This window comes from Apostichopus japonicus, chromosome 10 (assembly GCF_037975245.1).
Source record: "Apostichopus japonicus isolate 1M-3 chromosome 10, ASM3797524v1, whole genome shotgun sequence".
NCBI lineage: Eukaryota > Metazoa > Echinodermata > Holothuroidea > Aspidochirotida > Stichopodidae > Apostichopus > Apostichopus japonicus.
The window spans coordinates 1,289,760-1,422,421 of NC_092570.1; the positions used below are offsets into that span (position 1 = coordinate 1,289,760).

The 132,662-nt window shown below is 36.9% G+C and overlaps 7 protein-coding genes and 1 non-coding gene across 9 annotated transcripts; 3 read left to right on the forward strand and 5 right to left on the reverse strand.

The window, feature by feature from the left end:
- Positions 1–16,887: 16,887 nt before the first annotated feature.
- On the forward strand, positions 16,888–49,990 carry LOC139975045 (neuroligin-4, Y-linked-like). Its single transcript, XM_071982660.1, has 8 exons — positions 16,888–17,519; positions 25,334–25,880; positions 39,317–39,466; positions 42,432–42,617; positions 45,215–45,659; positions 46,419–46,639; positions 47,576–47,723; positions 48,422–49,990. The coding sequence occupies exons 2-8, from the start codon at positions 25,442–25,444 to the stop codon at positions 49,161–49,163; spliced, it is 2,331 nt and encodes a 776-aa protein (XP_071838761.1). The 5' UTR covers positions 16,888–17,519; positions 25,334–25,441; the 3' UTR covers positions 49,164–49,990.
- Trnag-gcc (transfer RNA glycine (anticodon GCC)) lies at positions 40,803–40,873 on the reverse strand. The gene has a single exon. It is a non-coding gene; the product is annotated as a tRNA-Gly (tRNA).
- Positions 49,991–52,067: 2,077 nt separating the features above from the next.
- Positions 52,068–56,551, reverse strand: LOC139975046 (uncharacterized). The gene is made up of 5 exons (XM_071982661.1): positions 56,199–56,551; positions 55,555–55,643; positions 54,653–54,875; positions 54,092–54,114; positions 52,068–53,232 (listed from the first exon to the last, which is right to left on the reverse strand). The coding sequence occupies exons 2-5, from the start codon at positions 55,615–55,617 to the stop codon at positions 52,861–52,863; spliced, it is 681 nt and encodes a 226-aa protein (XP_071838762.1). The 5' UTR covers positions 55,618–55,643; positions 56,199–56,551; the 3' UTR covers positions 52,068–52,860.
- A 1,026-nt stretch (positions 56,552–57,577) lies between these two features.
- On the forward strand, positions 57,578–67,106 carry LOC139974876 (uncharacterized). 2 transcript variants are annotated; one of them, XM_071982372.1, is made up of 9 exons: positions 57,581–57,762; positions 58,245–58,319; positions 58,698–58,800; positions 59,472–59,561; positions 60,277–60,340; positions 60,889–60,955; positions 63,258–63,387; positions 64,388–64,477; positions 65,935–67,106. In XM_071982372.1, the coding sequence occupies exons 1-9, from the start codon at positions 57,693–57,695 to the stop codon at positions 65,978–65,980; spliced, it is 735 nt and encodes a 244-aa protein (XP_071838473.1). In that variant the 5' UTR covers positions 57,581–57,692; the 3' UTR covers positions 65,981–67,106. The 2 variants fall into 2 exon arrangements, with proteins under 2 accessions (XP_071838474.1, XP_071838473.1); XM_071982373.1 differs by lacking the exon at positions 64,388–64,477 and having other exon boundaries at positions 57,578–57,762.
- On the reverse strand, positions 66,130–78,094 carry LOC139974875 (EF-hand domain-containing family member C2-like). Its single transcript, XM_071982371.1, has 12 exons — positions 77,903–78,094; positions 76,668–76,856; positions 76,181–76,331; positions 75,342–75,565; positions 74,549–74,908; positions 74,021–74,159; positions 72,930–73,095; positions 72,620–72,762; positions 71,256–71,452; positions 70,557–70,690; positions 69,447–69,737; positions 66,130–68,114 (listed from the first exon to the last, which is right to left on the reverse strand). The coding sequence occupies exons 1-12, from the start codon at positions 78,020–78,022 to the stop codon at positions 67,919–67,921; spliced, it is 2,310 nt and encodes a 769-aa protein (XP_071838472.1). The 5' UTR covers positions 78,023–78,094; the 3' UTR covers positions 66,130–67,918.
- A 30,333-nt stretch (positions 78,095–108,427) lies between these two features.
- LOC139974928 (uncharacterized) lies at positions 108,428–112,318 on the forward strand. Its single transcript, XM_071982482.1, has one exon. It carries the CDS (start codon positions 110,593–110,595, stop codon positions 111,664–111,666), a length of 1,074 nt encoding a protein of 357 aa, XP_071838583.1. The 5' UTR covers positions 108,428–110,592; the 3' UTR covers positions 111,667–112,318.
- Positions 112,319–114,173: 1,855 nt separating this feature from the next.
- On the reverse strand, positions 114,174–119,399 carry LOC139974927 (uncharacterized). Its single transcript, XM_071982481.1, has 2 exons — positions 119,238–119,399; positions 114,174–117,780 (listed from the first exon to the last, which is right to left on the reverse strand). The coding sequence occupies exon 2, from the start codon at positions 117,759–117,761 to the stop codon at positions 116,361–116,363; it is 1,401 nt and encodes a 466-aa protein (XP_071838582.1). The 5' UTR covers positions 117,762–117,780; positions 119,238–119,399; the 3' UTR covers positions 114,174–116,360.
- Positions 119,400–121,718: 2,319 nt separating this feature from the next.
- On the reverse strand, positions 121,719–130,000 carry LOC139974920 (uncharacterized). The gene is made up of 6 exons (XM_071982471.1): positions 129,720–130,000; positions 129,157–129,357; positions 126,497–127,272; positions 125,090–125,204; positions 124,431–124,557; positions 121,719–124,167 (listed from the first exon to the last, which is right to left on the reverse strand). Exons 1-6 carry the CDS (start codon positions 129,750–129,752, stop codon positions 122,786–122,788), a joined length of 2,634 nt encoding a protein of 877 aa, XP_071838572.1. The 5' UTR covers positions 129,753–130,000; the 3' UTR covers positions 121,719–122,785.
- Between the last annotated feature and the right edge of the window lie 2,662 nt (positions 130,001–132,662).

Genomic DNA, 132,662 nt, shown 5'->3' on the forward strand with positions numbered 1-132,662 from the left:
CCTACCTATAACTAGTAGTAGGCATAGTATTAACTACTGTAGTTACTACTAGTACTAGCCTACTACTACTAGGCGTAACTGTATTTTAGGAATGTAACTGTGTTAGCCTTACTTAGGCCTGCAAACTGTACTGCCAGTGTCATGCACGGCAATTCACTCTGGTATTTTAATAATTATTAGTACCCTAGGGCCTAGGATCAATACTTAGCTTTGTACTGGTGGATCCAAGGGGAGGGGTGTCGTGCTTTCCCAAAGGCGATTCACAATATGTCTAATGCCCCATTGTTTGTCCTTTGTACACTGTATAACAATGTGCAGCGTATTGTCTGCAATTTTGAAAAATATATTATTATTACCAAGTACTCACTCCACATGTTCTTCAGCACTAGGCTATACTGTACGTATTTCGTGGACTTTTGTGGATGAAATTGGAAGCCCTCAGTTTGTAATGACTTTGTAAACTGCAGTGATTGAGATCCTTGTTTGGACAAGGTGTTGAGCTATTTTAATAAAATTGTGACAGGTGATCAGCATGAGATCCAAGAGAACTTGATACAGTATGTCATTCAAAAGCATGACTATACAGTCTGGCCTTAATTTCAAAAGATGGTTTACTGACAACACACCCTGGCAGAAGATGTCAATGATCGTTAACATGCTGATAAAAAAGATAGTACTAGCAGTATAGAAGCACAACCAAAAAACATTGGAAAGGAAAGTTAAGCTGCACTCAAAGACACACAAAATATTTTGCATGGTTCCATGACTGGTCTATGGAAGTTGCCATCATGGTATTGTATGAATGGAGACTCTGGAGCAAAATGTTGTTATTCCATATTTAATGGAGTGGCACCTGGTTAATGGAGATCAAGCACAGTGTATGTAAAATACTGGTGTAAGTCTGAGCAACTGGATATTCGAAAGACTCCCCCATATTGGAATGTTACTTTTAGCTCGAACAAGCTATGCCACTTGAACTGTTATGACTCAGAATCTTCACTCTGTCAATCTATCTAGCTGTTATCCATCTGTTATTCATCTTTCTATAGTACCTTTTTGAAGTAACTACCGAATGGGTGGTGTGAAAGCCCCTCATAGCACTGGGACTGTATGACAGCCTTTGGCTTAGCCATCCTTTACCAACTTTAAACCGTGCAGTCTTGTGTTTGAGCAAGTGGGATTGCTTGACAAAAGATTGAACTATTAAGTTTATGTAGACAGCTCAAAATTGGCAAAATACAATTAGCTTCCTAGTTGTGTTAACATGTAATAGATAACCATCAAGGTGGTAATTTTGTTCACCATACATGTATCTGTGCTAGCAGCCTAGGAGTCATCATTTACAGTTTGTATTTAGGAATTCTATAAAAATTATGTCTATTTCTTTCAGGTTGACACACGATGTGGTCGAGTACTTATTTATGAATCAAGTAGAGCCTTGTTTACAGGAAATCTGCAGCATATCATACAACATGCCAGTTTCAGGGTTTGCAAATCAATCAATCTTTTGGTATATATGACCAGTTTACAGCACTTGGTAACTTATCAGTAGTATTGAAAAAGCTATGTAAATTTAGGGTTAAAATTTCACAACTTGAGTGTGGTATTACATTTATCTATGGTTGTTTAAGTGCTCTGGAAACTCTTTTTGTGATGGATTTTTGTGAAAGTTGGATGCAATTTCCTCTGCAATGTCACAATTGCAACCACAAGCATTCCTCTGGCAACTAGAAATGTTCATCCTCTCAGTTTAGTCACTGAGCCGGTGTTCGTTCAATCATCTGTTGGCAAAATTTTCAGACATTGAATGAGAAGAAATTCAATAATTTCACCTATGGCAGTTTGCAAAACTTTTGCCAAAAGTGGTCAAAACTGGCAAATACTCTACACAAAATACAAGACATCACACTCATATTTTCATGCATATTGTGTTGAAACTTTTTATCTTTTCATTCTATTTATGTCAAGAGACATGCTGAAGGGCATAAGAAGCCTCATAGAGAAAGTTTCATGAGTGCAGTAGTAGCAGAAAGAAATGACAGTAATCACATAGAGACTGATTTGGCTGGACATAACTGAAAATTATATGTTCTACTAGTTTTATCAATTTTTATGTCTTTCACCAGCCATGATTGCTAATAATGAAGGCATACTGTGCATACCTGAAAAGGCAATGGGTTGGGAGGAGGCATATTTCTTGGTTTTGCAGGTTTATGTGTATGTAGTTGTTTAAAGCTGCAGTATGGTATAATGCAGTTGAACCTCATATTGTGATAAGTTAAATACTGTCCCTGGATACAGTTAGTATTTTACCTTTGCAGACATTCTTAGATGTTTACTCATTTAGGTACTGTAAAACTTCATAGGATCAAGCAAATGATCCAAATAACTATGATTGATCACAATTCAAGTCAATTGAGAAAGCACTGTATGCAAGCAGAATAACAATTAGAATGGTTGTTCAGTGATGATAAAAAAAGGGGGTGTGGCAGAAAAGGTTTGTAGGAATTTTTTCTCAAGTTACTATCATAATTATCATATTTCTGCCACCTAATCATACAGTTAATCAAGAAGAATTTTATACTAGTGACTAATAATTAGTAAGCAATGTTAAAATAAATAACAATTATCAACATTAAAACGCTATAGAAATATGCCCTTTGCAAATCACAGGTGATATATGTTCTGTTCCTTTATTGACAGATCTATTTAGTCTAAAAAGGTTCTTTTCACTGTGAAAAGGTATTTTTTGTGGCATGAAATAGTTATCCTTCAGCAGGGTTCATATTATGTTATTTTCTGAACATTGCAGTAAATGAACCCACCCATTGTATGTTAAGCATTCTGTGGTTTCAGTCAGTCTTTTCAGTCAATTAAAATTTCCTTGCTGTCAAGGTAGTATGCAATTACCTCTTTGTTTAATTAACAAGACATATCATGTTGCATTGTGCCTGGATCAAAAACAACAGTTAACTTAAATTTATGTGCATTTTGTGTACGGCATTTTGTAGTTTTGGTTCCTTGCTGAAAGCAAAGGAACCTTTGTAATCAGGTCGGTGTGGGTGTGTGTATGTATGTATGTGTGTATGTATGTGTGTGACACTTAAGTTTTTATGTACGATAACTCAACAAGGGCTATGATTGATCAATGCTATATTTGGTGGGTGGGTGGGTGGTCCATAATTTGTTGATAAAAATATTGATTTTGGTGCTCATATCATGAATATTAATGAGGTCACAGGGTTAAACCTACAGTAGACAACCATAAGTCACAGTCCCATCAAAAGTGAGTGTGTTATTGATAGGTAGCTTACACATGGTGATGTGTGTTACAATTGATAACTTGTGTATTTATGAGGAGGTGTGGCTTTGTAAGGCAGTTATTGATCTTTCTTCATAATTACATAATTGGAGTGTTCCCTGTTAATCAATGAGCAGCAGCAGGAACCATGAAATGTTTTCATTCTGGTTGACAGTACCTTGCTATGCCAAATGTATCTTGGAAATACCATAGCTGGTTGTGTTTCATATGTAAATTAGTATGTGTGCTTTGTGCTTGCTTATTTCTACTTACGATCTAGTTGCTGGAAAAAAGCAGTGATTTGTTTTGTTATTCAAGTGATATCAAAGCATATTTGTGGTGAATAAAGGCAATACTTTAATCTGGTGACATTGCAACAAGAGGACTGTACTTGGTGATTTCAATAAACTCAAGTCTCAATTGATAATGGTATTTGGTTGTTTATTTCATTAACTATTATTGACAGATGGATAAAAATCCACATTCTTGACATTTTTATTATTACGGAAGGGACTGAAATCTTGTCAAGGTGCTCTCTAGCATAAAATAATTTAAAATTATTAGATGAACCCAATTGCCTGTGATGCTACATCATTTGATGTTGTGACAACTATCTCACATGCAACGAGCCTTCACACTAACTCCGTCAGCATGTCTACAGCACATACTGAGCAGAACATTTTGGGTGCGTCTCCCCTGGGGACACTGAGCAGAACATTTTGGGTGTGTCTCACCTGCCCCCCCCCACCTATCTGTCATACCCTCACACTGGATGTGAATGACTTTGCAAGTGTGAGGGTCCATGTTTAATGTTACCACAAAAAACATGACTCTCTAGGGAGGCTGATTTATTTATAACATTTCCACTTTGCCCCCTCCCCCATACCCAAGTGTTTTCGTAGGGAAAACTCGGAAAGTTGCACCTACAACAGCACTCCTATAATGCTAACAACAGCCCGATCATTTAAGTTAAGAAAAGGCAATGGTCAGGCAAAACTCTTCTTCGCACCAACATCATGCAGTATACTACTGCCAAGGGGAGTGGGGGGGGGGGATCAATAACCTCTCATAGGTTGGTCTGATAGGATGAAGAATCTCAACACTTTAAGGCTTATAGCTTTGAAATATGACAGGTTATGTATCTTACATTAATGTAAACAAAATGGTATACATGGCTCTGAATGTAAGTAGAACATAAATTAGCTCTAAATTTAAGCTAACAAGAGCGCCCTCTACTAATATTTATTTGTTCCTTGGCCACATTTGTATGCCATTTTAATCACGGGACATTTTAAATCGGGCAAGACTATAAACAATAGTGAGTCCCATCTGTGGTCTTGCACCAACAACATAAGTTCTAAGTCAACGTGGCCTCCCACTGTGGCGTAGCCAACATTCAATTGTTAGGGGGCAAGATTTTTCTTAAGAGGGGTTGATGGTAGGAATTACCAAGAAATATATGTATTAACGGTCACCTCGTCTGCACAAATACACATCTAATGGTTCAGTGGAACATGACACACTTTCACTTAATTTACCTCTATAGCGGAGACAGTCGTCTTGGTTTATGCATAATTCCGCACAATATGAAAAGGATACAGTGAATAAATTTGCTACTCTAATTCATAACATGCCCAGATTCCCACAGAAACAAGTTTCACTAGGCCTATTCTCCACAAGTGGCATCATTGGTCGCTGAAAATAAACATGGGTTGCTAGCGTTAGTTTGTAACGGTTATACAACTGGCCAAATTATTGGCGCTTATTCTGTAGGACGATATTGATCAACGGTCTCCGTATGTGGGTATGATGAAGGCCCAAAATGTATAATATTTCGGTTTGATTACCAAGTTCTGACCTTACATGAAGTATGAACATGAGCCCTGAGGTATGAATACTTGTGATCAGAACTCGAAGAAATGTTAAAAAAAGTATAATTTTGAATACATCACTGGATCTCATTTGGGGGGGGGGGGGGGCAAGACTGTAGCACAAAGCAAATTTGAAGAAGAAAAAAAACCTGGCTCCCTCTGGCTACGCCACTGGCCTCCCCTAGCTGTATAGACTCGGAATGATATCATAATTATATACCCTTTCATTCTCCTCTCAATCCCTACAATAATGCATTTGATCGTCCTGATCATTGCATCAGTGGACCCAGCGAGTCCAATTCTATCACAAACAGTATTTTTATCGATTTTTATGACGTTATATTGTGGAGCGGTATTTTGCGCCAATGTAAACTTTGCCCGACTGGCTTGAAATTTTATATTTAAATAATAAAGACAAAGCTCAGTTTTGCAATGTCATATCGATTGCCTCCGACCTCTGGTAATTTTTTTATTATATTTTTTAAATTTTTTTATGTCTTTTTTAACATGCCGCCTTTTATTCAAGTATAAGAAAAGATGTGAAACTTAAGAAGTAAGAGAAAATGTCATGCTGTATATATACGCCACAAATTATTATGCCATTGCATGTTGCATTTCCGACTTAGTGACGTTCACGACTACATCACATCCGCTTGGAGTTAAAAGACGGGAAAATCGGGATTTAATTGACAAAACGTACCTTTCCAATTAGCTTTCAAGGTAATTATAAGTTTCAAGTTCACAGATCTTTCCAGTGCTGTGGGGTTTGCCTTAGAAAGTATTCTTATGAAGCGCCCTCACATGGAGAGCAACTTCCAATGAGCTTATACATGGATATCACGTGAAAGCATCGGTCTGCCATAATATGCATTCGGAGGTTCAGCTTCCTATAGACCTAATTCATTTAGACACCATAATTAATCAGGCTCATCCTAATGGTAAACCTATAGGGTGTGGGTTAACGCCATAATTGTTTCGAAAATTCTTTTCGAAGTCGAAATCCTTTCCACTGAATGCCGCACATATAAATTTTAGTTCCAACCAAGATTTTGACTTTCTTAAGACTAATATTTTGGACATGCCATTCTCCTGTGATTCTGTGACGTTATCACACTCGTTTGGAAGGTGGGGAAGTTTTCCATAGAAACTATTAGTTCTGCAAGTTTCTTTCGATTTTTAGCCTCAGTTTGAAAATATGGCCAGTTTAGCACTTTAACCTTTAACCTTCTAAACCAAAAATGGTATGAGCATCCGTCTCGAATATGTTTGGGAACTAGTGACCCACTAAGCCATACAATTAGAAGATCGATCGGACCCCCACCCCCTTTAAAGACCCCCCCCCCACTCTTACGGAATACCTTTGAGAAAACAGGTGTATTGGACTATATATGCTACAAAACATGTGCATTATTGTGTACGTATAGCTGATCATGTGAAGGTTTATTTAGAAGCACTCCTTCCTTCCGCAAATTGTTCTCATCTGTTATTGGTATATTTCGAATCAGCCTGCTGAACTTTGGTCCGGTGGTTAGCTATTCAAACATCTTACATCACTGCTCATTTATTAGCCGTGCTGCTGTGGTATTTTTCTTTATTATTCACTTTTCTTAAAGGATAAGAACATCATTTACAAAAGGGCAATGAGCAGCCTAGTAATAAACAAATAAGAAACCAGAAAGTCAAAGATTTAGTGATTCCTTGCCGGGCCCATAGGAGAAATTTTGTTAGGGCTTTGATTTCAACTAGAGATTTGGATATACCATGTTTGTAGGTTATTCACAGTTTGGGCTGTATTGACCTTCACCAAAACAATAGGGTTATTTAATTGATATGGATCATCGACATACCAAGTACATATCAAAATCTTATTGCTTACTACAAAGATACTGGCCAGAGAGAACCTACAGGAACTCAGCAACTTACGCGAAATGCAGCTCGTACACCGGTTTCGTTGCGACAGTTTTGTACGGATGCCTGATCCGGACGACGAAATGATATAAGCTTGTGCATCATGATCGTAATGCAGAAACATGTATGTGATGACAGTATGGTCGATGTTGGGTACCGTAGATTGGGTTTTCTGAAAACTGCTTCTCTTGACCTCAAAGGAAATTTGACACGCATGAAATTCCACAGCGATTTTGTTCTCACCAAAGGCAATCTACATGCTTTGTTTGTACATTAACCCAATTTCACTTTTAGAGTAATTTCTCACAAGATTTTCAGACTTTCACCTCAGATCTGCTGACCTCACATGACTGTTGACCCGCGTCCAATATAATAGGGATCTCCTACACAATATGGGCCATCTACATACTAAGTATGCAATCCTTCCAAGTTACCCCTTCCTACAAGATATTGTGTTAACAAGCAGTTTAAGAGGTTTTTTAGTTTGACCTCTGGTGACCTCAAATGACCTTTGACCTCCACCAAAAACAATAGTAGTCTTTTTCCTAATATGGGTTACCCATATGAAGAGTATGAGTTACATACAAGCTTCAATTGTTGAGATATCATGTTTACAAGAAAGTGTCTCATACACACACACACACACACACGCGCACACGCACTAACCCACACAATCACCATCGCATTGATTTCTTCAGTCTTTGGCAAGGAATCAAAAGAGGCCTCTTTCTGGATATAATGCCCCAGAGAACTACAGCAACTGAAATACAATGACTCAGACTTTTCTATTTTATTCTTTTTATTTCAAACCAAAAATATAGTATAAATGTAAAAATACACGAGGTACACAAAATATGAATATATAGGGTAAGAGAAAAGATGTGATAAGGAGCTTGAAATAAACTTGATTGAAATGTACTGTAAAAGTCATCACAATCCCAGTTACCTATACCACTCCACCCCCTCTGAAGACTTATAATAGAAATGATGATGATAATGATGATAATGACGATAATAATAGTAACAACAAAATAATAATAAGAATGATGATGATAAAGATAACAATAGTAATCATAGTAACAACAACAACAAAAATAATAATAGCAATAAGAATGATGAGGATGACAATGACGATAATCATAATAAAAGTAATAATAGTAAAAACAACAACAATAATAATAATAACAACAATAAGAATGACGATGAATAATAATAGTAAAAGGCATTTATACATTAAGTTGCCCATGGATTGGTGTACCTGAAACTCTCGACCCGCCCACCCTCCCCCACCACACCCCTCCGCTTTTCTTAATGGATGGGTGTAAGTTATCATGGTTCACTATTTCACTCAACAAATGCTGTAACATGCTTAATTGGACCACAGAAACATTGAGTGCTCCAAACCACCGTACTTCAGATGTTGTCAGCAACTGTTTCCATCGTCGAGGCATCTCAAGTAACACACTTTGCATTGAATTGGTGCCTTCATGAATAAAATGTAGTAAAATAAACGAATAGTTAGGAAGCAATACAATATATTTCGTAGATTTCAGGAAGTTAAGAAAACAAAATTAACAACTGTTCATAACTTTCTGCAGATCATTTCTCATGCTTTTGCTTTGTCGTGGCTCCTGCTTCAAGGTGTCCTGGGTATTACAGGGTATTAAACAAAGTCATTGCCCACGAAACCATGAGTATGATGCATTGAATTCAATGAATTTTTAATTATTTCTAGAAGTATAGAACAAATTAAAACCATAGGATAAACACAATCATTTCACATACTGAAAGGTGCCTTGTACTTACTGCATTGGTCAGGAGAGAAAACCCATAGGTTACCTTCATGTTTAAAGTTAAGCCTCTATTTTTCCATTTCTTCTTTGTTATAAGTGATTTGCTTGTAATCCTATCAAGAATATTGTTTCCCTGAAGACATACTGTGTTTATGCTTCTAATTGGCAACACCTTTCAGTTTTAGTCAGATACCCCCAGCCCCTCAACCTCCACCCTAAAGTACTACAAAGTGCTTACTGGCAGGTGGTGGTTCCCAGTGTCAGCCACTATAGAATAACAATACTTGTTCATACTTTTGGGGGTATTTTGGAACAGAGATTAGTCGAACTTTTGGCTTTAAAGGTAGTCAGTATAGGCCCCAAATTCTAGCATGCTATAACTGCTAGAAGTTTTCAAAAGTACTTTCCTGGAGGTCTTTACTATACAAACTGTTCTCAGAAATTTTAAGGAACACACAAGATGACTAAATGTCCCAGTTAGGAATTTTCCTCAAAGTTTGTAATAAAAAAAAAGTTTAAGAATATTGACCAAAGGTGACCATATTTGAATATCTAGTATAGTTAGCCAATAAAGTACACCTTTAAGAGGAACCCCACCTGGAATTAGTGATTTACTTGAAACACTCTCAATGCATATCTACTTTCTTTACCGGGCCTCTATACTGCACAAAACATTTTACTCATTAACTTTTTCCTTGCAAGAATATAAAGAAATTACAAGAGACCTTTACATAGCCACACGAACAGTGACACCAATTTATGTGTTCATTATGCTGTCCCCAATTCTCCATAGGCTTATGTATGCTGTGTCCACCACTTTCCATTTACCAGTTTCAGTATTAAACACTTCTGGGGTGGTACAGTGCCCTAAAATGGACAAAAACTAGACAGATAATATATGTGATTCATTGACTAATGCATGTCCTTAATGGAAACTGGGGAACACAGAATAGCAAATACGAAGGGAGAATTTATGGAGAACACTATACAAGATGAACATTGTTCATGATAACTTTATCTGGGGTGGTTAGGTGCAAAGTTAAGCACAAATGGATTACATACAAGTGAAAATATCGGTTTTTTTTCCAGTCATCTAATGGTGCTTATGAACACATTGGCTTTACAAGAGGTGCTCAAAATCATCCAATGTTAGCTCAGCCATGCCAACATGCTGTAATATTTGCATAGTTCAACAATTTGTTTCACTGATGAGAAATGTATGCCTATGTGTGTAATAAAAATTTCTTTTGTTTAAACATATGGGCCTACACTAGCCTACAGAGCATCCCGGTGGGAAACTTCAGGTCCACTAACTACAGACATTTCCATACACATGGCTTATGGTGGATAACCAGTTTGCTGAAAGCTGTTCTTCTCTATAATAGTTATCTGTTCCAGTAGTTCCAAAGTCTGAGATGGCACCATCCAAACACATTTTCTTTAAACAGTTTTTGTTGTTGTTTAATCTGAAGTTAGCTGCCAAGCTAACAACTCATTTTGAGCCTTTCATTGGAACACCAGTGGATGGTCTATAATGAAGTCATGATAACTTTAAAATTACCCCTACTGTTCGCATTTGCTATGTAGAGTGATTGACACTAGAAAGCTAGATTACTGTATCACAAAGAAAATTCCTATGTAGACAATGTGAGGAAATTCAACGAGAGCTTTGGGATTGAAAAATCCTGTAATTCCTTTTGTTACAAGTCTCATGATGGTGCCGAATACTTGACCTTCTTTTTGGAAACTGTATGGCTGTATGATATCTGTTGATGGAATTGAACCATCTGCTGAATGAATTCTGCATCACCAGAACAGATTATATAATGGCCTAACAAGTTCCAAAAAGAAAAAAATCAATTTGGTCTATGTTTCTAGCACCTGGAACTTTAAAACTGAAGTCCAATTTTGGAGTTGAATGTCAAAGAACAAATCATATCTCAATACAATTGCCACACATACTGTAGGGAATGAAACTTTGGAGAACCATCAGCAGATGAATGTATGAATATGATGAATGTGGAGTAAGTCATGGATGTGGAGTAAGTCTCCACTATATGGAAAATACATTGCATTCCACACAGCCCACCTATTTTGAGAAGACTTCATCAGGGGAAGAATAATCTTGTGCAACCTGTAAAAATGTTTTTTTTTTGCAGACAATGTTATTAATGGCACAATCAATTTACAACGAATATCATAACATGTACAGGCCTATTGAAGTTCAATGAGTTTACACAGTTGGAGACCATTGCATTTCAATATCTCAATCAGACCTTTGTTTGTCTTCAAATCTATCATATTTCTGAAATATCATGGGGAAGTAGGAATAATATCTTCTTGTTTGAACAAATGTAGGACTGGAGAAGAAACATTATATAGCCTAGACCAGGGTTGTCCAACCTACGGCCCGCGGGCCACAGTCCGACCCGCCTCAAGGCTGCGTCCGGCCCGCCAGAGATTATCTACGGTGCGAAATTTTAGTGAGCAGATATATTGATAACAATTTGAAGCTATATAATCATCATCCGAACCTTCTGCGTCCAAAAAACTGCATACAGGTCAGTTTTTGTGACACTCTCTCAGTGGAGGAGGGGGGAGGGGCGGGCGGTCCGTTCATCCGTTTTATCAGGACGGAAAATAAATCAGTACCATTAGGGCCTGACTTTAGAATCCGTACCATATGAATGTGAAAGCTTACTTCGAATCGGCAGAATAACAACTGTATAATCAGTGCGCTCTGCTCGCAGTGCTCACATTTTGTTGCCTTGGGCTTCGGGCAAAAAATCGAGCGTAGGCTACTGTAGGGTTCATGCGGCCCCCTCCTTCATCATAATCATTCCATGTGGCCCTCCTCTGCAAAAGGTTGGACAACCCTGGCCTAGACCTACCTGCCTGGAAGATCCACATGAATCTTCAACACGTCCCTCATCATGAGTTTGGTTTTCAGATAAATAGGTACAGGTGCCATACGAGCTGTAAACGTTAGGCCTTTGCCTATTTAATTATTAGGGCCTAGCCTACTCCAGTCTCACGTTTCAGTGTGTAACTGACTCATATGGACGAATTGTCAATTTGTCAAGTAACGCAATAACGTTATTTTGTGAAAATCCGACCACTTTTACCTGCTAGTCCTCAGCACAGTCACCGGGCACACATGCATTGCGTTCATATCAAAAATAGGAACTGAAGCCTTCACTTTGGTTGTTCAGCGTAATAAAGTGACTGTAACTAGTATAGGCCTTGGCTATTAGTACGTAATTCCATGTACACTACTGAAACCGGGATCGGCATAAGTTTACACATGGGCGCAGACATGTTGTTTATCCAGGAAATGCCTGCGATTGGCTGAAACCCTAAATCTTTTCTGAGATCTATTTTGATTGGTGCTAACACTCTGTGACAACGTCGTAGTGTGACAGTCGTGGAATAAGGTGACCAGTTTAGGTGATTTCAGTTTTGCTACGCTCTTCTGGAAGCTTCATTACTATGAATACAAAGTTTGTTATTCAGTTCGTTAGTTTTGTTCATGAACAGTGTTAAAAGTCATGTTGGACGAATATAGGGCATATTAACACTAATTACACTATATTCAGTGGAAGATATACTGTTGATTGCTCATCGAAGCCAATGAAGCCAGAAATATTACTTGTGCTTCATACACTTGAAATCGGAATAAACAGAGAATTTTCCACAACACTTTTATGTGACAATTTAGGTGTTTGTAACGAAAGCGCCCTTTCAGTTATAGCCCAATGTTTACCTTTGTCAAGTGTGCATCCATGGTGGTGGAGCTAGGAGGCCGTCGGGGAGGGGGCGGGGTTTCAGTTCCCCCGGAAGTTTTTTAAACATCAAAAAGTGCTCCATTTCAACTTCAAAACTGATAACCCTGTCTTTATTTTTGTAACGAATGATTGCCTCTCACTGAAATTAAGAAAACTGCAATGAAGATAGTGACCTTTTATTGTGTACTTAGAAAGGTAAACAACAGTTTTGTCGAAAAACAGTTAAATACTGGCATTTTTCCATCTCTCGATTGGACACTCTTCAGACGTGCCTGGTTTGCCACACAGGACCTACTTCCGATCTTCTCTGAAAGTTTGCCAAAATTCTTAGGACATTTCGGTGATAACATATTCTTTAAGTGCGCCCTCTTCAATTGCTAGCATACGCCAGAGTCATTTACATATGGCAGAGCACGGTAGGCGTGATTGCAGTCCAGGAATGTATAAAGAACCCCTTTGTGTCCTATTAGCTACAATTTGCTGGCACCTTACTGGACCATACTTTCGAATGGTTACATATTTTGTCTGTTCACTTATCAATTGATGGCAGTTTCTGGTGCAGATCTGGTTAATTCAAATACTGGTCCATTTAATCACATAGATCTCACTCATTCATACATGTCTTGTCACTGAGATATTATACTCTGTCGACAATTTGTGCAATAATGGTATTAAAATGCCTATACCAATCCCACACTCTAGTGGCATTGAAACGAAAATTGATAGGTTGGCGGAGTGGTTCCATGAGGAAGTCTAAGCCAACCTTGTGCAATGACGACATTTATAGCTGACGTATTCAGTCCTGTAGTGAGCATTGCCTGCTATACTAGAATTATATGTACAGAGTAAGGACCCGATAGTGTGTCCTACCTTTTCGTATTATATTGATATTTTACCTACACCCCTTGAACACCTTTATGTAATATTTATAATACCCTTGTCGTCTTAACACATGATGTATGTATATAACGAAAACAGTGTTATGATATGAAATCTCAAACCGCCAGAGCCATCGAAAGTACACTGTAGGAGTGAGACTGGGGGGGGGGGGGGGTGCTGTGGTGGGTTATTAGGCTCTTAGCCCTCGCGTAATACAACTATCCCCATTAAAATTACAACTGAAATCTTGAAATATTACCACCGTTATGTGAAAGATTAAATCAGTAGAACAACAGAAAAATACACAAATTACTCAGCATGCCTACTTGAACTCACAGCTGAGAACTACATGACAAAGAATACTCCGAACATGAGTAATAAGAAAATAAGAACTTTAATAACCATGCCAATAAGCTTTGATCATTTAGCGAGATCGCGCTGAATAGCTGGAACCTTTCCCACAAAGTACGAAAATGAAGGAACTATATTTCACTTTCTACCATATGTTAAATAAACTTTCCTACATAGCTTTTGACGTAATTGAAGAAAAGGTTTAAATGAGATTCAGTTAAAATCAATTTTTACGGTGATTGCTTTAACGTACAAGCCTATATAGTCGTCTCAAATGATGTCACTTTATTTATAACCTCTCGGTTAAAAACACGAATTACTCCACTTGTTGTTCCAGACAGCAACTTCTGATTCCTCCTTTCTGGCCCAAGGTCGTTATCCTGAAATGTTTGATTCTACGTCTTTTGATATACTTCATCAAGACACATGCATAACGACAAATACATTTGAAAAAAGAACCCTCCGGCATTTTTATCATTAAAATTCTTCGCCATTAGTAGCACCAGATGTCACAGTGTTCTTTAGAACAGTCGCCTCCGATGCAACTTTGTGATTCAGTACATACAGATGTTTTTAAATGGGGGAGGCGTAGAAAACGAAGATGGGTATTCAACGATGGCTTTACATGAGATGAATAACGGGTGATTGAGGCATCGAGAAAATGTGAGGGTGATAGTACTAATAATAATAAAAGAAAGTCCATGCATGGTATATACATGCATGCAACTAGATGGTATACGAACCACGCAAATATCCGGGATCACATATCAAGCATTATTCACCTTAATTCAACCAAAGGGATGATAATGATGGTGGTGATGGTGATGATAGTTATGATGATGACGCCAGTAATGATGATGATGATGGTCATGATGATGGTGATGGTGATGATGATGATGATGATGATGATGATGATGATGATGATGATGATGATGATGATGATGATGATGATGATGATGATGATGATGACGATGGCGATGATGATGATGATGATGATGACGACGATGATGATGGTGATGATGATGATGATGATGACGATGGCGATGATGATGATGATGGTGGTGTTTATGATGATGATGATGTTGATGACGATGGCGATGACGATGACAATGACGACGACGACTACATCTAAGCTATGTATACTTACAGAAAATACCACCTGCTCTGGCCGGGAGAGCACCCGATCAATTTTATTCTCCGGATTGGAAACCTATAAGTTTAGACATGTCCGGAATTAACCAAAACGTTTTATTGAGTTGTTAACTTGATGAGTTAAGAGAAACGTGGTTCGTTTGCCTTGTTAATTTTAATATGCTTAGCGTGTGCATTCCCCTAGTATTAACTGGATATATTGATTAGTGGCATATGTCCATATGAGGCTCTCGGCTCACTGTAGGCGGTCTCGTCAACAATCATTATGCAGTAAATTGCCTTATCATTATTTCTGCGTTAGCTCGAACTTTTCACAACAAATTAAGTAAGGAATAAACAACGTCGTTTTCATTTTAAGGGAAAGCACCATGCGCTGCTGGGCCTTTGTATTTGCTCAGATGTGTATTAAAACTGACAGACAATGTTACCACCTCAACATGTGACCGCGGCCTCACATTCACAAAGGAACACTCACATTAGCTTTCCCTGCATGCGTCCTCTTTATAATGTATAGTTCGAAGCCAAATGGTTATCTTATATAAATATAATAACCTATTCCCATTCTCATCCTCCCTCCTCAATAACCCCCCCCTACCAAAAAAACACACAATAAATCAATGTTTTTGAATAAGGTCATCTAGTTAAAAGGGTAGAAGGGTAGAAAGGAAGATATTTTTTCTTGAGAAATAGCATATGTGGGTTGTGAGTCTATTTAATTCACCCAAACTAATCATGCATATCGTGTCCGACACCTATTATTGCAAACCTGGAATCAACAGATACTGGCAAACCTCTCTAAAGCAATTTGTTCCTGCTAAACATTACCGGTTGGGTTACACGTTTCCCCGTCGAACGAATACACCTAATTTTAAAATGTAATGTTTCAAAACTTATTTCAAACCGGAAGAAAGTAACCTGACATTCGGATCAAACATTAACACTTAACATTTACCTCTAACACTTTCATATATTTATATATAGGCCTATATAGCCAGTATATTTAGCTAACACAAATCGGACCGCTGTTCAGTTTTTATAAAATTGGTAGCCTTCTGTTTGTTGCCACGTGACCAGTTCAGCCGCGAGGACAATTTCATAACGTCAAATTAAGTAAACAGAACAGCGAAGCTTACCTAAAAAACTAGGACGGCTAAAAAAATTATATATATATATATATATATATATATATATATATATATATATATATATATATATATATATATATATATATATATATATATATATATATATATATATATATATAAGACATATTTGGTTATAGAATTACATGCATGGTGTACCTTTATATCATTGCAGTATACCCATCAAGCCACCACGATGCTGATATATATGATACGCATTCCTTTATTTACAACTAGTATTGCAAATTATTTTAATCGCCAAATCTCCAGTAAGTCGTATAATTACAAACATTTTTAATGTTAGAATGTTTTTATCAATGATCATGCAAGTATTACTTATATCGAAGTATCGGAATTTGTAATCACGAGTGTCCTCTTACACGATCGATGATGGAAACCCGCAAACTAAATTAAGAGTACATTCCATTCCGTTACAATTTCAATTTCATAATATGTTGGAATAATGAATCAAGCCAAACAAAGAAGAAATAAATTAAGGTTAACTCTGAGTAATGACAATTTTTTTATTAAATAAATCCTTTGCAAACATGCGAGGAAAATGGATACGATGTTATTTCAAATTATGACGACGAAGCATCAGTCTAACAAGAAGGATAAAATATATACCTCTCGGATGAATGGAATCACCCAAGGGATGTTTTTTTCATCAAGTCATTTCACGCGAGGCGTCAATATCAATGAAGTAGCGCTATACATTAGAGCTGTGTATCGTAGCCGAGTAACTTTCGATCTAAGATGAGTTTTATTAATAAGCAATGCATGCGGAGAGATCGTTGCCGATATACCCTGCAAGCAACCTCTTTTATATCACTTCTATATTACGCTATGTTAACCTCATGAGGTAATTGCTCTACCGATGATGTGCATGTGGAAAATTAACTTTGTGAAAAACAACACGGAGAGGATATATATGCTTTGTTTTGTATTTTTGAAAGTTTCATCCGCGACAGTGAAATATTTTACTGTATTTTAGCAAAGAAGACGAAACAGCAGAAGTTCACAAAAATTGAGTTTTGCAAAAATATTAATTTGTAAGTGCTCTCATTTATTGAAACTATAACATCACAATTTCGGAAGCGTCAGAACTTGCCTATGCTGTTGGTTTGCCTATTAACGGATTTACAAGGACTCTTCTTGATTTCTTTATGAGAATAAAGTTACATCTTAAGGTATAAATTGTTTGTTGTACTTCTTATGGCGATTAGGTACAGTGTTATACCAAAACTTACCGTTAAAGTATAGACCAATATAAGTTCGGCTGTCACTGACCTTGACAGTATCATTCTTGGCATTTCAAAGTTGAAGAAGAACTTAAGGTAAGTAAATTTTGTTTTTATCTGTTTTAAACAAGTTTATAATGATTTTATTAAGTTTATCCTTAATGGTTTCAAGGAGTTTACGGTATATGTTTACACTTCTTTGTTTTTATTTTAGCTGAAGACTGAAAAAAAGTTCTTTCCATTGCATGAAATAAAATCGACCCAAATGTTTTCGAAAAGACAATCGTTAATATAAAAAAAAAATGCGTCGACAACTTGTTTGGATGATTTTTGTTCATATGACAGGAATTGATGGTTTTTAACCGATTGTTATAAGAAAAAACAAAACAAAAAAACAAGCAAAAAAAAAATCAATTGTTTGCGGATATTCCTAATAATCATTTAAAATTGTCATTGTTTAACCTGCGTAGATGTATATGAAACTGCAAACATAATATAACCTTTGTAGTATAGGAAACACCCTACTACGACTTTTCTGTGATCATGCATGTATATAAGGTCTTAATTTCTGTTGTGAGAAATATTTTGATTGGCTTAATGCAGTTGGCCTACATCTTCTCCAAATTTGGCCTTAATTATATCGTTGACATGGCAACCGATAAGGTAGAATAGGGAGTTTCCTACACTTATTTAATCAGTGTGTCTCCGATTCGCGCACAGTACTCAGTTAATACATTGTAACATAATAATAACAATAGGAAAGTTATTTATATCTTAGTTAATTGCATGGATGAAAACTAATACAAATTCTACGGTAAAATCTGCACTTAAACATTTCAACTCAAATCATTAAAAGTGATTTAATTGTTTGAGGGAAAATATGTAACTAAAAGTTATTTTTTTTTACCCAATACTTATACACACTATATACATTTTTTTCAATTTTATAATATTTTAAAAGTGAAAATGTATACTATTGAAGAAAATAATGACGCAGGGCAATTTTATAAAAAAAAAAAAAAAAAAAAAAAACAGTATCCAGAGCGTACCAAAGTCAACAAACATGTATTGCACTATAAGAGTTAAATTTCAATTAATTCATTCTTAGCATGTGAGTGAAAAATGTATGATTGTGAACATTCCCAGCAAAGATTAGATGTTACTCGTTTGGAATAAAAAGTGTATATGCTGAAGCAATCCGCCATTAGTCGATTTTATTTAAATTTTTGTTTTGCTTTTTTATTATTGTTTAAATTTCATTGATTACAAACAGGTACATGTACCCCAAAATTATAAAAAGGAAAATGTATTTGGAAGAGCTACGTAATATGCTACACTAAATTGAACAGTATAAGATAATATACGGTATGATATGACATTGCATGCAGGTGATTAAAGGTTTGCTTTAAAATATAGTAAGCCAGCCTCACACTGACAGAGAGAGAATTAACGAAGATACGGTGACGTTGTTATGGTTTCAGGCGCCTGGTTCAAGAGGAGGAGGGTTGGGGGTGGTGGCTTCACGCTTGCTTCATTTTAACTTTACTTGACACAAGACCATCAATTTAAAAATTGACTTAAAATTTCGAACCAACACATTGGGGCTCCTGGACTTTGAGGACACTGGTTCCACTAGTTAGACCATGGAGGTAAAAACAGACGAATCGTCTGAACCACTTATTTCCACGCCTTTGGAAAGAGACACAACGCAACGCGACAGACTCGTGATATACTTTTCGTTATGTAGGAGCCAAGATCCGTATAGTCGTACAACGAGCCAAGATCAGTATAGTCATACAACGAGTAAAGAAACGTATAGTCGTACAACTATCCATCGCAAGTGATCCACTTGTCTTCAAGTAGCAATCAAGATACGTATAGTCGTATAACAACTATCCAAGTTCCGTATAGTCATACAACGAGTAAAGAAACGTATAGTCGTGCAACTATCCATCGTAAGTGGTCTACTTGTCTTCAAGTAGCAATCAAGATACGTATAGTCGTATAACAACTATATCCAAGTTCCGTATATAGTCGTACAACGAGCCAAGATCTGTATATAGTCGTAAAACTATCCATTGTAAGTGATCTACTTGTCGCTATATGTAGGAGTCAAGATCCGTATTGTCGTACAACGACTCAAGATCCGCCTAGTCGTTCACCAAGAGTCAAGATCCGTATAGTCGTACAACTATCCAAGTTCCGTATATAGTCGTACTACGAGCCAAGTTCCGTATAGTCGTACAACTATTCTTTGTAAGTGATCTACTTGTCGCTATATGTAGGAGGCAAGATCCTTATAGTCGTACAACTATCCATCGTAAGTGATCTACTTGTCGCTCTGGTAGGAGTCAAGATCCGTAAAGTCGTACAACGAGCCAAGATCCGTATAGTCGTACAACTATCCATCGTAAGTAATCTACTTGTCGCTACGTAGGAGTCAAGATCCGTAGTCGCATAACTATCCATCGTATAACTAAACAACCAATGATCCACCCGATACACATATTAAACTACTGAGTATCGGCTGAATGATCGCACGCTGAACGACTGTTTTAAAATGTTAACGACCGGTGCTCCTGTAGGTCACATGCAATTTAACTCCCTGTGATTGGCCGGTTGTGAAACCCCGGACGCCAAATACCATTCTGGGAAATCAATATTTGCTTCACGATTTTAAAATCTCCATTTCGTCTCATATTTTCCCAACAAAATTCAAAAACTAATAAATATAATTTCCTTTAGCTAAACTATATACAGTAGGGTTTATATATATATACTGTAACGATCTCCTTCAACCATCATTTGAATTGATTTTATTAACAGCATTTACATTTCCCTAAAATATGTTAAAAGTAGCTTCTAAAAATAACTTAATAAAGGCATCCATTCTATATACTGTATCTTACAAAAACAAGTGTTAAAAAAAATGGTTGTATATACAATCCTGACGTCATGTTTTATTTCTTTCTTATTACCAAAATGTCCTTCCTTTCTGACTAATATTGTACTAAAAATACCGTCATTACAGGACTGGAAATTGCCATTTTTTGCCACTGAAATGCTAATTTTGACTTAAAGAGTAATCGTATGACATATATCTTAGCGACGAAACTCTTGTGTGAAATCACTATGAAGACACGTCAGCAGTAGTCGTTGAGCCCGAAATTACAAATCAATAACTTTAATTAAATATTACTAGTTTAATTACTGGTAAGACAAAACGATCTCGCAGCTGCGTCACACACACGTACGCGCGCATACATACACATAAATAACTGTATAATAAACTGGACTATGGACTGAACAAAAACATATATATATATATATATATATATATAAATATATATATATATGTATCTATATCTATATATATATATATATATATATATATATATATATATATATATATATATATATATATATATATATATATATATCATGCTTCGAGTGGATTTATTCCTGTAATACAGAAACACAAGAAGCCAATTACAAGATGGAGTGAAGGTACAAGAATTGTTTTCATAAGATGAAGTTGCTTGTCATTTGTAAGTGTATTTTTATCTTGACATCAACAGAGCAATACATTAAAAACAGAGAAATTTTATTTTCTACGGATACGGTTGATCCAAGGCGGGGGAGATATATGTACGGTCGCAATTCCGTTTTCCGATGAAACAACAAATGTACACAAAATTGTTCATATGCTCCTCTATAAAATCGAAAAGCTTTACTCGGTGTGCTATTGCTATATAAATACTATACATCCACGTACAAATTGATATAGTCAACGTCCAGAGGGGCGGAAGGGGTTCAATTCGGTGGGGGGGGGATGGACAGTTCGAAGAGTAGTGACAAATTTTAATTTTAATTGAAGAGGCAAACCACGAAGTTATCTCAAAACTTTCCAAAGAAATGTAAACGTCTTTAATTCCGTCCCCAAAATTCCAGTTTGGAATGTTTATCAATGAAAGGACCATTTTAAAATTTAATTTTGTTTCTTCATTTTCAACGAACGGGCACTTTCTTGCGATGCAATTTTTCAACAAAAGGGCAGTTGCTAAAATAACAAAATTGTACTGTTTTAATCAAGAAAATAATTAAGGGTTATTTTTTTTCAAAAGCAGCAAATCTAATTTATGCAAAGGAACACTCTGGAGGTTTCACAAAACGGGAGACACGTATAACCTTTGAACCTCCCCCGGCTCCACCGCCGATCGTCAAATTGCTAATACAGATATTAAGTTGATGTTGTTAATCAATATTTATCAATACTGAAATCCTTTCATTGTGTTGTCAATCAGATTAAACTATAAAGTGCTAGCTCAAATAATACATTAAAATGTAAGTCTGAAATTTTCCAATTTCCTCTCTCTAGATATGTACATCTCAATAATGTTAGTACGCAAAACTATCTGCGCGACGAAATGTAGGGCATCGCATGAAAACATAATTTGTTTACCCATTAAAGACTCAGTTGGCGACAAAGCTAGTAATATGTCTCAATGTCTACGCTGCAGTTTTATTTTTGTAGAAAAAAATCTGTAGATTGGTAAACTTGCCGAGCAAAAAAGGAAAATAGAAAAAGAAAAAAAGTCACATGCGCATGCTGATATCGTGCTTCCGGTTGCAAACACATACTTTACACCACATCACACACACAGCGAACCGAGGGTATGAACATAACTGATAACTAATTATTCGTCTTTATGTTTATCTCTGAGTGGTTTGTGTTCATATATATATATATCCAGTTAAACAGTCGATGAGTATAAATTGACTTACAAATGAAGTCACATTAAAAGGCGACATATTTAACAAATCTCGTATACAACATTAATGATATTCATACATTCGTCTCATTTGATACTGCGCATGTGCAAATCACGAGGCGTCCCATTACCGACATAGAATTAAATCTGGCACCGAACTGCTAAACCGTTTATAAATCCAATCAAGTGATGTAATCCATTACTAACAGTGTGAAAAGGCATTGAAGGACGTGAGGAAAAGCCATTAATAAGAGTGTGACAAGACAGTTAAATCAATGAGAAAATATATATGGCAGAAAAAAAGGAGGGGAGGGAGGGGTGGGGGGAGGAATCGTCCAGCCGTAAGTGGTACCTTTGAAACATTGATGAATCCAAATTAAATTATGTAAAAAAAAAAATGAAACAAGTATATACATGATAATACTATGTATATGCGCAATATTACTATTCATTTGTGATATATACATGTAAGGAATTTGAACTTCATTCCTACTAAATTGTAACTGATTTATCATTTCCAGTTTGAGATTCATATGACTGCTTTTCCATATATATACAGCGTATACACAAACCTCTATTTAGGTTAATAAAATAACGAATTGAATCGACATTCCGCATGGAGCTTGAATAAATCGTATTTGCGCTATAAGAAGTTTTAAGTTGGCCTTGAACTTACAGTAAACATGTAAAGAACATGTACTGGGGAAGCAGATTATTGTCAGTAGCCATACAGTCAAGTTACCATGCAATATAGTACTTCCCTCGGTTTAGGCTGAAACATATTCTTGTATTATAGTTAGTAGCTCTATATAGGCGTCTTAAAATTTGAGCATATAGTTTGTATCGTGCACGATTGCAGTCTATTTTTAAATATATGATTAAGTGCATGTATGGCGTTCATCACGTAACATTACCGTGTGTGCATGATTCATTAAAAAGCATGGGCGTTCGGGAGACGTTGATTGATAAGCAAGTGGACCTACCCATTTTAATTTTGAAATAGGTAAGAAAGAAAGGGGCGGGGGAGGATAAAATACTATAGCAAAAAGACACAATTGTGTTCATTTTGGAGAATGCAGAGCATATTTTCGATATGCTAGCACCCCGCCCCCCCACTCGATCAGTTTTTCTCTAGAACATTATTTGTAAATAAAAGCCTATGGGATATACTCCATGTAAAATCGAAATATGCATGTGGCGTTAAACATATAAGGATGGTGTATTGGGGAGGGACATACGTCATTGGCTGACCGATTTCATGTATTGATCTTGATATATCGTAATCATGGTCGGATCCAGGATTTTAAAAATCCTGAGGGTGTGGATATGGGGTCGTAAGAGCTGACTTCCATGTAGGAGGGGGGGGGGGGGCGTGTATGGGTCTTCCCTCAGATATGAAAAGGTGTGGAATTATGTATTCTGAGGCATCTTTAGGTCTATAATAGGTCTACAAGTAAGGTTTGTGCTATAATAGCTACTTTAATTTGTTATGCATCCATGGGGTCGGGGGGGGGGGGGGTGGTGGCGGGAGGTGGGGAGGGGGGGGTGTACACCCCGTGGATCCGCGCCTGGTAACGGTCAAATCCTCTTTATTACAATTTGCCATTTCTGTCGTGTATACATCTTCTTTAAACAGCCCTTGTTCAAGAACTTGACAGGAGGTCAAATATCAGAATGAATGTTTACAACTCACATTTCACTCACAGTTGCCTTATTTTACTAGCTTTGCTTGGATAGAAACTAGACCAGTGTTTCACTCCTATTCCTAACATGTTTGCGATTTCTTCTACCCCCTTCTGAACCGCGTCACGAGCCTCGCAGTACATTTTATTTTCTATTCTTTCTTATATTTGTTCCATTGAGTCACTTACAATTACTTGCCGTGAAGCCAGACCAAATCGTTACTCTCATAAGTGTGTATGGTTTCACCGTCGATCGATCCACTTCATTAAATTTCTCCACCGTCGATTTCACCGACCTTCCTTCCTTCTTCCTCCAGTTTTGGGGAAACAGAACGATGACGGGTTATTATCATGTGAATGGCAATCGTTTGAAATGTTAAAGTATATCTGTATATATATATATGCCGTGCCTTCGTAACTCTGTAAATAAACCAGGCATACTTTATTAATTATATTCATCGACTTAATGTGATCTGGTGAGTCAGTCGCAGTCTGAATGTATCAAATACGTCCAATGGAAATACTGAACGAATACGATACATCTGAGAAAATACAATCCTTTTCTTTACGCCATGCACTAAACCCACAATCGGACAGAAAAGAATTAAAAACAGCAAACTTCCAACCTAAAACTGCGTGGTGAAGCTGCAAACTGCCGTCTATTTTACAACGTTGTTAAAGAGTGCCCCGCGATGGTTAGAATTAGGCTACCAACAATCTGAAATTTTGTTTGAAATAACAAAATCGACATAGTGAGACAAAATCAAAATTATAATAATCGCCACAACCGATATACACATATATATCCTTAAAAGCGATTTCATTGATTAGAATCTGTCAAAATGAATCTTGTATAAAGATAGAAATGTACCTTGTTTACAGATACAAAAATATCTTGTTTTACAAAAAAAAAAAAAAAAAAAAAAACTACTATTGAATAGGTTCTTTCCTAATTTAGATCACATCCAGGAAAGCCATTATAATTCGATTGAAAGAAGCATTTAGGAATCTGTAAGATTTTAAAAGCGACAAAAAACTACCCCTCCCTCACCCCCGGTGGAAAATAAAGTTTAAATGATTAAATATTGACGTCTTTTACTATATTCGAGAAATGGTGCGTTCTAATGCATCGATAGGCTGTAAATTATGTCTCTAAGTCTACACGCATGGTTGTGCTAATACATACTTTTAAACTTTTTGGGTTAAACAGGAGAGGGGTGTACGCCCCTCACCCTGGACGCACCCCGGCCTTAGGCCGCTCCCATGATGTCGCATTTGATGCATTTGACGATAGATAAATATATGCAAGCAGTTGGTTCGCTTTATGGGTCCCAACCTTTGGCAAACAAAGGGCGGTTGTACAAGCTTAGACCATGCATACATGACTTATGAAATTCATCACATAACATACTTCTCATACGCATCAAATCTATTATTTTTCTTTTCTTTTTCACAGGTGTTTACTCCGTGTTGTGCCGGATTTATTAGGTATACATCGGGCATATATGTAAAGGTGCCTCGGATGTGTTTTATTATTCAAGTAATTTGACACTACTTAAGCAATATGAAGTCACAAATTCAGACACACGGCGTACAACTGGCTTCTGCAAAAGATGTTTTTCTCATCGCGTTTATTTTGCTCCAACTTTTGGATGATTCCTTTGCAACAGAAGCCCCAATCGTCACCATCTCGACGGGATTGGTACTTGGTAAAAGAGTTTCCTTGAGGAATGACTTTCTGGAGCAAGTTGATCAATATTTGGGAATTCCATACGCTATGCCGCCAACTGGAGATAAAAGATTTCGCGGAACTACTTATCCCGTAGCTTCATGGGACGATATTCTCAACGCTACGACCTTCGGAGCAGTATGTCCACAAGCTATTCTTGATGTCGATGCAGCAACGCCTCGATGGATACAAAAACCAATCGAAGATTCGAAACCATTCCTAGAAAAGATGGATGAGGATTGTCTGTATATCAATGTCTACGTCCCGTTACGAAGTAAGTAATATAGCCTATAACACGTTTCCTTTTCTTCTCACCGTCACTTCAATTGTAGTTCGGTTCATTCGTCCGTCCGTCCGTCAGTTTTCTGATACGCATTTAACACTCGTTCTTTGCTTTGCGATATGGAATTCATAACAAACATTCTTTCGAGTTATCAACCTATGGAAAGGATTTGACGTAATGTTTCCTTAACGTGGAGCCAAATTATCTTTTGAGTGCCTGATTTGCTAGCTACTCGTTACGCACGTGACTAACTCTTACATGTCATCAGTTATATGTTGTAACTGTATATGAATAACTTAGCTAGTTCAGTTTGTTTAAATGTCATATTTTCTCACAGGTCTATAGAGCTCTATCACTTCATTGTTCATAAATACCGAACTTTACATATTTATCACCTTGCTTCAAGTCAATAAGGTTGTCGCTCGGGGTAAAAAAAACAAATGTTATGACTTTTTCGCTCCATTCGATCTAATATTGATCAAGTCATTAGTATATTGATAGTGGTAAAATTAATACTTTTGGCTTTAAAAATCTCCGTATTAAAACTTAAAATCTAGCCTAACGTGAAAGCATGTTAAGTTGAGAGGTTCTTACCCTTTGTTCCTATATATCTCAAAAACTATTGAAAATCCTTCATAATATTCGTATGTTCCGCGAGATGCTTTGAAAATAAGATCATGAATCATTGATTCACTCAAAGTTTTCCTATGGTAAACTTTATTTGGGGTAATAAACCTCTCCAACTCATCTAACATGCATTAACCTTCTAGGATGGGCGCGATGGGGTCGGGGGGGGGGGTGGAAGGAAACTGTACGCAACATAACGAACTCATAATATCTCTATAACTAAGAGTAAAATGTAAACGTCTTGAACTGACGCCAATGTATACCGTCTTATCAAGAAAAACACAAGCGGCCATCTTATCGTGTCCATTACCAAATCGTTTTTGTATATACAATATGTTCAATAACAACTTAAGTGGATGCCTCCTCAAGCCCGTCTGTTTACGGTACAATATCTTCATAGCTCCGGGCATTTGTATCTTCAAACTATTTTGAGAGTGTCATCTGGAGATATGAAGAAATGTGAAGGCAATTTACATTCCCGGTCTTTTATGAATATGCCGTGATATAGTATCTAACTTAGTGTAACTGAGCAAATTAAAGGCCATATAATATATAATATATATATATATATATATATATACATATATATATATATATATATATATATATATATATATATATATATATACATATATATATATATAAATATATATATATATAAATATATATAATATATATATTTATATATATTTATATATATATATATATATATATATATATATATATATATATATATATATATATATATATATATATATATATATATATATATATATATGCTCATAACTATAGCAACAGAGCCTTCAGGGAGAAATATAAATAGGCGGTAGATTCTAGAAAGGAGGAGGATGATAAACAGGATCTCCTTGTTATGAGAAGACAATTCTGAATCAAATTACCGAGTTTATGACAATTACTAATGCGTTACCTACTTTAGACGGCTCTTCAATCTGTGGATTAGAGGTGACTAGTGTAGTTTACTGTTGAATGTTACATTTTATCCCAATCGTGACAGATAGTGTTTTTAGTTGAAGAATTAATGTGATTACCTAAAAATAAATCAGTAATTAACTAATGAAAAAATAAACACTTGAAACCATATTCCTTGATGTTACTTTTATTGTGAATATGCTGCATGTTTGTAATGTAGTTGGTTTTGATTGTAAAATAAATACTCCACACACCAGTCAAAAAAGATTCAGTGAAGTTGTTAAAGATAATCTTTAAGGATAATTTTAGTTCGAAATTAATTTTGATAGACTCATGAAACAAATTTCCATCGGTTGAGATTCTTCAACTCTTTAAGTGTTTTTCTTTTTGGAGAAAATACCCCGTGAAGATTATGAATCAAATCGGATAAAGGCAGTCTAGCAAACAGAGATTATAAAACGATGAGTTAAGCAGATATGATTGGACTGAGAAGTCGACAGCACCATCGAATTGGTATTAAAGGAGCGTTCCTGGTTTCTATTTTAACAGCTGGAATGTCTTGAAATTCGGAAGATTTCCTATGTAATCCTACAGAAACATAGCCTGTATTAAAGTTTTTCTCTTACAGTCTAACAAACTTACAACACTTAATTCCAACCGAAAATCCTCCTTTAAAAGTCGATCAGACAAACAAGCCCAGAACAATAAGACAAAGAAAATTAATTAATTAATTAATTAATATCACATAAAATAAAAAAATGATAATAAACTTGAACAAGCGGACGCACAAATATAAATTAAATCCCCCCCCCCAAAAAAAACCTTTCACAGAAATGCGATGCATGCACTGGGGATTATTGATGTAGTAACACTTTGGTCTAAAATACACATTGATATGAGTTTCTAAAATTATTTTCTTTACTTTTCATAGTTTTTTTATTATATTTTTTTTCCATTGTAAACGTTCCTTTGCTATTCTCTCCAAAGGGATTGATGGAAATATATATATTTATTCATATAGCACTTGGATTTATGTGATGTATATCCAGTTACCATGAACTGGAATTGCCATCAATAATTGAAAAAAAATGACTTCATTGCTTAAAATCGCAAAAAAAAAAAAAAAAATAGGAAAAAAAGCACCTTAAATGCCTTTCCTATCCCCATGCCATTAATCTCTTAAAAATTGGATACTTTTATCACTTTGACACAGCATTTCTAAAAGTAGAGTGTAATCTAAGGTTTTTTGTATATGCCATATTTTTTCTTCGAAATTTCCAAAGCAAACTTGAAAACAATCTTTTAGGCATCGTTTTTATTTACACTATGGCACGCCAGCCGGGCAAGTCTCATCCAATAACGTTCTTTTCGGGTGAAGTTAAAATACGACTGATTCATTTTAGGACAATATCTTATCCTCAGAAATGTCACAGTATTTACAAAACTAATAGCTCTAACACGTTCGTTAGCAAATGAAAAAATAAACTCCAGTCTCTACGTTTATCTTTTTCTCTCAAAGAGAGTCATAAATTATCCTAGTCCGTTGATTAACTACTCTTGTCAAAGTATAGTCTTGTATTGAAAGCACAGCTGTATTGGTTCTTCATTAGGGTTATAGTCTGACAGTCAAATTAGTGTCTTTATATCAAGACTTTGTCCTCCCTGCAACTCCGAAATATCAGGAAACTCATTTTCTGAATAACTCATGAGAGTTTAGACAGTGTCATCTAAATCAAGGTTGACTTTGCATCCACCAGGGAGCCGCCAGCTCTCGCATTACAGAAAACCACTAAAAAATTATGGATGAGGAGAGTGCAGTGCGTAGCTCCGGTTGGGAGGGGCGCAGGGGGCACAGGGGGCATGGGGAAGGGACAAACGGACACGAAAATACCACCAAAGAAAAATTGCCGGGAATATGTTAGCTTTCATGAAAAAAAATAGGTTCGAGCAATACTCTATCTCCCCCCCCCCAGAAAGGTATTTCCCCTCAAAAAGAAGGCTACCTATTCCCCTGGGAGAGGGGACAGGGGATAGGGGAGGAGTTACTATAATAGAATAGCTTAGATTCTTAGCATATTTGTACCATTTACTATCGAGTGTTTTATAGCCAGTTTATATTTTGTTATAGATTGGTATTTAATTCCAAACTTTCAGAGACCAATTGGATCACTTAAAGTGTGGTTTTAAATTATTTTCCATGGGAAAGTGGTACCTTATACATTATGCGACAGTGCAGTTTTCTATGTTATATATTGCAGTGTGAATATGGGGGAAAAAGGAGGGTGGACAATTCTGGCTTTCCGTGGGTATACGCCTCTGGTACCACGACGTCTTCAATGTTGGGTGAAGATAGGAGAAAGTGAGGGACAGGATTAGGGAGAGGGTCGGGGGGGGGGGGCAGAGGAATGTTTACAGCTTGCCTATAAAGAAGATAGCGATTTTTTAATTTTTACGTAAAGTTAAATTAATTTTTTATCGGTTAATTGAATTTTCCTTTAGCAAAATCTATATGTTCATATCTATAACTATTACAACTTCTTGTTATATTATTCAGACATACGTTCCTTTGGTCAGTAAATTGTGACAAATTAAATTTTATTTTGATGGCAGAGTGTTATCTGACCTGATTAGTGTGAGGCCATAGTGACCTCACATCAATATCAATAGCTTCCTAAGAAAATCAATTATTTAAGAGACTGGTGTATACCATTCTGACGGTTATCTAACTCCATTGCCTGACAATTCTACCCTTGCTTGCTTGATTACGTTGAAAAAAAAACACTTAATGATTTTAGATCATGAATCAGGAATATTAAAGGCGGTGCGTCCGCGTATCATTACTGAAGATGTACTTGGATGCGAGCATGTGCACTGTGTGCTTTGGTTGTTAGGCATATATGTACGTATGTGTCTTTTATTTACCTTACGATACTGCTGTTAGTAAACGGTGTAGGCCTACATGTGTATAAACGTATATAGACCACAACGTTTAACATATATAATTTAATCGTATAACAAAATATACAGATCCGTATGATGTAATAACCAAATATTCCAAGTAGGTAATTACTACCCCAGTTCGATCATTCCATCCTTCATGGAGATTTTACATAACAAAAGAGATAGTGGAAGAAACGATGTAATGGGTTACGTCGTACTCTTCAAACGCGGACGACTTGAACATAACATCAATTTGATTAAATCAACTTGATGTTTTAAAACATTAAAATCTAATAAAGTCAATCTTTAGGCATTCCGATGTCCCTCTTCAATAGAAATTTATTTTAATTGCATATTTGTCATTCATTATACATCTTTAACGTATTTGTCATTACCCTGTTTGTTTATACTAATTCTTAACTGGATTGAGCGTTTGTATATAAACAGAAACGAAAAGACGGCTTTTACAAAAAGGACATATTTTCATCTCTCAAAGTAGAGAGCTTTAATAGAAGCTGTCATACGTTAAAAGGTTATCAGTATCGTAACATCGGTTAATGTTCCTCACAAGATGTCTGCCATACGAACGACAAAAGGATTCGGCGCTGGTCATACAAAATATCAATTTCTGAGGCCAAATTGTGGGGTACTACCAAGGGGTAGAATAATCTCCCCGGTAGGACGAACACAAACCAAATGATTCCAGGCACGGATAAATAATCCTATCATAATCTTAGAGGATTACAGTGGCTGTAAACTCAACTTGTCACTTTTACACGACCTTTCACAGTTTATGGTCGTTAAGGTCGATTTCCTGAAGGACGAGATTACAAGCATGAATCCATGATATTTAAAAGGTATGGGGAGTTATTTTAAACACATGCTTCCACTGAAAGTAAGATACACTATTAATAACAATGGTATAGGCCTTACTTTGTAGAATAATATTAATAAGCCATCATTGTTAAGTTGTGGTAGTTTTTTGTTTGTTTTTGGTGTTAAGTAATGAACAAAGTGAGTTAAAACACGGACTAACTTTAATAATTGTTATAGGTGCTCAAAGACAGCACAAACTTCAACAGCAAACATGAGCACACTATATTTTCGGATATTAAAATATTGATTTATTGTCTATGAATGAAAGATCTTGATGCTATGAATAGTTAGTCTTTTCATGCTGTTTCGTACGACCACTGACAAAGTAACAACGTTGGATAAATAATCCATATTTCAATAAGAAATATATTCTAAATTACATCTGGTATATGTATTAAACTAGAGTTTTGATAACAAATTACATGAAAAACGTTAATGGATATTGCATATTGACGTTAAATACGAATTGAATAAACACAAAATTGAAACTACTAACGAAATAAATTAATCCTTTCTGTTCAGTTTCAAGTGACATGATAAGATAAAGATTATTAACGCTACAGAAATATTAAGAATATCCTTTTTGACAAAAAGAAATTTATGAAATTAGATCTATAATCAATGGATACAGACAAAATTTCTCTCTTATTCTCTCTTATTGCAAAATTGATAAAGTATCGACTTAAATGTACTATTTCTCGGAGAAAACTCAACTACACAATATTTCTAGACTTTGTGTATATACATTGGTTATGTTATTATAGACTTGCACGATGTCTGAATCATCATCATTCTTAACCTCCTTCGAATATTTCATTCAATGATTTTAACTTAAAAGATATGAAGGCTACAATATGACACAAGATGTATGTTTCTGAGAGAATCAGAGCTTCTTGTTGTTTCAATGTGAACTGATAATAACATCGCCCTATATTAGAATGTTGGAAAAACAAAATAAAATCAGCCTCTCTCCCTCCCTCCCTCCCTCTTCTCTTTCTCTCGCTCTCTACCTCTCTTCCTTTCTCTCCATCTTGTAAAAGCTTGAAAACAACCCAATTAGCCATCGAGCAGTCGTATGAAATGCTGACAGACACATATGATTTTGTAAAGGGTTGTAAAAATATGAACAGACTTTTCAAAGATTTGTTAATTTTCTATCACATCTACTAAACAGTACTATATACAGTTTCTTCAATGGTAAGAAAACTAGAAAGATTTTATAAAGGAGAGGCTGTCGTCCTGGAGTCGTTGAAGCCGACCGCTATTCTAGGGGTGGTGGGTAGGAAGGAGGGAAGGGGGAGGGGGGGAGCTGCGGGTCCATTCATTTTAAACCGCCAAACGGTGCATTCTGAGGCACATTCAGACTATACAATTATAGGTTTATAATAAGGTATGAACGCAAGGTTTTGATTTTACACATCATATTTGCTTACCTATCATATGTCATCTCACATCGCCTATATCTTTTGTTTAATTTGTATACATATCGATAGATCAACTCACGATATCTATAAAAAAATTCACATATCTATAAATGATCCTTTTGTGTCTTTTGTTCACAGATCATGATGAAGTTTATAATATAATTCACATCTTAGTGTCACATATCTGTGAATTATCTCATGCAGGCATATCTACATCTATAATGTTCACATATCGATAAATCATTTCATCGTGTCTCTAAGTTTGTTCACATATCGATAAATTATCTGACGCACATTCACATCCACAACTTTTGTTCACATTTCGTAAAATCGTTCAATATACTAAACGGCAACATTGTTTCATGTTCAAATGTCGACATATGTATGACGTTGAAAAGTTCATAATTCTCTCATTTTCGAAAACATTACCACCCAGTAAAGTCAACGGTGTCCCGTTTCATCACCTTTCTTGGTTTGACTTTACTTTCACTTCTTCCGACGTTAAAACATCTCTTGTTTTACGCAATTGCCAAAACGTTTCACCTCAAACCTGACATGTGCCTTGATTAAATTCTCACTCCCAAAGGAGCTCTGGTTCTCACGGCAGCATTTTCGCCCCTTTTCACAACCGTTACCCTCCCGAGAAACGACGTATGCCTTATATATAATTTAAAGACGCATAATATATACCCGAGCTGACATTGATTTTGCGCCTTTAAATTAACAACATAGAAACTAAAGTGAAGTATATAGGCACACTATGCACTGACATTCAAAATGTGTTTCCATTGTGTGCTTGCACTTATCTTACAATATAATTTGGCGTCTAAGATCTTGGTTCGCTTATTAAATAATTCGCTCACTTACGTTCCTTCCTGATTAAAGAGTGTACACAACGTTATCGATTTTTCTCATGCCAGTGAATACATTGATCTTTCCACTTCAAGGATATGACGGTGGAGAATCTTTACCTACACGGTATTCGATTAACCGGTTTAGGGGTAGGATGGGGATGGCACATGTGAAACGAGATGGGAGGTAAGGTGGGGGGGGGGAGGGAGGAGGGGGTAATGGGGTTGCACCTGCTGTAATCGAAGATTAGACAGAATCGATTGATTGAATAATAATTAGGATTAATTAGGATAAATAATTATTAGAAAATAAAGCACGAGGATCAATAAGAAAATGAAAAAAAAAGAAACTAGATAAACATAACAAAGCAGATGAAACGAATGAAGTTAGGACAATTATAGCAAAGCAGTGTTCTACGGTTATCGAATGTTACGTTCGCACTCATTTGATTGGCATGGCGACAGAAACACATGGCCTCATCACTGTCCGTTAATTATGATAACGCATGGTTTTTATTTATTCATATACAGTTAAGCTAAATATTGAGCAAACTTTGTTCTTTACTACACATCAGGAGGCCCCTTATCCAGACACGAATTGTCCTATACAAAATATTAATTTTTAATTCCTGTGTAAGTTCACTGTAATATTTACAGGATTTACACAAATTGAGGAATCCCTGGAAACACACCGCCGACGGAGAGCTGATATATATCATTCTTTCCTTATACATAAGTACATATGAAACGCACAGTGCACCCCTAACGATATTTGAATTTGAACCAACAGTAGGCCTACGCTATAGTTTATTGCGGTGCTTATGAATAACAATTCTATAATCTCTTTTTGTTATCTTCAATTTCTGGTAATATCAACTATTTTTTATCAATTACTAGTAATAGTGGAGAAATTCTGCGCTCCTTCTCTCCTCTCTCTCTCTGCTTACGTTCTGAGTGCATGGTGGTTGACGTCATTGTTGTCAGAGCAGTAATAAAGGGAACGGTGGAGGCTTTCAACAAACCCTGATTATTCTCTTTACCCTGACCGTTTTATTATATAGTGTATACAAAGTAAAATGCGCAGTTTTTATTCTGCTATATCATTTGCAATTAGATATATTTCAGGCGCCAAACTATATAGCACGATACGGCAGGAGAAAATTGGCTCTACAAAACAGTGCAGTTTCAGTAAGATTGGAATCACCAATTCATTCATTCTTATATAGCATGGAAGGATCAGGGTCATGATTTCATATAGTCATACAATATATGTCGTATCTACATGATAGTTAACGTGTAGTCTATATAAACAATCATATATACATTCCAATGTCTTCTGAAACTGTAACATCAGTTAAACAGCGACTCAATGCGTGCGACCTTCCGTCTTGTTTGCCTGAACAAGATTTGAGCCTTAAATGGCTACTGTATTTTTTTTATTTTTTTTTTATTTATCTCCCTCTGTTTCTTTGCAAAAGTCATAACCGTGAAATCACAATCGCGTGTTCATGGTTAGATGTAAGTGGATTCGATTCATACCAGGGTCACTTTAACACAGTCATTTAATTTGCCTATGGGTTATCGTGCTCTTGTTCAATTATCATTGAGTCAATTATTTTGGAATTTTTATTTTATAGAGCAAACTTAGTTAAACGTATGCTCTTTTCAAGCATAGCGTATATTTAAGACCATCACATGCAAGATGGACGATCGCACGTGTTATAAAGACGTATACCGTGGATCAAACAAGCATAACAGTACCATCATTAAGCATAATATAGACATAGGCCTACTCTCAATTAACAAGCATAACAGTCCACCATGAAGCATAACATAGACATACTCTCAATTAACAAGCATAACATGTTGAGGGCGATCCTTCACGAGGTTCATATAGTGAGGCATACCCTCACTTATACCATATCATATATAGAGACACTCTCAATTAACAAGCATAACCTGTTAAGGGTGACCCTTTATGAGGCTTGATATAGTGAGGTATGTCGTTCATTCACCATATCAAAGAGATACTCTCAATTAACAAGTATAACATGTTAAGGGTGATGTTACATGAAGCTTGATATAGTGAGTATATATTCATTTACCATATCAAAGACATACTCTCAGGCTCAGCTATAACGTATGATAGTTACTAAATATTTCCGTAAATATTAAGAATAATCGAGCACACTTTTTGCCAACTATTAGAGAGATAGGCCTACTATATACTTGCATACACATTAAAAGCAATTGAGTACCAGTACTCGTTTTTCCAACCATGCATGATCAACGTACAATTTGTTGATATATATATATATATATATATATACATAAAGTATATAAGTGTGCACTGTCATTTGAATGCAAATTTCCTGATATCGATCTCTGATTGGAAAGACCTTAATGTTTAGATTACTGATCTATTCTATGTATGACTAACCCGAGTCTTATTAAATCATAGATGGACATATATTGCATAGAGGGGAAGTGAAACGTCTCATTAGCGAAAGATCGATAAATAAATGTATCCGGAAAAGCGAAGCGTCTAAATGATGCACCGTAGCCTACCATTCTACCATCTGTTAATTCCGTTAATAACCGTAACGCGGCCTGTCTGAGATTGGTGGGATTTTAGTCTTTGATCTGTGGCAATGATGGAATTCCAATATACGCGGTGATCGACTTAACCATACAGTTAAACTATAGACGAAATTAGAGAGCTGTAACAGTATGAAACTCACAACTTGATAGCGTCTGCAGCGATATGTCGTTCATTCGAGATATGCACGGCTAAACTGAGGGGGGGGGGGGCCCGCAGGGAGGGGGAGCTTCATTCAGGTGGAATTAAATGGTTTTCTCCTCTAGAGATTATCTTCCAATTATTTAAAGCAACTTTCATGATGAGCACACGTAACTGTTAGTTAGAGTATTTCTTTTAAATTTTCTGTGTATAAACTATATACAGACCATTCACGGCTTCCTTACATGCACTATTTATAACGAGACTCGTTTCCCCTTGTTTCACAGAACTGTTAGAGTTAGATCATAACTTTGTTTTTGTATTCTCATAGATGCCTGCACTAAACATGATCTAACACCGCCTTTCGGTGTTAAAACAGAACTCATATAGAGACATTGAACTTGCGATAAGCTTAAATCATGCATGTTATATATAAACTATATGGAACCTTCTTCAATTATGAGAAATGTTTCAAGGACTGCTAGAATGAATGAATGGATGGATGGAGGAATGAAGCTGTTTTCCCGGAGTTCATAAGAAGACATAATATTCTACACTGTCCATACGTAATATCCCCTTCACGTTACCTATACATACCAATAGATTGACAAACAAATCGACCACCTGAATTTCTGTAAGACAAAGGTGATATGGTGATATATAATAGATCTCTGTGCCACCCGCTATTGTATACGTTCTGTAAATATGTCCATGAAATCTAGTTAGATAAGACTTGGAGTTTGCTCAAAACGCATGATAACGAGTGAACAAACTCTTCAGTACAGCGAGAAGAAGAAAAAGACATCTTGTCAAGGACCGAAAAAACTCAACGAGATGGGTTTAAAACGAGGTCAAGAGCTGTTTTTAGTTAAAAGACAAAATACATAAAACCGTCGTGGATAATCCCTGCAGCAAGTTCATGGATCAGTTTCCTTATCTTATATTTAAGCTGAAGACGAACTCTATGGCTCTTGTCAATGTCCCACGGATGTTCATCGTTAAAAGCAACTGGTCGTGCATGTAACCTTATCCGAAACGTCGAAAAGTTAAGATATGTTGTTCAAATCACTATTAATATATATATATATATATATATATATATATATATATATATATATGGTCATTTCTAGGTCATGTTTCCCTGAAGAGTTAATCTATAAATCTATTATAGTCGTTGCTTGCTAACAGAGATTTTCACTCATAGCCGATATCTTTCTCATTTAATTTCTGTTTACGTGGCTGACCTTTAAGGACATTATATGTCACAAAGATTGTGTCTAAATATCCTTGATGTACAAAATCTGGATGCTAACTAAAAGCTTCGACTTCTTCACGGTCCATCAAATTGTGTTTGTGGAATAAACATGTGAAGTGACGTATTTATGCGAAGCCGATTTACTTTTATCCAACGAATGGTATGTATGTATATATATATATATATATATATATATATATATATATATATATATATATATATATATATATATATATATATATATATTACACTTGTACTTGACAATTAAGGGCAACGCTGAAAATCAGTCATTAAGAAATTGGATTAAATTCTAACCACGTGTCACGCAGAACGCAAATTTGATGAAGAGGATAAAGAGAAAATATTTAGCATGAAAAGTAGGCAGATCGCCGTCTTGCTTCAGGCAGTGGACTTGTGATTACCATGGTAACCGTTGCGTACTGAAGTTGAATAAAATGAGGACTCCCATCGTATGTCGGAAAATATAGAAGTGTTACAAAGGTTGAATTCACCTGATTGTGTATGGGCCGGCATTTTATGCATCAAAACAACGAATCTTCAATTATCCCACTTAGGCTTAACCACGTGACGATAACCTGCATACATCGATGTAGTGAGTTGTATTCTAGATAAGAGTCAATTTACATTACAAGAGACTACATGAATACGAAATTTTGACCACGATGTTGGTAATGCAAAATTAAATGTAGGCCTAAATTGACTGAAATTGACAACAACTGTATTCAGATTAATGCATATGTAAACTCTAAGCACTCTAAGCATGCCGACAGGCAGCTGATTGTACAGGCGAACAAATTGTTACATGTTTGTCTGTATTCGGTGCCGGTAATATAATAATAGGTCCCATTCAAATCCCCCAGCCTACTGTGGAACTAAATTTTATCGGTCTATTCTTTGCCTAGTACACGGTATCCATATTCCTCCTAAAGAATTGTGATATCGTATACAGCTGTGGAATTTTTTGAGGGTAACCTACATCATTTACAAAACAAAATGGTTGCCACTTAAAGGGATATAGTTCAAGATTTAAAAAACGTATAAACAGCGATATACAGTATAACAACTAATTTGTTCAGATTAATTGGATGACTGGCATTGTGCTATAATCTGTGACGTCACACATGAACTACAGCGGCGCATAAAAAAAAGGTGCGTTTGCTGGCATTTAAAGTTGAATTGATTATATAACCGAGGATATCATTCAACTGTGTGATAGGCTATTGCTTTACATACGATCTACTGAATTTATGCAATTGCACAGTGATGTCAGTCAAAGAAAAATATTGAAGAAATGTCTTTGTCAATGTGTGTCATTAAAATGTTTGCTCAGAATGTACTTAATCCAAGTAGATAGTACAAATAATTTCAAAATTAAGTTTGTACATATGGTGGTGGAACACGTGGGGGGGGGGGGGGGGCGAGGATAATTGTCGGCATGAGGGAGGGGGGCCACCCCCTTCTGTCCCGGTCTGTCTACGGGCCCGTTTGGACTACGTTTTACTTTCCTGAAGCACAACACTATCCAACATTAGACCGTTGTGGTAGATTTATTCCAAGGACGTAATAAGTTAGATCATCCTGTTGTTGTTATGATATTTTCTTGTTAAAGTTTCAGAAACCATATACATTTTGAAATAAATGGCCGAATCCGAAATGCATGCATGTATATCAGTAGTATTATGACCGCAATGCATGGTTGTATTTAAGAATCAGTCATATAAAATCACAGTACCTTTCTAAATTTCTTTTTAATTTGACTGCAGAAAGGCAAGATTCCGCCAAGTTTGCAGTTGTGGTGTTCATTCATGGCGACTCCTTTGATACCGGAGCTGGAAGCATGTACGATGGAAGTGTATTAGCGAGTTACGGTGACGTCATCGTAGTCACCTTCAATTACCGTTTGGGGATACTAGGTAAGTAGCCCCCCAAAAAGTACTTTCCCATACCGCTGAAGCACCTATAGTAGGGGTGCTCAATCCCATCCTCTTAGACCCTTCGCCTGGACGACATAAGAGCTTACCCCCCCCCCCCTGCCCAGCACAAAAATAGCGCTGGCGCTCCTGGTGTATGTTACTATACATATAGCCTATGCTTAGTATATGCCACAGCATAGCTACACCATCCATGTTGTCAGACGACAGGCTGAACAAAATGTATGACATTTATATACCTAAATTATGCTGCTTCTTCGCCCTTTAGTGTATACAAAGAATTGTATGTTACAGCTTTCGCTAGCAAGATATACAAAAGTGAATGCATGAACGGAATGTTAAAACATATTACTGACACACCGCAAACAGTATGCTTGGACTTTGTACTTTGCCGAGTATAAGCAATGTTTTTTTTATGTTTTTACGCAATGGCTGTAACAATGAAAGTATAGTGTCGTGTTAATCCCATATATATAGGCTATATATAATGCATGCATTGATTCATATGTAACCATTTCATGACATTTATACATGCAATACGGAATCAATGTATTCACATGTAATAATCTCTCAATAATTCATGATAGAAAAGACAACAGTTAGCATCATATTACGCTAAAAGGGAAAGTTGGTCTGTCCTTATACGCGGCGCAGTAATTTATGCAAAAACAAGAAAACGTTCCTCTATTTTATATTAGGTTGATTCAGCCCCAAGGGATGCAAAGTAAACGCTTGTACAGATTACATCAGCCAACGCACCTCAATTAGTGAACTATAGTTGTGACAAATGTTTCATGTAGGAGTTACTGCAAATCATGTCTCATTAGCGGATCGTGAAAAGCAGTAGCGAAACAGTTGAAGAAGTGGATAGGAGGGGAGGGGGAAGGCAGGGCATGGGATGGCAGGGCAGGGGAGGACAGGGGAGGGCAGGGAGGGGAAGGTTGCGTTTAGAGATGATGTAGATATACATCTGCCTTATTATTAGCATGGGTCAAAAGGAGTTCAAATCGGATTTTATAAAGGAGGGTACGACCCGGTGGTCTTTGAAACCAACTCCCATGTAGAGGTTTGAGGTCCTCCCCCCCCCCCCCCTGCAAATGCATTCTAACGCATATTTAGACTATGAATTATATTTGTAAGGTCTAAATGCAAGGTTGTACTGATAACTATTTTGAATTTTGAGTGAGGGTAAAGAAGAAAGGGGTAAAGGGTGAGCTAGGAGGGGGCAGTAGGGGAAAGGTTTGCACCTGCATCAATCAGTCTTCCATATCAAGCAGGAACACTTAAATGAGGTAGAAAAAAAGAACAGAAAAGATTTTGCATTGACCGGGAATCGAACCCGGGCCTCCCGCGTGGCAGGCGAGAATTCTACCACTGAACCATCAATGCTGCATACATAATTTACTAAATCTTTTTCTTAAGTTCATTAATTTCGTTGTTTAATGGCGTTTGTAAGTTATTTCTATTTGTGAAGCAATCATTTTCTTTTTAATCTAATTTGACAATAATAGACCATTTAAAAAAGGAGCAAGAAGAATTATAAGATTTTTACTCTGGAAAAAATATCGAAAAGTAACAGCTTACCCTAGCAGCAATTTTGAAATCAAGGCACCATTTACAACGTTCTTGACATCAAATCCCATCAGACAGGATGTTGTTGTTGTCGTAGTCACAGCTGTGTATAGTTTTCAGACGGGAACGAATGTAACTCTCCAGAGGTCAACCAATTGACCTATCCATCTGTTATCTGAGTATGGTAATCCGATTCTGGTTGTTCAAGTCGTGTTTATTCAATGCCAAATGGCTCATCTTTTTGGCCTTCAATTTTTAGATAACATTTCCATTGTCGGTGTATGATGAATTGCAATATAAAGTTAAGCGTCGCAACAACAGACTGAGGGTAAGGAAGGGGGGGGGGGTTAGGTGTTCATTTCTTTGTGTGAGGGTGACTAAGGGGAAAATACAAGGTTCTATCAACTAAGCCTACGTATATAGTGCGATGCTTTTGTAAACCCATTTCGAAGCTGAAACCTATCCGAAAGGTGCCTCGGAAAGTATTTTTACTGCTTCGAGGAATTTTACCATATACCCCTTTTTTTTGGATCTGGCATATTAGCCTCATGTACCTTTGTTTTGAAAATAATCCAGGCAAGATATACCGTACTCACAAGTGATAGTAAATGTTGCGTCTTCACCGGGGCTTTACTATACTAACACAACTATAAGTATAAGAGAGAACACATACACGTGTGGTCTGCTTGGAGTTCACATGTGAACTGATGTATTATATGCACAGTCAAAGTAACGTAAAAGGAATGGTGACATGGACATATTCTGCAAATTAGAACTATGTTAATACACCACAGTAAACATCGTACAGACGTGATTACTGAGCAAACATAAACTAGATGGAAAACTTTCTTCGCATACAGCGGAGCTTTCGTAAAGGCATCCATACCGTACTGGGGTGGGGCCACTCGGGGCGATGCTCACGATAGCCTGCAGGGTAGTGTATACCTTTAAAGTGCTTAAGTACGTATATTGATTTTACAGTATGGGGAGTGGGTGGTGTTGGGGATTCAGAGGCGATTGCCCTTTCCTATACCTACAGTGATCACTAATCGACACTGCATGGTTGACGTACGCGATGTCTCCAAATTTGCGAAGGTTGAGTGAAAAGGAGATGGGAGTACCGAAATATATGACTGGATATCACCGAGGAAGGGTCGGGGAGAAGGGATGGCGTTAGAGTGGATGTAAACGGACATGAAACAACCCCATCCCGCTCCAAACATGTTCCATGCCCCACAAGGCCACGGGGCGTAAACGTTGTAATATCATACCTTGTTTTTCTGAATTAATTAAAAGTTTATATCATTACTGAGCAAATTGTTCAGAAACATTTATTAATGATGACCATTATTCTGTATCACGTTGTTTTTATCAGGGTTTCTGAGCAGTGCATCTTCCGAATCACCTGGTAATTATGGCCTAATGGATCAAATCGCGGCCCTTCAGTGGGTCCAGGATAACATTGCCTCTTTTCACGGGGACCCTGGCAGAGTGACCCTCATGGGAGCTGGTACAGGCGGCGCATGCGCCGGTCTTCTAATGCTTTCCAACAAAACTGAAGGTAGAAAAAAATACCGTTTTATTTGTCTTTTATATAAAATATGAAGGTTTTATTAGAGAATAATGTACTACGTTTAAAAGGGAGCATATATCGCTTTCCTTAAACCTTGCCTTCGTGAGTTTATAGATGCACGTTGCAGGGGGCGCATCCGGGATACTCAAAAGGAGGGGGTATACTGAGGTCGCTAATGCAGAATGCCATGCAGCGGAACTGGGTGTCCTCTAGAAAAAACAATCAATAGACCTGGTATACTTAGGCCATAAATTGTGTTAAGGACGATTTTTCATTTGTTTTCCTTTGTGTGGAGAGGGGCGGGGTGGGGGGGAGGGGGGGGGGGTGTGAGAAGAAAGGAGAAAACACACACATGGCCTGCGTGGACATTATTGTCATCAGGACATTCATTCGGCGAAGTTAGTTCTACGTTTGTATCTTTGCGTATAAAATGAGACTTTATTTGAATTTTTCAAGCAACTTTCATTTACCGACCGATGTATAATACTTGTATAGATGTGTATGCCTGCTTGGATATCAGCAGTGGACGATGTGGATGCACCTAGAATTTTTGAGCTACGATGTTTTTTGATAATTAAATTAATTGAGATAATTAAACGGTTAATAACTCGCTAAAGGGTATCCATATTATTCAGGAAAAACGTTACATAGCCTCATTGTCAGATAACGACTCAATGGTTCAGAATATACACTGTATATCTTCATCACAAGAGATTGAAATAAAGTTTGATGAATTGAACTACAACAACGTAAAATACAACTTAAAAGTCCTTCTTTACATAAAATAATTGTCTATATATTTACTTAATTATATCTGCTAAATTTAAACTTATTAAAAGAAACCAAGATTTTTTTTCCCAGCCGCGCAGTCAGAAGTGTCGATGAATTTGGTTGAAATTAAATTTTAGCTTGAAATAATTGCCACTTACCTCAGTGAACATTAAGTAGGTATGGAGACATGTTTTATGTTTTATGTGTAATACGCCACCGATGCGTAAAATTGATTGGCTGTTATGTATTGTATGATAACTTCATAATATTGTTACATAGTCTACAGTAGAACCCTCGACCTGAAAGTTGTTGTGTAAAGTAGGCCTAAAATCAGAACGAGTAAAATATTGGACATAAAAACTCGATCGTTCGTCAGTTTATCTCGGTCTTGGTTAATGTTGTGCATGATGTAATAAACAGACATTCAATGAAGGTTGGTTGTCTGCAGTGTTTGAAAGATCCCATCTCCAGACGTTAGCAAATACATGAACATAAAATATAATAAAAATATATAAATATTTTTTTATAGCGAGGTTGCTCCACCGGCACCTCAACGGATCTTTGAAAACTTGAATAATCCGTGACTTGGTCACACTTATACATCAACCCTTATGCTATAGACTCTTACATGTACTTTTGTGTCATATATGTAACTTTATGCATACAATAAACAGAGATAAATATAGTTTAAAATGTTCCAAAGAGTAGATCGGATTTCGTTCAAAGTACAATTTCACTATATTATTACACGAGAATTAAGCTGATGTTGTCAAAATGAAACCTAATTATTTGGAACCTATAAAACATGAATATGAAATGTATCACGTGGTACGTAATTCTGTGAAATAAACATTACGACAATATAATAAGAGCTTATAATGTGAACAATTTTATATCTGAGAAAATGTAACCTTGAAATAAAATACCTCAGTCAGAGGTGTATCCAGGGACTTAAAAAAGCAAGGGATATGGCCCAGAGGTCGTTGAAGCGAACTCCAGTGTACAGGTTCGCCCCTACCACCCCCCCCCCCCAGAAGAAAAGAATAATAATAACCGTGAAATGATACATTCTAAGACATATTTAGGATTATACATTAGGTCTATAAATAAGTTTACACAAGGTTATGTTAATAACTACTTTTATTATTTTTTTTTCTCTACGGGCTTGATGGTGGGGGGGGGTGCATCCCACACCCCCTAGATCCATGCTTGTTAGTGGTAGAATAAAGAATTTCAAAACAAAAATATTGTGTTTTTATGAAAGAAGACTTCACACCTTCAAAGTAGGCCTATACCTTACACACTTTGCAAATGTTCTTCAGATATTATGTTTCATATACCTCTATAGTCCATATATACCCCCAAAGATACCGTAATGCAAGCGCTATATATATAGTACATTCCTATACTGACACTTCATTAATAAACAATAAAGTATTTACCATAACTACATAATTATAACCGCAAATAACGTCTTCAAACCATGGTAATTAGGAATATATACAACTCATAAACACAATCGGATCATTCATTAATATGTAATATTGTAAGTTTCTATATATAGTGCATATAGTCATGTATGTATAGCTTTACATTAAGACCGTACACTATAAATGATTTTAAAAAAAAATGCAGATAAATGTCATCTCTGTAATTCACTTCAATAATTATTTAATAGAACATGCTCCTAAATTGGTCCATAACAAGTACTCGATGCAAGTACTTGAAATGATTTTCTATTATACGACTTTGATCAAATTTAATTACAATTTTACTGATTTACTTTTCTCTATACAATTCTTTTCATTTGACAGGATTATTCACTCAAGTAATATCTCACAGTGGCGCCCCTCTTTCCCCTTGGGTGGTGAAAAAGAATCCCATCGGGTTTTATAACATGATTACGAGGGATATTAACTGTCAACTCGTTAATTCGGAATCCACCATGGACTGTCTCCGAAACGTCTCATATCAGACATTTCTAGATCTCGACGTTCCCACACCGCTTTATTCATACTCTTTCGGTCCCGTCGTTGATGGGAACATAGTTGAAGACGATCCTGCCAAATTAATCCAGAAAGTCACCGAGGGGCAGAGAAATATCACAACCAAGGCTTACCTGACTGGAATGACGAAAAATGAAGGATTTCGGTATCTCAGTAGCAGCGTCGATATCGTCGGACGCATTGAGCAGAACGTTTACGAACAGACCTTGCATGGGTTTGTACAGAACAACTTTGGCAGTAACAGAATTGCAAGGTATGCAATGAACTACACGTTAATTCGCCTTATTTCGCGTTTGTTTAAACCATTTTATTAATAACTTTAATCCTAAATTTAAGGATATATTCGCAAGAAATTTCCACGATCAAAAGAGTGCATTTCAATTACATGTATCCTCTATAAACAAGAATATTTCCTATGGATATGAGCGAGTGGGGTCGTGAGGTTGTGGATAAATTGTGTGTTTGATTATTTGTTTGGTTATTATCAAAATAAGGCGTAATTAGGTCGCTTTTCTACATCCTACAGAAAGTGAATTAACATGAACAATAGAACATGTACATCCTTCGCATAATTAAATCTCAAAAAAAGTACGTTTCCTATCGATATTGTCTATTGAGGGTGTAACATGGGTGTTTGATTGGATAGAGCAATATGTTTCATTAATGAATTATGCAAACTATAGCAAGTTCCCTAAAGGCATATATTTTTGTGACATGAGTACGCCGACATAGAAATCGAACCATTGACGCGGGGTGGGGGAAGGTGGGGGGGGGGGCATGGGCCCACACCCTTTCGCGGTTGATGGAATGGTTCAGTCAGGGGTTGTTTGTATTCTGCTGGGGTAGATTGCACACTCCACACATGTTCTCAATCGTTTTACTATTGGGGTTATAAGAGACACTATACATATGGGCGCTCCGATGGGGGGTGCGGCCCTATATGGATACCTTTTAATATGACGTCATTCTTTTAATTTTGCATACCTTTGCATATTCTCTTTCGTTTTATTAGTGGGGTTATAAGAGACACTATTTCATACGAGTACACCGACTGGGGGTCCGGCCCTATGAATTCATATACTATGACGTCATCATTGCAAGACATCATCACAGATCATCAGTGGGTCACACCTGCCGTACAGACTCTCAAACAACTCGATAAAGCAAAGATGACGTCATACTTTTACCTCTTTACACATAGACCAAGGGGAAGCCCAAATCCCCGATGGGCAGGTATGTATTTTTAATGGTTAGTTATATATGAGTATATAAAGACACATTATCCGTTAAGAATTATATGGGTGTAGTTACTGAGGTTTGACTCATGGGGGGGGGGGCATGATCCAACATTTTGAGATCAACTCACCGTTCCTTGGTAAAACCATGACTACACCACGCATTGCTTGCAAAGGCGAGGTGTCATCTAGAATTCCTTAACACCATTTCCGAAGTGAGCATGACGTCATATGTACTGTACATGTATGACTCTAAAGGCAATCACAATATAATGTACATATCACGTGTGTATTATAGAAGCCGTACAGCCTGCACGAGCATGTCGTGGAAACGTCTATGTCTCTGAAAAGCACTCCACAAGTTATTGTGTTTATATATGTTTAAACTATTACGTAACAAAATGATCAACAAATCATCAATTTTGGAATATTTAGTCCATCTCCTATAGGAAGATAGTAGGCCTAACGTGATTATTATATATACGTCAACTTGGTTATAACCTCTGTGATCCGTATATATACCTCTTAACGAATACTTTATGGTATAGTGAATTCGTAGCCTTTTAAACCCATTAAGCTGTCTTGAATGAATGATTTTAATGAATATGTTAATAAACAAATGATAACTGTATATGTTATAGCAATAATTAAGTAGTATTGCTATAATAACATCGGCCATCACCATCCTCATTCTTGAAAAGCATAATACATTATAGAATCAGAAATATATCGTGTGCTAACAGCGAAATGGCGGGATCTACGATCATCATTAATCGATATGCATCCCCATGGTGAATGATTAGTTATTGTACTTCATATAGCCTATACTCGGTTTATGAAATATAGCTAAGCAAATTAAATGCATGACATTTCAGTTATTTCGTGTATACCCCTTTTTTAAAGTTACCCTAGCTCTGCCTTTGTATTTCTATAGGTCCTGTTCATTTAGAGGAGTTACCTTTTGTCTTCGGTGCACCTCTTCTTTCAACACCTCTGGGAGTATTCAAAAGTAACTATACGAAAGCAGATTCTCACATTAGCCTGGCGTTAATGACCTACTGGACAAACTTCATCAAGACAGGGTACGTATAATCTTTTCCTGATTTGTTTTCCCCATTTCAGATGTCCCCCCCCCCCCCCTTTTGCTCATATATGTTCGATATCTCCACTTCGTCAAATCTGAACCAAAGAAATGAAGTATACTGGGTCATAAGAACTGCCCTCTCTCAAGTCAAAGTTATGGTCACTCGTGCGCAGACTTGAACAACTATTTTAATGCCACCCACAAATCACAATAAGACACTTTCTTGTGTATCATTGAGACATTCAATTGCCTAACTCAACACTCATCAATATCAGTGAACAATGATTGGAAAGTCATAACCAGGAAAATCTAAGGATAATCCTGGAACCCTGAAATTTATATCGTTACTGCTAACCTGTAAAGTTTTCTGCATAACGAAAAGACTTCCATGCGCGCACGATGTTATACATTTTGAGCACAGTGATTGCTATTCATAATATAGTACAAGATGTGTATTATACGTTGCGAAAATCGGGCACTTTCTGATATGTGGACTGGTACGGGCGGAGTGAGTGAGCCGGGGCTGGCCTGCAAGGGCGTAGCCGGAGATAGGATGGAATTGGAGATATTGTAAGGAAGGAAAAAAGTGGGAACTTCTCAAACAGACAATTAACCGGATTCTAAATAGTATAACTTCCGTAATGATAATTTACAACACAAATCATGATCCATTTTTGTCTTCATTTTGTCTCCTAGAAATCCAAATCTTCCAACATCACAAGCTTCTACAGATTTTCATCGCCACTTTGGACCCAGCTTTGAATATGAAAATAGTGACAGGTGGCCAGCGTATACTAACACACATCAAAATATTGTCTACTTGACTTCCAAGCCAAGAATTCGAGATTTTTATCGGGTACACGAAATTTCACTTTGGGAACATCTGATTCCCCAATTGGAGTCAAAGTTGAGTATTGACGAGCCGACGTCAAGAATCCCTCTTGATACAAACACCAGAGATACAACGACACCCGGAACACGCCAATCCACTTTGACGGATTCGAATTTATATTTGCATATTTCGACACAACCAGCCATTACGGACTATGGGACCACCACAGTTAGCGCGGGAATTATTAACAATACACATAGACATGGCTATAAAATAGAACTAAGCATAGTACTCGCTGCAGGTGGGTTACTCTTATTAATCAACCTTATCATTCTTGGTGTCATTTATTACCTTCGAGATAGAAAGAAAATGGAATCCAGGTTAGCCGCGAAATATTTGGCACACTTAGAAGAAATCAAAAAGAAGAAAGCTAACGGACGAGGTTTTATGCAGACGACACCAGACAGCGGTATCGGTTTCGCGACATTACTAAACGCACAGAACGGGAAGGGTGCCAATAGCACGATTGGAACAGGCAGCCACCAGTCCTCTAGAGATGGCACGATAAGAATCAATGAAGATGGAGATATTGAATTTGAAGTATGAATATCCATATCGCAGATGATATCGCATTTGAATATCACAGTTCGGTACATGTAGACCACATTCTATACTATCTGGAGTGAAATAGGAATCTGGAACAGATCATTCATGCAAAATCTTTCATCTTTTTTTCGCCATTATAACACTCCGAGACCCATGAGTGACGTCGTCAAGATCATGATGACGTCAGAGGATCGGTAAAGAAAACAACTTTCGGACATGATCTAATAATAGCTTAATTATTTCACTCTCATGATTTTCCCTGGCCGGTTCTTCTTAAAAGGTGTTCGACTTGACTCTATGTGTAGGAGATGCCTTCGCTTGAGATTTTTAAAGAGTTGGTGTTAAAATTGGTCGTTATAATCAAGTGTTAAAACTTAACCTTACAGTGACGGTTGACATATTGCATTGTTGCGTGAGCTTCGTCTTCGAGGACCAGCCTTTCCGTAACCTTTCGGAAATAAATCAAATAAATTAAAGTTGCCGGCTCTCTCAGAGAAATTGCTCGCAAATTAGTCTGTAATGTCTGATTTTGTCATATATTACTGTTTGAATAATAGTTAGTATTAAACTAAATGGCAACGTTCCATGGTAATATCGTGGTGTTCCATTCTTTAATAAGAAACAGTATGTATGGTGTATCATCCTATAAGGTAATTTATCTGAAGTGTGCAAAATTGTGTATTCATTCATATGTAGGTGAATGTAAAATATCAAACACAAAATGGTAAGAAAGAGTGTACATAACGAATTAGCTATGCACAGAACATGTTTTACAGATTTAAATTGAATTTATATACATACATACATGTATAGGCTTATATGCAAGTAATATATATATATACACATGAAATAACTGTTAGCAAAAGTATATGCATAATGAGTTTAATTTTGTTTAATTTATAACAATAAATATAAACCGATGGACATTGTTAGGAGCTGTACAAATTATATTAATCCAATAATTCCTGAACTTTTCGAATTAATATATGAAGACAAAAAACTTCTTAACACGACTTATTTGACAAAGAATTCATTGTCATTTTCCGTCTGAAACTAGTTATAAAATACAGAGTATATAGGCTATAAATCTGTTAAACAATAATGCTGGGGGTGAGTACTGATATATGTTTACTGAAAGAAATTACATCAGTGGTGCGCACAGGATTTCAGACAAAGGTGGGGTATAGTGTGTGTGTGGTGGTGGCGGTGGTGGTGTGGGGGAGGGGCATCCGAAAGTCCCCGACTGATGTAGATACAGGGTGTGGCCCTGGGTCGTTGAAGTCGATTCCTATTTAACGTGGGACGTATGAGGGTGCTCCCCAGGAAACTAATGACAGTTTCCACATCAAATTAGGTTTATAATTAAATATAAACGTAAGGTTGTGCTAATAAAATGTTCTCTTGTAAAATTTTGTAACAGTCGCGGGGTGGGGGATGGGTAAACATATGGAGGGCTGGTCTTATTCTTGCCCGTCTGAAAACAATGTCAGACTGGCGTTCGGAATGGATCCCCCCCCCCCCCCTCGTGCGCATGCTACTATTGTACTATTTATATTTTTTGTGATATATTTCCATTTCTGCTATATAGCTCTAATAAATCAAAACCACATGTTCCCACCCTCTCCCCCACTTTGTAAATTCATTCCATAAATTGTATTAATCTTCGTTACCAAGTTAGTTGACCCGGAAGCGATACTTAAATTTATATATCCCTATTATCAACTATATATTTAGTGAATAAATCGAATTCAAATTTGCATGTTTTTTTTTTACTCTACACCAACGATATGATATGTGCTTGACATTTATGAGGTAATTTCATTTAATGTAAAGAATCGACATTTTATAGATCTCTTATAATTTAGTCCACAGTGACAATTGACTACAAGTTTATGTTTTAACTTTGTTTCATCAATTTTAATTTTTTTTTTCATGTATCCTTGTATAATACAGTGCATTGTGTAATATACAATGAATATCGTTTTTCATGAGAGACTCGGAGAATGAGATCATTTGAGTTTGATTTATTCGTACATGGTCAGACCTGAATGGGCGGGAGGAGGGGGGCGTCAAGTTGATACAACCTCCAGGTCTGGAGTCAAATTTGGCTAAGTAAGAAAGTATACTAATTTTCACAGTGTAACGTCACCAGTGGTGTTCATTTTCTCTTCCAGTATTTCAGGGATGTTTTAAAATATAGGAACAACATCCAGGAGGGAAATGATGAAAGAGACATGGTCATTCTGTGCGGTTGCAGTTTACAAATATATATATACACGACACACTATATGGAATATACCGTTGCTATGCATGTAGCCTATACAACCATTTACAAAATTATAGTCTCGAATCTCATCTGGAAACTGAAATCTCGAATGAGAGTCCTCCAATCTCCGTCAATTCTCAGAGTGTAGAATCAACGAATCAACAACTGGACAGAACTCATAGTGACCAAAACTGAAGCTTTTATATTCCCTTCGTGTCTTATAAATGCATGTCATAGCAGTACTATATAGTACTATATACATGTGTTTACAGCTACATTTGTTCCAGTACGTTACAGCCGTACTATTCCAATATGGTATCCTGAATTACCCTATGTACACTAACTCCCATGTTAACGGCCAGATTGATTTATTTATTTTATTTATTCGCATTTTTATCCAAGGTTGCTTATTCAGCAAAAGCTGGTTTCCAATAAGGTCCTGCTTTTTACATTAATCGTTATACATAAAAAGTAAAACATAGCAATACAAAAACGAATTAAATGTACAGATACAAAACAATTAAAGCTGTAAAGTGGAGACAACTACAAAATAGATATAGCCTCAGACATTACCAAGGGCGTAGGAACCGGGGGGCTGGGGGGGGGGGCGCCAGCCCCCAGTGAAAAATATGGAGGGGCGGAAGTATCATTCCGCCCCCCCCCCCGCTTCGCAAGTCAGAAAACCCCTTTTTCATTTCCAAATGAGAAAAAAATCGCATTTGGAGCACCAAATTGCATCTAAGTCCAGGTGAAAATGCAAAATTATTTACAAAATGGAGTGGGTGTTGAAGTGTGCTATATTGCACCAAATTGCATCTGAGGCCACCTGGAAATGCAAAACATTTCCAAAGGGGAGGGGGATACCCCTCCCTTAGACCCCTCCCCCAGGCCGGCCATCAGTCGTCAGCCCCCCCACTCAAAAGTACCTTCCTACGCCACTGGACATTACTGTACACCTATTGCGGCCACCCAGTTGAACGTGACTTTCTCAGTACAAGCATTGCTATATTGGGAAGCAATAAATTGGCATTTTCCTTTATTACACTTATCTCACTACATTATGCAGAAAATGAACATTTCTAGCATTACCTGGCTGCTAAAACCTAAATCGCTGGGCACACACTTCATATACAATAATGTGCGGTACCATACGTAAGAAAAAATGATGATTTTATAAAGTGGGCCCGTTGACATATATCTTCCTGGCGCCCAACTTGGTTCTTGAGACCCCTGTACAGTCTAGAGTTCACCCCGTTCCCTCCTTTATACACATGCTACTCTAGTCCTTCCATAAATGTGCACGCCGCTACCTAGAACAGAGGGGGGGGGGGGGGGGGGTTAAAATCCTCCTACCTTTGAAACTTCATATCGCGGTTCTATATGTATACGTACAAATCAATTGTCCGTGTCATAATTAATTAACTATAGAAGTCAACATTTATGGCCGTAAACGAAGAAAGTGAAGTCCATACCGCGAAGTATTTGCGATGTTACTTTAACCTCGATACAATTTTCGCCTGGACCTCCTGCTATCCGGTGTGCAGTCCCCCCTGTGTCATCGTCCCAGTTATCATATACTAACACACCGGTAATCGTCTCGTTGGGTTTCTTGCGGTACTGAAAGGTGTACACCTTCCTCTGCGGGAAGATTTCGTAGTACTCTCGACATTTATCTGTATACAGCACGAAATCCTCTGCACTGTTGTCTCCTAACACCATATTGTGTCGACCGGTCATATTTGCTTTCTTGGTGATACTGGCATGGTTACGTTTCGTAGCCAGTGGGATTTTACGGGGAATAACCTAACGTAATATTCGAGAGAGAGAGAGAGGAAAAAGAAGGAAATTTTATTATCACTTTGAAATTGAAAAATTGTAGACGTAATAAGTTAATAGGGTCTATACATATATGTTCATTCTGTATAGCAATAGTATAATCAAATACAGAAATGTAAACGATTTGGTAACACATATATGCATCAGGTGACCGCCAAAGATTTAAATCTGACCCGCGAAAAAAAAAACCTGCTCACAATCTTGCAGAATATGTATGCTGACCTTAACGGCTTTGAGCTTGATCGTGTTCCTCCCTAGCTCCCCTTTGAGAAGTTTTGGTTCCAAAATGGAGGTTGCTTAGATGCAAAACGGGGCTACATTTTGCAACTTTTGAATCAATGTTGAAGAATTTCTATTGTTTATAGGTTGTACCGCACATCATACACGGTGTATAATAAATGATATGTGGGCGGGGTACCCTTATTTTCATTTAGATTGATAAGCCCTATACAATAATGCACATACTTGTAAACTGTGTACGGTGTAGCGCTTTTTAGCCAACCTGGGGGATTACCCCTTCCCCACCCTTGGTACATGTAAATTGTGTATGGTGCACGGTTAACTAAATGTATACCCACCACTCGCGGCAGGTTCAAGTAAGTTTCGTAAATTTCTATCATTTTGTATTGGAAATAACGGATGAAATTATGCTGAACGTTTAAGAAATATACTACAAACAAATTATGTTTTTTTTTTATCTTCCAAAATTTGCATATAAATAATAGTATATACAAATACAGATGGATGTATTGCAATGAATATATCAAACGAAGAGTGTGAAATCAGTCTATAGCTTGAATCAAAAATCATATTTAAGAATGTTTACCTGTGGGATCGCTTTTTTGCTCTCTGAAAGAACAATACAAGGAAGAGAATTCAAAGTTTCCAATGACGTAATAAGTGTAATTGAAATAAGTTACACACCAAACTCAAACGCCGTATTTATACGAATTCTGTAACCTGATACAAAGATATATCTAATTATTTATACATGCAAATATCAATCAAATAAAATGTGTATCTTTCATTTAATGTAGAAGATTCCTTATAATTTCACTATAACGATGTATACGTTTATTTCGAATTAGAATTATCTGTAAAGTTCGAAGGAGAGATATCAATAAAATATACATTATGCATTTACGATATATCAATTAACGGTATCACTTATTCATTGAATATATATATAAATATATATATATATATATATATATATATATATATATATATATATATATATATATATATATATATATATGTATATATATATATATATATATATATATATATATATATATATATATATATATATATATATATATATATATATATATATATATATATATATATATATATATATATATATATTGCATAGAATGTAAATCACCTTCCATAACAAATACTGCTAAATCAGCTCTGTTAACCTCCTTTAGAGCTTTGGCTAAACAGCCAATGGTTGGTTGCACAGACGTCCGCTTCCATTGTAGCAGTGTCTGATATTTGATTTCTTTGCTCTCTCTGTTGTCTCGTTCAATGTCATCAAGCATTCCTTCAGTCAGTCCTAGTTGTCTTCCAAGGAATCTCCACCCCACAAGCCGTCCGGCCAATTTCTGAAAATTAATTGAAATAATTGGCATGAAACACATTTCAAACACACACATATAGGTGTGTTTTACATTCAGACCGAGGACCCCATTGGTTTTTTCCATTGTTCAAATCCATGAACCCTAACCTTAACAATACCCCATAACAATACAATTCTTCTGAGGACGTGGTGATTCTTTTGAAATAAAGTATGAGGACCTGGAATTCCTGTAAGTCCTCAGTCAGAATACAGAACAAGAGCACACGCACCCATAATCACACACCCATTATATAGGACTATATACATGTGCAGAGAGGTGTGGAGGGGAAGGGACATCATGCAAGGCCACGTATGCACTCCCAGTTTATCGTCGTACCTCTAACTTCTGGAACACAGGAGGGGCAGGGGAGGGGTGGATATTAGGATACCCAATATGTTCAATGAGCGTGTTTTCGTAAGAAAATCAACAGAAAATCAATCTGACGGTACTTTGGTTTCGAGAAACTAATCCCTCACCCTGCTACATTTACACTTGTAAGTTCCCTTGTATCAAAAGTGTTTCATGCTGACAGTAAGTTACGTGTCCATGCTCTACGGTTCTCAACGGAACACATGTCATATATTTGGGTGAAGGAATAGACTAAAGAAGATGATAAATGAGCGATAAAGAAAATAATAAGGAAACGAGGAATCAAATTTCAAACCAGAAGGAGGGATTCAGAAGCTAGTGCAGTATTGTCTTGGTCTTGCACGTCGTTACTTGCCATTTCCCTATATTTACATCAGTTGTGACCTGAGGGAGAGAAATGGATAAAGAATGTAACAAATCCCATTGACTGCTTTCCTATTTTGTCCCCAAAAAACTATTTAAAAAACTGTGCTGCTTTCTTTTTCATAAAACAAATTCCCGCCATTTGGGGGGGGGGGGGTTAGGTTACCTGTCATACTTTTATAATGAGAAATGCCTTGTTGTTAATGATATAAAATGCCCTATTTGTTGAGAATTAACAACACAAATGTTATTAAAATAATGACCTATTGTTGAAAACAAATCATTAACTGCATAGGACCTGTGGTACGAAAATCACAGAAGATAAATGTTTGAGGTCAGTTTTTGTGTCGCCCCTCAATGAAAGCCAAAAAAAAATCATCTTTTACAACAGATCGACTTGGGGTATCACATGCACGAAGTCAAGATCTACATTGTAAGCCTATATATATATATATATATATATATATATATATATATATATATATATATATATATATATATATATATATATATAGGGCTACATATAAACCTGGTACAGTTAGGCAGGTTAGATGGTAATGTAATTATCTGACTTACCATGTAAAACAATAGATGCCTCTGTCGTGACGTGATTGGATCATGGAAGTATAGGCCTACACACAGTACCGCGGTGGAACTTCCTTGTTGATGTCCACAGTATAACAATCGGAGTTCTGCGCCAAAAATGTCCTAACAAGCTGGTTCAGATCAAGGAGTAAAAATAAATCGAGCAGAATATTCTGACAAAATATAGTAGCGACTTGTGTCCACAATAAAACATAAATAAATAAAACGTAACGAATATAACAGTCAAATGAAAGTCATTTCTATGTATGGCAATGAGTAATGTGTGTATGTATAGGCATACAACGGGTAGCAATACAATATATTATTGCCTGTGTTATAGTATACCGTCATTTGGTCATAGTGCATGTATTCAGCTATGTGTAGCTATGTATATATAATAGTAGCAAAGAAAAAGTAAACATGAAACAGTCTATAAATGATAGATGAGTCACCCGAGACGACTTTTTAGTTTCACATTCAACCGTAGCCTAAATCGGTCAACGTGGGAATCAATGAAGACAACCGTGTTACTCCTCCTTCTCAATCTATGATTGAAAATTGTAAGCAAGAATATATCTTTATAGGCGACAGTCTATATAGTAATAACTGCAATACCTTACTCGGATTTTTAATGGAGGCTTCAAGGTTTGATTGACAGATGACCGCCAGTTCTCCCCTGCTGTTTATCATGACTTTTCGACGGTACTTGTACATTATTTGATCAATGTCCATTGTCTCTTTAGAAAGTATATTTAGCTGTCCATTGGGACTCAAAGGATGTTTTACCTCACAGTTGTACCAGAGTGCTTTTTAATTTAAGACATAAAGATCTGTGCATTACATTTGAGATTCATGTATTATAAACTTAGATCTCTCTTTTATTATTCTCCTGCTTTCAATGTAGACTTTTATATTTCAAAATCATGTAATTCACAAGATCATGAAAATATAATGATCATTCTCCTTATAATAAAACTCACAGTTTCAACTTGGATGCCAGAACAGTTAATGAGTGAAACACCCTTGGTATCTTCGACTCCATGATTGTGTCCCCCTTATATAAATGAATACACAAGAAAAACAAACAAAGATTTCCAAATTCAAATATATTTAGTTCTAATGCCCTTCATCATCTCGTATCGTTTCCCTCTTTTTATTCGCGTAATTGTCTTTACAAACTTTACGCTAACCGATTTTACCCTTTAATGTTAAAATAAATATATAAATATAGAAACAGTTCATACATCGATGTTACCTAGACTATACCTTGTACGTTGGAGACACAACGTTTTACCTACCGAATATGTGAGGGCTCACTTCCCATGGACTGTTAACGTGACGTCAGCCTGTTTCATCGGTTTCATGTGTGCATATTCTAGTCATCTTGACCTGCTGTGCAGCCTCCCAGTTCCAGGCATAGTGGCGGCCCTGTCTACTCAATTTACAGTGAAAACGTACCTAGAAGAGGAACAGTACACAAGAAACATGGAGACAATGGCTGATGATGAGTTCAAAGTTGACGTGATTCAGTGCAGTATTGTCGATCTTCAAAAAGGTGTGCCACCATGGTTTTTTGTTGAACGACTGACAGTATTTCAATCAAGACAGGCTTGCTTGCCTAACATTGTAACAATGACACACTATGGGCCTAGAATAGGCTAGCCTAGCTGAACTGTGTTATTGGCTCACCTAAGTACTTACAGTTACTTAGGCCAAGATATGTAGTGATTAAAGCTACGTACAGCCTAGTCCCTAAGTAGCAAGGCCTAATGCAAATATGATAAAATGTTACCAACAGCCGCCTTGTAGTAGGGATTTGTGTCCTGAGACAGTCTGCTTGTTCCTTTGCATAATATGTGTATATGAAATGTTTGACCAAGAATCTAAATAGGCTTATAACTTATAAGCTCTAACATATTTTCCTTGCCAACTTAGAGATAAACTCTAGTGTCTAGTGTAGAGGCAATGTGCAATAAAATATGTGTACTTGTGCAGCTGTTAGGTAATTACTGTCTTCATTTCATTTTTTTCATGCAGAAAAAGAACAAAATGAACGAATGCTATATGATGCACAGAAAAAACGCATCAACTTGGAGAAGAAATGTGAAAATGGTAAGAATAGCCAATCTCCAATGTTTAATCTATATGTCAAATTGTTATTGGACAACTTTCCATTGCAATTACATTATCAATGAAATAAACTGCACAGTGATACATGGGTCATGAGGAGGTAATAATGTCATGGGCTGTCTGCACTCATTGGTAGTTTGCAAATTGACAGCACTGTTGTCAGGAGAAACAAATTGCCTGTTGCTATTTGAGCTACTCATAAACCTACAACAATTAAGTTATAACAATACAGCATAATACATACCATATTGCATTTCAGATACATTTTGTTGTACTGATCCAAGGAGTATCATTACAAAAAAAAAGTGTTTATATGTCTCAGCATACCTTCATCGATCGATTACATTTCTTTCGTTTAAGTATCTCAAAAGTTCAACCAACTGGGTGAAAAGCACTCTAAGATGCAAGAGACAGTGAAGGTTGCACAGTACAAAGTCAGCCAATCGCAGACACAAATAAACAGGTAAACTAAAAATTAATATCCTTAGAAGTGAATTATGACATGGATATGGTTTTAAACTGAATGATGCAAAATTAACTATATCGTCTCATTGGAAACAAACCAGAAGTATACTTGATTTGGATTTTTTGACTCGTGTGTGAGAAATGGGTTTGTATTTTTAGTGTTATTTCAGCAGATTATGTCGTTAAAATTTTCAAGTATTTCGAAAAAAGTTATTCTAAAAATATATTATAGATAGAGAAAGAAGACAGAAATGAGACAATTATTTTCTCTTTTATGTTGTACTAAAAAGATGCTTTGAACTAAAATCCCAATCTCTGGTTTTGATAAATTATTGATGTTTTTAAATTATAATGAATTTGATGTACTTAAATGGTAGGCTCTGCAATTTAACTACATAATAAACAAATTTTGTGTTGTGGTTTAGAACTCTGAAGGCAGATACATATTCAACACCGTATTTATTATAGGTCTGTACTTCTTTGACCAAATTAACTCGATCTCCAAAATCCGGCGATAGTTAAGGAAAGAACAAATCCAACTTTAAAATGAAAGGTATTTAATGATTACAGTGTAATCGTGAAAATGTTTTTTTTTTTTACCTTGTTACAAGAAGTTTGAAGTTTAGATTAAAATAATTAAAATGATTAATTGTGAAACATTCTCAACAGTCAGCAGGCAGTGAACAAAGAAAAACAGGACAGAATTAATGAACTTATGCAAGTAATTGGACGTGAAAAAGATGGCCATCAGAGAGACTTGTAAGTGTGTTAAATAATCAACATGATTATATTTCTGAACTAGGTATGAATTTATCTCAGTTAATATTCCATGAATGCCATTTTAGTGATTAACTTAAGAAAATCATATTTATCAAGTCAGTAAATTGAATTAATAATGTGGTAGGCTATACATATAAATATAATTGTTATTAAAGTTTATATCAAATGGTGTAAAATGTATATAGTTACCATGGCGATTGTAACTTACATTGAGTATGTCAGTGAGGCTACGTCATGGATGGATCATTGCAGGTCAAGAAGTTGACTTAAGGTAGTTTAAAAAGAAATGGACCATATTCTGTTCATTTAAGACAGATAAAAATATAGAAAGTTGCTTGTGGACAGCAATAATAATATGAAACTCACCCTATTTAATTTTATTAATAACACATTGATATTTGAAGTAGACTAGTTTTCTGTTAGTTTCATTTATGTATGCAGTTGTCCCCCTTGCCCCCCTCCAGAAAAACTTGAATGAAACCAAAATGAAGCAATTTATGAACATGTTGCATGGGATATGTACATATAGCCTATGCAATACGTATATTGGGTTTTAATGTAAAATTATACTGTCATTCATACATATAATTCTTGAAATTGACAGATCATTGCCATATAATTGTGATAATGAATTTCCCTAATTGAAAATTCCCTATTTTTTGCTATTAATCAAATTATGAACATTTCCTTACAGGGAGGTGTTTCAAGAACAACTGTCGGAATTAACCAATCAGTTTCGAAATGCCAGGCATTTTTATGTAAGTAAAAAATGTGAACAACTGATCAATTAATTAGTTGGGTCTTAATAAGGCCTTAATAAAGCCTTTCACCATGATGAGGTGTTTCCAGTGTGAAATTACATGTACTGACAACATTTGAAATTGGACACAATATAAAGTGCAGTTCACGGACACAAGAACATATTCGTGGAACTTGACAAAAAAGGCACCCCATCCCCACTGTCAATCAGGCGAATACATTCAGCTGTAGGATTTTTTGTCAAAATTTAAAAGGAATGTATTAGAACATCATTGCATTTAGAACTCATTATAGACCTTATTTATAGTCTAAATATGCTGCAGAATGCAGATCACCCCTAGACTCCCCACCCCCTCCCCCACATGGGAGTCACATTCAAACATTGCACAGCCACACTCATGCGTCTAACAGAAGCAGTCGGAGAGAATATTGGAATTTTGTCCGCCCCCCCCCTTCAACTTTTGAAATGTACACAAACTATATTTATCTTACCCAAGACTTCACTCATTTTGAAGACTTTTACCACTGAATCTAATTTCACTCACAGACGGACGAATCTTTGCAATTGGAGACATCTATGCTGGAAAAGAAAGTCAAGGAGTTTAAAGCTAAAGGTAAGAAAAATGAGAGATTGGGAGTAAAAACTGGTATCACTCAGCTAATTTCGATTCTCAAATGTCTACTTAGATATTTAATATAGAATATTATAATTGATCATCTGAGTATACATGTCTCCATAGCAATTTCGATTTTTTTTCCCCCTCTCTTTCTTTGGATAACCATCAAATTCTTCTGAGACTTATTTGCTGATCTAGCAAGATTATATCATACAAATTTTAGTTCTCTATATTCCATGGATGTATGAAGCAATTAACATCTCTGGATCATTGGGACTTGAGACAACTGCAGTGTATGAGTTAGGCAAGCTGAGATGCTGCCTCTAAAAAACGTGCAATAACACATACTCATCAGAAGGAGATGTGTATTCTTGTTAAGCAGATATCTACCTGTTGATAGTGCATTAATTAAGATAAATTGTGTGTAGTCTTTCCAATTGCACTCGTCACACATACCTATGTAATAAATATAAGGTGACCACATTTTCTTCAGGAGACCTGGGAACATGCCACTGATGTTGTTCCTGACACATCCCCCCACCTCCACCCCATGTTGACATCAGGGGGTAGTAGATATCTACTCTATCTGTGTTAAAGGGATGGGTGGTAATTTGAGGACATCTCAGTGTTTGGTAGTGCTTATATTTTTTTAAGAATGATGGTAAAATGCCAACATATGTACAAGTATGACATCCTCCAGATACAAGCTTTTTATCCATATTACATTATTCTGGGTATTGGTTACAAGTTTGGGAATAGTTCGCGGACGGTACGTGAAATCCAGGGACAGTTTAATCCGGGGACCAGAAATTGTAGATGTCTGGTATAAAGTGGTCATGTTCTTTATATTAGTGGGCTATTTGTGAGATGCATAATTGAATACACACTACAGTATGTTCCGATTTCCGAGTATAGTCAATCATATTCAGTATTCCTCATGATCGGATCTGCTCTCTCACAACAGTCACATTAAAATCCCTTGAGACAAAAACAAGCACACATACTACATTATTTAACCCAAATAAGTACTAAGTAATTGTAATGTTTGTTGTTAACATTTGGTTATTAAATTAACCTCCAATGTAGGCTTACTTCACAGGCCATTCATGTGATTGATGTAGTAATTTCTATGACTAACATTAAAAAAGTCAGCACAATGAAATTCCAGTGGGGCTTAACTGCGGTATACTCATGCAGTAATGTGTTCATTGACTTAATTTTAATAGTTTCAGAGTGGCCCATGATGTGCATATGAATTAGTCACAGACTTTGTACTGGTTTCTAGGAAATAATACTGGTAACCTTCACACGGTGCTACAGTACTAATATAAATCCGACAGACGGATATTAAACATGATATATCACCTGCATGGGGTCATAGGTCGACCTTGACTGTCCCAGGTCGATACGGTCAATGACAATCAGGTGTAATTAGAATGGCACATGACTAATTATTCCCTATTTCTGAAGTAGTGCTAATTAACCGGTTGCTGATTATCAGCTAGTTAACTATCTCTGTGGCCTTGTGTGATCATGTCAGTTGTCCCTGTTCTATACTCACTCCTGGGAATAACTGAATCTTTGACACAAAAATAATGAATCAATTAAATTGATGATTAGGTAGCCTAATCTTGTCGGTAACTCAGTGAAAATGTTCTCATAAAGCCATAGGCGTATGAGGCAGGGGGGGCTGGGGGAGGGGGGATGCAGCTCCCCCAACCAAAAGTTTTTGTGAAACTTTGGGCAATATGCTGAGGATTTTTTGGGCACCTACTGAAAGGATAATAATTTGCTCTGTGTTTTTCAATGGTTAAACTGATATTATTATGATCATTATTCTTGTAACAACTTTCCCAATAATTATAACCAATATGGAAGGGTAATAAGGCAGCAAATGATTATTTGTTATTGGCATGTGATGTAATAATCGACGCATGCCTATATGATTTGCACATTGACATGTTAAACGCACGCAGAGGGCGCGAACAATTTTGGTAATATTTTTTCGGGCAAGTCGTTACAGCCCCCCCCAAATCAAATTGGGCTCCTATGGCTATGCATAAAGCTGTAGTAGGGAACATAGTTACCTGCAGTATCCCATGGTAAAGTTACAGATATTGTTAAAGATGTAATAGCAGATTTTTACATGTAGACAAAACTTAATAAGTTACATTATATATATTATTATTTTACATCAGTTCTGTAAAAATAAAATTAAAAATTTTTGTTTTTTTGTTTTTTTTTGGAGAGTTAGACATACTTTTATATTGCATTAACATATGATTTTCTTCCTGGATAGTTTTGTCGGCAAGAGTTGAAGTGGGCAACCTAAAACAGAAATTATCCGATCTAGAAATTCAGTTGGCTAACAAAGAAAAGCTATCAACATCAGGGGACGTTTTTACCTCAGAGGAGAAAGACAATATCCTGTAAGTATTCTAGAATCATGAATCACACAAGTTTAGATCATTAAAGGGTGTGAAGACTCGCGCAAAGAAAAGCTGACCTAGTTTTGAATGAGGTGTAACAGAAGTGTTAGGCACCACCATCGATCCCAGAAAATACACACACAGCATGCTACCACTAGTAATTAGACACTAATGTACAGTCAAAACATCATGACAGCTACCGTCAATACCCACAACATAGTGTACATAGCAGCGATGGACATCTCAGGTCTAGATAAAAGATAACAAGGTATCACGTTTCATTACTGTCTGCATTGTGTAGCCTCGACAAGAAGAATGCGTCATTTGCATGCAACAGAAAGTAAACATTTTCAGAGCGCGGCACGCGGTTTGGGGCGAGTCTTCAATGCCTTTAACATATTACGTTGGTACAGTGTTATTTAAGAAACAAGACATAAACACACATATACATTCACAACCTGTATTGTTGCCCCACATTTAAATTAACTAGCATAGTCCAGCTATGATCAAGAATCCAATCTTTCTATAGATTTACATTTTTTGTGACTAAAATGTTTACAATTTTTTAATGAGCAACAGTTTATGACCCAATTTTGCAAACATGAAATCAGTTATTGTTCCCAAATTCCTCCAGTAAAGTCACAATTGTGTGTTATATTTCCTGGAATAGATTTTTGTATTCTTGCTACGTAGAAAATTATGCTCAGTTTTGGTGGTAAATTGTTATGGTTAAAGGTGAGGTGTTGATTCTACTGATAATCTATATATGTGGAACATAGAATATGTATGTATACACACATAGAATATGTATGTATACACACACACACACACATATATATATATTATTATGTTCAAACTCATGGCTCTACTAAAGGGAGGCCAGAAAAAAAAGATGGTTCACAGACTCGAGGGGCCTGACCCGGCATTATTTTTCATGGTCATCCAAAGTTACGAGTCAATAATATTGTTTTAATTTTCTTTTTTGCCTTCCCTCTCTTAGATCCATCTTCAAAGAAGAAAAACAAAACACAGAAAAGTTGCTTCACGATTTAAAAGAAAATGAGAGAACGTTGAAAGATATTTTACAAAGGTATTTCTGAGTCTTCTAAACTGCTTGAACTCTTTACCCATACTTGGTATGGTGTATGCGCGTAGCCAAGGTGGGGGGGGGGGGCGAAGGGGGCGACCGCCCCTCCCTTGGCAAATTTCTCACTACGCGCCTGGTATGGTTCGGGATATCACAGACACGCCGTACATAGTTAGTCACCATGACTGCACGATCAATGTAGACAGCCTTTAGATTTATCAGCCACCAGACCTTTTAGACGGAGAATTATAAGGATCAGTTCAGGTATCCAGAATTTGGCACCCTAAAATGAATTTGTCAAAAGTGTTATGGATCACATTTCAAATCTATGCAAACAAAATGTTGCTTAATTTCGCAAAGCTGGCATATATTTTAATGATCCTTTTTGGGGGTTTTATCTTGATCATTCTTTGAAGTGGAAATTAGATCAGCAGAGATAGCGAAATGCTTCTCAATTGTACAAGAGGTTAAAAAGGGGAAAAAATGAGTCATAAAAGAAAAGATGTAATCAAAATTTTTTCGTTCTGAAAAAGGGAAATATCTACTTTCTAATAGCTTTTCAAACCCCATGTGATAAGATTTTACCTTCCTCGAAGGCTTAAATTTCATCAGTATTGCCCCAACTTGAACTATGTTTGAAAGGTCTTTACTCATGCATTAAAACTTCAGTAAACATTTTACTGTCACCCTCAAGGCCTTTCTTTGAGACATTTAGATCATGTGTAGGACTAATTTGAATGGCAAGAAATTTGGTTAACATTTTGAAAGCTTTGTAGTAGACTAAAATTTGATGCCGGCAGTAACATTATTGACTTTTTAAATCTTATTTTTTCCACCCAAAAGATGGAGGGGAATACCTCACCAAGTGCAGGAGTAAAGTAGTTGTAACAACAAAATTCACTTAGTTTAGATTGAGGGGTACCTTCAACCAGGTGTCTGCAACCTTTTGAGACCACTCAACCACAATTAGGCAGGGACCCATCGATCATCACCCCACTACCCCTTCCCCTGGCTATGTTCATCATTTCAGCCTACTGGAACCGATCTCATGACCCATGGAAATGTCCTTCGCGTCACAAACATTAGGTTCGGGACTCGTAGGTTGCGAACTTTAACTATGTGTAGATTTTACACAGGTTGGTCAGTACAGTGACACAAGCCAACACAAAAATGAAGCTTCAAAATAATTTCGGATAACTATCTGTGTGCCATCATCTTATATGCACAAAAAGAGGCCACTAGGAAGACTTAAGAGATTCTTTTTGAGCACACAAATATGTTGGAAGGGTCATTAAAATGCAGTAGACAGAATTTTAGTAACTGACGGACTCGAGGCTAACGAAAGGAAAGTCAAATGAGTTTCTTTTGAGGATTATTTACCATTTGGGAGTAAAGGGTTCATTGAATTTCAGGGTTATTTTTATTTGTCTTTCTTATATTTTCCATTTCACCTCTTACAGAACCACAATGGATACCCAGGGGACACAGAAAACGTTTGAAGAATAAATAGGCTGCAATTCCAACATGCGAAAGAAACAAAACAGGGATGTACGGAAAACAGCAATAATTGATGAACGGAGAGCTAAACGATAGGGAAAAAGAAAACTTTTGGAGAAAAAAGAAGAAGAAATGATTAAAGAAACATAACATACTGATAACATATTTCAAACTCAATCTATTGACTAGCAAAAGAAACTGTACATCAAGGTGAAGGTTGAAGACAAATGGTAGAATAATATTTGTCTTTTATTTTAATTATCTTTTAGGTACATTAATAGCAAAAAAAAAATGAAGGAATGAAAAGAGAAATTTGTTTCATATCATATGTTTTTATAACCTTGAAGGAGGAGACTGTTTTCTTTTATTCCTTTAACCTTTGAAGTTTCTCGAGTGATGATCGACCAGTAAAGAGATCAATAATCTAGACTGAGCTATTCCTCAACAACCTTCAAAAATTTGGAGGGGGGGGCGGGATGGAGGAGGCTCTAGCAAAATAAATTAAGTAAAATAAAATAAATTGCAAAAAAAAACGGGAACAGTACTTAATATTGGGATGAGGATCTAAAGTTTTCATATTAGCAGAGTCAAAACTGAAGGAAAAATAAATAAATTTTACTGGATACAACTGGAAATTTCATCAATGCTTGCAAATAATTTTGATTTTACATAATGATGTTATTGGTCATGTATGTTTAGATTTTTTGTTATGACTGTCAATAGGAGGTCCCTACAGCTTCAGAAATGCATAATGAACTGTATAACGAGTGGCTCTTCCAATATCGGTTTCTCATTTTAAACTGAATATATCGTTAAGAAGAATAGATTATCTCGATATAACATCAAAGTTTGCTTACAGTAGTAGTTGTAGTAGAGTAGTGCTGCCTCCCTTGAATATGTTTGGTTTCTAATACACTGTGTTAAAGAAGACCTATGTGAGTTCTCTCCACCTATGTGAATTAATGTAATTGGTGACTCATGGTAGAGAGAGCCATTTGTGTGACATTGTGGTTCAAAATACAATAGAGCTGTCCAGCCACACCCAAAACATTCAGACAGGGTACTGTCATATCTAGGTCCGCAAAGTTAGACAAGCTGTTTTCTCCGATCTAGGTCCGCAAAGCTAGACAAGCAGTATTCTCTGACTGCATATCATAACGATACAGTGAGGTAATCACTAATAGTATATACAATTCCATTCATAAATATTACAAGAAGACATCTTTTTGAGACATATTTTTGAAGTTTCAAGTCAAAGTGATTGATTGTCTCAAGCAGTATATAGAGTAAAATCACTGATTTTGTTCAGCCTTACTGTACTGATTGAACCTTAACTAGTCAATCACTCAGTGTGTTTGTCAATCTTTCAGTGTGTCTGTATGCAAGCTCATCCGGCATATTTGCATGCTTCTGAGGACTTCACACAATCGTGTTATATTTATTCAGAAATCTGTAAAAAGTACAGATCAAGCAACATCAGGACCACCATGACGGCACTCTCTGATAAAACCCCAGAGAGTTTCATTGGTGCGACAATGTTCAGATTCAAATTTTTCTACGACAATCAGCTATTGATCCTACTGTAACATGACAAGTTTATGCCAAAAAGGAACTTTCAGTTATATCACTTGCAGAATACTTCCTTACATATTGTTACTTTGAAAAGCAAACTTCAAGTAAATAAAGTCTTTAAAATGTTGAATATTTTTAATTGGTAAAATTGTGTGCCAGGGTATACTAGTAAACAGTCATTCAAACTCCATGATGAAAGAAACATATGAACTTTTACACTTATATATTTACAGTTTTGTTTTCAGAGTTTATCTTATTTGTTTGAATATTGTGAAATAGCTCAAATATGCCAAATGTTCATACTTTATTATTGTCAAGTTTGCTTCCAAAAATTTTTGTATTCTGAAAAGTTCTCCTTGGTATTAGTTTGTTGCATTAATTCCTGCTAAGGACGGCTTGTAGGAGGGACGTGTAATTGATGGATGTCACGTTGGCAGAATCTTGCCGGTTTGTCCAATCTCTGTCAAATTTGATTGGTGCCTGGACGGATTGGTTTGTGGGATGGTCTCTCCAATTAAGGAAGGCAACAAACTGGTTGTAATTTATGCATCCTTCTTCATTCTTCTCCATTCTGCAAATAGATAGATAATGGCACAGAGTATGAAAAAGAATGGTTCAAAATAATTATCAGATACATTAAAGCTTTAACTTACAGCTGAACTTACTATTGGATGGGAACTTTGTGTTACAGTGTGACAGTTCCATATAACTGGATACCCTTCAACATAACTGAGTGAGAGTTCTGCATGGCTATGATAAGTTAGATGCCTCCATTTACAAAACTTACAATCATTTAGCCCCAATACAGAACATTTAATGGTCAACAAATATTTAATATAACAAAGTATAGTTTTGCTTTTGTTTGCAACCCTTTTGAAGATTAGGCTTAATAAAGTGATACTTGCTTCACGTTGAAGAATCTTGTATCACGACAATACCAGACCTTCTCACAGGACTATACAACAGTTAACCCCTGCATGGTCACTGGCAACTTATCATAGCCACACACATAATACACAAGTGTGCACAATTCAAACAGTCTCTCTCCCAAGGCACTACCTTGTGCTGCATCTACATTTCCCCTGGGGGACATCTAATAGGGTCTAGCCATAGTTTGAAGAACTCAACAATAGCTGCAAGTTAACTTAAAGGCATAGAAGACTCGCCCAAACCGTGTGCGGCCATCTGGCAAAGTTAACTTTCTGTTGCTTGCAAGTGACGTTTTGTTCGTGTCACTTCAAAATGCAGACAGCACAGTAATGAAACTTGATACCTTGCTATCTTTAGCTGGACCTGAGATGTCCATCGCTGTATCGTTTCTACACTGTGCTGTGGGAATTGACCGCAGCTGTATGTACTGACTGTACACTAGTGTCTAATTACCGTTGGTAGCAAGCTGTGTGTGTATTTTCTGGGATCGATGGTGGTGTCTAATACTTCTGTTACACCTCATTCGAAACTAGGTCAGATTACCGGCATTAGACGTTACTTTTTGCGCGAGTCTTCACACCCTTTATGAGGCTATGAACATTATTTAAAGAGTGCAATCTCTTTGCAGATTACAGTAACAGGTTATATTTTCAGATAGCTCAAACTTTCCTATAAAAGTTGAATGTGGCACCACAAAACTTCATTCAAATTCTATGCACAGAGCAGATTTAAGTTCATACTCCTGGTAGTCAATGACAGATACATACAAGAATCCAGGATTTCATGCATACTACAACAGACACTGCCAGTTTAGCATATTCCAACAAACGTTACAAAACTATAGTTTGCATAGGGCAATCAAACGATTCAGAAGGTTTAGTCTAAATATGCCTGGCAATGCTTTGTCAAACCTTTCTGAAACTCGTTTTTAATTTCCCATAAACAGCAGCATTTCGTGGTACCTATTACTCACTTGTCTAACAGGGCTCTGAGTAAGTCTGAGGGCAGAGGTACTCTAAAGGCATTGCAAGTGCTGCGGACGTGCTCCACGTCTAAGAAGCCAGAGTTATCTGTATCACGATGAGCCAGACCATCGGCCAAATTGGTGAAGTTTTCAAAGTTTGATTTCTTCAGATGATCTTGTGTGATGGTGACTAACGTCTGTAGATCCAGCTTGTCATCCTGCGTGTTACTGTAATACCTTGCCAGGGTCATGATTTCATGTTCAGACAACCCGCTTCCACCAAGCTGGAACAGTAGGTTCCTGGGAAAGGGGGAATGAAACCAGATTGAGGAGTTGAAGAGAAATAAAAACACGACTCAGCTAGACAGTATCCTACAGTTGTTGATCAGGGACATGGTAATATAAAAATACAAAAAATAAAAAGAGTTCAACCAGTCAAAATTCTGACATGAAATATACCTTCCATACCACTGTGCATAGGATACTGCCCTGATCTTTAAGCTGTTACTTGTTGAATAATAAATAGCAGTGTCAAAAGGTTACATGCACACCTTGAAAGATTTCATCTTGTAGACACATGGTTTCTTCCTGGTATTGATCATAAAAAGGAAACTGAGGACACTTAACCCCCCTCCTATCCCCCTCCCCTCCCCCTGCCAATAAGGGGAAGGAATAATTGGCCAAGAAAATAGGAGACTTCATGAGCAGATTTGACCCACATGAATCATGAAATCAGAGTTAAATTCAGATCCATCAGATCCACCATTAAATTCAGATCCAGAGATCCATGGTGTAAATCCCAATCTCTCCCCAAATATGTCTAAACATTCTCACACAAACATAATAATTACATTTGCTAATAATATGGTTATGCAAAAGTTGAGCAAGACTGCACAAAAAAAAAGAATTGGTCCCTTTACAATATACACAAGTTTCACTTTCATGGCATAAAATCATTTTTTCATATTAAAACGTTTACATCACATTGTGTACTATTTCCGTGTACAAATATCTGTAAATTTTGAGTAAAATTGATCATAATTGAGGAAACCACCACTAGTACGTTACTTGTTAAATATTTATAGTTTTTTAAGTTTAATATAATATATACATATATACCTGAACTGATCATAATCTATCAAGCCGGTAGACTGGGGATCATTCCTCCTAAAGAATTCTTTAATCACATCTTTCTGCTGTACTGCTATAGCTGCAAGCTTTCTTGTAATTTCATCGATGTTGGCCATCGGAAACTATAAAGAGAAGCATGAAATAACATCCAAATTAATTTTCGGGACAAGAGCACAACTGCCACTGAAATATTCTTTAAATATTACAGACATCGAATTTCCAGAAAATCACATGAATGCATATTCATTTGTAAAGTAATATGTTCCATAAGATATAAAATAAGAGCCAAGTTCTATTCCTGTAGAGGTAATGGGAGGATGGGGAACATAGGGTGTTTTTAAAAACTGAACCTGGTCAGCATCTTTCATATTGGATTATTAGTTGTTATCATTTTTTCATCCTCTGTGGGATTTCCAGGGATTGGAAGGTGGGAGAGGAGGGCGGTAAGGGTTTCTTGGCAACAACCCGCTCAGCGCCTGTCGAAGTGGATATATACTTGTCATTAACTTTTTTATTAATTTTTGCATTAAAAAAATTTGGAGGGGTAGTTGTGTTTCTGTCTCCATAGCCCCAACTAGGGGTGCACAGGGTTTCAATTCTGGGTGGAATTCCGACTGGATTTGAGGATTTTCCAATCCGGTATTCAGCAGTATATCGGATGTGAATATCTAATTTCACAACTCTTACTCCATGAGCTTGTTTCTCCATATAGAGGAATGCATATTCATCAGCATCAATCAGAATGAAGTAGTGGCCATGGAAGTTCAATCTACTTCCGACGTACAGGTCCCTGGCAGTGAAATATTCCGAGAGTTCTGTGCCAAAGCGAGGTTGGTCTGGTTTCTGGATTCTCTCTCGCTCTAAGAACTTTCCACCAATGATGCCTGTAGACATTAGACAAGCAAGATAAAACCAGTAAAAATCAAATTTCATATAGATCTGCTACAAATCATGGCCCGAGCTACATGTTTGGTCAAGTTTTCCATGAAAAGATACAATCACAGTCTAATGGTTTAAATGTCAGTTGAGACAAAACTATAAGGACTTTAACTATTGACAACAAAAGTCAACATTCAAAGGGTTCATTGTTTGGTCTAACTTCAAAGGGTATGGATCAACAAATCTATGTGGTTAAGCAATGCATTAAAACAGGTATGTGCCTGGTCTTTACCCTGCCCCACCCCATCCCATACCCAAGCATACATACAACACTTAAGCATATTCTAACAAACTGTCAATCATTTAAATTTAATACTTAACTTTCTGACCATCTCAAATATATATAATGAATAATACTAACCATAAAACATTCTAGCCATCACAGCAGTAATGACTTAATGATTAACTATGAATATATTGGGAGATCTCCTAGTTTTAAAGTTTGTGTCTGGAAGCTATCATTTGTAGATCAGTGATGTCATAGCTGCCACTAGTGTCCAAAGCCTTTTACTTTCTCATTGTTTTACTTTCATATTTCCAAGCAAAATATAAAGATGTTGATACTGAAACCATTGCCGACATTAGGTTATGTCAGGAATTACATTTTTTTATATATTCAGCATTACATTACAGAAAGTAAACATTGCAATACAAGTAAAAACATACAATAAATGAAGTGTATGTGGCTTGATGATGTCATATTTAGACTTGATCAAGTCTTCAGCCTAGTGTGTGAAGGAATAAATTAAAGCTGTGATTTCTGCTAATGGTATAAGATTGCTCTGAACTGTCTTGGTAATGTTGTTCATCACAGTCATCTCTATCACAAAGATCATCAATTCTGATGGTAGGGTTTGTGTCTCCTTTAAACTTCAGCTCACGTCAAAACAATTCTGCCTTCAGCCCTATACATATATCTAAAAGTGAGCTAAAACAAAATGTTCCTATTCTGAGTGTTTGATTTTAGTTTGAAAGTTAACTTTCTTTTTTACGAATCTGTCGGGGCAGAAATGCACGAAAATATTAACAAGACATTTCAAGTTTTTAATAGTTATCTGCTTGAAGATGGATATTACTCTACAAGAGTAAGCGCCTGCTTTAACCTCACATACCTGAGTTACGAACGGGAGGCTCAAACACAGCAATCGTGTCATCAGAGAGGAAGTATGAAATGATAAATCGTCTGTCCATGTCGATGGGCTTAGTCGTGTCAAGACGAGCCTTGAACCTGAGGACGTTACTCTCAAGACCGTGCCTAGACAGCAATATCATGAGAAAAAAAAAATATATCATATTTTCATTAATGACAGAAATAAACAAAACATCAAGAAAAAAAAGAAAAGAAAATGCATTTAGAGTTTCTGATAAAACCTTCAATAACCCCTGTTGATAATGTTTTTTTTTTAACAAATCTATACTGACCTGTCTTTTTCCATAAATTTGATGAAATCCCTCCTAGGTGGCTTAGGGAGAAGTCCCATACATGAGCACAGGGAGTCTTCCTCTGAACCGAATCCAGTGTACGGCGGCCACTCAAGTTTCCCTGTCCTGGGTGGGTCAGCCTTGTACGGTACAGCTTTGAAGTCCGCTGTGAAAAGCGATACCAAGTATAACTTTATATACCAACTCATAGTATTGATTTACACCGTCTACCAATGGTTTACCCATTCCAAAAATCCTTTTCTCATGTATACTTTACATGGATCACAATTATGCAAGCTGTTTTACACAGAGTATGAATATTTCTACCAGACAGATGATTTTCAGTGGATCAGTGGGCACTGATAACATGGGAGGGTGAGAGGAGAAGTTAGGGTGAGCCGCTTATTCCAACCAATGATCATTATCTGATAATAATCACAGCTTTTTGTGATTGCCTTTATAATGAGGCTATTAAACTTAAACTTTCAAGATTTTCAAAAGTAGCTTTCTGGATGCTTTGAGCCCCCAAAATAATTCCCAGAGATCGAGTAGTGTTTAAAGTAGACAATATAAGGTCTCAATGTAGATAACTAGCTTTAGATTAGCTGTAAAATGTTTGTTGAAATTTGAGCATGGGTGACTATTGTCCTGACATCTAGCCTATTTGGGTGCAATACTAATGACCTTTGAACGCACAAATCACTGCACTGCTCATCAACTTATATTTTAGACAACTAGTTTCACACCACAAACAAAATGTTAATCACAGTCAGTAATTACTACTGGCATTTAACTGAAAAATTTGAAAACTACATTTAGTAACATCATAGAAACAATCAATTCAAGCAAACTAGGTTCAACCTCCTTTGCTTCAGTCACTTAGTTAAAACGATGCTTCACAAGCTATTGCCACAATATTCGCATATTTAAATTATAGTTAGCCTTGTTGATTAATGAGCTAAATCTTAAAGGAAAAGAATTAAATAGCATTCAAATGAATTGCTGATAATGATAATGTTTAAAACAGTAGGTTATTAAAGTTAAAAGACTGAGTTTCTTAAGGACTTTTTTAATATCGTATGTTGACTTACAAACACCATATTTGGTACTGTAGTATTTCTTGGTGAAGTCATCACAATCAGCGAGGATAAGTTTTCTTCCCCAGACGTTAATAGTGACACCAACCATGAGATCCTGGTCGGTATAACTTTCAGTTATAGCAGCGCCGGTCTAAATTGACAGAAGAACAAAATCAAGATGAACAACTATTGGAGTTTGTGTTACTCAAAACCATTAAAAAAAAAGCAAAACTTTCTGGAAAAGTAAAGTCATTTTACTGTGGATGAAACTTTCTTGTTGTACAATTCAAGCGAGGAAGTTGATCCAGTGTCCTATTGTATAATACTATAAAAAAATGGTGAACTTGCTATACAAGTGCAAAGACACCCTAGCAGTTCATAAGAGAAAACATTTAGAGCTTTCAAAACGGCTACACAAAATTCTTCCCTGCAAGTAACCATTATAGTCAACAAAACACATAGCAACAAATGTCTCTGCATTAATAACATAATCTGCAGCTCTTAGCAACATCATTGGACATTACGACATCTGGATAATACCTTAAGGCTGTCCAAAATGTAGCGTCCACCATGTCCCATCGGACCAAATACATTCAGTACAGTACGGCCTGTAATTTCTCCTGGTTGTTTGAGAGGCTCAGGCGAAGTCTTTGGTAGTCGGGCTCTTCTCAGGAACATGGGAGCGGCATCTCTACCGGAGTTTGGATGAATGTATTCCTTGATCTCGATGGTGTCATCTGCCAAGAAGTAGTGGAGGATCATCTCTCGAACGTCTCCAAACATCTTCTCTGTATCGTTCCAGAAGCAGTAGAATCTAAGAACGTGACGATCATGGTCCAGAAACTGTTTCAAGGTGTCTACTTTCTCGTAAGGGCGTAGAGGCTGCTGGGATTCGGCCATCTGTGGGAAATTAAAAATTTACAGAACCAGTGAACTTTATATGACTCTCAAAGATATTTACAACTCATGTTTCAATTTTTGCAAATTTTTTTGCTTTGGTAAATAAATTTACACAATTCTATGCAAACCCTTTATTACCATGAGAAGGCTTAATCCTGATATTATTACTTTGTAGAATATTGCAGAATACTCCCACAACTCACACACACACAGGGATTTTTGATAATGATAATACATTGTTTACTATATCTTTCATAAATTGTAGGGTTTTTGCTATTAAGCAGATCATCTGCAGAGGCTTAAGACTACTTTCGTAAACTATAAATCTTCCAAGTAATCACACTTTATGAAAGAAAGTAAACCAAAACATGACTATGACGATATTGAGTCACCATCCCTTATTTAATAATGTACATGTATAATTTACACAAACCTTTTCCCTGTAGTTCTGATGTGGGTCTCCAGGTGTATCTTCAGGGGGGTTCACTCTCATGCCCAACTTTCTCAGGAAGTTATAGGTGAACTGGTCGCAGCCAGTGATCTTGAAGGTCCTGCCATAGAGTGTCATCTCACTGCCCACGTTAAAATGTTCTACTGTGTAACAGTGGGCATCATTTGGAGGTGGGAGGGGAATGCGGTGACGCTTGATCAGAGTGCCTGTCGTAGTACAAAGTTTTAAACACTTACTAAAGGTTTACAATAATAATAATCATAATAATATTAGGCATTTAGCTATGCTATTCATGGTAAACCATATCACAGCGCTTACAAGTTATATTACCCCTGCTCAATGATAACCTGTCCCAGAGACAATCCCTCCAGGCGGCAGCAGTTATATACTGCGCCCAATGACAAGTTACCTCACAGGTACCCATTTAACCCCTGGGCGGAGAGAGGCAAGTGAGATAAAGCATCTTGCCCAAGGACACAACGTAATGAACTAGGCAGGAATCGAACCAGCAATCCTTGGATCACAAGTCCAACGCCTTAGCCAATTGGACACCACGCTCTTAGCCAATTGGCCACCACAATCTCAAGCACCCCAAAGAGATAAACAGTAGCAGGTTGTCTGAAACATAATTATCATTCTCTTCAAGTTCCCAATGCATCCACAAATACTTGAGCTACTCTTGAGGTTCCTTGCTGATCACTAGGTGATTTCATATTTGTTCTCCATTTTTGCCCTTGTTTTTGTGGAAGAATGGAATGCCGTCTACAAAATGATTACTTATTTCTCAGTTTGTGCATAAATTTCATATTGAATGTAATTACCTTGTGGAATCCCACTGTTGTTAACTTGAGGCTCATTAACTTGGATGGAGTCATCCTCGAGGTAGAAATAAATCTTGCATTTTCTAATTCTGTATTGCTCTTCAGGCTTCTCATGTACTCCTTCTTGAAAGTAGGCATCAAACCTCAAAACCTACTCAAATCAAAGGGATGAAATATATCAATAGCTTTCTTGAATTAGATTATCATTCATTAAAACAACAGACAAAAAAGAAGCAAAACATTACTATGTTTAATGGGGCTGTGGTTTAAAGGCGCATTCATTTGCAATGTAAGACTTTCTGCTAACGACAGAAATATTTTTTGAAATATGATTACTTATGGTGAAAAATAACTTGAGATGAAAAAATGTTATTTATCACATTTAAAACTTAATTATTACAGCAAATGTTCTGGATATGTCAAGAAAACCTGCTCACTATTTTCGCAAATCAAAACAAAGGAACAGATTTATCACAAAATTTCTTACCTGTCTATCAAATGCAACCCAAGCAGGTGCTGCATTTCCTTGTCCTTGTGGAATATTACTGCGGTTTGGCTTTGGCTTTTGACCAAGTAACTGGGAGCCCCCGATTCCTGGTTTATGTTCTCCAACAAGCATGGACACATCATTGCAATTACCAAAATGATGCGATTTATGAAACTTCTCTTTTCCAAGCTGTTGGGAGAATTGAATTGACAAGATATGTGAAAAAGTTGCATTAGCCTAAACCTTCACAGGCAAATCATATATTTTCCTTACAGTAGGATAAGAATATAGGCCTAGTGTCATTTCTGTCTAAAAATCTTTTAATGACGGCCTAGCATGTAATGGTTTTTAGCTTATAATGGTATTTTACATCATATAAAGCCCATTATTAACTTTTGTGTAGGCCTAGTGACAGTATAAACTGTTAGGGATTTGATGATTCAAAGATCATGAAGAAACAATCTTTTATGTTATTGATTTTTCTTTTCATAGTTAGGAGAAATTAGTCAACAGAGATCAGTTTTGTGGCCTACACCATTTTAAACACATTTTATGGTGTAACAGTTTCTTGGTTTACTCTTACATTAAATTTTGTGAAGTGTTATAGGCATTTGACCTCCACTGGCACTGGTCAGCAGTATTTGCAGTTTGTATGATAGTGTACGGTAACTTTGCATATTCCCCAAAAATTTGCAAACTGTGTTATAAATACTTATGTAGCTGCACAGATAGACACTGCAGTTGCTGTTTTAAAATTAAAATTGTAATAACTTTTTCAATCCCAAAGCTAAGAAACATTAATTTAGTATTTAACACACTTCAGTCATGGCTTACAGTATTTCATCCATCAAGCGGAATTATATGCATACACTCAACTTTAGCACATGTGTGCACAAAATGTCCTTGCTTCAAGTTCAAGCAGTCTGAGACTTTGCAACTTTTAGAAGTATATTTTTTCTATGTCTGGCAGAATCTGGTGAAACCATCAAAGAAATCATATAGTGGTATATCTCATCCTGCCTGATTCACTGAGATTAAGACCATAAATGAAACTGGCGGTTCGCTAATTTGTGCCTTACGTTAGTTATTCTGTAGTAGTAGGCCTATAGCTATAGCGTCGATTATGAAGCCTTTACTATTCTACTGGCTAGGCTATGCCAGGTACAACGTTAGTCCTACTAGTCTCAGCGAATTTATGCTAGGCTATAACGAAATGAAAGAAATGAAATCCATACCTTATCATTGAACGAATTTCCTGGTAAAAATGGCAGAGACATATTTATTCGAAAATTGAAACTTGAAATATGAGACAAAACGTTAGGATTTCTGCTGGTCGCAGGCGAACATTCATGCATGTATAAGACTATTACTATTAGCACTTTCAGTTGCTACAGTCGTCAATTATCGTTTGCTTGTACTGTCTGGTAACGTTACTAAGGGGTTGCTAGGCAGAACAGATAAGTGACCTATAACCTTTCAGATAAAGCTACATAGTTACATTTGTTCATACTTCCAATTTGGCCAATAGTGATCGTAAATAATATAAATCTATTTTAAAAAGTACATTCAACAATGATATTTTATTATTTTATTACATTGAAAACCCTTGTATCTATTTTTATAACCTATATTAATTACCAGAATTCTTCTGGTCACTATGAACTGGTAACGGGATTTTCCCGTTTCGGTGTACCTCTATAGCTCTGTGCTCGTGTTAGGTACCGATCTGAGCTCCAACCAAACTTAATTTTCAGAAGTCATCAAGCTAGTCAACCTTATCGAAAGAAGATATTTAGCCATTAATTTATCGATCGCACCTTTATTAATATCTCTACCGGGATTTTGACTGAGTGAGAGCTTGAACGAGTCAGACTATTTAAGGAGATGCTAACTAAGTAGCTACAGCCTAACGTGTAGGATACGTTAGGTCTCGCCACTGTTTGTAGGGTTGCTATGTTGTTGACACTCTGATGCTGTGTAAAACTTTCATGAGCGATGCCAAAACGTGATCCTTGTCAAAGGCAAGCTTGTGACATTCAAGCATGTTTGCAGTGTAAGTCTCCTAAGAAGACACTTAAAAGAAAATGAAGCTGAACTTTAAGCCTAAAAATAATATTATTTTGCCTTCGAGTAAAAGCCTAGGTCGCATTAAATTGTGAACTGTTATTTTTCAAAGTGTACTGAAGAAGTCTTAAGTCTGGTCCAAAGTGACTCCAAAAGATAATATTTAAATTGCCAGCAATGTTAAGATTATCACTATCAAGTAACTCTTGTGATGATGTTTGCTTACTTACATCTGCTAGCCTGATATTTGTTTCCAATATGTACCAAAGAAAGATTGTTGTATTAAGAAAATGTGGTATTTTAACTCATTTAAGATATTCAAGTAGATTGCGTTCATATTCTGCTCCTTTTTAGTAGACTGCGTCATGATAGGTTCCACTATGGCACTGTACCAAGTCTGGCACCAAGTACAGCACCAGTGTTGGTGAAGATAATACTGTCACAGGATACGAAAATGTAGCTTTTATAACTTTTATAGTTTGTGTAAAAGTAAGTTGGCCTGACGTTTCGATCCTAGCAGGATCTTCTTCAGAGGGTAAATGACAAGTAACTGTTCTGTTACTGTTACTTGTCATTTAGCCTCTGAAGAAGATCCTGCTAGGACCGAAACGTCAGGCCAACTTACTTTTACACATTCTATTACACAGGCTCTCTAGTGGATTTAAGCAGTTTACTAACAGTTTTATTTTATTTAACTTTTATAGTTAACGTTACGATCAAGTTTAATTGCAATATTTAATGCAAGAAACCATACCTCATATTACACACACAACAAAAATCAACAGATAAGAAAAAATACACAAAACATAGCCCCCAAGACGACAGTGAGTTAATATCTGCATGGCTGGGTGGATAAATAAACATAATTCAGGTTTTGATCTAGACTTTAGCTTACTTTCAGTCAGACAGAGAAGTGATGATGTAAAACACCCCTTCTCAATAGATACAGTTTGTGTTACATTGATTGAAACAGTAACCTAGTAAATGATTTGACTAGTAGTGTGGTAGTAATACTGTCCCATTATTCAACTTGCTACTAATTTGCTGGCTGTATCTGCTGTATTCCAGTAAGATACTTTTATTTTTCAACTGTCATATCATATTTTCCACCATTTTATGAAGAAAATAAGAGGCAAATACTATAGGCTACTAGGAACCTAAATAAGACCTATTTAGATATGAATATCAATGTACTGTAGTATAGATTGCTATATCATGTTGGTTTCTGTTATCAATCTTTATATACTGTTACCGATGCAGCTAATACTGTTCTTATGTTTGCTTTCTATTTTTGATTCCATGTATGTCTGTTTCGGCCACAGCCAACAACTACAACGAAGCAAAATGCCAGAGAGTGCTCTCAGCCATGACCAGATGCTGTGAGACCTACAAAGCATCAGGATCCATTTGCTGCTCAGGCTTTTTGAAGGGAAATACCACACCAAACAAAAAGACTTGAGACTGAGTTTTACTCATTAGATTGATAAAATGAACTTTTTAATGATAAATAATAGTACAAGCCAACAATGTAATTAACTGAGGCATGCTCAAGGCGTTACCATTACATTATCGGCGTATATATAAATCTGGACAGACTTCGTCAATTAGGAGATGTGGAAGAAACGTACCAACCATGGAGGGTCATGTGACTTGCCCCCTTGTGGCCCTCAAGTCTTATTAGCACTCCTTGAATGTGTATTCTACAACAACTAACGTTATGATCTCGTAACCACCACTTCCCTGGTGATTATATGCGAACCGTAACGTTTGCCGCAACTTTCAATTTTAAATTGCCATTTGGAGTATTTCCTTTCAAACAGAAGCTGGAATGCAATAAGGTTTTCAGGACTGTACACAATACATATGCAATCTATAAGACTCTAACAGTAAATGTTCTAATAGTAGCCAGGGTCCATGCATTTCTGTCACCAAGAAAGTACATCTCAACGTCCTTATCATCCAATTGTATGCAATTAATTATCAATTTTAAAGAAAAGGCTGGTTAAAGTGGCGTTCTTTTATCTACGACTGTTATCGTTTCGAACGGACAAAATGAAAATATGTAAGTAGCACCTGGTAGTACATCACATGACCCTCCATGGTTGGTAGGTTTTCCTACTGTGGAGCAAGCCTTCCAAATGACATGCTTTGAATATGATATCTAGGGATTGAAATCAGGCAAGCTCATGAGTTATCATATAGTGTCCTCATCACAGATCTGCAGACCTGTCAACCTGTTTGACCCCAAAATAGCGAGAATAACATTTTTCAGGGCCAAAAAATAGGGAGAACAAGGGGAAAATAGGGAGGTTGGTAATTTTCAACTGAAATGATATAAATACTCCTAAATAGGTATAGTCTACTTATGCAATACAGTGAGAGAATCATCCAATCAGTCTTTCTTGTTGTAGTTTACAGCAGCTTGCTTGGCTTTCTCCAGGGTTTCTTTAGTAGGCTTCCATTTGAAACAGGGAATAGTGGACTCTGGGTACTGTGACTTCATGGCTAATATGCTAGATAGAGTCCCATCAAGCTTGAGACTTGACCGACTGTCTGTCTTGTTCTTGCGGACTACGCTGAATAGCCTTTCCTGTTCAGCGTTACTGTGGGGAATTACTTAGCATAGGACTAATTGTTGGCTATTTTCAGATATGTCGCAAGTGATGAAACATTAAAAAACCCGGAGAATAGAATATGAAACCGGGAGGCCAGGAGATTCGGTTAAAAACCGGGAGTTTCCCGGTAAAACCGGTAGAGTTGACGGGTCTGGATCTGTATTACCGTAGATATGGAGATCGACGATCAAAGAAATAAAACATGACTTAAACCTACAAGGTAATGGAGATGATGGGATCTTCAAGGAATAGTATGGAATATATTTTTCTCTTTAAAGTAATTGTTAAATTGTCTGCCACTGGAATAACTCCTTATTAAAAGGAAAGATTAGAGCCTTGTTATTTAACTAATTAAAGGAAAGATAAAGGGTATGTTATTTAACTCATTAAAGATAAGATTAAGGGTATGTCTTATTTAACTCATTAAAGGAAAGATAAAGGGCATGTTATTTAACTCATTAGGAAAGATAAAGGGAATGTTATTTAGCTCATTAAAGGAAAGTTAAAGGGTATGTTATTTAACTCATTAAAGGAAAGATAAAGAGAATGTTATTCAACTAATTAAAGGAGAGATAAAGGGTAATGTTTAAGTCGGAAGATTTCGGCCAGGACCAGTGACCAGGACGAAAATATTTTTTGGAATTATTGATATTCTATTGGATACAATTTCTCTTTGTAATTTTGTTGTCGGTTTGATATTATCATTCTCTTGCATACGTAGAGTTGCTTCACATATTTACTGTACCTTATTATACAAAATTACATGTGCCATCACATGTGACATCACAGTCCAAAACCTTGACCACATATCTAGATCTATTTACAATTTTGACAAGCCATACAGTAGCTATGTAACATTGATGTTCATTAGAACAAATGGATTGTCCACTCCACATACCTACTTTGATATATAGTATATAATATTGACTGGTCACATGTGACATCTCGATCAAAAAACAAAACCTTGATCGCCCGAACATATTTCAAACAAAATTCACCAGCCACACCTGATTCGGACCTTGCAGTTGTTTAAATACTGCCTCTACCAGCATATCCCATTCTACATTAAGTCCATTAGACAACGTCTCTTATACCTTCTATAGGTATATGTTTTCATACATGATGTAGTTCTTGTTCTCTTCCTGTACAGCAGTTAAATGTACTTTTCAGAGCATTTCGATAACGAGCACCAAATATGTTGTAAATAACTGGATTAATACCAGAATTGAACAATGAAGGGAAACCTATTAGGAATAAATAAACTCCCCAAGCTAAACCATCGTCATCACGTTTTGCTATGACGGCGAGAATGATAGCGATATCCTGAGATAGCACTAAACATAAGAACACAGCAGAATTTACCAATACCATTATGGTCAGATTCCTTTGATTCCGTTCATGACATTTTTTCCGGATATTATCACAGTCACTGATATTCTCATTCTCTTTAAGTACTTTGATAATTTTAGTGTAGAGCATTACAACAATTAGTAAGGTAATTAAATCTAAGAAGATGACAATATAACTGGATGGTGGTACTTCAGATATTTTCCGAAAGTGAACTATCCCTTTATACAATGGTATAGAAAACAATAGGAACACAGGACAAAGCGTAACGAAAGCAACAGAAATTCCAATCGCAGTCAAGCAACATCGCTGCTTTAGATTTGAAACTGAACCTATGTGTTCCAACGGTTTACAAATAGCCTTATAACGTTCATACGCAATCAATATAACAAGGCATAAACTGATAAATTGCAGCGAATTCCAAAGTAATGATATGACTAGAACAAACACGTCAAAATAAGAATATTGATAACCACGCACGAATGGGATGAGTAGAGTAATCGCAGTTACGAGCAAGAGAAAAGACGTAAATAAATCAACACCTGACAATGCTACTAGGTAAATACAGATGTCAGATTTTCGTAAGATGGGATGTCTTTTAACTGTCGTCAAAAATAAAGCATTTGATGTCAATGCAAGAAGAGATACAATCAATAAAGCTATGCACGGCCAGATATCGACACAAAATAAGGCTATGCACGGCCAGATACCGACACAAACTTGCTCATTATATCTATGATAGCACATCAACCTATGGTTTGGATCATTCGTAAACTGAAGTCCTACGTCATAGTCCGAGTCATAACGGAGGTTATGAGATGAAGTGTTTCCATAACTTGTACTTGATGATGCATTTGAAGAAATATTGAAGTAATTCATCTTCGATAATATTAATTCGAATGTCCTCGTTCTACGTAAGACTGCTACACAAGGCTGATGCTTATGTGACACAAAATATCTGGAAGTTATAAGCAGTAGCCTATAGAAGCTGTGGAAGTGAAATGGCGTCCAAAAGTAATGCTATAATGGCCGTTAGACAACGTATGCTTAGTTTTTGCTGATCAATGGAATATTAATAACACTTATTGGATAAGACCTCTACAAAGATCGTTCGTATCAGAATGTGATAGCTGAAAGGATGAACGTTCTGTGATATGGGATACCCGTACATCGGCGATCAACAAGTTTTGATACGTAGAGCTCATCACATATTTCAGTCAACGTTTAAACTTGAAGAACATCTAAGGTAGTCACCACAAATGCACGAATCGTTGAATGGTCTACAGTAAGAATGCAGTGAAGCGAATAAAAGAACTGTAGCCTATATTCAACACATTGTGTATTTATATGATGTATCAGGAAGACTGACAAACGCCTTATTCTAGAACTATAGCCTCTGTGTCCTGATGCAGTCTCTTGTAGACTAGATAAATGAATTTGTTCAACATCGGGTTGACTGTCTTTCTTCGTTTGTTATTTGTACTGAATAGACTCCAAGGTACAAGAGCGCATTGGAAATATATAGATGTTTGACTTATATTGAATAAATCTGCTTATATTATACCTTTCAATGTATAGGCACAGAAAATATTAACAACAAACCATCGTTGAAAACCATGAGACTGTTTTGACAGAGGTTATTCTTAAAACGTAAATCCAGATTGCCTACACCTGAGAATAATAAGAGAGGTCAAGCTAATTATAAAGTTAGTATAGTCCGAGTACTGTTAGACTGAACATTATATATAGCTTTTACTTGAGAAATATCCAGAAAGGTGTTGGTCGGAGTAAAACGTCAACTACTTTTGATAGCTCTATATCTGATATTGGTGATCATACTTCCTAAAACTAAGCATCATTTTTTTAGACATGATGTTCCTTTCAATTAACAACATAGTGGCAGTTGTTATCAATGTCTTCATGATCATGTACAGATATAGTTTCTTAGTTCCTTGTTCAGAAGTGCCAGCATCCTGTTCTTAATTTACGTGTATTGATTCATAGTGCATTATTCTTGTTTGTTTTAAACGAAATATTCATCCCGTGGGTGTTTGTAAACCTTAAGTCGGTAAGTTGAATCTGAGTGGAATTAGATCTGACGCTCAGTTGGCTGAAGTGCTCTAGCAGTTAGAGTCAGAATCGCTGAGTTGTAATAGATATGCAATTTATTATTACTGGTTTAATTTGCCATTGCATCTATCTATCGCAGTGTATGTAAATGCAGACAGTTGGAGTGAGCATTCTTTAAGCATTGTATCTTCCTAATACTTCATCCTGCAAACTTTAAGTACCCAAATGAAGCCCAGAGAACGATCTTACCAATGATGTATACAAGTTTTTATGGGGGGGGGGGGGGTTATATTGAACATCTTTCCAAACAATTCAGTTGAAACTTTGTTTTAAAAAAAATGGAAATTTGACCTTTGACCTATTGTGTAGGAATGGGGGGGGGGGCTTAATGTGAGAAACTTAAAAGGCAATTTCAAAGAAGTAGCTGTACATGACATTTGGTGTGGAGCCTTGGGACCATCATCATTATGTTTTCAGTGTCATTTTGGGTTTGCTAATTAAATATAGATTATTGGCGGGTCCAAATGATAATTTTTCTGAAATTAGCATGTAAACACAAAATCTACAAAAATATATTTATATTTAATATGAAATTGATATACTGTCATAGCATTCAGTGTCCCAGGAATGCTAATGGCCAGTTTAATACAAATATGTTTCATGTCACAAAGTTCACTATTGTTCCATTTGCTTTCAAGATAATTATATCGGTGCATTTCATTCTTCATTCTTTTTGGTTGATTGCTGACTCTTAATTGAAATAAAACTATTATCTGCAGCAGATTATGAAAATACTGCATATGTAATATGGGTGACTGCAGGAAAATTCTATCTTTTTCATTTTCGTCATGGCCGACAGTTGATTATGATTTAACTTTAGCTTAAAATGATGTTTAATATAAACGTTGAAGAGGTTTTGTTTCAAGTGCTCAGATGGAATGAAGTGAACAATTGAACAATTTGCAGCAAAATGTCCAATACACGAGATATGATAAGTTGTCAATTAAACATTTTTCAAAAATTGTTCAATTGCTCAGTTTAAGCAACTAAGCGATCCAATATTTTTCTGTTTGTTTTTATTGGATAAGATTTTATCTTGTTATTTTAACAATTTACTGAAAAATTTCACCTTATGGGCAAAGCTTTTCTTATGTTGATGGCACTTTTAAGCTTCCGTAGAATAGCATTGAGCGTTTTAATTGTATACGTTGTACAGTAGTTTTATTAGGCTTTTTTTTTTAGAGTATTCAAAATCATACGAAGTTTTGTATGGTGGAGTATAAGAATCGCGAGATACAATTTCTTAATATGACAAGGAAAACGTGGTAAATATGACTGATTAAAGGTCAAGTTTGACCGAAAATTGTAGGTCACTCACAAATAACAAGAATCTATGAAAATTAGAGTGCGACAGTCGGAAAAATTAGAGTGCGACAGTCGTAAATTCCTTACTCATAAGCGCACATATACAATTTTAATCTAAAGCTGACGGGTACAGTTTCTTCCTCGTTATGATCCCCCACTATAATTTTCAGTTGATATATGTAATCAACATATTATGTTAAATTAAAAATAAGTATAGGTATCATCAAACTATATTTAAAATTGATCGCAGAGTCAATCAGGTGTAATAGATTTAGGGAGGGGAAATTGATTGTGGGGTGAGGGGCTTCGAGTTCAAATACGTGTACTCCTCAAAAATAGTATGTAATGGCCCCAAATTACGGCATGCTGTAATTGCTGGAAGTTTTCAAAAAAGTCTTTTCCTGAGGGTGTTCACTCTCCATATTGTTCGCTGACATTATAAACACACACAACAAGATGACTGAATTTCTCAGTTAGGTAAATTTCCTCCAAGGTGGTAATAAAACAGTTTAAGAATTTTAACATAAGGTGACCATATTTTAATATGTAGCATATATGGGACCAATAAATCATACTTAGTATGATAGTAATATATAGTAGTGTAGAATTGTACCTAAAGGGTCTACTCGTTTGTATTGAGTTTTAACGTGTAGTTGCATATAACAAGGTTTGAACCTGACTGGAGACCAATACTTCCCCGTATGCAACACCTTCGAAAAATAAATGAAGAGGCGCGGGGGGGGGGGGCGGGGGTCGGAAAGAGGATTCAAGAAAGTATGTAATATATAGGCTTCTTAAATAGTGCAGTTCCTAAAGGGTCTACTCGTTTGTATTGGGTTTTAATGCCTTCTAAAACGCTTAATTTACGAACAGTCTCTGTGAAGACTACTATAGTTCAGTCATACTTTCCCAAGCGTGGGCACAATTCTCCTAAGCGTGGGCACAATAAAGTTACTGTCACATATGCATGTTAACCAATATGTATATGTGTATATATGTATATGTGTCGGGGGGGGGGGGTCGGGGTCGGAAAGAGGATTCAAGAAAGTATACGTAATATATAGGCTTCTTAAATAGTGCAGTTCCTAAAGGGTCTACTCGTTTGTATTGGGTATTAATGCTTTCTAAATCGCTTAATTTTCGAACAGTTTCTGTGAAGACTACTATAGTTCAGTCATACTTTCCCAAGCGTGGGCACAATTCTCCTAAGCGTGGGCACAATAAAGTTACTGTCACACATGCATGTTAACCAATATGTATATTTGTATATATTTATATGTGTCGGGGGGGTCGGGGTCGGAAAGAGGATTCAAGAAAGTATGTAATATATAGGCTTCTTCAATAGTGCAGTTCCTAAAGGGTCTACTCGTTTGTATCATGGTTTTAATGCCTTCTAAATCGCTTAATTTTCGAACAGTTTCTGTGAAGACTACTATAGTTCAGTCATACTTTCCCAAGCGTGGGCACAATTCTCCTAAGCGTGGGCACAATAAAGTTACTGTCACACATAGATGTCAACCAATATGTTTAAGTGTAGTGTATGCGGCTGCGTACAGTATACATATGTTGTATATGTTTATATGTTAATCGTACATATGTCTGTATCTGTGACTGTATCTGTGGACTGTATTGGCCGCAAATTAGGCAAGCAATAATTGTTAGGAGTGTTCAAAAAAATACTCCATTGGAGGTCTTCGCTCTCCAAATTGTTCTCAGACAATCTTAATGAACACAAAAGATGACTGAATGTCCAGTGAGGTATTTTTTTTTCCAACGAGGTAATATAAACCGTTTAAGAATATTGACCAGGGTGACCATTTTGAATATATGGCATATATGGGCCAATACAGCATACTTTAATCCTTCTATACCTATATTAGTTGCATATATCAAGTTTGAACCTAACTAGACACCCAAACTTCTCCCGTAGCAATGTAATTACCTTCGAAAATTAAACGGGTAAGGGGCGGGGGGGGGGGGGGTCGGAGTGTTTGAAAGAGAATATAAGAAAGTATATGATGTATAGGCTTTTGTCTCACTTGCATTTTTCTCATAGGGTCTTCTTGTTTGTACATGGTGTAATGCCTTCCAAATTGTTAAAGTTTAGAACAGTTTTTTATGACAACTAGCCTAATATATTTCAATCATACTTTCCCAAGCGTGGGCACAATTGCCTAAGCGTGGGCACAATACGGATAATATGTATATATGTGTGTGTATAGTGTACGCGGCTGCGTGCAGTATACGTTGTCTATGTTTATTTTAATTTTAATGTTATTATGTTTTTGTTAATTTTAGCCGGTAAGCAATAGGCCCTACCTACAAGTTGCTTTTCATTCTATATATCAATCTTCGTGGCATTGTTCCACTAACTTTTGAGGTGAATGTTTGTAAAACGTTTCCATGTTTGAATTCAGAGTTCAATAACATTATTTACAATAGAAAATTTACAATAGAAATGGACGTGGAACACATTTCTGGCGTAAACATGTGTCATTTATTTTACACTTGCTTTCTATCGCTGCAACAGAAACATTTGCAGCAATGAATAAGAGAGGAAAGGGAGAGCAAAATCGTTATTAAGTTGTCGCATTCCTGCAGTAAAGAGTGCACCGTCTTAACTACAAATTTATAAATATATACTTTGTACCTCGTAAAGTGTGTTTGGTAAAGTATGTTCTTTACTTTGAATCTTTTACCGTTGTTTAGATTTTACACCCCAATACAAAACCAGTATATCCCGCTCCAAAGGTTTGCTGTTTTGGCCCCTAATATGCCAGGTATTCAAATATGGTCACCTTTGATAAAAAAAAATATATTGTATTTGTATTACCACCCTTGAGGAAATGAACATTCAGTCATTTTATGTGGTTAATCAGTGGCGTATCCAGGATTTTCTGACCCGGGGGGCGCGAATTACTATTTAAGCGGAGCGCCACCATCGGTTGGCGCGCAGCGTACAAGAAAATTTCTGGTTTTGATACCCCCAGATCACCGGAAATGGCACTTCTCGAACTTGAAACTGACCAACCAGATGTACACTTTTGCCTGAGAACCAAGTATTTCCAAATGGTTTTTTTTTTCCATCCATAACCTTTTTGAAGATGGTCATCAGTCACACATCATGTTCGACCTCATCACATCTCCCGCGGATCATTGCTTTTGTAGGTGGTTCTAAGTCGCTGCCCACTATACCCGTCAGCGCCACTTTTCAAGGTTTTAAGCCCATTATTTGTTCAGAATTTGAAAATTCACGATAAATTCACTTCAAAACATACCCATAATGCAATGTTGCACAAAATTTTATCTATGGACAATCAATACAGAAAAACCTCCTTCAACCCCAAACAGACTATAGTCAAATTTGCACGAGTAGAGGGAAGTATGATGAAGAATGTTGGTCAGGGAATTTTCGAAAATTCCGACACAGTTAATTTATTGGTGTACAAATAATAAAACCTCTTTAAGGAAATAGATATTTTCGAAACCGACACACTACACACATCGACAGTTTTGAACATGGGCGCAGATCAGTCTTAGATAATGGTGGGAACGCGAGTCTGTTCTCTGACACTATCTAAGCGGAGCGCGACCATGGGTTCGCGCGTAGCGTACGATTTTTTTGGGTCAAATATAGCCTCCCAGATCGCCGGAAATAACACTTCCCAGACCTAATGATGCTCCCAAACCTCCTTAAGTTTGAGATTTCATGGTTTAGAAATTTAGTTTGGGGAAATACATGCATGGGCGTCTGCAGAAAAAAAAAATCAGGGGAAAAATAATCCAAGTAGACTTTTGTATACGATGGGTCTGGCGTCCTCTCCCAGAAAACAATTATAGACTGCCGCAAATGCGATTTCCGTCCTGTATTTAACAACTGTGGATAAATATAATAAAATGAGAACTGTTGCATGTGATTTGCACAATGCTGGATCAAACTTCGCCAAAGTTCAATACAGGGGAACTTGAAATGCAGCTATTGTTCAAGACAAATTGGTCGGGACACGGTATATCATGTCCCCACTACTGAAAAGGTTAGTGGGGACGCGTCCCGCTGTCCCCACCAGGATCTGCGCCCATTGTTTGGAGGCTGTTCATTCTGGAACGCCATTTTCATGCTCACTGATATGGAGTGATATCTGCTGTTTGCTTTACAAATTCGAATAATTCGAATATTGTTAGATGCACGTCCATTCAGTACAGTGTCCTTGGGATTTCTTGGGATTTTACCGGGCCTGATCTTAGGAAATCGGGAGTGGTCACACTCCATTTAGGTAAGTGCACGACCTCAAGACGTCACTTATACACAACCCGATCACTAGTCTGTTATCGATGAAGTGGTGTGTTGCCGGATTTTGTCAAGGTCTTGGTACTATACGGGTGAAGGTCGAGAGGGGTGGGGCGTAGGGGTTGTGGGGCGCGCGTTTTCATGCAGATGAGAACAATCTCAAGAAGTGATGGGTGTGTGTATATATAAATATATATATATATATATATATATATATATATATATATATATATCAACAATACAAGGTCAAGTATACTTAAGGGAAAGTTCATGCACTTTGTGTAAGCCGCGGTATGCATCTATTTCGTTGCATATTGTTCTATAGCGATTCATGAAGCTGTAGGCCTGCCTGTACTAAATGTCAACTTTTATCCGGGTCCGGATATTTCCCAAGTAAAGCCTAAACTCGAGACCATTTGAACCGACGTATTTCCTGAATTCGTTAGAAATTTCTAGTTAAGTTTGTGGTTTGCGATCTACAGACCATGAACTTTAAGGTTCTGGGAATTCCAACGCATACATTGTTCCTCCCGATAGTTTCCTGTATTACTCATTTCTTAAAGAGCTCAAGTTGAAATTTTACTTATCCGAGGTGGGTAATTGCACTTTTTACGAGGAGCCGTACAGCTTCCTTGTTTTGGTATGTATTTAAGCCATTTTTTGATTAAATAATTTTTAAACTTTTCTCAAGCGTAATTTATACATATAATTACGCCTACAGTGGAATTTCAACCTTCCTTAGCGGGTTCGAACCTCTGGATATACAATCAACGTCCATAGCCTAGTGGTTAGGGTGTTCGCATATAAAGCGGGAGGCCCGGGTTCGAATCCCGGTGGAGGCTGGAAGTTTCTAAAATGTTCTGGATTTTCCAACTCACTGCAATTTCAATTATATATATATATATATATAGATATAGATATAGATATTGATATAAATATAGATAGATATATATATATATATATAGATATATTTATATATATATATATATATATTTATATATATAGATTGATATTGAAATAAATACATATATATATATAGATAGATATAGATATCATCATCATCGTAATCGTCGTCGTCGTCATCGTCGTCATCGTCGTCGTCATCGTCATCGTCATCGAAGGTCACCGTCATCGTCGTCGTCGTCATCGTCATCGTCATCGTCATCATCATCATTATAGAAGTTAAATCATGAATAAACATACACTTTACCAGGACTGTCAGCTAAACAGAGTATACCGAAACTTACTGGTATATTATAAGCCCAATGAAAGGAACATAGAATTGCGCCCATTTAAAAGACACATTGCATACATTACTCGTTGACACCAGTTCGAATCTCACCGCTGTCATCAATGTATAAGCCTGCATGGTGGGATGTGACATAAATAAAAAAAAATACAACACACGAAAACGTGGCAGACGTTTTGAGAGTTTCAACAAATCAAAATGTATCAACCATAAATTGTTCCAGTTGATAATAACTAAAACTCATTACGATTTTCATTTATATATTCATTTGCCTTTGTCGTTTACCTCCACTGCATTAACATAAAGTCTGTTCAAAGTATCTCTTTCGAGATCCGGCTTTAGGAATCACAAATGATTTCGAGTTGGTTTGCATCATGTTTGATCTCTAGAGTAAGGCAAAATATGTCACCAAAAACAGAACTAGTATTGTTCGATACAGGTGACAAACGCCTACAGTGGAATTACGACCTTCCTCACTTTCATCTTAATGAACACAAAAGATGACTGAATGTCCAGTGAGGTATTTTTTTTCCAACGAGGTAATATAAACCGTTTAAGAATATTGACCAGGGTGACCATTTTGAATATATGGCATATATGGGCCAATACAGCATACTTTAATCCTTCTATACCTATATTAGTTGCATATATCAAGTTTGAACCTAACTAGACACCCAAACTTCTCCCGTAGCAATGTAATTACCTTCGAAAATTAAACGGGTAAGGGGCGGGGGGGGGGTCGGAGTGTTTGAAAGAGAATATAAGAAAGTATATGATGTATAGGCTTTTGTCTCACTTGCATTTTTCTCATAGGGCCTTCTTGTTTGTACATGGTGTAATGCCTTCCAAATTGTTAAATTTTAGAACAGTTTTTTTTATGACAACTAGCCTAATATATTTCAATCATACTTTCCCAAGCGTGGGCACAATTGCCTAAGCGTGGGCACAATACGGATAATATGTATATATGTGTGTGTATAGTGTACGCGGCTGCGTGCAGTATACGTTGTCTATGTTTATTTTAATTTTAATGTTATTATGTTTTTGTTAATTTTAGCCGGTAAGCAATAGGCCCTACCTACAAGTTGTTTTTCATTCTAATTATTAATCTTCGTGGCATTGTTCCACTAATTTTGATGTGAATGTTTGTAAAACGTTTCCATGTTTGAATTCAGAGTTCAATAACATTATTTACAATAGAAAATTTATAGAAATGGACGTGGAACACATTTCTGGCGTAAACATGTGTCATTTATTTTACACTTGCTTTCTATCGCTGCAACAGAAACATTTGCAGCAATGAATAAGAGAGGAAAGGGAGAGCAAAATCGTTATTAAGTTTTCGCATTCCTGCAGTAAAGAGTGCACCGTCTTAACTACAAATTTATAAATATATACTTTGTACCTCGTAAAGTGTGTTTGGTAAAGTATGTTCTTTACTTTGAATCTTTTACCGTTGTTTAGATTTTACACCCCAATAAAAAACCAGTATATCCCGCTCCAAAGGTTTGCTGTTTTGGCCCCTAATATGGCAGGTATTCAAATATGGTCACCTTTGATAAAAAAAAATATATATTGTATTTGTATAACCACCCTTGAGGAAATGAACATTCAGTCATTTTATGTGGTTAATCAGTGGCGTATCGAGGATTTTCTGACCCGGGGGGCGCGAATTACTATCTAAGCGGAGCGCCATCATCGGTTGGCGCGCAGCGTACAAGAAAATTTCTGGTTTTGATACCCCCAGATCACCGGAAATGGCACTTCTCGTGCTTGAAACTGACCAACCAGATGTACACTTTTTGCCTGAGAACCAAGTATTTCCAAATGGTTTTTTTTCCATCCATAACCTTTTTGAAGATGGTCATCAGTCACACGTCATGTTCGACCTCATCACATCTCCCGCGGATCATTGCTTTTGTAGGTGGTTCTAAGTCGCGGCCCACTATACCCGTCAGCTCCACTTTTCAAGGTTTTAAGCCCATTATTTGTTCAGAATTTGAAAATTCACGATAAATTCACTTCAAAACATACCCATAATGCAATGTTGCACAAAATTTCATCTATGGACAATCAATACAGAAAAACCTCCTTCAACCCCAAACAGACTATAGTCAAATTTGCACGAGTAGAGGGAAGTATGATGAAGAATGTTGGTCAGGTAATTTTCGAAAATTCCGACACAGTTAATTTATTGGTGTACAAATAATAAAACCTCTTTAAGGAAATAGATATTTTCGAAACCGAACACTACACACATCGACAGTTTTGAACATGGGCGCAGATCAGTCTTAGATAATGGTGGGAACGCGAGTCTGTTCTCTGACACTATCTAAGCGGAGCGCGACCATGGGTTCGCGCGTAGCGTACGATTTTTTTGGGTCAAATATAGCCTCCCAGATCGCCGGAAATAACACTTCCCAGACCTAATGATGCTCCCAAACCTCCTTAAGTTTGAGATTTCATGGTTTAGAAATTTAGTTTGGGGAAATACATGCATGGGCGTCTGCAGAAAAAAAATCAGGGGAAAAATAATCCAAGTAGACTTTTGTATACGATGGGTCTGGCGTCCTCTCCCAGAAAACAATTATAGACTGCCGCAAATGCGATTTCCGTCCTGTATTTAACAAATGTGGATAAATATAATAAAATGAGAACTGTTGCATGTGATTTTCACAATGCTGGATCAAACTTCGCCAAAGTTCAATACAGGGGAACTTGAAATGCAGCTATTGTTCAAGACAAATTGGTCGGGACACGGTATATCATGTCCCCACTACTGAAAAGGTTAGTGGGGACGCGTCCCGCTGTCCCCACCAGGATCTGCGCCCATGGTTTGGAGGCTGTTCATTCTGGAACGCCATTTTCATGCTCACTGATATGGAGTGATATCTGCTGTTTGCTTTACAAATTCGAATAATTCGAATATTGTTAGATGCATGTCCATTCAGTACAGTGTCCTTGGGATTTCTTGGGATTTTACGGGGCCTGATCTTAGGAAATCGGGAGTGGTCACACTCCATTTAGGTAAGTGCACGACCTCAAGTCGTCACTTATACACAACCCGATCACTAGTCTTGTTATCGGTGAAGTGGTGTGTTGCCGGATTTTGTCAAGGTCTTGGTACTATACGGGCGAAGGTCGAGAGGGGTGGGGCGTAGGGGTTGTGGGGCGCGCGTTTTCATGCAGATGAGAACAATCTCAAGAAGTGATGGGTGTGTGTATATATAAATATATATATATATATATATATATTTATATTTATATATATATATATATATATATATATATATATATATATATATATATATATATATATATATATATCAACAATACAAGGTCAAGTATACTTTCAGGGAAAGTTCATGCACTTTGTGTAAGCCGCGGTATGCATCTATTTCGTTGCATATAGTTCTATAACGATTCATGAAGCTGTAGGCCTGCCTGTACTAAATGTCAACTTTTATCCGGGTCCGGATATTTTCCCAAGTAAAGCCTAAACTCGAGACCATTTGAACCGACGTATTTCCTGAATTCGTTAAAAAAAAGTAAAGACCTCCGGAAAGGTAGTTTGTTTGTAAACTTCTGGCAGTTATATATAGCGTGCTATAATTTGTGTCATATGCAGACTACCTTTCATCCATTTAGCCACCGAAAAATTGCTCAACGGGCAAGTATTAGCTTTGAAGTTATGTTTTCAGGATCACCGCCCTAAAAGTGTGTTACATGTGCACATAATGGTAGCAGTGTTATATATATGATCTGTTAATGTTACCCTAAAACTGTGGCTTTCTAGGCATTAACCCATCATTTCATGCTCACGACCCGACCTATAGCCAGATTGTTTAACAAGTGAGTTACAACTCCCTGATTTAACTAGTAATTAGCTAGGAAGCACATCAACGCAGGAGGATCTCCATCCTTTTGGAAATTTCCAGTTCATATACTCCATTAATGGGGTATAAGAGAATGTATAGCAAACGCTGATACGTGTGCGAAAATTATAAAAGGAAAAAACAACCTCCCCGTGTGAAAAGAAAACAAAGAACAATAAGAAAGCAGACGCTAATTCAGTATAAGAGTATACTATTACTTTCAAACGTATATAGTGACTGATCAGGGAGGTCTAAAATATCACCTCCCTGATCAACAGATTAGGGTTGCTCATTGCGGTTCACAAATTCTCTACAATAAACCAATTGGATGCATTGTTCTGTTTGATACAGTATAAGGCAGGCCGTATCGTGTATTTTCATTGTTGTATCTGCATATGCATCAAGAAGCAGATAAACCAAACACGTACCATACTAATCGGACATAAATAATAATAATAATAATAATAATAAATAAAAACCAACTTACTTTAACACATAAATAAGTATACATAAAAAAGTTAGACAGGCAGATGAGGAGACCCGTGTATGTGTCTTCTCATCTGTTTTCTCATGATTCCAGCGGTAGTGATAAGAATATCGATCAGCCCTGCCAGAGCGCCAAACTTAATTCTTTGTGAGGGCGAGCTGTTTGTTGAGGTATTATGATCGAAGGCCCGCAACGTGAATTACGTAACTTACCAAAATGAGCAACCACGGGGATATTTGCTGATACGCTCTACGATCTATCTATCTATCTATCTATCTATCTATCTATCTATCTATCTATCTATCTATCTATCTATCTATCTATCTATCTATCTATCTATCTATCTATCTATCTATCTATCTATCTATCTATCTATCTATCTATCTATCTATCTATCTATCTATCTATCTATCTATCTATCTATCTATCTATCTATCTATCTATCTATCTATCTATCTATCTATCTATCTATCTATCTATCTATCTATCTATCTATCTATCTATCTATCTATCTATCTATCTATCTATCTATCTATCTATCTATCTATCTATCTATCTATCTATCTATCTATCTATCTATCTATCTATCTATCTATCTATCTATCTATCTATCTATCTATCTATCTATCTATCTATCTATCTATCTATCTATCTATCTATCTATCTATCTATCTATCTATCTATCTATCTATCTATCTATCTATCTATCTATCTATCTATCTATCTATCTATCTATCTATCTATCTATCTATCTATCTATCTATCTATCTATCTATCTATCTATCTATCTATCTATCTATCTATCTATCTATCTATCTATCTATCTATCTATCTATCTATCTATCTATCTATCTATCTATCTATCTATCTATCTATCTATCTATCTATCTATCTATCTATCTATCTATCTATCTATCTATCTATCTATCTATCTATCTATCTATCTGTCTGTCTGTCTGTCTGTCTGTCTGTCTGTCTGTCTGTCTGTCTGTCTGTCTGTCTGTCTGTCTGTCTGTCTGTCTGTCTGTCTGTCTGTCTGTCTGTCTGTCTGTCTGTCTGTCTGTCTGTCTGTCTGTCTGTCTGTCTGTCTGTCTGTCTGTCTGTCTGTCTGTCTGTCTGTCTGTCTGTCTGTCTGTCTGTCTGTCTGTCTGTCTGTCTGTCTGTCTGTCTGTCTGTCTGTCTGTCTGTCTGTCTGTCTGTCTGTCTGTCTATCTATCTATCTATCTATCTATCTATCTATCTATCTATCTATCTATCTATCTATCTATCTATCTATCTATCTATCTATCTATCTATCTATCTATCTATCTATCTATCTATCTATATATATATATATATATATATATATATATATATATGTTATAACTGAACAAAGTATGAGAAATACATTGTGAGGTACATATGGTAGTATGTTTGTGCAGGCCATGCACATTCACGTTGAAAGATATATGCTGTATTAGAAAAATGTCAGAAATTCAAATATGGTCACCTTTGGTCAAATCCTTTAACTTTTTTTCTATTACCACGTGCACCCTGAAGGAAATTTACCTCACTGGACATTCAGTCATCTTGTGTGTCCATTTACTAGAATTTCAAGAGAACACTTTGGAAGAGTTAAAACCTCTCTTTTTGAAAACTTCTAGCAAGTACTTAAGCATGCTATAATTACAGACGAACATATAATGAACCGAATAGGCAGATGATTGTCTCGGTAAAAAATACCCGTGGGTACAACTTAAATGTAACGTATATGGGCGTTGTAATCATACCGTAATCACGTTCTGTGTATTTTTTTTGAAATTTCCGACGTTTAAGTTAATATTAATCATCTCTTAAATTCCGAATCCTTATTGAGTCAACGTAAGCGAAGTGTGCAAGTTGATGTAATCATGCTGTACTGACACTCGTGGTATGTGTATGCTCTGGAATTTCCGACGCGTAAGTGAATCGTAATCTTCCCGTAAATTCCGAATTCAGTGGAGAATACATTCAACGTAAACGCAATGAGTAAGTTGGTGTAATCATGCTGTAATCCCGTGGTGTGCATGCTTCGGAATTTCCGACGTGTATATCCTAAACATGCCGTACTGTTCCTGTTTCAGGTGAACGAAAATATTCATATATGTTTAATACGAACAAACAAAGTTTAATGTCATCTTCGTATAAATAGTATTAAGCATGACAAGTCCATGTGAACTTGACGTTTAAGGATTTCGTAATCAATACGTAAACGCTGAAATGAACGTATTTGGGTATTTGTAAGTTAATTGTAAATATACAGTAAATTTTTAACTGCACTCGTTTCAGCCAACGTAAATGTTGAAATTTTGTTCATGAGATGCAGTCAAAGGGTAATATCATTATCGGGAAGATTGACATGAGAATTGTGTCCAGTATTTTATTTCATGGAACAATACGTAAACGCTGAAATGAACGTATTTGGGTATTTGTAAGTTAATTGTAAATATACAGTAAATTTTTAACTGCACTCGTTTCAGCCAACGTAAATGTTGAAATTTTGTTCATGAGATGCAGTCAAAGGGTAATATCATTATCGGGAAGATTGACATGAGAATTGTGTCCAGTATTTTATTTCATGGAACAATCAACGTTAACGTCATGCTTAAGTTTGGCGTAAGTTTGTTGTAAACGCGTTGTATCTATGCTACGAGTTTCCGATGTGTTTAGATAATCGTAATCCTGTCGTAAATTTCTTCGTGGCGAGATTAAGGTCAACGTAAACGTGGAGAAGAAATAAGTTTTAATAAATACGAAAGTAATTATTAAGTTCCGATACGGAAATCTGTTGTTCCGTGTTTACAATGTTTACGGATGCGTAATCACATCGTAAACGCGTTGTTCCAAAATGTACGGGTTTCCGATGTTTAAGGTGACCGTAAGCAAGACGTAAACATCCAAGGACTGTGCATACGATAACTTAAATGCGTGTCTTTTTCCCGTGTTATCGCCAATACACACTCCTAGATACATAGTGCACGCAAGAGTTACGTTCAACGCACGAGCCCTGAATTATAGTTCTCTGTTCTTTAACATTCATTAAACCTTTGTGCTTAACATTTATATTTTCAAACAAGATTTCTTTTGATTTATTTGGATTCAAAATGAGATTTTTCTACTCACACAAGCTAACAATTCTAGAAATAAAGTACTGATAATCATCTTGATCTTTACTGTGTGTGCTTGTACTGATTCTGCAGGAAACAGCAGTATCATCTGCATACTTAATAACATTGCAGTTGGAACCTGAGCGTTTCTCATCCGTGTAAATGGTGAAAAGTAGAGCCGATAGAGGACCCCCTTGAGGATCGCCAATTTTAATATCCGATTTAGAAGAAAATCCCTTCTGTAATTTCACTTGCCTGGTTCTTCAATAAAGCTACATACATCTTGAATTAGGCGATTAGGCAATACCGTATTAAATGCGCTTGAAAAATCTAAGAAAAGGACTTTTGACAATGTTGTGTCTTTCTGATTTAGCCCCGAAACGATGTCATGTACAAGAGTAAGTATATGGCATCAATGCATGAAACTCCCTTTTTGTAGGCAAATTGTTTTTTGTCTCCATGTTCGATGATAGACTGCATATTGTATGGGAGTAGAATTTTCTGTATGCAGTTAAATCCAATACTTGAAATATCTATTGGTCTATAGTCTTTAACTGAAATGGGATTACCTGTTTTAGGAACAGGCGACGTTTTAGCATGTTTCCACGAAGATGGAATCAGACTTTCATTAATACTTCTATTAAAAAAAGTTGCAAAAATACTACACAGTTCGTCAGAACAATATTTGAAAACCCACCATGAGATGTTGTCGAAACCTGATGCAATTCCACTTTTAACCAGGCTGAAATATTTGTTAACTTCATTCTTTACGAAAACTACAGGTATATCATTAGTTCTTTCTGGTAAGATCAAATTAACATCCTTAATAACAGCACTGTTAAAACGTCCAAAATGTTCATTTAATTCAACTCCAAGTTCACTTTTTTGTTTGGGCTTTGATATCAACTTGAGAGTTTTTGGTATATCATGGTATATCATCAACCTACCAAGTACAAGTTCCCTGAAGATTATATATTCTTTAATAACCAACATCCCATACATACACACCGACCGTCACCTCAGCATAATTTTTTTTTGCAGCGGGAGGGGGGATAATTCTGACTCTTTAAGTTTAACTGACAAATATCCACGCCAGTCAATATCCAGTAGGAACTGAGCAAACGTTTTGCACGTAGTGCAGACGCCTGTATAACCCTTGGGTTTGCTTAATCAGCTCCTTTTGGTATCGCTTATTCTGTTAAAGCTATACGATTTTAGCTCAACAGATCTGCCAACTGTGCTTACAGTGGCTTGCATGAATTTGTCAACTTTCGTCGTCGAAACGCTAAAATCTGGCTGACGTGTTCAGGCGGGTTTTAGTAGGACTGTACTGGCATATCAAAATCGTATTGCTTTCTACAAATACACTGGACAGAGAGAACTATAGGAACTCAGCAACGCGGAATGCAGCGTTTACACTGGTTTCGTTGCGACAGTTTTGTACGGATGCCTGATCCAGACGATAAAATGATATAGGCTTGTGCATCATGATCGTAGTGCAGAAACATGTATGTGATGACAGTATGGTCGATGTTGGGTACCGTAGAATGGGTTTTCAGAAACTACTTCTCTTGACCAGGTTGTATTCAATCATTTGAGGCCACTTTCAAGTGGTTTCACTGTATCTGGGGTGTTTCGGGAGTCTTGGGGTGTAAGCTATAATCTAATGTGAGACAGTGATTGGAGATGTTGGGACAACAGACAGAGGTACTGGGTACCCCTCCAGTGGAAGTTACTGGAAATGACTTCCCCTAAATCTGGAGTCCTCAGTACAATTCATTTGCCAGTAGTTTTCAATTGGCTACACCATAAGCTGACCTAGGTTGGGGGGGGGGGGTGGGGGCGGACTCTGGCAGTGGTGGCCTTCCAATATAAATTACTGGAAATGCCCATCCCTTACATATAGAGTCCTGCCTATCATTTTCCAGTTGGTTTCAACTGGTTACATCATGAGCTGACCTAGGTCAATGAGGGATGGGGCATTTTTCTTGGGTCCACTGGCAGGGGTACCCCACTAATATAAATTACTGGAAATGCCTATCTCTTAAATATAGAGTACTGCCAATCACTTTCCAGTAGTTTTCAACTGGTTACCTCATAAGCTGACCTAGGTCAATGAGGGGACGGGCATTGTGGGGGTCTACTGGCAGGGGTATCCCACTAATATAAATTACTGGAAATGCTTATCTCATTCATATAGAGTTCTGCCTATCATTTTCCAATAGTTTTCAACTGGTTACCTCATGAGCTGACCTAGGTCAACGATGGTAGGGGCATTTTTGCGGTCCACTGGCAGGAATACCCGACCAATAAAAATTACTGGAAATGCCCATTCCTTGTATCTGAAGTCCTAACCATTATATTTTTCAGTAGGTTTCAATTGGTTACCTTTTGGGCTGACCTAGGCCATAGATGAGGGGTCAATTATTGATGACTGACGAAGCAACCCCACAACCAATAATGACTGGCGATGGCAAGTTGTTGCTCTTGGGGCCACACCTGACACATTGTACTTACTTTCATGGGGTTACCAATGAAAGCTGATCTAGTTTAGCTTTTAGGTGAATTTAAAATTGCCCTCCCACCCACACCCACCACAGCATGTTTGCCAGTCGTCTGGTTCCATATACAGGAATGCACTTTGAACATTGTGATGTACAAGGCAATTGGTTACCTTCCCAGCTAACCAAACCCTCTGGACTCTCGCTCTATAATGAAGTGACTGTAAGTATAGGCCTTGGCTATTACTAGCGTAATTCCTTGTAGTTGTACACCACTAGCACTGAAACTGGGGTTGGAATAAGTTTACACAATGGCGCAGACATGTTGTTTATCCAGGAAATGCCTGCGATTGGCTGAAACCCTAAAGCTTTGCTGATATCTATTTTGATTGGTGCTAACATTCTGTGACAACGTCGTGGTGCCAACAGCGCGCTACGTCATCAACATATTTTCGGCTTCATTCGCTCAGTGTATGAGTAATTAGCCTGACGTCATTCTCCCCTTTATAGTTCTTTGGTCACACTTTATCCTTCAAAGAGCTTATATTGCAGTACTTTTAGTGTCGTTTTGGGGGGTGAAGGAATTGATATGTTGATTGAGTTTCATATTATTCTAATAACGATTTCCAACCAACGCCATACCGAACTGATTTTCACTTAGAAGTCTTGAACATAACTGCAGTAAGGGTATAACGTACAGTCAAACGTTATCTCTCTGTGAGACGTGATTTGAAACATTGAAGGGGAATTTTGTCTGCATGTTTTACGGTTTCAAACCTCTTTCAATGTAGCCTAAAGTACAGTGTTAAACATAGGCTTGTTTTTCATCTCTTCTGTGCAAATACTAAAAGTGTTATCAACAGATTAATAGAAAATAGTCAAAGCTTTCATCCGGCAAGTGTTTCTTGAGAATGACGACGTTACACAAATTCTTCTCGCTTCTACGAACGGCTTTATCATATGGACACAGGGACTAATTCGAGTTTGTTTATATATTCGGACAAATCAGGCAATATATCGTGCTTGATGCGTTTAACGTTACATGCGAGTACATTTCGTTAATTCACATAACCAAAGTCTTGTTTTGGACCATGTAAACGATTCATGCATTTCATGACTGTCTCTAATGTTCTTCATTATGAACGCTAACTGATATACGTGATATGCTTGTTTGATCACCAATGTGATGAGAAGTGTGCGTTGTGACGATTCTCTCTTCCAGTTAACAGGCTACCTCATAGTACAGCGAAAGACATTTGCAGATAGGACTTAGACATTTCAAGAAACGCGGCAAAAGTAGGACAATGTCATGATCAATTTTATTTAATGGAAACACTTCGCCGATTAGTGAAAAAAAACTTACTCCCCTGTCGTACAGCCTTACCCTATGGTTTTGCACTCAGTTACATGGCCGACTTCATATTTGCTTGATGGAAGTCTACTACAAATGAGAACCATAATCCATCCTCATTCACGAGGATACATGAATAAATGTGACAATCATGTTGAACATGTTTCCGAATTCGACATCTGCAGCATTATCTTCCGAGTGAGTAAGACGCTTTGGCAGACAGAAGACATTTTATGAAGGATTTTCATAGCCTATATACTCAATGTTTAATTTCACGGGAACAACTGTTGACTGAAATGCGATCTTCGATGAACTTCATTCGTCTTCAAGCTTTAAGTAAATAAAGGTGCATATTCCAATTATTGTGCCTAATTGATTAATGTGCCTAATTGATATGAGTACATAGTACAATTAGGACTTCATCATTTAATAATACTATTTCAATTATAAGTTCATATTAACCGTCTATACTGCTTGACAGGGATATTACTCTTTTTTTCTAAATCACATCTTTGGTATCCTCAGGTTTTGATCCTGTTATCTTCTCTAGGATTTGTGTCACATAGCATCATTGGTATTAAGTATTATATATTGGTATCCAGTGGAACTAAAACAAGAAAATTGACAAAGAAGAAAAATAGCGATAATTACTGTACGTAACAATCATTGTCACAACGTGGTTTACCACATTCAAATGACTTAAAAAGTTATAAGAAACAAATCGGATTATTATAGTAAGAACTACAAGAATTGACTAGAATATTTATTTATCTAAAATGGATTACTTAAACATTTCTTTGAACACATTTTCATATCGTTGGTGGGATTATAATTATGATCAAAATTTAACTGTATGGCAAAGCGTTTTATTTTTTAGTTTAAGTCTTTTTGCAATAACAACAAATGTATTGTTTTTGATTACAGTTAAGAGACATCCAATGTTACGAAAATCTGCCATGAGCATTTACCTGGTAGCATTGTCAGTTGTTGATTTGATTACATCAGTACTCTTTCTCTTATTTTCGATTATAAGCCTACAATTAGGCATACAACACATTCTAGACCCGACACGTGTTCATTTTTTATGGATCCTCACTGGTGGTGTGTCTGCTATGGCGCTGTCACTATGTTGGAGTTCTTTGCAATATATAAGTCTATGCCTTGTTATATTAATTGCGTATGAACGTTATAAGGCTATTTGTAAACCGTTGGAACACATAGGTTCAGTTACAAATCTAAAGCGGCGATGTTGTTTGACTGCGATTGGAATTTCTGTTGCTCTTGTTGGTCTTTCTTTAGTTTTCGGTTTTGCCTCTTTGTATTTACTTGCCGGGATAAGTAGCTTCATAGAGAAAGTACCACCATCCAGTTATATTTTCATCTCCTCAGATTTAATTACCTTATTATTTATGGTAATACTCTACACTAAAATCATCAAAGTATTTAATGAGAATCTAAACATCAGTGACTGGGATAAAATCCGGAAACGAAATCATCAACTACAGCGGAATCTGACCATAATGGTACTGGTAAATTCTGCTGTGTTCATATTTTTAGTGCTATGTCAGGATATCGCTATCTTTCTCGCAATCATAGTTAAACGCGATGACGGTGGTTTATCTTGGAGAAATTACTTACTCCTAATATATTTCCCTACATTGCTAAATTCTGGTATTAATCCAATTATTTACAACATTTTTGGTTCTCGTTATCGAAGTGCTCTGAAAAGTACATTGAATTGTTGCACAGGAAGAGACAAAAACTAGAACATGGAGACATAGAACTTAGTCATGTTGTCTAACCACACTCTCCTCACTATTATTATGATAACAACAATATTCCAGCGTTCCACACTGATTAATGACTTCTGTAAATGGGGGGTGGTGCTTAATGCGACTCACATTGTTACTTTTATTCGCAATTTAAAATGTACGTGAGTAAGGAGATCTTTCGATGATACTACAAGACACTACATTATTGTATAACCAAGTTGTATGGAATAACTCGTCAATTAGAATTAACAATAAAATTATATATAAAAGGACTTGGCACACCAGGGGGGGGGGCTTATTATGTGAAGGATTTAGTCCACATAAACAACAAGGTCCTTAATTTCTTACTTTTCGAAATCAATTTAATTTACTTGGTTCCTTTTCACCCTTTACCTTGGTCTGGTGGACGATATCCCCTCTTACTGGAAAACGTTGGTTAACGTGAATACTGTTCCCCATTGAAGATGACACTTTGTATCACAGGTTATTCGGTATTCCGCGTATGTCCCGTGCCTTTTATAAGGAGGTGGTAAAGAATGTCTCTAAAAATCCGACCATTTGTCTTAAATGGGAAACCTCTTTTCAATTTAATGAGGATCAATGGAGAATTAATGATGATCAATGGAGAAAGGATTTTTTAAAGTCCTTTTCAGTCATTAAGAGAAAATAAGATTAACATTTTTCAGTATCGTTTAATTCATAGGATTCTGGGCACAAATCGTTTGCTTCATCAAATGAATATTAAACATACATTCCATGTTAACCTTTGATGAGGAGGATGAAGAAACTATTGATCAATTACTTTGGGTTTGTAATTAAAGGAAGTCATTTATTTTAGACGTCGAACTATCTGTGCTTGGTGAACAATTTACTTTTCAAAGAAGGATATTTATTTCGGACACCAATTGTGCCTGAAGCACCCCTATAACTTTCCGATTTTTGACCTTAAATATTATATTTTTAAGAAGAAATTTCAAGAAGAAATTCCTAATTTAAACGAATTTTTATTTAGATTTAAATGTATGCTTCAAGTCGAAGAATATTTACAAAAGTATAAATTTCATGCACCCATTACCTATACTACTTTACATAGTGCATTTTAAAAATGCATTTTCTTATTTTCGTAAAGATCTCATCAATTGTATATATTATTTTCAGATTATGTTATTCAGCGTCTAAATCGATCCTGTGTAAAGTAAGTTTTTTTTGAGTGAGTTATGGATAAATATCAAAAATTTAAAAAAAATAAATAAAAAATTGCGGTGGATTCGAACTGGTGAAGATAGTTCAAGATGAAATTCCTAATTTAAACGAATTTATATTTAGATTTAAATGTATGCTTCAACTAGAAGAATATTTAAAAAAGTATAAATTTCATGCACCTATTTCCTATACTACTTTACATAATGCATTTAAAATATGCATTTTCTTATTTTCGTAAAGATCTCATCAATTGTATATACTTTTTTCATATTATGTTATTCAGCGTCTAAATCGATCCTGTGATCTTAAATCACTGTGTATCTAATGTTGTTGCTTCTTTAAAATTGACTTCAGGAAGAGATGTTTCTTTGTCATTACATTTTTGGACCCGTCACATCGGATGACTGGATGTGTAGTGGCAGAGCTGCTTATTTGGCCTTCCATAGAAAAGTAATTTTTATGTTTTCGGGTGTTAAAAGCCTACAAGCCAGCACGGTATTTACGAGTCAGAAAATATCACCATTTACGACCCACGAGTACGTTTATATGATTTCGAGTATTTTTAGTGTGTTTCGCTAGCTTTTAGAATGTATCATTCTACAGTTATTTTGTTTCCTTGTTTTTCGTGTTTTTTTTTTGGTGACGAACGGTGTAAATATCTCTGTAAATACAAGTTGTTATTACTTTACTACGGACTTTCGTCAGTGTGTGCTATTACGGATTTTCGTCTTCAGCAAATTTTAGTCGGCTTTTCAGCTGTGTGCCCGGACATCACATGATGGATTGTAGTTATTGTATAAGAGTGTTTAGATTCATTGTGCTTAATACTCAGCAGTACAATAATATCCGCCAATCAATGTGATGACTGTGTGTTTAACATGGTGAATGTAACATTTATTACACAAATAGTAACATGAAATTGATATACTGTCATAGCATTCAGTGTCCCATTAATGCTAAGGGTCAGTTTAATGCAAATATGTTTCATGTCACAAAGTTCACTATTGTTCCATTTGCTTTCAAGATAATTATATCGGTACATGTCATTCTTCAATCTTTCTTTGTTAATGGTTGTTTGTTGACTCTTAATTGAAATAAAACTATTATCTGCAGCAGATTATGAAAATACTGCTTATATAATATGGGTGACTACAGGAAAAGGCTATCTTTGTCATTGTCTTCATGGCCGACAGTTGATTATGATTTAACTTTAACTTAAAATGATGTTTACTATAAACGTTGAAGAGGTGGGTATTTATGTGAAAAGTGAAGAAAAATAATTTCAGTGTTAACTGGCTATAACCAAATATTCAAGATCCTTCCTCTTACTTGAGGATGTATAAGTATTGATCCATTGTGCTTAATATTATTACATCATAATCCTGTCAAAGAACTGATAGTAAGTTTCCCTAGTTGGAACAGTACTACAATGCTTAATTAAATACCAGCATGTTTAAATTGCAAAGCTCAAATGACGTAGAAGATTATGTTTCTTTATCTTAATTTTGGGAGCTTTCAAATATTTTACATGTTGAGAAAGTTGGGTCAAAATTCCTGAGTCGACCAAATGCTTTTTGTACATGCATCTAAGAAACTAAAAAAGTGATTTATATAAATTTTCGTAAGCATACACCTTATTTAAGTGATAGTATCTTTTGTTCATGTTTTGTTATTACCTTTTGTTTATGTTTTTTCTATTGTACTGTTTTTCATTTTAGGTAAAAGTAGGATTTACATTGCTGAAAGATTCCAGCCGTTTGAAAGTATATGATATCAATGTGGTCACGGCCGCCATAATGTATCTGATGCAAACTGTCATCCATAACTGGACACAAATGTTAAAATATCATGGCTGTAGTTCACTACTCATGCATGATTGTATATGCACAGGATACCCTCTTAAGTATTGAAATAAAAGGTTGAATTCATCAAATATTCTGAATTATTTGTGTTGTCATTCCTTTTTGTTGTCTCTTAAATGTGCCTTTCTGTTGTGATCGATTTAATAAAAATAAGTGCACCAAGCTGCTTTTAATAATTAACCTAAAACATGTGTAAAACGCTTAATGAACGGTTGCTATATGTAGAAATCGCTGGCAAAACTTCACATAATAATATGATGTGGCTGAATTTTATACTTGGTACGTGGATGCACCTTATTGATTACACGGAACCTTGAGGTCAACAGAAATTAAGCCTGGAACTTATTGAAACCTTCCGATTACTCAAAAAGTAAGTATTAGATGAAGTTGTTACATACATGGATATGGTTCCCCCTTATTGAGTACGCGAACCAGAAACTGGTGAAGGTTAAAGGTCATAAGAGGACAGATCCTGCAGGTCAGAGCCTGAAAATTTTGTTAACACTTTAACTCAAGAAGTAAAGCTTGGGTGAACTTTTTTTCCTTAGGTACGCGAACCTTGGTGAATGTTTATGGTCATTTGGAAATTGCAGAGGTCAAAAGTCTGAAAACATTGTAAACATGATAACTGAAAACATCTCGATTGAAGATAATACTTGGTAAGTAAATCACCCTTATTATTGAGCACAAGCACCCTATCGAAATTGATGGAGGTCAAAGGTCTGAAATCCCTAACCTATCCCAACACACACACACACTCCCGCACACACAAATCCGCCTGCGTGACTGCATAGGCTACGATTATCATCGAAACCAACTAGAATGCAAAATGCATTGAGGTTTCGATGAACTTCAATGCAGTAAACGTCTGCTTGTTAGTAACCAGAACTAGCTGTTACAATAGAAATGGTCCGAACCACAATTTCCCCCATATAGATATCATGTAAAAGGATTTTCAGAGTTTGACATCTGGTGACCCCAAATGAGATTTAACCTCACAAGCAACATGATTCTACACACACCCACCCGACTTAGGGACTGCTTAGGTTACGATTATCATCGAAACCAAAAATAAATAACAATAGCTGTAACTGAAGGCGGTGCATTATATCAAAACAATAGGGACCACTGTTTGAGTGAGTGATATTTCAGATAAACAATAGAGTTCACCGTGCAACGCGCTTAGATGCAGGCAAATTGTCTTGTCAAAGGTCAAGAAAATTTGTTATAGGGAGATATTATGAATATGGCTTGCAATACCTTCCCTCACATATGCTTAGGTTACGATTATCATCGAAACCAATGATAAATAACGATAGCTGTAACTGAATGGGGTGCTGCATATCAAAACAATAGGGACCACTGCTTGAGTGAGTGATATTTCAGATAAATAATAGAGTCCACTGTGCAACACGCGTAGATACAGGCAAATTGCCGGGTCAAAGGTCAAGAAAATTTGTTATAGGGAGAGTTTATGAATATGGATTGCACCACCTTCCCTCACATATGCATATATTAAAGGTTTCATCAACAGCTTTCATCCGGCAAGTGTTTCTTGGGTATGAGGAAGTTGCACAAATTTGTTTCTCTTCTACGAACGGATTTATCATATGGACACAGGGAGTAATTCGAGTTTGTCTATACTGTATATTCGGACACATCAGGCAATATATCGTGCTGATTACGTTTAACGTTACATGCGAGTACATTTCGTTAATTCACATAACCACAGTCTTGTTTTGGACCATGTAAACGATTCATGCATTTCATGACTGTCTCTAATGTTCTTCATTATGAACGCTAACTGATATACGTGATATGCTTGTTTGATCACCAATGTGATGAGAAGTGTGCGTTGTGACGATTCTCTCTTCCAGTTAACAGGCTATACCTCATAGTATAGCGAAAGACATTTGCAGATAGGACTTAGACATTTCAAGAAACGCGGCAAGAGTAGGACAATGTCATGATCAATTTTATTTAATGGAAACACTTCGCCGATTAGTGAAAAAAAAAATACTCCCCTGTCGCGTACAGCCTTACCCTATGGTTTTGCACTCAGCTACATGGCCTACTTCATATTTGCTTGATGGAAGTCTACTGCAAATCAGAACCATAATCCATTCTCATTTACGAGGATACATGAATAAATGTGACAATCATGTTGAGCATGTTTCCAAATTCGACATCTGCAGCATTATCTTCCGAGTGAGTATGTCGCTTTGGCAGACAAGACATTTTATGAAGGATGTGCATAGCCTTTACTCAATGCTTCATTTCACGGGAACAACTGTTGACTGAAATGCGATCTTCGATGAACTTCATTTGTCTTCAAGCTTTAAGTAAATAAAGGTGCATATTCGAATTAATGTGCGTAATTTATGGTACATAGTACAATTAGGACTTCATCATTTAATAATACTATTTCAATTATAAGTTCATATTAACCGTCTACTGCTAGACAGGGATATTACTCTTTTTTTCTAAATAATATCTTTGATATCCTCAGCTTTTGATCCTGTTATCTTGTCAAGGATTTATGTCACATAGCATCATTGGTATTAAGGATTATTTATTGGTATTCAGTGGAACCAAAACAAGAAAATTGACAAAGAAGAAAAAATAGCGATAATTACGTAACAATCATTGTCACAACGTGGTTTACCACATTCAAATGACTTAAAAAGTTCAAATATACAAATCAGATTTTTATAGTAAGAACTGGAAGAATTGACTTGAACATGAACTGAAATGGATTCTTTCACCTCATCACATCCTTTTGATACAGTATACCTATCTAACTGTAGTTGTGAGTCCTTTAACGACGCAATATACGATTATGAGTATGACAGATACAGTTTTTGGTGTAGTTCAGATGAATTTACTCTAACGATAGGCCTATGGCCATTCTTTATTTCATTGATTTTAAATCTTTTGGCAATAACAACAAATGTATTGTTTTTGATTACAGTTAAGAGACATCCAATGTTACGAAAATCTGCCATGAGCATTTACCTAGTAGCATTGTCAGTTGTTGATTTGATTACATCATTTCTCATTCTCGTATGTTCGATTATACAACTCATTTTCAAACTTAGTGATCCAATTGTGACGTCACGGTCTGCTGTACTGCTGTCACTATGTTGGAGTTCTTTGCAATATATAAGTCTATGCCTTGTTATATTAATTGCGTATGAACGTTATAAGGCTATTTGTAAACCATTGGAACACATAGGTTCAGTTACAAATCTAAAGCGGCGATGTTGTTTGACTGCGATTGGAATTTTTGTTGCTTTTGGTGTTCTTTTTGTTGTTTTCCTATTTTCCTCTATGGAATTACTTGGCGGGGTAAGAAGCTTGGGGAAAATATGCGAAATACCACCATCCAGTTATATTTTCATCTCCTCAGATTTAATTACCTTATTAATTGTTGTAATACTCTACACTAAAATCATCAAAGTATTTAATGAGAATCAAAACATCAGTGACTGGGATAATATCCGTAAACGTAATCATGAACTACAGCGGAATCTGACCATAATGGTATTGGTAAATTCTGCTGTGTTCATATTTTTAGTGCTATGTCAGGATATCGCTATATTTCTCGCCATCACAGTAAAACGCGATGACGGTGGTTTATCTTGGGAAGATTACTTACTCCTAATATTTTTCCCTTCATTGCTAAATTCTGGTATTAATCCAGTTATTTACAACATTTTTGGTTCTCGTTATCGAAGTGCTCTGAAAAGTACCGTGTTGAATTGTTGCACAGGAAGAGACCAAAATCTAGAACATGGAGACATAGAACTTAGTCATGTTGTCTAACCACACTCTCTGTCTACATATGTATACATATACGAATATATATATATATATATATATATATAGGAAGTCATTTACTTTAGATGTCGAACTATCTGTGCTTGGTGAACAATTTACTTTTCAAAGCAGGATATTTATTTCGAATACAAATTGTGTGTAATGTACCCCTCAAATGTCCAATTTTTAACCTAAAATATTATATTTTTAAGAAGAAACTTCAAGAAGAAATTCCTAATGTAAACGAATTTTTATTTAGATTTAAATGTTTGCTTCAAGGCGAAGAATATTTAAAAAAGTATACATTTCATGCACCCATTTTCTAGACTTCTTTATATAATGCTTTTAAAAATGCAATATCTTGTTTTCGTAAAGATCTCATCTGTATAAATATATATATATATATTTTTATATATATATATTTATATATATATATATATATATATATATATAAGTGGCGAGTCATATTTGGCAATAACAATGAATATTTTAAATGATGTAAACGATCTGTTATGAGTTAATGGCAGCTACCTTACTATTCTATTAGATGCTTTATCCAGTGGTGGAGGGGATTTAAAAAAAAAGTGACTACATCATGTTAACAGTTTATAGAAGTAACATCTATTAAACCAAAGACAAAAAGTGCCAGAAAACCGTACGGTTTCTTTGATGTTTTATCATTTGTCAGTTCATGCCTTTTTGAATTTCTTCGCCCTCCCCCTCCCTTTCACCCCAGCCTCTTTTACATATGTCGGTTTGTGTTTGCTACCCCTACCCTTTAAAAATAAAATTAACGTTAAATACCCATCTATAGATATTTGGACATTAAACATTGAATCAGGGTGTTGGCGACAGCTTGTACATTTGTTTATTGAAGCAAACATAAAGAAATTAAAAGCCTCCCGAAAAGGGCCATATAACTATAAATTTAAGTTGGCAAGATATATGCAAAGAACGTTTGTAACTTGATTCATGTATCGAGTGGACAGAAAATTGTATCAGAAAGATGCAAACATATATTTCGGCTTGTCTCTTATTTTTCGAGATATATATTTGGATGCTGATTTTCTTCAAGAAAAATATGTTGGCTTGCCTGTTTTTCTAGAGCTAGGCTCTATACTTTCCTAAAATTCGTTGCTACCAATTATTAGTTTTTTCGAACGAATTATTAATTTTTCTGGCAAATGAAATATTTACTGCACATCCGTGTAGCTGTTTACAACATAACTGTTATGGTGGTGAGGTTGTTAACCCGACAACTGACCTTCCAAACTCAGGAAACTGATAAGATTAAAATGATGCCAAGATTATCAACTTTACAAATTGTTCTTAAAGGGTGTGAAGACTCGCGCAAAAAGAAACGTCTCATGCCGGTAATCTGACCTATAGTTTCGATTGAGATGTAACAGAAGTGTTAGACACCACCATTGATCCCAGAAAATACACACACAGCTTGCTACCGTCGGTAATTAAACACTAGTGTACAGTCAGTACATACAGCTGCGGTCAATACCCACAGCGCAGTGTACAAACGATACAGCGATGGACATCTCAGGTCCAGCTAAAGATAACAAGGTATCACGTTTCATTATACTGTCAGCATTTTGTAGCGACAAGCAGAAAACTTCACTTGCAAGCATCGGAAAGTTAACTATTTTTGAGAGCGCGACACGCGGTTCGGGGCGAGTCTTCAATGCCTTTAAATTGAAACATGTTATGAAAGCTGTCAGTGACACATCACTCCCCTCCATCCGTAAGTTCAAATTAAACAATCAAATAATCGCAGCAACACGTAAGTTACCAATCCCTGCAATGTGACCGTGTAAAATTCAGAGTAAATATTCAGTGGCGTGTAGGAAGGTACTTTTGAGTGGGGGGGGGGGGGAGAAGACTGATGGCCGGCCTGGGGGAGGGGTCTAAGGGGAGGGGGATTTTTTTGGCATTTCCAGGTGGCCTCAGATGCAATTTGGTGCAATATAGCACACTTCAACACCCAATCCATTTTGTAAAGAATTTTGCATTTTCACCTGGCTTTAGATGCAATTTGGTGCTCCAAATGAGTTTTTTTTTCTCATTTGGAAATGAAAAAGGGGTTTTCTGACTTGCGAAGCGGGGGGGGGGGGCGGAATGATACTTCCGCCCCTCCATATTTTTCACTGGGGGGGGGGCTGGCGCCCCCAGCCCCCCGGTTCCTACGCCCTTGCGTTAATTTCAATGTGAAATGAAAAAGTCGGCTACATGTTCATAATCCATAAGCTGGCAAATATTCCATCAAAGCTATAAAGTTATACCGAACAATTTAGTACTAAAACGTGTAATATCGTAATAACTTTAGCCTGACAACAACGTCGTAATCTTTATTGTTATATAGGTTTATTTCTTATAACTTAATTCTTAGATTTGATGCTTCTCCAAATCTTTTATTATGTACTTTGAAATCTATTGCGGATGAAGCATATTATATGTATACAGACGGATAAGACATAAAATAAATATGAACTTTGGCACCATAGTCATTTTTCTCGTATATTGTAGCAGTGCTGCAAGAATCACACACTGTTTACTGGTAGCCTCATTTTTAACGCAAAACATACAACACATGAATATGGTAACGAATGCTGGAAAAGGACTTTGGTTAAAACAATGTTCAATGCAAAGTTTTCTAATTGTAACGGGATAATGGACTTAAAATGCAATAATGAATTTTTTTTGGAGTATCATAGTACACATGAATATGGTAACAAATGCTGGAAGAGGAAAACTTTGGTAGACAAAATTTGAAAAAAAAGAAAAGAAAAAAAATTTCGTATTTTGTAACAGAGAGGCCAAACGCTAAAGCTGTTGACAATTCCATTATGTATAAACAAGAGGTGGGAAATGATGGTTATGGTGGGAGGGGGGTGGGGGGGGGGCTGACAAGAGTTACAATGCAGGAACAATCAACAATGCAACTATTAGTATGTTGAATATTCTGGAACAAAATGAAAAACAATCTTTACATCAAAAATCAAGGTAAACTTACAAATGAGTTTCTACTGACTTTTTTCAAGTCACACGACTCAACAAGACTTGGACCTAAAAGAGGACTCAAACCCAACCATAATCTTTCGTTTATATGACAGATATCTATGGGAAGAACAAGCCCTCCCCCCCCCCCCCCCAAAAAAAAGCAAAGAAAAAATCGTTTTCGTTTGGGAGATATTCTTTAGAGTTTAAATGTCGTGACTGAGAGTTGTCATTTTGTAAATCTGTGACTTCACAGTGCCAATAGGACATGAACTCATTTTTACTTTATATTTTGCTTTTCTTTTCGTATTTTCAAGGTAGAATGTTAACATTGTTGACCATAAAACTGTAATGCGATCATTACGTCATGTTACGATTCAACATTTTGTATAGCCCAATATAAATTACAGATCATAAAATTTAAAAAAAATAATTGAAAACTGACACATGTGGCTCGAAAAGGCCATATTTAGACATGATTAAGAACATTGATCAGGAACATTAAATCTGTGATATATATATCTCTCAAATGGAATAACGTTATGATGAGCCGTTTTATAGCAGTTGTTCAGCTAGGACAGTTATCTCTCTGTCCTACTGTATGGAGCAATTATGAAGATTGGGTTTGTGTCTCCATTAAAATGGAATGACTTTCTCAACTCTTACATCCAGATGTTAAAATCATTAGTTAAGTTAAAATTGAAGTCCAAACTTTAAGCAGTCTTGTTTGTATATATCCATCCTGCTATCACCTGTTATACAACACCACCTAATTGTATTCTGGTTGTATACTAACACATCTCATTCAAAGGCTCTGTTAACAAGTTATAACATGTCAGGTAATGAGGCAGCATGGACAAACCACTCCTTACCATTTACTCCAATCTCATATACCTCCACTGCAAATATAAAGTCTTGCACTACTGTGCACATGCAACTAAGAAATTGAACTAAGTTAAATATACATACAAGGCTATAATATATTCATATAATGGAAATAAAACAGTTTCAAGTATATTGCAGGAGAGCAGCTTTTGGATCAAGTATCTCATGAGAGGAAACATCCAATGCCATTATTTAATTCATCTGGAATTTTGCATTGTTGTTTTATGCATGTATGCAACTCATTAGAAAGTTTAAACTCATTATAAACTGACTTTATAATAGAGAAGCAATCAGCATGATTAAAAAACATTTTGATGGTTATAAATCGGTTCCCCTCCCCCCCCCCTCTACTGTTGACCCCTCCAATCTCCCTCTCTTCATCCTGTGACCAACAATAGCTGATCATGCTTTATGGATGACATGCCATAGGCACAACTGTAGGATTTAAGGAGTTGAGTTAAACAAAAGTCAAGAGACCCTTCAAATCCCATGTACTCTACTGAAGGCCCCCTCCCCCCTCTACCCCCCTAAAAATACGTGCCCATATTAAATTGGAGTACATATTTCCTGTTCATAGGAGTTTGTACTGCCGTATATCTGAGCACACATTGTAGCCATATATCTCCCCATCACAACTTTACAAATGTCAGAAATTATATTTCAGAGTAAAAACACAAAAGCACTTGATTGCTGTTTTAGACCTTTCAAAGAGTTTTTTTGTCAACCAGAGTCACAATAATTTGTTATGTCTACATTTGTAATCACTGCTGAACTTAATACAACTTCATTACATTAAAACTTATTAGAACTTATCTGCGTTTGCACCAAGAAGCAAAATGCTTACAATTATAGGTGAGAATATTGTAACGGTTCTCACCCAATTTGGACCTAGCTCTCTGAAGTACCTCTTCCGGCGGTAACATTGGGGCACCACCGTAGGACACGCGGAGGATGGGAGGGGACACTTCAACCCATTCCTCCACCACACCCCTGCTGTACATGTTACGAATTAATTTCAACTTGTTGGTCTTTGTATTCACTGTAACAACTATAGCATGACATCTGGGGTGACTGAGGTGACCAGGCAGGACCACCTGATCCCCCTCATTGATCTCACTCAGTTGCACCTCCTCATCACCTCTTTTGACTGACATGTGAATCACCTGTCCAAACACACGACCCAGTTGAGACCCCACTGCTTTCTGGGGTGCCCTTATGACCTCTCCTTTTATGACGCTCCCCATAAAAAAGCTCATTTTCACTTCCAAAGTCGGAACTTCAAAACATCCTATCCCTCCCCCTGGTGTACCACTGGCTACTGCTCCACTGATCTTGAAACCTTTCTCCACCAATATATCAATGAACCTCTTAATGAAAGCATCCAAATAGCTCCCACGGTCTGTACACCCCTGTCGTTCTGCGATGGCGTCTTCCAATTCGAAAGCGACCGCCGAGCCGTCCATGGCAAATAAAATCCCACTCTTGATCTTGGTCTTGGCGTAACCTTGCTCGACCACTCGGATACAATCCTCTTCTCGACCAGTGACCCAGGATGAACCCAATAATGTCTTGAGGACCTCGCTGACTTCAGTTCCCACTAACCACATGGCTCTCCATCCGTGTCCAGGACCGCATTTACAGTAACCGGCGAGCACTTTACTTTTGCAAGTTAATATGTTGTACACTTTTGTTTCTACCTGGCAAGATGCCAAAGCTCTAGCTACAACCAAAGCAGCAGGATCGCAAAGAGAACCATAATCCACAATTTGTAGATTCGTAACCATGGATAAGTCAATGAGCATGCGTCCAATCGTGATCTCACAGAACGCCAATTTTTGCAGCGATATCACAGAGGCAAGTTTTCTGTCATCATCAACAGATTCCACAATTGCATCAAAAGTGAGTTTCTCTTTACCTTGTACCTCTACCCATCTGAGATGGTCCCCTTGTTGTACCCTTCGTGACTGGCATACGATCCTTGTTGTTGGTGACGCTTTCTTATACTGACGAAAATAGAATCTCTTTGTTTCTATCGTAATGAAAATCTCCTCCGTCATCAGAGTCTCGAAGAACTTTTCATCCAGCCATTCTTTGCCGCAAGTCTCACAAAAAGCTCCACACACTTCTTCTTTGCTATCACCATAAATCCAAAACTGTTTAGAGTCTCGGTTACCACACAGACATCCTCTTTGTATTTCTAGGAGTTCCATGCTAAAAATGCAGTGTTTCCTAAAAAAAAAATATATTAAAAAAAAAGATGGGAAAAATGAATTAATGAACATTCAAGTTAAGAAAGTAAAATTTGACAGCATTGTAATACTCTTAGGTGCCTAGGAATGCCTTGTTGATATTAATATTATCTACAGAATAAAGGCATGCAGTGCCTAACTGGTATTACAGTACTTCATACACACAATGCACCATACCCTTCCCCACATCCCTCCTTCCTTCTTTATGCCTCAAAGATCACTCTTGCTAAAAATCATCTCTTGATATAAATACCTTTAAGTTTTGGGGTTCCTTAACAGCTGCTTGCATTATGGGCCATTATGGGCTGAAGTTATGAAAGTAATTTATCTGAATTTTGTTGTTCCAAGCTATTCACAGGGGCTGAGAGGGATGTTCATTAGATTTTTATTTTTATTTTTATATTTATATTCTATATTTATTTATGTGTTCTGTTTGTTATATTTTGTATGTTTTATATGGCGGAGTGTATAGCCTAGTGGTTAACGCCGGCGTCTCCCAGTGATGAGATCCCCGGTTCGATTCCCCGCCGACAGCAATGTGTGTCGTCTGGCAAGGGTGTTGTTCAATAACAACTTCCCGACATGGACGTTAAATGGATGTGTGCCGAGAGATTGGCTACAGTCAGCTTGCGAGTCTATAAGCCTCCATGGCTTCTTTCGCGAGTTCCTGCTTACGGGAAGATCACTATACATACATACATACATACATACATATATGTGTAGGGATCCTGGGGAGAACACTGGTTCACCAGTGACAGGATCCCTGGTTACGAATAAAGTTGATAAAAAAAAAAAAATTAAAAAAAATAGATTTATGTTAATGTATAATATAGTATACAGTATGTAAAAATACAGTAAAATAATATCCCTGATGAAGCCAGTTAAGTATGAGTTAATGCTTTACAATGGATGATCATATTTTGGTATTTTACAAATATGAGAGGCAACAAACATTACTCTAAAAGTCAGTCTGCTAATATATCTCACAAAATTCAAAATATGAATGTTGTTAGTCCTGGACGTTCTAACACTTCATCTAATAGCAGGATTACTCATAACATTGAGCAATTGTATATAGATAGCGTTATCTGACAAAACTATCTAGGCCTAGCTATCTGACTCTCAGAATTGTCAACAGGAACTAACTCAATGAGGTCACTGTATTTACTGGTTTACTAGTTTTGGCATGCTGTAGCAGCTACATCGATGAGATCTGCTTACTGCGTACGTGACTATTTAATACATGAACCAGGATTACTGCTAAAAAGGTTTGGTCTTTATGGCCATAAGGGCTTAGGCCTGCAGTAACGTGCATTTACTACTAGGCTAATTCACATACATTTATCACATGCAAGACATACATGTTTAGATTGAGAACATTGACCTAATCTATTTTAACAAGCATGCATGGAACTTCAATCTTTGAGGAAAACTTACGAAGCTGAAAGCAGTGATCCAATAGTCAAGGGTTTTGTGTTTTATATTGTCTTGGAAGTGACTTCCCTGTCGTATTATATACATTGACCTGGGAAACCAAACACTCAATTGCAGTTTTGATTTCGCACAACAATGTATGATTGCACAATAGGTACTTTCCATTTCAGGACTGGTGACATCATTTTCTACAGTGCATTGCTGGTACCTGCAGTGAGAATATAACTATAGGCGTATGAACGGAGGTTAGGGGAGGAGGAAAGGGCGGGCAGGCGGTGAGGATTTGAGTGAGAGCTTTAGTCGTTTCTGACATAGCGGCGAATACATCAACGAGTTAAATGATTCATTTACCTCGTTGGAATACATAAATCTGGACCGCATATGTCAATTACGAGACCCCCTCCCCCCACAAAACACCAAACACGGAGTACTCATTGAATGTCTATACTAAAACTAGTGTCGCGATCTCATAGTTACCACATTCCTCGTAAAGTTACGCGAACGACGGGATCTCACTAAGTGGTACATCTTCCCAATGTTAACCGCAATTTGCAATTCCAGAATTGCCTATTTGAGTGTTTGCATACAAACAATCGAACAGCAGATGAAGTTTACATACCATGAACCAATCATAAACAAAATCAAAATTAGTTGTAAATTGTACAATTTAGGCTCTGAACTGCTGGCTGAAGAAAGGAAATAAGTTCAACTAATATTGCTGTAGTTGCATATTATCACATTCGACCATATTCGTAGTTTGAGTACTTAATTAGAGGGAGTCACATTCCAAAGAAGTTCCCGTACAAGAGCATTGCCCTAGCATGAGTATCACTCAGGGACGTAGCTAAGGCCTGATGATTGGGGGGGGGGGGGGTAGTGGCTGAAATTCCACATCTTTCGCGACTGCATTTTTGTTCCGAACTTTTTTCGATACATTTGTAACACTGGCCCTCACTTCACAAACTTATTGATCACTCTGGTTAAGCAAGTAAGCAACTGAGTATAGTTATCTGCTTAAAGGCTACATAGACTACTGACTACAAAAGCTATGTTAATGTAACAAACGGGGACATTTTTTTTTCAACAAATTATATTCGACGACATAGTGAATTACCCAAAAATACAGTGCTTTTTCATGGACAAAGTTTTTGTTATGTTGATGGCACTTTTAAGCTTCCGTAGATTAGCATTCAGCGTATACCATAGAGATGTATATTCTGAATTTACTTGAAGCCAGCGAACATGGTCAAACCCAGTTGGAAATTCCGACTGTCGCACTCAAATTTGTCCAACTATCGTCAGTTAGTACCAAGATTGGAGGGGGGGGGGGGCGGTGCAATGCCCAGAGTGAGAGTACCACTCAGATCTGAGTGGTTCGAACCAGTATGAGTAGGCCTAGACAAGTTCTGTTTCCTCTGGGTAAAGATCGGAGTATGTCGAGAATGCTACCCGTATGAGTACAATGTCCACAGTACGAGTACCACTCAGAACCGAGTACCACTCAGTATGAGTACACAAGTTCTGTTTCCTCTTCGTCTTCGATACGGTGCCACATCCGCAATAAGGGACAATACCTCACCACATTCCTCTGGTTAAAGATCGGAGTATGTCGAGAATGCTACCCGTATGAGTGCAATGTCCAGAGTACTAGTACCACTCAGAACCAGTATGAGTACACAAGTTCTGTTTCCTCTGGTTAAAGATCAGAGTATGTCGAGAATGCTACCCGTATGAGTGCAATGTCCAGAGTGCGAGTACCACTCAGAACCAGTATGAGTACACAAGTTCTGTTTCCTCTTCGATACGGTGACACATCCGCAAAAAGGGACAATACCTCACCACATTCCTCTGGTTAAAGATCGGAGTATGTCGAGAATGCTACCCGTATGAGTACAATGTCCACAGTACGAGTACCACTCAGAACCAGTATGAGTACACAAGTTCTGTTTCCTCTTCGTCTTCGATACGGTGACATATCCGCAAAAAGGGACAATACCTCACCACATTCCTCTGGTTAAAGATCGGAGTATGTCAAGAATGCTACCCGTATGAGTGCAATGTCCAGAGTTCTAGTACCACTCAGAACCAGTATGAGTACACAAGTTCTGTTTCCTCTGGTTAAAGATCGGAGTATGTCGAGAATGCTACCCGTATGAGTTCAATGTCCAGAGTACTAGTACCACTCAGAACCAGTATGAGTACACAAGTTCTGCTTCCTCTGAGTAAGATTGAGTATGAAACCTAGAGTACAACTGCGAACAAGATACTTCAGTATCAGTACAGTATTTAATGGACTAACGAAGAACAAAGCGTATGATACTATGATGGGTACGTACCACATGTTAAAACCCATTTGATGGAAGCTGTACTGATCCATACAAAACTTGCATAGTATGGCAATTCCCTGTATTAACTACACTTTACACCCATCAACTGAGCTTTGAGTTTATAAACTGAGCATTGATGAAATAATGGCTACACAAATGAAAATTTACCTTTTATTAATCACAATCACAAAATTATATACAGTAGGATTGAGACATGCAAATTAGCTACACTCTTAAATTCAACTGTGACTTAGGTCTTAACCCTAAGCACAACGAAGATTGCATTAATTTTTTTTTTTTTACATACATACATACATACATACTTTTATAGAGCGCAAACTCCATATGATCAATGCGCTAAAATTTTCAAGAAAAATAATACCAACAAAATGTACAATTTATTAAACAGGTAAGTCTTAAGTTGTTTTTTCAACAGTGCAACAGATTTAGAATTACGTATAAGGAAGAGAGTTCCACAACACAGGTTCTGCACTGGAAAAGGCGCCCTCACCCACCTGTTTCTTAGAAGATGATATAAGAAGCAGGGTCTCATCCATTGCAGACCTGGTAACAGGACCAGATAATGGTGCGGTTTTCCGCTGAAGCTTGTTAGAGAGATAAGCCGGGGCAGCATGATTCATACATTTATACACATAAAGACGTAATTTAAAATGGATTCTTTCACTGATAGGTAACCAATGCAGGGCATGTAGAAGAGGTTTTGGGCTCTCTAACCTAGCTGCCAAGAAAATTAATTTCTCAAGAAAAAAGAGATCAGAGTATTTACCTAAAAAGTTCGCTTATATGCAAATATATAAAGTTTCATATTTCATTTAAATATTAAACCAAATCAATGACAGTTTTAGCAATTTAAAAAAACTGGCTGCATAATGTGTGCATTTGCTACAATCTAATGATACAGTCTATGACTCTATTGATAATGGAGACTGAACTGAAGTCAACCCAAATGAAACAAAGAACAATAAAATTAGGCCTAAACATCAAACTTGAAGGTTCGGGCCAAACCCCTGCCCCCCCCAAAAAAAACAATATTACAAATTCAATTGGCAAAGTTGCTACGTAAATCCCAATAGTCGGATGGGTATCCACTTGTATGTAATTACTATTACATGACTTGATGTAAGAGGTGCTTTAAGCCTTACAGCTGAAACTACTAGGGTCGAAATAACTCCCCTACTCTCCAGACAAACATCAGAAATTATTTCACTGGTTCTGCTCTTTGCACCATTGAACAAAATGTTTACAATTATTTGTCACTATATTGTAGTCATTTTTCCCGCCAATTTTTGATCTTGCGGTCTGTATCAAGAAATCCGGGTCGATGGCTATGTCGGCTCCCACAAGTAAAACCTGGGGCGGTGCTTTTATCCACTCTTCGACCACACCCTTCTCGTATGTACTGCGGATTAACCTCAACTGCTTTGCATCTGAATCAACGGATATGACTATGGCATGACATCTTGGATGTAAAAGGGATCCGGTTAACACCACGTGATCTCCGCTCTGGAGTTCTTTCAGCTTCACCGTTTTGTCTTCCCGCTTGACAAACTTCTGAATCAAGCTACCGAACGACGATCCAGCTGACGTATTGTTGAACTTCCCCATGGCAACATGAAATTTGTGGCCGTCTTTGAAACACTGAACAGAGAAAGTAACTTGAACCTCCGAATCTTTAAAGATCTTTATTACGTATTCCCTCAGGCTGTTGTTTTCTGTTTTCGACACATCAAATTCTCCGTTTTCTTTAAGACTGACCAGAAGCTTTTCACAGAAATCGTCGTCAACACGATTTTTGGATAGATCAAAACCGTTCCTCCCATTGCTTAGATCAAGAATAATGCTGGTCTTGTTTATTTCTACTAGGGCACCCACTGCTTTCACTTCACGTAATTCGCTGACAGAGCTTTCTGTATTTGGGCTTTTACAGACAGTCCACGATTCATGATTTACCAATCGGCTAAGGGTGTTTGTAAACGGCACGCCGACTAACCACCAGTTTCGGAAATATTCATCGGAACCGCACTTACAGTATCTGGCAAGGCACTGAAATTCAAATAAGTTTGCTACCTGCGGACAACCGTCGCACCAAGCAAACGCTCTAGCTTTCACCAATTCTGTGGGATCACAACTGGCGTACGTCACAACCTTTGCATTCTTTAGCTCAGAAACGTCGAGCTTAGCACGGCTAATCGTAACTTCACTTGGACCAGTTCGGCGGAACGAAACGACCGACAGGGTGGACTCAGAGTGAATGGTTTCAACGATGGCCTCATGGTGACCCGACAGAGTTTCCTCACAGTCAGAAAGAACTAGGTGATCCCCTTCTTTTAACGTTTCTAATGTGAACTGTTCTGTATTTCTTTCTCTGGGTGGGTGGTCAAACTGGGCATTGTGGAAGTAGAATATATTCTCTTCAAACAGAAGGCTATTTCCATCAACCTTTGAAACATCTTCTACGTATCGCTCAAGTAACCATTCCTTGCCACATTTCTCGCACAAAACCCCCAACAGCTCGCCACCGTTTACATATCTTTTGTATCTGTTGGCGTTGCCACAAACACATTTTCTGAACTTTTCTTTGCTATCTGTAGAGGTAATAAAAAAGGTAAGTCACTTCAGATATTTATTTTTTAAAGTTTTATAAAGCACAGAGGGCATTTGGCACGATTAAGCACATTAATGTGATTAACACTCAAGGATGCATTCAAAGATGCACTTGCCATTTACACCGTAGAATATACACAATCTGTATTCTACGGGACGGGTGGTCCTTATCGGCTATCAAAATACATTACAATTAAAAATTCAGCTGAGAGTCATCCTTTTTTAAGAATAATTCAATTTTTACCTTTCTCTTCCTTCTCAGCGTAATCGATAGTCGTCATCAAATCTTCCTCCAAGGTTACAAAATCGTTTTTATCGAGGCGGTGTTCTTTCATTGCTTTTTTCAAGTCTGTGATTGGTTGATCCACTCCCTGGAAAACAAAGACGTCCGAAGAACTTGAAGAGCAGAATTCATAATTTAAATGCTTAACCTCCAAGGAGATAAAAATTTTTCCTCTATTTTGGATTTTCTGTTTGTTTATAGATAAAGCAAATTAATAGAAGGTCAGACGTTTCGGTCCTAGCAAGATCTATTCTCAGCGGCTTAATGACCAACATGTACACTGCAGTAGAAAATGTTGTAGCAAAGAGGAGGGACATTTGCTAGTAGCCTGGGTGACAAACAATAATATGTGGAAAGGGGAGAGGCGGGGGGGGGGGGGTTAGCTGTGACTCAATATTCCCTGTATTCCTTCATAATCCTACTCACCGTGATTTATTTCCCTTTTTGTACAGAGTCAATAAACATATTGTTGAGGTGGTAATGGTATGATAAGGGGTTTGTAATAACTCCCGGGGTCTATTGATCCAATTTCATAAGCTAACAAAGAAACTGACAAACAAGGGAAAGAAAAACAAAACTAGTATAGGTTACCTATGAGAGGTTAAACCTGCATTCCTTACCTCAGTGCTAAGCTTAAAAGTGCGCCAGTGAATCCCGATCGACTTCCTTGCTTGGAGGTGTTGGTGAATTTTCACGGCTTCCTCAGGGTTTATGTGTTGGCATTTCATCATTTGCCTGTGACACAAAGAATGCATGAAAAAGTCACAAAAAGTCTTTCCAAGAAAGAAAAAAAGGGTGAGGGGGGATTCTAAAACCAACAAAAAGCAAAGAACGGTTATTTCAAAGAAACGTTGCTATTTGGTCACAATTTCTGATAAAATTTGTCAAACCAATTAAAGCAAGATGGCAAATAAAACTAAAGAACGAAGAAAATCTAACCCGCCTTCTTGTATTGACTAACCCTAACCAGAAATTGATATCTTTCCAACCTGAAACTCACTGATTGCCACAACCGGTCCATAAAATCCTTCAGTAAGGTGAGAAAACTAGGCATTTTAACATGATGATGCAAGTTTAATAGACTTCTAGAACATTACAAAACAGCCACAATCAACTTGTCCTGGCTACCGAACACCACTGAGTGTACAGAATCTGTTAAAGTCTGGTCAATAAAATTGAAGGATAGTTGTACTATCTTGCAATACTAGATGGCTATATTTTAACTACTATACCATATTACGTCATATAAACTTATTCAGGCAGAAAGTTAACAAATCAAAAAGATATTGTAGGAGGCCCACATCCTTTTGTATCTGAAACTTTTGGTGGTTTCAGTCATTTTAATAGGACCTGGGATGTGGCTAATGATAAACTTTAATCATGATAGCCCAGCTTTTTATGGGATCATACAAAGTAATTAAGAGGTTAGCCCTCACATACAGAATGCATTTTGTTTACTTCCCCATTTGTGAATCTCAAAGAAATCTTATTCACTCAAGCAGATTAAAACTGAAAGCAGCTGAGTCACTCAGGGAAATTATTACATACATCACTACATCATCAGGAGATCATTACACACATCATTACATCATTACATCGCTGTATCATCAATAGATCATTACACACATCATTATATAATTACATCATCACATCACTACATCATCAGGAGATCATTACACATTACCCAAGGTGATCATTACATACCCTAGTCTGGGGCAATCGAATGTGTGAAGAAAATACTGATGTGAGCTCATTCATGATGTACAAGTTACACTACATACAGTGAGATAATTCCTGTTGTAAACACCCAGCCAGTGTTTACAGAATGTGAAGTCATTACCCTCATGGTTTGATGAAGAGTAACATCAACCAAGGAAAGAATGATCATGTATTAAACACCTAAGGTTTGACCGTTTCACTTGGGTCTTTTCTAAGGAACCGTTGCTAGGGAAGTACACGGAATGTGTGGCTGTGTAATGGTAGTTATATCGTTGGCTGTATAAAGGTAGTGTTTAATAAACCATCACCTTGGTTCATATGCTCCGATTGGAAGTAACGCCACATCTACTCTTCCAAACCTCTCACAGATATCGGTAAAGATCTCCTCTTGGTACCCTGTGTCACCCGCAAAGAAGACGGTGAACCTCTCGCTCTTTACGATCCACGATCCCCAGAGGGAGGTGTACCAATCATGAGGACCTCTCGCACTCCAGTGCTTGGCTGGGGTGAAGTATAACATCATGCCACACGCCGTCGATTGCCCCCACCACGTGCATTCCTTGACAACATCCTCTTTACAACCCCATTCCACAAATTTCTTCTTGAGACCCATTGGGACAAACCACTGTATGGCTGATGCTGACTTGAGAGCTGCCAGTTTCTTCACACTTGCTTTGTCCAAATGGTCGTAATGATTGTGACTTATTAACACAATGTCAATGTCAATTTTGAGTTTGGTCAAAGCTTCGGCGTCGAGAGCCGGCTTCCGGTATCGCCGATACCCTAAGACATTAGTCATACCGACTGTATCGCTGAACACCGGGTCTGTTAGGATATTCTTTCCTTCCATTTGTATCAGTAGAGAAGCATGGCCTATCCACAGAACCTGAACTTTATCTCGTGGAGGACTTTGTAATTGGCTGATTTGGTCATCGTTGAGATCTTCTACTACCTTCCGCTTCAGAGAAGATGGAGTCACTGCTGGTTCTCCAGCCTCTGGGTTACCATTATCACTCGGAGGCTGCATTTCCATACTCTCATCTCTAGGAAGTCCCGATTCCACAGTATCATCTGAACTTTGACCCTTTTAACAATGGAAAACACAAAAGATACATTTTATTAAAAGAGTATACATTTTTATAGATAAACTATAATCTCAGAATCTGTGTGTTAAACTACACCGGTTAGTACTGGGAAATACTACATAGCGTTCATATTAAATGTTCATTGAACTGGTTTCCTGACTGAATCTGATGGTACTGTAAGTGGAGGGAGAGGAGGATTTGGAGGAGGAGGAGGAGGAGGAGGAGGAGGAGGAGGTGGTGGAGGAGGAGGGGGAGGAGGTGGAGGAGGAGGAGGAGAAGGTGGAGGAGGAGGAAAGTGGACTAGTTATGATATGCAACCGGCTACATTGCTACATGTTATTTTGGCATGTCGATAATTACATCTAAACTCTGCTTGGTAATCATGAACTGGAAGTAAGGAATATTGGATAATACCAACAAGACAATTTACTGTTCATCCATAAAACAAAAGAGTGTTTTAGAAATGAGTGTATCATACTTAACTTTTTTCAACAGTTACTTTAGAAGATGTTTCTGTTACTTTAAAACCTTTGCACTGTGTAAGTATCCTGTATGTAGCACTAGAGCCATTTCAACTTATCAACATCTTCATGTATCCATGACAACACATACATCGCATTTGATTACTGCACCCACTAATAACCTCATGTCCCACCGTGATGCATGTAGTGTATTAACATAGTTCTAATTTGCATAATACCTCCATGTCACCAGTACTTTATGTTACTTTGACTGTGCATATAATACATCAGTACACCTCCTAAGTTCCTAACAGACCACACGTGTATTTGTTCTCTCTTGTGCTTATAGTTGTGTTAGTATAGCAAAGCCCCGGTGAAGACAAGACAATGCACTTCTCTGAAAGTGTCATACATTCCCATGGAAATGGAAATCAATGCAGTACATCATGACCTTGAGCTTATATGTATTAACCCACAGAGCATGCAATGTAGTATATTTAAACAAACATCATGCACAAAGAAACGACTGATGTTGGTAATCTGACCTAGTTTTGAATGAGGTGTAACAAAAGTGTTAAACACCACCATCGATCCCAGAAAATACAGACACAGCTTTCAATCATCAGTAAATAGACACTAGTGTACAGTCAGTACATGCAGCTACGGTCAATACCAACAACACAGTGTACATAGCAGTGATGGACATCTCAGGTCCAGATAAAAGATAACAAGGTTTCACGTTTCATTACTGTCTGCATTTTGTAGCGACAAGAAAAATTTCACTTGCAAGCAATAGAGAGTTAAGTTTTTGCAGAGAGCGGCACGCAGTTTGGGGCGAGTCTTCAATGCCTTTAAGGATTTGATTAACAATTTCTATCAATGAATGATCAAAATCACTCAACTGTATTCTAATTTTAATATGTGTAGTTCCTCAGAAAGGTAATGATCTCAAAATGTTTTTTGTTCTGTGCCTACGCAACCTACAATTGGGCAGAATTTGACCACAAAATGTCTGCCTTGTCAATTTCTTTTCATACCCCTAAAATGACAGATTCGTCGATAAGCTAACTCAGTGTAGTATTAAATATATGTACATCCATTGGCTTTGGATGCTGTTTGCTATGCTCTGAGCCTCTAAGCTCAGACAGGTCAGGTCTCAGACAGCAGTGGTATTATATTGAGGTAATTTTGGTTATTTTAGGGAGTAAGAATTCCAAATGCTGGGGGGAGGATGTTGAAAGCTTATAAAAACACAATTTGATCAACATAAACTTGAAAAGGATTAAAACTCATCAAATATGTAACTCTGCTTGACTGCCAAAAGTTTAGGTTACCTGCTTTATCATTAGTAAAGTTTGAAGGTGCATCAATTACGAAGGTGCATCAATTATGAAGCCTTTACTATATCTAAATTATACTTACCTTATAAAGGTATGCACTCAACATTGCCGAAACATTTTGGCCATTTATTTTAGATGGATCAAAAATTTTAAATTGCCATCTAGCAGGATTGTGGTAACTTTTTCCCATGAAAGTATCCTGGATCTGCGGCACAATCGAGGACTCCTCATGTCTGTTTCCATCTGGTGACGCCATGGTCAAAAGGTGAAAAACTGAGGCTTGCTGTAAATGGAATGTTAAGATGTTTTCTGGTTAGTATACTCATACAGTTTCAAATGTAACTCATTATGACGCAATGAACTTGAAATTTTTTCACGCATCCACTCTTTCTCTACTCATGAGTCATGGTTATTACTGTATCTGTGATGTCATAGTGCCACTAGGACGTCAGGTACCTGAAACCAATACTTCTTTCTCTCTGTTTCTCTCTAATTCCCATTGTAAAGGTTAGATTCAGGGCTATTGTAATAAATAATTATTGAAGGAAAATAAAATAAATGATGCTTAAAATAAAGCTTTTCCGAGGGGGGTGGGGGTGTTAAGGATAACAGAACCTATCTTCTAAAAAAGGGCAATTTTCTTACCTTGTTTTTGGAGAGGGTTGGGGCAGGGACCATGGCGCCGAATGGAATTACTTATTAGCAATGCCAATAGAACCAGGCTAGCCTAATTTACATACATTAGACCTAGCCTAAGCCTTTGTAAACCGTTTGAGTGATGCCTGTACCATCCAGACGCGACAATACAACAACAGTTGGAGGCAGTACAAACTTCTTTCCGTAAACTTTTTCTACTTCTAAATCTGTGAGCATATTTATGACTACAGTCTTGATATTCTGACCATAAAAAGTTGCAGAAATATGTTGAATGGTAAGAAATGAAGAAAGAGAAAAATACTACCTATATACCTACCAACACTTTATTCGGGAGAAGACGTAATCTATTGCGCAATCAGTGGAAATTCCCTTTTGGGAAGACGTACGTCATATTAATTGAACTACTTCAATTGGTTATCTAGAGTTGTGCAAGTCAAAGTTCGTTCTATTAGACGATCAACAGGGTTTATCGAAGGCGATAAAATCTGGTCAATGATAAACCAGGCTCATCGACCGATTAATCCAACCGAGACTGATAAACCTCGCATTTCCATAAACATATGTTTCTCACTCGATACACCCAGGGGCGTAGCGGGGGTTTTTGTTGGATTTTTTTGTGGATATTTTGATTTGCCGACGGATCTGGAAGTGGTGACTGAAATGGGGGAGGGGTCTAAGGGGAGGGGGTCCCCCTCCCCTTTGGAAAATTTTTAGTTTTGAAACGTCCTTAGATGCAGTCTGGTGCATACTTTAAGTCAAATTTGATTTGCCGACCGATTTGGAAGTGGTGACTGAAATGGGGGAGGGGTCTTAGGGGAGGGGGTCTACCCCTCCCCTTTGGAAAATTTTTAGTTTTGAAACGCCCTTAGATGCAATCTGGTGCATATTTTAAGTCAAATTTGATTTGCCGACGGATCTGGAAGTGGTGACTGAAATGGGGGAGGGGTCTAAGGGGATTAGGTGTCCCCTACCCTTTTGGAAAATTTTTAGTTTTTGAAACGTCCTTAGATGCAATCTGGTTCATATTTTAAGTCAAATTTGATTTGCCGACGGATCTGGAAGTGGTGACTGAAATGGGGGAGGGGTCTAAGGGTAGGGGGTCTACCCCTCCCCTTTGGAAAATTTTTAGTTTTGAAACGCCCTTAGATGCAATCTGGTGCATATTTTAAGTCAAATTTGATTTGCCGACGGATCTGGAAGTGGTGACTGAAATGGGGGAGGGGTCTAAGGGGATTAGGTGTCCCCTACCCTTTTGGAAAATTTTTAGTTTTTGAAACGTCCTTAGATGCAATCTGGTTCATATTTTAAGTCAAATTTGATTTGCCGACGGATCTGGAAGTGGTGACTGAAATGGGGGAGGGGTCTAAGGGTAGGGGGTCTACCCCTCCCCTTTGGAAAATTTTTAGTTTTGAAACGTCCTTAGATGCAATCTGGTGCATATTTTAAGTCAAATTTGGCACGGAAGAAGCTCCCGTTCTCCTTTTCTCTATTCAGCTTTCCTTCTTTCTTCCCCTTCCGCTCTCTTCACCTTTTCTCCTTTTGCCGACAGACCCAAAATTTGCCGACAGCGACCAAATTATTGGGGGGGGTGTGACACCCCCCACACCCCCCGCTCGCTACGCCCCTGGATACACCCGCTTGTTGGCATGTACGGTTACCGCCCGAAAAAAAACCCAGTTGGCATAAAGGCTAACCTGGTGCATTGGTTTTGGTGTCCACAGACTTGGCGAGCAAATAAAAATGGTATTTAATATTTGTAGTTGGATCAAATTTGTGCTACTATCAAACAAATCTTGGTACAATTTACTCGGCAAAACACTATAGCCATTTAGCAAGTTTCCTCCCTAGAAGTCTTTTCCAAGTTCGCCCTGTTGACATTATCAAAGCTAATATGCTTGATGAATTCCATGTTTCACCCCACTTCATTCATGAATAATGTCTCTTTTTCAATTTGGAGAGTTTGTGTTTTTGTCCTGTGATTTGTGCCCAACTTTGTCCATCATAATCGTTATGATTCTCGCACCGAGTATTGGAGAGAACTGGACGAAACGACAGGGGGTTGGGTCTTTTGGGAGGGGGGGGGGGAGGCAGTGAGCTATAGTCTCAGGAAGCATTGGATAAGTATACTGCATTAGCATTTGCATATTAGGTAGCATTATTAATTGCATATTAGGAAAACTTACAACTTTAAAAATTTGGTCATAGGACACAATTGTTTCCCAGGGCCAGACTTGGCTCTCAACACACAAGTTAAACAGCCAAAAGAGGTGCTAATTAATCTTTCACTTCCTCCAGTCCTCTTTGCCTTTACGTTAACCTCTTTTGACTGATTCTATTCCAACAATTAGAAAGGAAAAAGGATGATGACCTCAGAGGATAGTTTTCATTATTGTCAACAATTTATTAACAGAGATAAAAAAAAAAGAGTCAAATAACAATTTTACTAAATGCAGTAATTTTTACAAATATGCACCTTTAATTATATCAAGTATTCATTTCATCTTTTTCAGTTGAAAACTTCAAAACTGATCCCCACCAATGATCTCTTAGGATGCAAGTATCAACTTTGAAGAAAAGAGGTTTCCTTTGATGAGCATGTATGTGATCGAGGGAGGGTGGATGGGTGGAAAATGGAGAGTGTATAAAAAACCCTAAGTTCTGGTAACAACTTATATTAATTGTGAACACAACTGAGATGGTAAGACCAGATATTAAAACGTTGAACTAAATGACATCTAGTTATATTCTTGACTTGAGTCAGTTTGCCATCTCTATCAGGAATTGAGCTCCATTAACTTTTAACATCTTTCAAACAGATGGATCTATAATGTAACCACATTTCATACCATGTCCCCCCCTTGACAAACAGAGAGACCAAAACTATTCCCCAATTTTTTTAGATTCATCTTGTTCATATTTACTTACTCATAG

Bases quoted from the DNA above. Each gene is read 5' to 3' on its own strand.
- LOC139975045 (XM_071982660.1), top strand. From the start codon at position 25,442: ATGAAGTCACAAATTCAGACACACGGCGTACAACTGGCTTCTGCAAAA. The intron at 39,467-42,431 runs GTAAGTAGCCCC...TGTTTTTATCAG, and splicing joins TTACCGTTTGGGGATACTAG to GGTTTCTGAGCAGTGCATCT. The intron at 46,640-47,575 runs GTATGTATTTTT...GTATTTCTATAG, and splicing joins CCCAAATCCCCGATGGGCAG to GTCCTGTTCATTTAGAGGAG.
- LOC139975046 (XM_071982661.1), bottom strand. From the start codon at position 55,617: ATGGCAAGTAACGACGTGCAAGACCAAGACAATACTGCACTAGCTTCT. The intron at 54,115-54,652 runs GTGATTTACATT...TTGTTCTTTCAG, and splicing joins AGCAGTATTTGTTATGGAAG to AGAGCAAAAAAGCGATCCCA. The intron at 53,233-54,091 runs GTAAACATTCTT...ATATTACGTTAG, and splicing joins GCAAAAAAGCGATCCCACAG to GTTATTCCCCGTAAAATCCC.
- LOC139974876 (XM_071982372.1), top strand. From the start codon at position 57,693: ATGGAGACAATGGCTGATGATGAGTTCAAAGTTGACGTGATTCAGTGC. The intron at 58,801-59,471 runs GTAAACTAAAAA...CATTCTCAACAG, and splicing joins TCGCAGACACAAATAAACAG to TCAGCAGGCAGTGAACAAAG. The intron at 60,341-60,888 runs GTAAGTAAAAAA...TTTCACTCACAG, and splicing joins GAAATGCCAGGCATTTTTAT to ACGGACGAATCTTTGCAATT.
- LOC139974875 (XM_071982371.1), bottom strand. From the start codon at position 78,022: ATGCATGAATGTTCGCCTGCGACCAGCAGAAATCCTAACGTTTTGTCT. The intron at 75,566-76,180 runs GTAATTACATTC...GTACTACGACAG, and splicing joins CAACAGTGGGATTCCACAAG to GCACTCTGATCAAGCGTCAC. The intron at 74,160-74,548 runs GTATTATCCAGA...CTGTCAATTTAG, and splicing joins ACATTTTGGACAGCCTTAAG to ACCGGCGCTGCTATAACTGA.
- LOC139974928 (XM_071982482.1), top strand. From the start codon at position 110,593: ATGGATTCTTTCACCTCATCACATCCTTTTGATACAGTATACCTATCT.
- LOC139974927 (XM_071982481.1), bottom strand. From the start codon at position 117,761: ATGGAACTCCTAGAAATACAAAGAGGATGTCTGTGTGGTAACCGAGAC.
- LOC139974920 (XM_071982471.1), bottom strand. From the start codon at position 129,752: ATGGTCCCTGCCCCAACCCTCTCCAAAAACAAG. The intron at 129,358-129,719 runs GTAAGAAAATTG...TTCCATTTACAG, and splicing joins CAACCCTCTCCAAAAACAAG to CAAGCCTCAGTTTTTCACCT. The intron at 127,273-129,156 runs GTAAGTATAATT...CATTGTTAAAAG, and splicing joins TGAGTGCATACCTTTATAAG to GGTCAAAGTTCAGATGATAC.